This window comes from Sesamum indicum, linkage group LG7 (assembly GCF_026168435.1).
Source record: "Sesamum indicum cultivar Baizhima isolate 11 linkage group LG7, ASM2616843v1, whole genome shotgun sequence".
NCBI lineage: Eukaryota > Viridiplantae > Streptophyta > Magnoliopsida > Lamiales > Pedaliaceae > Sesamum > Sesamum indicum.
This window is the reverse complement of record NC_142663.1, coordinates 9839561-9973546: the sequence shown is the minus strand read 5'-3', so window position 1 is coordinate 9973546 and position 133986 is coordinate 9839561. Positions and strand designations below refer to the sequence as shown.

Genomic DNA, 133986 nt, shown 5'->3' with positions numbered 1-133986 from the left:
GAGAAATGCTATCACCATTATAGATATGTCTGTGAATGAAGATTTCATCTCATTCAACTCAATTGAATTACAAAGTTATAGGAGGAAAATGTACAACTGGTATAAGTGCTTAACAAGAGAAAAACATATTCTACTTACAGAAGTGCAAAAGAGGAAAACAAGGCTAATCGTCAAAATAAAAATTAAATAATTTTGCCGCCATGCTCTATTTCTGTTTCATCGTCTTTGTGCTGCTAATGCTGCTTCTGTTGGCATCACCACAAAGCTCCCTACAGCCTCCCCTGGAGCACGAGAGGACAAGCCCATCTTGGACAGCAAGCAAACAAAATCAGCAATAGGGAGGGACTTGGTGAAAAGATCAGCAATATGTGCAAAACCACGAACATGAGAAGGGGCAATGAACACAAGCTTGAACTGGTCTTGCACCAAATGACAGTTTATGTCCAAATGTTTGGTGCATTCACCTAACCTCTCGTGTCTCCATCTCCTATGTCTCTAATTGATTGTCAGTGACAATCAATAGAGAGGGCAGTTTATAAGGTCCCCATAGATCAATGTGTATGAATTCAAGTTTTATTGATAGTGAAGGCTACTAGGAGTAAAAGGCAACCTATATTGTTTTTAGCCATAGGACAAATATCACATTCAGTACTTTGTACAGAATCAATATGTTTTATTTCTGGGATATGTTTGAGTACAAGAGAAGAGGGATGACCCAGCTGTTTGTGTCATAGTGTTCTATTATAGATTTGAGATGTAAGACAAGTATCATTCTGTTTGATGTATGAATCAATGACAGTAGGATCAAATGAAGAATTATCTAACAGGTAAAGATTGCCCAACTATTTTCTTACTACTAGAATCCTTTTATTTCTCTGGTCCTGAAATAGGCAATAAGAAAAACAGAACAACACTTCAATAGATGAGGATGAACAAAGTTTAGAACTAATAGAAGATTAAATTCAAACAAAGGCACCAATAATACTTCTGTGAGTGTAAGATACTTGTGCAAAGATGCATTCCCAGTGTGTGTGACTGACTAAGTAGTGCCATCAGGTAAATGCACCAAAGTAGGATGAGCAAGGGGTGAAAGGTTATTAAGAATGCAAGAGTTAGCACACATGTGATTAGTAGCCCCGATATCCACAATCTAAGAGGTTAAAATATTAGCTCTACAACCAGCAAAAACACCATTTATACTTGCAAAATTTCTTTGTGGTTGATCAGGCTGTACATTGTTCTTCATGAGTCTGATCAGTTTGTGTAGCAGTTCTTCCTTAGTGTCAGATTAAACTTGTTTCCTAGTTTCAGCAACTCGTTTTCTCTTGTCTATTAGCTCCTTGTACCAATCAGGTGTCCTTTGAAGCTTGAAGCAAGTTTCCTTGCTACAGCCTGCTTCGTCACAGTGTTCACAATATTGAGTCCTTTTACCTGCATTATATTTCTTCTTCTAGTACTTAGCACCTCCCCTCAGATATAGTGTTGCATTTTCAGTTGCATTAAACAGCTCCATATGTACCTGCTTCTGTTTCTCAACACTTTCAACCATTGCATACGCCTTATTGATTGAGGGAACAAGATCCATCACCAAAAGTTGGTATCTGACATTGTCAAAACGATCACTAAGCCCCATCAGAAACTGCATCAGTTGTGTGAATGCATCCAAATCCACTATTGCCTTTGATGCACCACACGTACATCAACTCCAAGTGCATTGTGTTGTTGGCTTCAATTTGATGTTTCATTCCAAAGTTTTAACATATTTTTCTCGATAATTGGTATAGTTGTGGATCATAGCATTCACCATAGCGTTGCTCCAAATCCAACCAAAGATTTCTGGAGGATTTCGTATGCATGAAAGGCTCCACAATGCCCTTAGATATGGAGTTTAAAAATCATGTGGTCACCATACTATCAACTGTAATCCGCTGTTCAAAATGTGGATTATTTGTATTCGGTTTTACAGAGGTTCCAATGAAACCTAGTTTCATTTTTGCATGCAGTGCATGCTTAATTCCAAAGCTCAAGTTCAAAATAGTTATTACCAGTGAGAGGAGCACTCACCATTATCATTCCAGGATGATCAGATCCATGGAATTATAGCTTATCAGGTACGGGTCTGTCTAGTTTCACCAGTGGTTGATGTCTCGGCCATTGTTGAGACGAAATCTACAATATCGATTGCGAAACGTGTATGAAGAGGCCTTCAGTCAAAGGCTCTGATACCATATGAACTTTCAGTGTTTGCAAAGAAAAATGCTATTGCAATTGTAGATATTTCTATGAATGAAGGTTTCATCTCATTCAATTGAATTAAATTACAAAGTTACAGGAGGAAATTGTGTATATATATACATTCAAGAAGAAGAAGAATCTAACTACTTAACAAGAGAAAAACATATTCCACTTGCAAAAGTGCAAAAAAGGAAAAACTAAGTGTCATCACCATAAAGCTCACTACAATAATTGACAATGATTTTTTTTTTAGTAATACATCGATCCAATTAATATATTAATATGACTAAGACCAATAAACAATTACATCGACTTAACAAATAACTACCAACAAACAAATTACAATAGCTCACATATAGTAAGACAAATATCCACTCATTCAATGGGACTCTAACCCATGACTTCAAACCTTATTCATTGGACCTCTGCCTTAAATTTAACCACTAAACTAAAATATTATTGGTGACAATGATTTTAATTTAAATAGTCGTAGTTTGTGTGTGTGTTTTTTGTAATTCTTTTTCTTTTATATATATATGTATAGATGGTTGATCCAAACACAACATAAGAACCTCTCAGAAAATTATAAAACTAGAAATCTAATTTTCTTTGATTTTCATCTTATACATCAAACATTTCCTCTTATTAATATTTTTGAATCTAGGATCTTTGGTAGGAAAATGAAAAGGAAATGCAAAATACTTAAAATATGAAGAAGGAATTTACAAGATCAAGATTAGGACATGTTTTTTCTATTACATCCATGAGATTTATTAAAAAAAATAAAAGTGGTACTGGTTTTTCAAAGTCCATTATCATATAAGTGGGTGAAGGGATCGTTGATGTATTGATAGTGCACATGATTAAGTTTAAGTGTCAATTTCATGTCATGGTAATGACACAACCAAAAATGGTTGAGTTTTTATAGATATTAGTGCACCATTGTTTAGTAGATTTGGTAATTCTCCAGTAAATTACAACGAATTTTTTTAAAATTTGAGATAACTATAAATATTACTTTGTTGTTTGAAATATTATTAATATCTCATTAATTTTAATAATCGTCTAATAACTAGTCTGATTCATTAGTCTTCATTAAGTTTTTTTTTCATTGTAAATTAATCAAAATACCCTTATAGATTATAAAATAATTTTACCTATTTTTTAAATTTTTTTTTTGGGACCATGTGGATAAGTTTTTTTTACAAATTTTCAAAATTTTTATCCACATTGTCTAATTTTGTTCTACAATTTTTTATTTTTTTAAAAATACAATAAGGACAAAGTTGATCATTCCAAACCTTCATTTCATGATTACATAATTTCATTAAATATTAAGAGATATTTATAATTTTTCAAACAATACGAGATATTCATAATTATGTCAAAATCCAAAAAATAATCTCGTTGCAATTTACTCAAAATTATAGTCAACCTTCCATGACTAATGGTCTTTGCAAAGTCGAGTTGTTTTTCTTTTAATCATTTTTTATTGAAGTCTTATGTAGCTGAGTAGGGTTTACGCAAGTTCTTACCTATTTATCTATACTAATATAAAAAAAATCATACTAAATAATCAAATCTACCGTTTAATTCATTTATTCTCTTTACAAATAATTTGATCATAATAGTAATTTTAATAATTTTAAATTACATTTTTTCTCGTTCTCTCAACCACTATACCACGGTTTTCACTCACCTTTCCTTGTTCACATTTTGTTTTTTCTTTTTTTTTCTCCTCACAAACTTTCATATTTTTAATGAACTTATAATAATAATTTATTTTTTCTCTCCCACCTCAACTCACTTCATATTTCTGTTCTTCTCAAGGATTTTTTTTCTTTCTTCTCCCCCACACCATATTTCAGTATAAAAATGCAATAGTTAACCACGGTCATGTAACGGTTGTTGGTCGTAATATCTGCTAGGGTGCTAAAACATTTAGCCTGATAAATATTTTTACCATGACTCTTAGCCATGACAAAAAAAAAAATTCTTGGTGAAAAATCTATATTTTTGCTCCAGTTTTATTTAACCATGGTCAATAAATATTATTTACCATAATTTTTAATCCATAGCTATTAAAATTACAACGAGTAGTCATTTTTTTCTAGTGTTTGTTTCTTTTCCCAAATTTCTTTTTTTCTTTTTCATCTCATACCTGATTATTTTTTATATGCTTGTGGAGATCACGTACAACAACCATCAATGATATAAAATTCAAATGCCCCTATACAATTTCAAAGAAAAACAATAATTAATGAGGGTAACTACTCGACCACTATGCAACAAGAAAATTTAACAACTTCTTGAGAATCTAAAACTTGGGAGGCGAGTCTTATAAGGGATTAGGTTTTCTATTGCAAATCTTATAGCATTCTGCACTGTATTTGAATTACACACGCCACGTATATAAAATTATTCTTAATAAAATATATAATGTCATTTTTATACACTTGACGTTTGTATATTAAACGAAACAGAAGATGCAATAGTCCTTCTTGCGTACCATCTGGCGCGCCTCATTGTCTTAGTGTGAATGTTCTCTATGAATCGTTCCAAACACAACAACAACTGTTGAAGATTCAGTGCCGGATTTGGAGGATTGTATAATATGCATGACCACCATGACTTTTACATTTTTTTTTAAACCATCTAACCAAATGAAAATAAAAAATACCTAATTATCCGAAACAAATGCCATTCGTACGACATTCTAATTCGGACTAAATTTTATCAATTTTAAAATTTATAAAATTTAAAAAAAATGAATATAATTGTCGGACTAAAATTATTATTTTTTTTACAGAAACTAAAATTAATATTAAGAATATTTAGTAGACTAAAAAAATATTTTTTTCGATATTAATACCATTGCAGTTTTGATTAAGTAGTATCTCGAGGAATCCCATTTACATCAATTACTATTAATGAAAAACAAGATTAATTGTCTTTGTTTATAAATTATTTAACTCTAATTATCAACAATTAATATATACTAATTATGAATATTAAAATATTAATAATTAATCAATAAATATTATTAAAATTGATCAATATGAAATATAGATGAGGCTCGATTTTATGACTTTTTTATTATGCTTCGTCAATTGAATTAGGTCTTTGCCTACTAAATTAATTATACCAATGGGCTTTCATATAATCTATATCAAAATGGGCTTGGTATTGGCCCAAATATTTGGTAAAGACAACTTTGAGTTGGAAACTTCTTTAAGTAACAAATTACCAAAGTATGCAACAAAATAATTAATAGGGTAAATTATATTTTTCAATTTGAATTATGCCCCTTTTATATTTTGATATATTTTTTTATGTCAATTTATTATTTTAATTTTATGAAATTTGCACTTTATCATATATGATCGTTTTTTTATTGATTTTTTTATCGAAAAAACATCACATGTTGTGCATATGTGAAAAAAATAATATCACATACCCTTAAATATCACATATGCACTGCATGTGACGTTTTTTTTTTAATCAAAAAACTTGTGAAAAAATAGTTATAAATGGCAAAGTGCAAAATTTCACAAAGTTGAGATGGTAAATTGACATAAGAAAATGTTTAAATACCAAAGTGTAAAAATGATCATAATTCGAATGACAAAATATAATTAACTCTAATTATTCTCTTTGCTTTTGCATAATTTTTTAGTTTATAATGCTGAATTCACAATTACTTTTTATAGAAAAACACAATGCCATAATTTAAAATATTCGACATCTATATTTGGTAAAAATGCATTTTTTGTTCTCAAATATAGTTACTAATACGGTTTCAGTTTTCAAACAATTTAAGGTTGTAATTTAATTCTCAAACTTTAATTTTTTTGGTACTTTTGGTCATTCCTTTAACTTTTTCGTTAAACTTAACGAAAATTTCATTTAAAGTGTCTTTTTATCTCATTTTAAGATATTTTTCAAGATGTAATCCAATACAACCATTTTTTCTATTTTTCTTCAAACTTCAAAAGTAAATAAACACACACACACACACAAAAAATAAGCAACAAGTTTTCTAAAATTTTATTGATTTTTTTTCTATTATTGATAATTTTTTGTAAGGATTATTCAGGAATTTGTTGCTTAAATTTATTCTTTTGGTTTATTCTCTTATGAAGTTTGAAGAAAAATAAGAAAAATTGGTGCATTGAATTACAATTGGAAAAACACCACAAATTATTTTCCATTTTAATTGAAATTTCAGTTAAGTTTAACGGAAAAGTTAATGGAAGGACCAAAAACGTTAAAAAAGTTAAAATTTAAGGATTAAAATTACAACTTTAAATTGTTTGAAAACAAAAATCGCATTAATAATCATATTTAAGGACCAAAAATGCATTTATCCCTCTATATTAACATTGGTACAAAATAAATATAACTCCCTGCTAGAAACCTACTAAAATACAAAATTAAATTGCTGTTAAAAAATATAAAAAGATGAGTGTACAAATATTTTAAAATCACTTTTTATAAAATTAGAAAATATATATAAAAAAAAGAAGATGGATGTAAACAATTAAAATTCAAATAATAATTAGAATAAATTAAAAATTATTAAAAATAAAAATTTCATTTTATATAAGATTTCTCTATGGTATGATATATTATTGAAAAAAATTTAATTTAAAACAATTATATATATATATATATAGTCGTGCATTTCATGAGTTCTACGCCAATAAACAAAAGTGCAATTTAATATGAATAGGAGAAATAGTCCAATGCTCAAATGCGTCATGTGGCACCGATGGGTTTCTTGCTTGAGTGATAAGATTGGGGTCTTTCAACAAGAAATAATTAACATTATAAGAAATATAATATTTAATATAATTAATAATAAATAGTTATAGCAAAAAGTCATTGATCACAGTCACATAATGGTTGTCGGTTGTGGTTTTGCGAGTAGGGCTAAAAGTCATGGCAAATATTTTTATCATAACTCTTATTTATTACAAATAATTTTTCCATAGTGAAAAATATAGTTTTTGGATCGATTTTACTTAACCGTGGTTAATAATAATTATTTACTGCAGTTTTTAGCCATAATCATCAATATTATAGTTAATAGTAATGTTTTTTTCTAATGTGAGTACAAGTCTTACGGATGTAGGTGATTAATCTACTTTTAATAGTAGCATGTGTATATTATTTTTTTTTCTTTGTTTTAAAATTGTTGGTGGATTAAAAAATATTATTACATTGCATATTAAAAATATTATATTGATATATTAATTATTTTAAAGATATCGATATCTATACTATATAAAAAGAAAATATCTTTCTCTCACAAATGACGGTTATGACACTGCAATACTGATTTATTATTATGCCAATAATACCCTTTAGTTAATTTTTTTTCTTTTTTTTTCTTTTTTTTTAGAAATATGGTGATGAATCGATTTATATATATGATTTATAATATATTTTAAAATATAAAATATTATTATTATATACACACAAGAACCATGTGCTATGACGTATGATATTTTTTAAGAAAAATGCATAATCTGGCTATACTAAATAACATCTTGAGGCCCACAAGGAAGAGCCTAGAGATAACCACTATGTTTGTTTTCATTTCCAACTTAATTCCGAGACAAGTCAAAACATATCCAATATTTGTCATCATTCAAAAACACCTTATTTAGGTGTTTTTAACTGTTTTAGTATAAAAACATACATATATATATACACACATATATACATAAATATATATAAAAAAGGCATGATTTGACAATGAATAGTAATTTTTGTTTCACAAAATACAACATTAAACATATAATACTTATTTTAAATTATCTCCAAAGACATGATTTGACAATGAATAGTAATTTTTGTCATCCAAAACACAACATTAAATATATAATACTTATTTTAAATTATCTCCAAAAACAAATCCAAACATACATACTATCTCTAACACATACTTGTTTATCTTTGTTTTTCTCTCTCTATTTCCACAAAACACAACAAAACACTCAAAAAACGAATCCAAACATTATGAACAATTCCAGAAAGCCAGAGCAAAGAACTTTCTGGAACCATGTGATGAAATGCAGGAATCTTTCCACTTTATCATGTAGGAATCAAAATTTTTTCATGTATTAAATTATTTATAATATTTTATTTCACTATAATACATCTATTAAATTTGATACTTGTTTAAATCTATGGCCTATCATTGTCAATATTTTATTATGATTTTTATGAGTTTTTATAGTTAATATTGTTTTATAAATTTATATAGTTTATTTAATGACAACTATTATTTTTTTTTTTTGGGTAAATGTAAGTTTCATTAATAAAATAAAATCGTACAGTACAACAGTGCTCAACTGGTGGTTTCTCCCTCGACAGGCCAAGGGATACGCCATAATCTATATAACGCACATTAACTAACAAAACGAGATAAATTAACACTGATAATCCTCTGTCTAATATCTTCCACGATAATGGTGGCTATTATATTCGGTGGTCACTCCGTATGCTCAAAGCGTCTCAAATTTCGTTCCCTCCAAATGTGGTAAATGCAAGCAACCAGGAGTGCACGATAAGCCAAGTTAATCATATGTTTTCCTCTCCATTTCCTTACAGCCCACTCAACGTCCCGTGACCACTCTCTATTAGGCCATTCAAACCGAACAATCCGCCGAATCGCTGTCAGGCAACTTCTGGTATAACGGCATCGAAAGAATAAATGAGTATGTGTCTCCATTGCGCCCTCATCACATAATATACAGGCGCCTAGATATGATAGCCATGGTTTATCAACTATGGATAGTTTTCCCAAAATTGCAAGCCATAAGATGAAATTATGCTTGGGGATCTTCAGAGAACCCGAGAGTAGTGAAAACCAACCTACTTTGGGTCCTGGTGGGTCCAATAGCCTATAAAGAGATGCAATTATAGGTCGTCCAGTCTCAAATCGCCAAATAATACGATCTGTCTCGCCATGAATTATTGGCAATGCATGCAAAATCTCCAAGCACTCAATGTCTATAATGAGAGGCCAATGCCATTGCCCCTCTATAATAACACTGTTGAGCTTGTCCGTCGTCTGAAGCCCAAGCATACGTGGACCCTGTGGGAATCTCTCAATAAGGGGACCAAGGTGATGCCATGGATCATGCCACAGATAAAATGAATTCCCATCACCAATCTGATAGTCTACCATCGATCGAAGCAAAGGGCGTAGACGAAGGAGTTTCCTCCAGCCCCACGAACCACCATTGTCAATGACCGTCCATACAGATTTATCACGTAGCCGCCCATTATATAACCATTCTACCCAGATTGATGTTCTATCACATCGAATAACATCACACAGCTTCTTGCTCATCAAGGTACGGTTTAAATTAGCGATGTCCCGTAGGCCCTGACCCCCCTCCAACACCGGCCTACAGACATCCCTCCATGCTACTTTGGCATATCCACTGGTTCATGTGCCCTTCCACAAAAAAGCTCTCAGACACTTCTCAATCTCCCTTATAACACATTTAGGTAGGATGAATGCAGAAGCCCAATATATACTTAACGCCATAAGGACAGACTTAATAATCTGTACCCTCCCAGTATACGATAATCTCATTCCTTCCCAACCTTTAATGCGTCGATCAATTTTCAATAATAAAGGCTGGCAGTCTGTTAACGATAATCTAGAGGAAAGTAGAGGAAGTCCCAAGTACCTCATCGGAAGATGCCCTTCCTGGAAGCCGAGCATCTCTAACAGTTGCTCCCGTATCTCTTGTGCAGATCGAGAGATGATAAGATGACTCTTATGCACATTAAGTCGGAGACCTGACCATAATAGTTGTAATGACAACTATTATTACTATCCATTTATCCTACCTTAAATACCTTTTTTATATTTTATAAGACTTGACTAATTATTTAATACGTTATGATGGTTTTTTTTTTATTTTTTATATATCTCAATATTAGTAATTGTCTAATAAATATCATTTCGTGTCAGTTCATTGTAGGGAGTATTTGTTAGAGAACGGTAATTCCAGGGGAGTATTTATAATTTTTTAAACAACAAAATACTATTTGTAATTATGACAAATTTTAAAAGAACCGATTGTAATTTTCTATTTAAATTTTTATGGTGCTTAAATTTTGAAAAACATCAAATTTAGTTCGAATATCCATTAGAATTGTTCTCCCATTGCAAGAACAACAATCAAGTTATCACTTCGAGCCATTAAAAGGTTGTGAGTATGAATTCCACATATATAAGTATATAATTTATTTTTATTAGTAGTATTTTATTTTTATTTTTTGTTTACTTGAATATATTGATTAATTTAAAAATATTAATATATAAAATATTTGAATTTGAATGCATTGAATGATATAATCATAAATTGAATCTTATAATATCAAAGGAGATTTGTGACCATTTTGTCTTTTTAAATATTCAGCAACACACATATCTGTATTTATTAATTAAGGAAGAAGGGTTAGAATAATTGTCTTAACAAATAATCTATAAGATCATGGATTCGAATTTTACCAATATATGAGATGTTATTCTACTTTAATAGTAAGTATTGTTCTATTTTAATAGTAGTTGTCGACTAAATATAGTTATATGATATTGATGATTAGTATATAACTGTTATAATTGTCGATAGTTGTTAGATATAAATATTTGATGTCGATGATTTAATCGATTTATTCAAAAAGTAGTAATTCATAGACTTTCATTTCAAAAACTACCTTTAATAAACACACTAGAGAAAATTTACCGCTGCCTAAATTTTTAACGGTTATGGACTAAAAATAGTGATCTACTATTAACTGTAGTTACCATAGATAAAATCGATACAGTTAATTTATCCACCATAAAAAATATTTTTTGCCATGATTATAAGTAAGACAAATTTTTTAGCCACACCCACAAAAACTACGGTTAACAACTGTTTTGTGCCCCGGGATCACAAAAACCATATTCTTCAAATAATTAATTTACATATAAATATGTAAGTAACAAAAAAAGTTATTTCTCACATAAAAATAATAAACTTTTTATAAATTTAATATAGAACAAATTAAAAAATATATAGCAAATGTGTCACTACTGCTAGTCAACTTTTAATTAGAGATGTTCATTTTGGAAAATATATTTAGTTATTAATAAGTCATTAAATCATATAAAGTATTTTACCAATATATAGTGTACAAAATTTTACAATTAAATGGAGACTCTGAAAATAGGGGGGGGGGGGTAAGGTGTAAATATAGAATTATTTTTTAAAAGAATTTTAGAAAAAAAAAAATTTCGGGGTGTATTTGACTTAATGGATTTGAATTTGCGGAAAAGATATAGAGTAGGATATTTCAAATGACTTTATTTAAAAATAATTTAAAATTTATCTATATTTAATAAAATATAGTTCAAAATTAGAGTGGAATAATTTAAAAATCTTTGAATTTAGCATATCTTCATATAGATTGAATTTTTCATTCTAGTGTTTTTTAAATTTTCTATTACTTGTTATAGGTACTCATATATATAATAAATATATTATATTATTTTATAAAAAAATTATATATACACACAATAAAAATATGATAAAATTAAAATAAATATTCACAGAGGTTTTGAGGGAAAAAAGAAAGGTACATTTGGCAATGTAGAAAATGACATATTACAACGAATTCCCCTAATGTTTAACATAATTATGAATACCATATTATTAAGAAAATTATCACTATTCTTAATATTTGATGTAATCATATAATCCTTGGATGAAAGTTTAGAATTATCAGCTTTACTCTGACTGTATTTAAAAAAAAAACAGATGAAGTGGATGAAAAAAAATAGAAGATTTATCGACTTAGTCCATTAAAAATTTCAAAAAATTTTAAAAAATAAATAAAATTATAATTCATCACTCACAATACATTTTGATCAATTCATCACAAAAACTGACAGAAACTTAATGAAGTTTAACAGATTAGACTAGTTATTATACAATTGTTAAAATAAAAAAATTAATAATTTTTTAAATAATAATATTTTTTTTTTAATTATGTTAAAAATTTTAAGGGTACTCGCTATGATTTAGGGTCTAAGAAAAGAGATGAGGATTGGGTCAAATCAAAGCTACGTGACAAATTTGGCCAAGGCCAAGAAAAAATAAATGATGGGTGCGTTTATGTATGAGTACGAAGTCCCCACATTTACTTGTACATATTTCATATCACCCACACATTTGGACTGTCATATTTCCATAATTGACACATGATTGAGACGTTCCATTGACAGTGACATCTTTCCCATGTTTTGTTTCTTTGTTGAAAGAGATTTATGCATCAATGTAGAACCTATTTTTGTGTACTAATCAAGTGAAGTTCTAGATCATTGAGTTTTATGTAGTGGGTGTTTGCAAAAAGTTGTTTTAAACGCTTATTAGTAAAAAAGTAAAATAGAAAAAGGATATTTGAAGTGGCCCTTAATTATTTGTTTAAACGTTTAAAATAAAGGAGTGAATTTCAACCGATCAGCATAATAAGTCCAATCTTGTTAATCCAAGCGAGAGGTATTACGCTCATATTTTTTTATATTGAACCTGATGTGGCGGAGTTTAAAAACATGTTCAATTAACCAAGATTACTTGATGAACTGTAAGGATGCCACATTAGGTAGGCTCTCCACTAGGGGAGGTAGATGAGTCAAGCCGGCTCGCGAGGCTCGATTCGAGCTCGAAAAATTCAAACTCGAATCGAGCCAAGCTCAATCCTTTCTGTTCATGAGCTCGCGAGCTTTTTTTTATTTTATTTTTAATTTGTATATATTTTTATTTTTAAAATTTTTATATATTTAATTTCATATTCAATACTTTATCAATTTTATACTCAAAATTGACCATATATTATAATTATTAATCAATCTCATATATTTTATATTGGATAATAATAAATTGTGATACTCTTATTTATACATGTGATCTTTATACAGAAATAAATTTAATCAACAACTAAGTAAATTATAATATTTTTTATAATTAAAATTATTATTTAAAATGACACATACAAATTTTATGTCATATTTTAATATATATTTGTATTGTGTTATACTTTTTTAATTGACACGTAATTCACTTATGATTTTTTTTATCAATTTTTAAATATATATAAGACTATGTCCATTATTCATATCAGACGGTAAGATTTAAAATCACATGATCTGAATCAACGATACACTGTCTTGAATGATTATTTTTATGTTCCGAATATGATATCTCGACATCCGTATATCCATTAAGTGTAAAACTTTACCAAATGTATTTTTCTGTAAGTTTGATCATACTTAACGGTTTGATCTGAATTTTGATGGCCCGATTCACCCATGTTGTTCAACAATGTATGTTGATAGTTACATCAATGTAATACTATGAAAAGCGCAAGTTTGTAAGCGAGTTTCTTCTAATTTCAACTTCTGTTATTCTTCATTGAGCACGAATAGAGTGTTCAGTGGATTGAGCTTTCTTTACACCCCCTCCTCAAGTGGGACTGGTCAAGAGATTGATCAGACCCAACTTGGATATAAGTGAGGTGAATTTGGGTCCAGTGAGGCTCTTGGTGAAGACATCTGCCAGTTGCTTCTAGGATGAAATGTGAGATGGTGCAATGAAACCTTTGTTTATACTTGTCTCTTACCAAATGACAATCTATTTCCAAATGCTTGGTTTATTCATGGAATACAAGGTTGACTGTTATATGCAATGCTACTTGATTATCACATAAGAATAGGATTGGTACTGGAACCTCAACATGAAAATCTTTAAGGATGTTGTAGATCCAAGTTAATTCACATACTGTACTCCCCATGCTCCTATATTCGGCTTCAATTATGGACTTGGAGACTGTAGTTTGTTTCTTTGTTTTTCATGAGACCAAACAACCTTCAAAAAGTATACAGTAACCTGTACTTGATCTCCTTATATCTTTGCATGTGGCCCAATCAACATTGCAATATGCAATGACCTTGAAATTTTTTTCAGTAGAGAAGTAAATTCCTATGTGTGATGAGCTCTTTAGATACCTGACCAGGTGCAATGCGGCTCACCAATGTTGTTTACAAGGTTTTTGCATAAACTGGCTCAATTATTGAGTTGCATGGCAAATATCAGGTCTACTGAATCCGAGATATAATAGTCTGCATATTAATCTCCTGTAGGCTTCAGGATTAGATATAGGTTCTTCTACATATGTTGTAGGTCCGATTCCAGGTGGTAATGGAGTACAAGTTGTCTTGGCTTGAGAAAGGCCTGTGTTATGAATTATAACCTTGATATACTTGGCTTGCGTGATGGTAATTCATCTTTCTGACCTTGCAATTTTCAATCCTAAAACATGGCTTGTTGGCCCAAGATCTTTGATAGTGAATAATTTATCCAAGTAGAGCTTGATATCTATAATAGTTTGCTCTGATGGTCCTGCAAGTAATACATCATCCACATAGACAAACAATGCATAAAATCCTGTAGAGGTCTCTTTGGTGAAGAGATAGTAAACCTGTTTTGACTGTGTGAATCCAAAAGCTTATAGCTTTGCTGTAAATTCATATTTCCATTATCTAGAGGCTTGCTTAAGTCCATAAAGTGATCTTCTAAGCTTACAAACATGTCATACTGGTATGTTATAACCTTCTGGTGCTTGCATATGAATTTCTTCATCTATAGATTCATGTAAGAAAGCATTGTTAATATCAAGTTGGTGTATATGGCATTTAAATTTTGCAGCTACTGTTGCGAATAATCTAACTGTTACTGCCTTGGCAACTAGGGAGAAGCTATTTACATAGGCTATACCTTCTACTTGATTGTAACATTTTGCAACTAACCTAGCTTTGAATCTTTTTATTGAGCTATCAACCTTTAATTTAAGTTTAAAAGTCCATTTACATCCTACTGCAACCACTTCATTAGTCTTGTGGTCCTACATAACACAATAAGATGGATAGAATTTAAACCTAATGCTGGAATTATTGCAGAGCTTACTAACCGAGAGTAAATTGTGCATATACACAATTCATTTATTAGGTATGGTTATTTATTTATATTATCCCTCTAATTTTATTGAAGTATAGTAAAAAATTAAATTATGCACACGCTTAAAATATACTTCAGTCGCTAGTAGTATTTACTAAAGATAAGACTCATAAAGTAATTAATTCGGTTCGCAAAATATTTATTGACAAATATACCTTTAAATGCATTTATTATTCTTATTTTATTTTGATAAAAAAATATAATAAAAATTTAAATTACACTCATTCGTCGAATGTATTTTTACAGCTAATATATATATATATATATAAAAGTATGGTCATGTCACGCTATAGTTCAAAACTAATATGTCTTTCTCTCCACATTATTACAATTATATTTGCTTTTTTTTTTTTATATCTAAAGATAATTTCTTTATTGAAGTTAGTATTTGAAAAAAAATTGAGGTCAAATAGAAGACATTTGAGAATATTTCACCAATTTTAATTCATACCAACTGCACACTACAAAAAGATAAAGTCTCCATCTCAATGACTAGTTTTTAATTTACTTCACACTAAATGAATTTAAAACACATTATTATTTTTAAAAATATAATTCGAAACAAGAGTTGAAATATTAACAATCTTCTTTATAATTAAAATAAAATCTCTAATTTTAAATTCATTTATCCAAATACAACGAAAGTGAAATTTTTAGCAAAAGTATAATCAATAATATTAATATGGTTACGTCAGCATTAATTGATTTGGATTTGAAAGAATGGTTTAAAAAAAAAGATTTAACTGATTTACATCAGAAAATTTTAAATCACAAGTTGAGTTTTCATGAACAAATTTGATGTTATGGATTCGACTCCCACCAAATACGTGAGTCTTTGTCTTACTTTATATGAATTATTATAATTTATTCGTTGTTCTTGGTCCTATTGATATAATTATTGAATTGGATCGACGTGTTACTCAATTTATCGAGATGTTGATATGATCATTATATAATTATTATTAGTTAAAAAAAATTGAACAATTTGAAAATTAGCTACATTCATTTTTCACCTCATCTCATCGGAGCAAACCAAGGATATATTTGTTTGTAGACAAAATAAAACGATCGAGCAATCATAGTTAAATATGAAATTATCTAAATAACTCTAAAAATTATGATACTTTCTTTTAGTAATACATCAATTGAATCAATATAATTAAAAATAAAAAAATATATAAATTCAATAGGAAGAATGGCCTGCACATTTATATCCACATATATATATATATTAGGAAGGAAAAGGGTCCCATAACGTGAAACACACGGAATGATTTACTACACTAAAATACATCAGATTCTGATGATAGTCACAAATTAAAACTCAATTTCTTAAATAGACAATTAAAAAATTGAAGGAAATCTCAGGCCACAATTCCAATATATTTTGGTTGTTTGAGGCAATTACAATAATATTATTATTACAGGGGCTTATCCAAAATCAGACCTTTCCAATTTTCTCTCCCATTTCTTCTGCTCACTACATTTGCGTTGCCATTTCATTTTTTGTACTAAAACCTCCCATATCCTCGCTCTGCAGCTGCATCAGCCGGCTGATTTTCTTTTTTTGTTTGTAGATTGTGAGTAGTTCAAACCGCTTCACGGATACCCTTGTGAAATCGGAGCACCATTTCTCTGATTTTGGTTGGATTTTTTTTCGTTGATTTTGTCCGGGAATCGGCGTGAATAGATTGTTGATCAGTCAATCTGTAAGGGGGGAGATGACGATCCAGTCATTTGCGGAGAGTTCCGGTTATTTGGGAGGGAGTAATAGGAGGATCACGTATTTTAGCAACTCTTATGTGCTGGGATTGACTGTTGTTGCTGGTATTGGTGGTCTTCTCTTCGGATATGACACCGGTAATTGCTCGGTTTTTCTTCAAATTAATTACTTCCTTTTTTTCGCCATTATTTCGTGAATTGCTTTCTTCTGTTGCTGCTGCTGCTTCTTGTGTGTGTGTGTGTGTGTGTGTTTTCCTGCCTGAATGTGAACATGCTATTGGAAATGATTGTCAGGCTTCTTGGATTGAATGTAACTTTAAGATCATTTGTGCGATTCGGTGAGTAGTAGCTGACTCCATGTCTTTTATTTTTTCTCAAAATTTGTTTTTGATTTCAACAGGCGTTATGTTAAGAGATTTTCATTGTTAAGTTCCTTTGGCTGTTTTGGGCTTATTTTTAATTTGATGTTGTTTGTTCTAGAAAGATAGAGAGAGAAAGAGAAAGGGAAAGATATGGGTGTGTTTTTGGGTATTTTTAGTAGACTGTGTAAAGATATGTCTAGAACCCCTTGTCTTTTTGTTCTTGGTGGAGGATAACTTATATTGTAGATGTTAAATTATATTTTGTAAATATATTATATTTTATTTTAATTTGATTGGAAATAGTTTGATAAAGGTAGTTACATAAAACTTTAAAAATCAAGAGTATCAAAGACGATTCCTATTAAAAAAAAAAAAAGTATCAAAGACGATTGCTGTGTAGAACAATTGATTTGGCCAAGAACAACATTATAGGGCTGTGTATTCGGTAAAACTAAACCAGTTTCAGTTTGGTATTGCTAATATACCAATTTCTTTTTTTGGTATACTTTTTTTAGTAAAATAAAAAAGTAATTAAATATTAAATATTAAAAATAATAATTACACTTTTTATTTATTTTTTAAATATTTAAAAAGTAAAAATAATGTAAAAGTAATTAATATAAAATAAAAATTATTTCAGTAACCGGTACAGTATGTTCAATGCTAAAAATAGAAACCGAACCAAATACTGAATTTTCAAGAAAATAAAAATCAAATATCGAACTGAATTTTTCAGTTCGGTTTTAGGACACACCGAATTTTCGATCTCAGTTCGGTTCGGTGTGTTTAATTCATGAACACCCCTAAACAATAAATTGAAATTGCTTGCACATACATTTCATTAGTAGGTGGGAGTCTCATTAAGAAAAAACTTTAAATAATATAATTTGTTTAATTTACATTTGTTCCTTATAAACATTTAAGGTTAAATGTCAAGTCAGTTTCCAACATATGATAACAATATACATTGATATAATTCGAAAACTTACAAATGGAAAATGAATCATGTCTATTCCAGAAGTTCATTTTTAACTTGAATAAAACCGACAATAGACATAGTACAAAAGTAGAGTTAGTACACTTACACACCAACTCCATGCCAACATACTTAAGTAAAAAAGTAGTATTTATACACTCATTCCAGACAATAAATATAGAACAAAAGGAGAATTACTATACCCATATACAAACCCCATGTAAACATACTTCAGGAAACATGGGAAATTTGATTATATTTCTAGTAAAGAATAAAATATTTGTTTCTATGTATTTAGGTAACATATACTATAATCAACATATATACTTGACCTTTAAAAAATAAATAAAATGGTTTCGTGTTTTCTCATTAAAACATAAAAATCAAAGATCAAAAAAAGGACGAAAGGCGCATAAATTGAATATGCGTTTCTTTGGGAAAACAATTAAAAAGAGGAAGAAGCACACATTTTTAAAAAAGTTATTTTAAAAGGAACATTAAAAGTTTTTGTTATTTTTTTTAAAAGGAAAGAATCTTTTATAAGAAGAAAAAGAACAAAAAGTTAGAAAGTAATGCACATTTCTTTGCTAAAACCAAAACAAGAAGAAGAAACATTTTTCTACTAAATTAAAAACCATGGTTTGGTGCCAAAGACAAACCCTAGAAAATAAGTATCTATAAATTTAGTATTTTAATAGATGCCAAATACTTTTGATAGTGTAAATTTTCCTTGTTTGATTATGCAACGAGATTGACTTGCATTTGGAACAGCTCTCTTTCTGTGTTCTTTTAATTCAATCTCTGGATGACCATGTTGCTGAGACAAAAGGGTCTTGGTGAAAGGAGAAATAATGTCCCATGATATTTTATCTATGATATATTCTGTTTTTCACGTCATTGATAAAATAAAATATTTATCAACTTTTTAGGCCCTGGCTATTCTTGTACTTGTCAAATTCAACAAACGAACCTCTGACATTGCGATAGCCACACTCGTTTTGTGTACTTTCATGAAGTCTGCAGCGTCTGGTGTGGTCTTTCTGTAGTTATAGCATTTAAGAATTGCTGTGTATATTCTTTTTTAGAATAAATTACAATAACCTTTCCTAAGATTTGGCATTATTACGAATGCCTCCCTTTTTTTGAAAAATTACAAATAACCCCACCCCTTGATATTTGATAAAATTATGTAATCCTTGGACGGAAGTATCAAATTGTTAACTTTGCTCTTACTGTATTTTTGTTATTTTATTTAAAAAATTAAAAGTTTGTAAAAAATATTGGACGCGGTGGATGGAAAAATTTTAAAAATTATCGACTTTGTTCATTAAAAAAATTTAATAAATAAATAAAATTGTTATTCTTAATCCACAACGGCATTTTGGTCTATTCACCACAAAAAATGGATAAAAACCTATCGGATTAGGCTAATTGATAGACGACCATTAAAATTAGGGGGTATTGGTAATTTTTCAAATACAAGGGGATATTCGTAATTATACCAAACCTCAGGGGAGGTTGTTGTAATTTACCCTTCTTTTTAAGCTTTATCCATACATCTTTCTTGCATAAAAAATTATTTCGTTTTCAATTAGCTTTAAAGTAGACTAGAGCACTTAATATCTGTATCTATCTTGCAAAATCTCTTTTCAAGTCTTTCATTTGATCACAGGAGTAATATCAGGAGCCCTTCTGTATATACGAGATGAATTTGAGGAGGTAAACCGGAGTAGCTTTCTACAGGTATGCAAAAATCTGAATGATGGATGTTATATTTGCTCTTTAATAAGGATAAATTATTCTGGAGGTGACTGATTAGAATTATGGCAGAGCTTACAGTTTTTCCCACTGCTTTTCATATTGGGAAGCTGAACTTGTTGTGAAATGCTACTGTCTCTCAATCTCTTTTGTCTCCACTGTTTCTTAACTCCTGATGTATGAAAATGTTATTTTTCATTAGGATTTTATTCTGTGGAAACCATTCGTCATACTTACATAAAATTTGAATTCATTCTCCCACTATAATGCTATCAAGCAATGAAAGATTTAGCCAATTATATAGTGGGATATTTTAACCTCCTTAGTTCTTCAGCATTTATGAGTAGTTTATTCCAATAGAATTTTGGAGTCATTATCTTTTAAAGTTTTAACTCAATACATTTCCAGGAAACAATTGTCAGCATGGCTTTGGTTGGTGCCATGATTGGAGCTGCAGTAGGGGGTTGGATTAATGATGCTTTCGGGCGGAAAAAAGCTACTCTCTCTGCAGATGTTGTGTTTGCACTTGGATCCGTTGTCATGGCAGCAGCTCCAAATCCTTACGTTCTTATTCTAGGGCGGCTCTTGGTTGGCCTGGGTGTGGGTGTAGCATCTGTCACTGCTCCAGTGTATATCGCTGAGGCTTCTCCATCAGAAATTAGGGGTGGTCTAGTGAGCACAAACGTTCTGATGATTACTGGTGGACAATTTCTTTCTTACCTTGTGAATCTTGCTTTTACTGAGGTCAGTTTACTGCCTTGGTTATCTGCTTTTACTATGCTGCCTTTCTCTTATAACAGTTTCTTCTTTTTTTAGTTTTTAAGTAATGTCTCAGATAGATTTTGTCAATCCCATATAATAAATAACGCAGCGTAGCTTTATTCTTGGAATTCTAATATCCTAGCAGTGTGCAAAGACTGTTGTGCATTTTTATTATTATCTGGAAAAATTGTACCTTTCTTAGTTGGAACCAACTTTTGTAGAACGGCAGAGTCAGCATTATCTTTTAGAAGAGAACATTGTATACATGTCCTTTCACCATATGCATGCTTGCTGAAGCCCTCAACTTGTGCTAGAGAGTAACTTGGTCGACAACAAATTGGTGGTTGATTTTTTTTTTTTTTTTACTTATTATATGCCACTCTGTAAGTAGACCTTGTTACAGAACTTTAAGAAATTAGAATAATTTTTTGCTGCGTCAGCTACTCTCTTAATGACACTTATAGGTTTGTTCCTTAATTATTGACCTAAGCGTCGTGGTTGTTGACAAATATGCACGAATTTATGTGTTAAGAATGTTTTGAACTTTCATGTAGAGGCTTGGGAGCAGAAGCAGTGTTAGCGAAAGGCTGCAAGATTTTTATTCGTACTTGTCAGTGTAATAAATCTATTATTCTTGTGTATGGCTTGGTAACTTTATCTGGTGCCTCTTCACCAAGAAAATCAGCTTCACTTTGTAGCAGATGCATCTTGATTGGTTCTTGCAGAATATTGAGGTTATGCCAACTGCAATTTGGCTATTGGCATTCCTGGAAGTGAATGGTTGATGCTTATAACGTCCGGTACTGGCTGACACATTCTATTAGCTGAAAATTCTTATGCCTTGTGGGTTATATGTCAACTTTAGCTTATAAAACACATGTTATATCGTTTAGAAAGACCTATACTTTTTCATATGTAATTTATTTTTTTCCGATCTATCCAGTGCTTGCTTTAACACTAATGTCTATCGTCATCAGTGCGCAATGCAAGGGTTATCTCCTCCTTTGTTGACTTACTACTTACACATTGAGTTTCCGCCAGTAAAGGTTTGAGGATTAAGTGATGTCATAGTTGATCTTCCAATTGCGTATGAGGAGAATTTAGCTCCTTATTCTACTCCAACCCTTTTATAGCCAGAAAAAAAACATCTATTCTTTTTTAGGATCTATTGATAAATAAAAAAAATGTGGTTGTGGTGGATGAACATTGACTTTAGAATTTGTTGACACACCATTTCTCAAATTTTTGATGGCTGAAATTCAGGCTATGTAGTGCGGGTTGGGGATGTGGAGGTGGGCTTGGAGGCTGATTTCTTTTGGCCTTGAGCAAGTCACCCTATGAGTTTCTTTCTTGTTCCTTTTCAGGAAATTGGGTTGAATTAGCTATTTTTTGTTGATTCAAATACACTAATAGCCTTTTCCAACTTTGGTGGAATATCTTGGCATGAAAGGGACTAACTTCTGGAGATCTGCACTCTACATGGCCTACCTCCACTGGTTGCTTACTTACCATGTCACGGTTTAGATTAGGTTTCCTGCTTGTTAATTCTCTGAACCTTATTTCTGAAGCCACTTGTGGTTTGTCGTTCTTGTGTATTTCTACTTAAATCTTGTGAACTTTTGTGCATGTTTTCTCAAATAGCTGTTTTCTTTTATGTAAGTAGGTCAATAGCAGAAGATAAGCCAGATAAGGGTGGTATAACTGGAAAACAAAACTTGCTGGAAAAATGATTTTCTGGAGAATAACAGCTAATGATGTAATGGAAATGAGTTAAATATTTGCTTGGATTGTTGGTGAATTTTTGTGTTTATATTTAACAGGTTCCAGGTACATGGCGCTGGATGCTTGGGGTATCCGGGTTGCCTGCTATTATTCAATTTTTTCTTATGCTATTTTTGCCAGAGTCTCCACGCTGGCTTTATCTGAAGGTGCAGTTTTGGTTTCTAGCACATCTGTGTTTCTTGAGACCTTTTATCATATATATTTTTCGTTTAACATCTTGCTGAATTCTCACAGAAGGATAAGTCTGAAGCCATTGTGGTCCTTTCAAAAATTTATGATCCATATCGGTTGGAAGAGGAGATTGATCAGCTCGCTACTGCACTTGTCGAGGAGCGGCAAAGAGAGACTCGTGTCAGTTACTCTGATGTCTTCAGAGTGAAAGAGCTAAGGCTTGCTTTTCTAGCTGGAGCTGGGCTGCAGGTAATATTAACGCTACTACTTGTTAGCTAGTTACCCAATAATTGTCATAACTAATGTAACCTATTTTAAAGGGTATTTTTCTTGTCATACACGCACCCTTGTTTCTGTAGTGTGTAAACCATTGTGGTGATGGTACAGAATTAGGTCAGGGAGGTGGGTGAAATGTCCACTTGTATGTAACTGCATTAATCCATCTGAGCTCAAAAGAAGTAAAGGCACGGATTATCTGTGAAACAGATTCAAGTCAGATAGGTCAAAGTGGTTTAAGTTACTTTGTTATATCAAAACTTGTTTTCCACAGGAATTTGTAGGTAGTGAAACTTGAATCTTGATTTTGCAGGCATTCCAACAGTTCACTGGCATCAACACTGTCATGTATTACAGCCCAACCATCGTTCAGATGGCTGGCTTTAACTCCAACCAATTAGCACTTCTGCTGTCCCTCATTGTTGCATTCATGAACGCCCTGGGCACAATTCTTGGAATTTACCTCATCGATCATGTTGGTCGTAGGAAATTAGCACTCAGTAGCTTATCTGGAGTAACCATATCTCTTATTATCCTTGCTGTGGCATTTATCTTGGAGCCATATGGTTCCATGAACGCGCTCTATGGTTGGATTGCAGTTGTTGGTTTGGCTCTTTATATTGCTTTCTTTGCACCCGGCATGGGCCCTGTGCCGTGGACTGTCAACTCAGAAATATACCCGGAAGCCTATCGAGGACTTTGCGGAGGCATGTCAGCTACTGTGAATTGGATATCAAATCTCATAGTAGCACAAAGTTTTCTGTCGGTGGCAGAGGCCGTCGGCACTGGCCCGACTTTCTTGATACTCGCTGCGGTGGCTGTTGCTGCGTTTGCATTTGTGGCAATTTTGGTGCCGGAGACAAAGGGTTTGACATTTGAGGAAGTCGAGAACATCTGGAAGGAGAGGGCTTGGGGAAGAGATGTGTCAGAGACTGGAAGAGAGCCATTGTTGCGGACCGGGAATGGCCATTGAGACTGTCCTAGTTCCTTTAGTTATGCAAGCAGTTGAGATGTTTATGAGATGCATGTGCAGGAGTATATATAAATATAAGAACTTCGTTCTCATAGTAAAAAGTTGTATCAACTTTGTGATACTGGTAAATAAGAATAATTTTAAAGTATGATTTGCCTCGAGTATTTTAAGCATAATTAAAGAATATTTGTATTTTTCTTTTCGAAATGTTTACGAAACACATTACTGTTGTAACCCATCGAAAGAGAAATAGTAATTATGAAATTCAATAAACATTCCTGTCTCTTCTATTTAATGGGCATAATGAATAATTAGATGAAAAATCATTGCAGTGGTGTTAGAAGTTAAATAATGCAACTTATAAATTTGAATTATTTAACTTACTAATTATATTTTAATTTATTGTAATTAAAATATGTTATTTTCAATTAAGAAAAATTTAAATTGAATTTAAAATGTAAAAAATGTTAAGAAAAAATATATCCTTTGGACTAAAAATAGGAGCGTAAACGAGTTGAGCTCGAGCTCAAGTTCGTTAGCTCGATTTTCATCAAGCTCGAACTATATATGATGTGCTCAAGCTCGTCAGCTTGTCCAACGAGCTCGAGTCAGAGCTCAAATTTTCTATAAATTTAATAAAATTTTATTATAATAAATAACTTATATTAAATATTATAATATTAATTATAAAATATATTAAACATATAGTACAATATTTTAATTTATTATTATAAATATAAACCACTAATTAAATTAATAGTAATATAAGTAGTAAAAAAATAAAAATATATATACATCAAATTATTAAAATACTTGCACATAATTTTATATAGTTAGTAAACATAGGTTATTTTTTTAAAAGAGGTAAATCTCATTGTACACAAAAATAAAATAAAAAAATTTAAAGACGAATCTTTCCAACCAAAGTATAAAAACAGTAATTGATCTTATTATATATATATATATATAAATAAAATAATAAAAAATAATTAAAATTGTTCAATCATCATCTTCATCATCATTATTATTATTCTTATTATTATTATCTATAGATTAAAATAATTTATGTATATTTTTTAACTCACGTTTGGTTAAGAATTTAGACATAAAAACGTGCTTAATTTATGTTTTTATGTTAATATTTTTCTTATTACATATTCTAATTTGACGAGAAATTAAGAACATGTATATAATAAAAAAACATAGCCATGCTAGTGCTTGCCCTGTTGTGTCATTTTTTTTTAACTTTTCATGCTGTGGTGTTGGCATCGCCGTATCCGTGCATTATAGGTCGGAGGTATTGCGGAATATGAAGATGAGTTAGAGCTGCAGACACAAGATGAGCACTGAGGTAGGTAGCGGTATTAAGCATTCTTAGGCAATCTTAGACTCCATAGGCAAGGTCCACACTATAAATAGTTATAGTATTCCTGACCCTCTAAGAAAGACCAAAGTGCGATTAGCAAAGTGTACATTAGCAGTGGACAAAGCTCACGATGTGGGGTTTTCTTATGAATACTTGAGAAAGGAGAAAAGCTGTAGCAAATGATAGGGAAGAAAAAGAGGGGAAAATGGGACAGCTCAGAAATGCATCTTCTACATGCTAATTGTACCAGTAATGCATGAAATTTGATCCAACTTGGAAGCCTCAGGTGGAAACCTTATCCTAGTTACTTCTCTAACTGTCCAAAGTATTTCCCTGATATAGTCACAAGAATGTTTAGAATAATAACTTCGTCGTCTACTTCTGTTTTTGCAGCTCGCAAGCTTGCACACTTTCGGAGTAGAGACCTAAGGGCTGCACTTGTGTCGGCATCAAGGGGGCAATCCACTGCAGCACAAAGTGCAAACAACCATAAACTATCATTGAGAGGTAATCTGTTCATTTTCTCTATGGAGCTTATTCGTCTTTTTAGCATTGAAATTCGAGCAGCAGAATCCATTTTCGAAATCATAGAGAGGGTAGGTGGATCACTTATGATACTGTGTTTTTGAGAAGAATGTGGATCAACTTTGGTATCATTTGCCTCCAATTTGCAGGAAGCTTCGGAGGAGCTGGAATCATCTTTAGATGTTATATCAAATTTCTCAAAGCTAGCACTTTCAAGCATCTGAACCAAAATATCTTCTACTTGAACAGATTGCAATTTGATTGAATTTTCTTCACCGGAACCCTGAAGATCAATACGCATAAAAGCCTGAAAGAAGATAGATGTTTTCAGTTCCATATGGCAATGTTAAGATACAATAGCAAATCTTGCACTGCACGGTGCTAAAACTACATATTTTTGTTATACACATACACCCCCTTCAGTTTTTCTTGTTCAAGATCACGTGTCACGCTCAACGGTAGATTCTTTTTTATGTGAATGATACTGGTAGGTTCAACAATATTATCAAGACAAGATTATCTTTGACCAGTTCAACTTAAGCCTATTTAGAATCTTCCATTGTACTATCTCATTACCGATTATATAAAATTCTTTCTTTGTATTTCTCATATGGTTCCAAAGCAATTGCCCGTGGGACTGCGAATGTTTTCTAATTCTTTTTTTTAAACTAGCCTTTTTTTTAAGTAGTCTCCTGAAGATTATGTATCTAAATCTTTGAAGCTACAGCCTTTCTCAAACAATTCCATCCTCAGCATAATACGAATTTGACACAAGAACAAAGTTTCTAAGAGGTTTGGTGGAAGATGCTTTCATGCTGCTAACATTGGGAGTAAAGGGAGAGTTTAAGAGAACAAAGTCCACAGATTCAAGAAGCCATTTGATGGTCTGAAACAACTACCAAGAGCATGGTGTGGTAGGTTTACAAAGACAATGCTAATGATGGGACGGGCAATCTAGAGAATGTCAGCTTACTTCTGTGTTGGTATATGTGGTAGCATTATTTTAAGTCAAGATATCATGTCAAAAAGCCAAAAATAAAGAAAAATTTGGCGAAGGAGTTCGAAATTAAAAAAGTTAGTGAAAGTTGTGATACTTGGAAGTGAGGTGTCATATCCTAAACAAAGGCGTATCACAAAGAAAATGTGCTAGACTCGTAGAAAGAGATCAGAAAGTAGGGATCTTGACCTAGTATCCGCTGGAACAAAAGCACAAGTTAGAAGAAATGAAGATCGAAATACAATTGCAGATGGCCACTATCAAAAGACTCGTAGGGCATCTAATTTATTTATCTCATACAAGACCCAATGTAATAGATAGCTCTCGGTTGAGCAGTGAGTTCATGAATGGCTCAAGGACATAACAATTGCACACTTTGCAAATAATTCTGGAATATCTGAAAGGAAATTCTGTAATTCGAGTTCAATCAAAAGGGGAAATGGCATAACAATGGATTATTTATAATACCAATACTTGTGGGTGGATTCTTTATTATGTGTAGGGATGGCAATGCATCCGGGTAGGACCAGACCCAGTTGGGGTGGGGTTTGAGGCCTTAAATGGGTCCGGGGCGGATCCGAGTTGCCTGAACTCACTTCAAACCCCCCCTATTATTATTATTATTTTAATTTTTTTTTGTATATTTTATGTATAATTGTTACATATACAAAAAATATGTATAAGTTATTTATACGTGCATATAATACATAAACTTGATATTTATAAATTAAAAAAAATAATGTAAATAGTTTATATATTTATATAAGTAACACGTATTCTGAAATTTTTAATATTTCAATGCCTAAAACATGCACATATAAATTGGAAAAATAAGATTAGCTTTCAATAATAGTATTGTCTCATACTTATAAATTTACGGTAGTATTAATTTTTTAAACAAAAATAATATTTTAAAAGTATTAACCGGCTATGATGCATGTACATGGACATGATACGATACAGCACGAACACGCTTTATTCATGTACTTAATATGCTAGAGGATTATCTTAACATATTTTGTATGCTTCACTACATAATTCTAATTAACAATTATGATATAATGATACAAGATAGACATAACTATGCAGTAATAACTAATATTTTCAAAATTATTAAAATCTGTATCTATCAATTGTAAAATATATATCAATACTTATAAATAATTTAATGCATAATTTAGATTTCAAATAAAAATAACCGTGAAGAAAAATATAAAATATTTTAAAATTTAAGTATGTTGTTTAACAAGTATGATATGAGCATCAAGTGTTCAATTCAGAGTAGCAAGTAACTTCTAATTATTCACCCATACATATACTGTACACATTTTTCAACTATTGTGCAAATTAATTGATCATGTAAGTAATAATCTCCACCAGTAAAAACTCAGATTATACAAACATAATACATGCATTAAAAAATAGTTAAACAGCTCTGATTCTTTTTGGTCAAACCGTTAGTGTAAATACTATATTCTAGGAGTTGTACTTCATCTTAATAATGATATTCAATTTGAAAATTATTTCAAAGTGGAAACCGAATGTAGACATAAGTAAGAAATTATGTTATGCCATTAAGAAATGAAAACTATAATAAATTATGGCATATTCATAATTATTAAATAGTAGTTTCTACAATGTGTCATAGATAAAATCATGTGACTTAGTAAAAAATAATTTTCACATCATCTAAAAGTGAAACAAGCTACAATTATTTATTTAAATTCATATCTTCTTGGATGTTACTAGTTTCTATTTTGTCCTCCTTTATATTTAAAAGTGGATTTTGACAAAAAAATCTTTAAATATACATTTCATACTCCAAAAGAGAAGGAAAAAGAAAAGGGAAACTAACTGTATACATTTGTTTCTTAACGGTAGATTTTAATTTATTGTTTTTTTAAAAAAAAAGGCTTCGTGCATGATTTTTGAACTTGGGACTAAATTTATTGAACCAGTCTAACTTTGGACTACATATGTGGACCTTCTATCCAGTGGGATGAAAAGTACAATTGTCAATTGGAAAATAAACACATTGAAAAACATTCGGTTCTTATGCAATAAGATTGTAATAAATTAAGAACCAATGGGATCACTAAATTCTTTATATTATGAGATACAACATATTTCAATTGCTAAGGTTATTATATTTCTTTATTAGTGTTCTTTAAGGGTAGTTTTATTCTTTTTACAGCATGAACAAGCTAGAAAATGTTATTTGTGAAGATAAGATTATAATCTTAATTAAAAGTTGTTTCTTTTATTTTAAGAAGGATGGTTGCCATATTTGGTTCTTCTTCAATCTTGGTGTGTTTGCACATATACAAATAACTCTATGTTCACTTGCTCATAAGCAAAGAATTGCGTGGAGAAATACAGACATGCAAAAAGAAATATAAACTTTACATTTCTACTCACTTGAAATAAAATCATTTCTTGGTCGACTTGTCAATTTATATTTAGTAGTTGATTCTTTTACTAACTCTGTAAAAGCAACTTGTAGGTTCTTTTATTGCATCTTGTGCGTACCGACTTATGTTTGTATTTACATTCTCCAATACTTAAATACATTTTTCACTACCATTTCGGACTTGAATTGTTATCTTTCCCAGTTTATCTAAATTCAAATCATCCTAGTGCTCTATCTCCAACTAGTTCTCATCGTCACTTTCGGCGAATCAATTGTTCTTTCATCAGTGGCAAAGAATCTTGTCAAATCTTGAGAAAGTCTGGACAGCTTATAAGAACTAATTCTTCATGATGATAAAGCGATAGCTGATGGGACAACTGAGTGGCCCAGCTGCCTATGGCTAAACTTGGGTGATCGAATAAAAGTTCAATGTGGAGCCAAGCTTTGATGAGTCTGATCATGACTTGCCCTTGGTCCACCAACATGCTTCCTTCGGTGAATTGATGCTTGGTTCTCTTCTACTTTATAGAGACAGAGTAAACTAGTTTCTTGTGCTTCCAATTGAATGTGAGTATTTTTAATACATGTCAGTTTTGTCTACATAGATATTTGACAAATAGATAATTGACTAGCCTCTCGAGACTCAAGCTCCATGTTTTTTATTCAAGTATGAGCACTAAAGTGTCACAATATTTCGACTCGTTCCTCATTCTGTGGGGCATCCTATATATGGTTTGAGTGACAAAGACGTGTATGTAAGGCCTCACTTTATGCAAATCAAATGAAAATCCATCGAAAGAGAAACTAAGGCCATAACAAAAAAGAAGGAAGGATCAACAATATTTACCAGTCTCAGCTCTGAAAAATCGTCAAGAAAGCTGTCCTCCCACTGTTTGAGCGGCAATAAGTGCTCCGGGCACATCATGATGTCAGGAACTTGAGGCATATAGGGACTTTGTTCTTTGATTATATTAACCTTAGCAACTGTTACCTTGGGGATTCTAGCAGCCTCCCACCTATAAAACAAGTAATGCACTTATGAATTAGGTCCCAGGACACTTATTTTCAAAGTAGAAAATGAAAATAGTAATCACTGTGAGGTCCTCCTTCAAGAAAAAGTTACACATGGATAATTGTCCGCATCACAGATTGCCAAACTTCTACGTCAATTAAGTTTCAAACACGTAGGGTCAATCTATGACGAGCAATCTAACTAGAATAAAGGAGCCAGCAGTACTATGATAACCAATCAACTAATCTGATAACACCTCAATACAATTAATACCTGTACTTGTTCGGATCTTTTCATAAATCCCCCCAGGTTGAAAACCAGTTTGAATATTTTCTAATATCTTCCCAATTCGAACACCAGTCTAAACTTCTTTATTGCATAGTATCGAGATGTAAATCCGTCAAACAACGGCATGTTATTATATCAAAGATAAGACAACTCTTTGCACCACATCTTTCTCATTGGTATAGTCCCTAATAGGCATCAGCCCTACCTTTGACTCACTCAAAAACCCAAGCAATTCAGAAGATCTCATGTCGAACTTGCGAGGTCTAAACCAATTCTCAAGCCCATATATTAAGTATGTATCGTCATGTTAGCCCACCAACCACTTCTCTAAACTAAGGGCATCAAGTATCTTCTAGGGCTACAAGTTATTTCTTTCTTACACCGGAATGCTATGCCTTCTCTCAGACATGAGCTGGAGCTGTTTCTGGATGATATCCAGTTTCAAATGAGTGGACAAGCTAAATCTCGGACAGAAAGAAATGAAAAAAAACACAACCACAGATGCAAAAGTTTAGCGAGTCATACCAAACAGTATCACATAATCATAACATGTAAATACATCAAGTAAAAGGTTGGTTTCCAGACAATAAAGTACCTGAAACACTAGTAAGCTTTTCTATCTTTTCCTGGAAAAAGGGTGGAATTCATCGCAAAATGCCACTTTAGCCCTAAAAAGCTCCATTGTTACCATTGTGATTTATTGCATTTTGTTGTCTAAATGATAACACCAAGCAGCAGTACTAAGATCAGTATTCTAGAGAGTTATTAATGCAACTAAAAATGGAATAGCAGTTATTACACTTGAGATGGTATGACATACGTCACTATAAACTGAAAATTGATTTATATACGAGATTTAAGCCACAATCTTTTAGCAGTTATTTTCGGTTGTTTATTCTATTGAGTGGAACTAAAATTGGCAAAAATGCTTATATATACCATTGTTAGTAATGCAACTAACATGAAATAAAATTATTACACTTGAGATGGCAATGATATATGTCTCCATGACAACCACAAAATTGATATTTATAAGAAAATTAGCCCAATTTTGTGTTGTTTGTTTCTATTGGGAGAAACTAAACCGGGAAATACTTAAATATTTAAGTATTTGAAAATAACAAAACCAACAAGGTGTATCATTCTTCTCTATAGTAACAGAAACAACATACACAAGCAAAAGAATGACCCAGCATGCATTACGTAGATCTTCAGTGACAACATTCAGTAAAACCACAAAGAAAACATTCAGACAAATTGCATTACCACACAATCTTGGAAGCTTAAATGATACCTTACACGCCTAAGATACTCAAGTCCATCTTGGGGAGGGCCAGAATCAAAATCAGGTTCTCCTTTAACCAAAAAGGCTGGCCTCTGAATGCTACTGTAGTCTTCATCACTATCATCATCTTGGCTGCACTCTCCTTCCACAACCGAGCAGTCAATTTCATCAATATAAGGAGGAGAGGAGGCAGGATCTGATGTATTCAAATTTTCAGCTTGGTTATCAGCAAACTTCAGGCAGTCTTCACCTGAAAAATGTATGCAATGTTAGTGCAATCTTATCATATAACTAAACAAAGATACTGAAACTGAAAGAAAATTATACAAGTTGATCATCTGACATCCAAAAACCAAATTTCCATCATTCAAGTAATAACTACTCAATATTCCAAATCAAATTTCTGTTCATTTTACAAGAGAAGGCACCTAGCACCCTCAAATTCACAAATGTAAATTCCTATATATTTTTGGTTCAAAATCAGTGCATAGCTATACAATGATCCACATACAGGATACTGATTCCTAATCCCAATGCGCTAAACTAGGCAATTATGCACTTAAGCAGGGATAAGAGTCCTATTGATTCTATTTTTAGTAGCAAACTAAAGATATATTTCCGGTATTTCACAAACAAGGTTATAACTAGGTCATTTTTTAGTACACAAAGATATTTAGATGGTTTCTATTTCCCGTTGCAGTCATAATACCGCCAAACACAGAAAAATAGAACATCAAATTGATAAACAAGAGTAACACATGTGGCAAAAGAATTAAAAACCAGGAACCCACCCCACCCACCCCTCAAAACAACCACCATTTCCCCCCACCACACACAACAAAAACAACTTAGAGAAGAAAAGAAAAGATGCAAGCAAATTCTTAGAGGGAGGGACGAAGAAGGATCAACATTCATATAGGTTATTCCCATAATCTAACAGCCTAAAATAAACAGATATGAGCAAGAGAGGAGAAATAGGAAAAGAAAAGAAGATGACAGAAGATGTAGGATAATATATAGACACACACCATGAAGATAACGGATACACCTTTGATTAGCTGTCAGCTTTAAATTAATTGCCTTTTTAAGACTCCAGATAAAGCTTACTCAAAAACAAAATAAAGGTAGAGATTAAACAAGCATGCTTGACCATAAAAAATGATGATTCAAAATTTGAAGCACCCGCAAAGATGTTCTGTCTGATTTGGACTGCTATAAGGCAACTCTAGAGTAATTATCGCATTTGATCTTTGATCCCTTACATAGTTCCATCATGCATTCTCAATCTAGTTTGCAATTATCACAAAATGAAGTATCTTTTCTGGAACACTTCCACCAAATAAAGCACCTTACGAAAAATACAAAGCACAACACTAGAAACATGGATAACATGAGCAAATATTCAGAAGGATGATCCACCAAAGAAATAACAAATTTGCCATACAATTTATAGAATGTAGATCAAGAAGATCAAATAACAAGTAATAGGAATAACAAGAATGTGCCCCAGTGAGAGTCATCTCTTCATTGAACAAGGTAGCAAAAGATCTTGGTTGAAGCATAACAAATCCCAAACAAAACATAAGAATAAAATGTATAATACTAATAGTAGAAAAACATACCCAAATTAGCTGATTTCAGGAACTGGGGCCGAGGATCAAAGTCAAAGCTCGGCACACCATGCTTCTGATGAATGTTAGCCAATTCGGCCAGTCCATCATACTCCTGAGCCACCTGCTGACCGAGACCGCAATACACCTCAACCCACTTCTTCTTCTGATCTTCCAACTCCTGAAACCTCAGAGCCTCCATCTCCTTTCTTGAATACTGCAGTCTCTTCTCATTCTTTTCATTGGGGGTAAAGTTCAAAAAGTCCTTGTTTTTCCTAGCCCTTCCTCCTCTTCGTTTAGGCTTCTTCTCCTTTATCTCCTTGGTTTCTTCCGGCTTCCTATTCCTCTCGGTACCATTACCGTCACCATCACATTTCCCATTTCCGAGAAGGGAAACCTGGATAAATGCAGTGTCGTCAATCATTGGATTCTTAAGCGCGCATTTCTCCGAACACTGAACCTGCTCTTCTTCTTGTATCTTGGCTGTAGTTTGTTCTATAATTGCTGGGACACCCATCTTCGGTTTGTTAGGCAAGTCGGTGTCATATGCACCAGGTTCTTGGACGACGACGGGGCGGGTGTCTTCTTGTCCGGGAAAGTGCTTACCGTTGTTTCCAGAATCATCAGAAGCATCTGCTGCGTCTCCTGGAGCGCAGCCGCCTGACTCTTCGGAAAACAGTAATCTCCCCTGAGACGGCGCTGCAACAGTAGCCTCAACAAGGCCAGGTTCGATTTTGGCGGCACTAGCATCAGTAGGACCTAAATTTGCCATGACTAAGTGTCCGAGAGCGAGCGAGCAAGCACAAAATCTATATAATTCATTTAATGAGAGAAAATATATATAAATAAAAAATAAGGATAATTACACCACTGCTCGAAATTTGATCTAATTACACGAAGATATCCTAAAATTTATCTAATTACATATAAATTTCATGTAACACCTAATACCTCCAATTCTAAAAGATGTCAAAACACTTGACAGAAGTGATCAATTACATGGAGGTAAATTGCTTCATTTTAAAAATTATAGGGAGTAAATTATTGTATTTTAAAAAATATAGGGAGGTAAATCTCTATTTTTTTTCTTAAGGGGGTAACTTGCTCATTTGCAATATCATAAGAGGTTGCTTGTATTTTTTCCAAAATAAAAGTAAGGGTACTAGGTGTAATTTTTCAAACTACAAGGGGTCTCTGTGTAATTAAAATAAACCTCAAGGGAGGGGAGTGTAATTATCCCTAAAAATAATAATAATTAAATTCCATCAAATTTGGTGTTATTACATAAATATCTATAGCTTAAAAAAGCTTTGCTTTATTCTAACAAATAAATCTTTTCATCAATTAAAATTTATCGAATTTATAGATATTAATAATAAATAAATAAAAACTACATTTACGATTGACTTATTTTTTATTTATTTGTTTGGAACAAAAGTCTAAGTGACCCAAAGAAATCTGAATCCTAACCAAAGAAAGGTGAAAGACACTAAAAAAATTTTACAGGATAAAGCTAAAACCTCAAAATTTAAAAAATCAAAAAAATTACTATTGACAAAAACAAATAAAACAGGCCTAGTCTGAAAAAATAGGATTGCAACAGTTGGAAAAGCAGTTGCCAACAAAGCATAATAGTCATATCTGAAAAGTGGGAGCCAAAGCAGACGACCAACTCAATGACGTATCTAACACAAATCTGAAGTCCGAATTTAAAGTCCATGAACTATTATAAATAAGAAACTAGAAAGCAAATGGGAATCATTGAAAATTTCTCCAACTCTTTTAATTATTAATATAGCTATAAAATCCTCTAAAGAATTTTTGAGTGTCTAGTTTTTCAATGTATGGGGATTTTCCTTCAGAATCCAGTCCTCTGGTTAAAGAGTTATCTCCTCCAGTAGAGAAAAAATATATATATATATATATGTATATGTGTGTGTGTGTGTGTGTGATATTTCTTCAATAAAAGTTTAGGTTTTTGTTTAATCTGTTTGTCCAAAATTTTATGAAGTTTCTATTCTGAAGTACTTTCTAGGTTATGGTTGTGTTGTCTGTAATTGAAGGAGTCAAGTACCTGTGGATCATCTGTTGTGGTATTGTGGTTGGTAGAAGTTCGTAAATCGAGGGTTTGGAATACCCGGTGACAAGGAGCTCAAAACAAGCTATGAATTTATGAAGGTTTAGTTTTATCTCAAAAGTGTGTTCAGCTTAATCAATGAACAGTAACTGTATTATTTCTGTTATGTTTAAAAATTATAAGATCAAAATTGATACTATCTCAGGTCAAAGACTATGTACCTTAAGTGCAAACCAATATAAAGTACAGTATCAAAATTTATGACATCCTCTGTATTGTGTTATCATAAGCGCATTTTTATCTCAAAATCCAAATTTACTATGTTTATTTTACTTGATAATGCAGCCATTCAATCTCCAACAAGAAATTTCAAAGACAAAAACAGTAAAAAGCATAAGAAATCTCATATTCAACTAGATAGATAATGTATTTTTTAAATCAATTTTTATACTTAAAATATTATTGTATTCAAAATATCTCCTATGATGACCACATTGTAATAAGAAAAGAATTCAAAGTGCAATACATGAGATACAATATCATAATGTTGTTTCAAGTTTAATGACTATCATAATTAAAAGAAATATATATCTTAATTAGTGTTACGACTCCACCATAAAAAAAAAAAGAAAGAAAAAGAAAATATGCAATCATGCATGACAAGCATCTCTTTACATGCACTAGCATCAAAACACTAACATCTGTGAAATGAGACCTCCACGCAAATATGAACAAATAGGATTATTGATGTTCTATTTAGCAACTATCAAGCTTGAATATTTATTTCTTTTTAGTAGAATGAGCGTTGGGGGGTCGAGCACAATCTAGGTTCGAGCCCAAATTTCTCTTCTTTAAAAAGAAAATAATGTCAACTCAATTAATTAATTGATAATGAACTTAAATAATTAAAATAATAACTGCATATCTCTCGATCACCATCATATCCACGACCTTGCGTTGTGTGCCTATGTGTAATTTAGACAAAACAATTTTAAAGAGAAAATATATTTAACACAAAAATAGCAAAACAATCAATCCAATAAGTTGTTGGGCATTACTTCGAATGAATCACCAAATTCTTATAGGACATTCGCTTTAAATTCACAATGTTTCCCTTCTACCTTCTTGATTTATAATTTTAAAAAGAAAAGTATGACATCATTTATAAAATTCATGATTTTTATAAATTGGACTTGGCAATTTGCCAGACATATTTTTGGTCTACAATTAATTAGAAGTTGTAATGGTCCAACTATAAGGTAATAATTCTGTTTCTATTATGCACCTATTGGAATCTGAATCTTACATTATTTATTTTTTCTCATCCAGTATTTATATCACTACACATCCATCAAAACAATAAATACATCAAACTTATATAAGAGTTGGAGCATACAACATAACCAAAATTAGGCTAGCACACAATTTTTTGGTGCTAAATTTAGTACTAACTCATAAATACTACAATCTTTAATTATTTTCACAACGGATTTCTGATTCAGTTGCTAATAACCTTACTATTACTTCATTTATATGCATTCAGCACCTTGCTTTGACTGGGATCCTCGGTTTCTACGCGATTCTTGAAGCCCAGTAGCTTGTTCAGTGCCCCAACGTAGGCTCGAACACTTGAGATAACGATATCCATTGCTGCTCCAGTTCCACTGCAGAGAAGAAACAATGTTTTTCAACTCTGAAGAGTAAAAATGCCACTCTGATTGTTATCTTTTCTTCTTCTTCTTCTTCTTTTACTTTTTTATTCTGGAATAAAAAGTTGTGAAATATTTTCTTACCTGAATGCCCGGTTGATAGTTTCTCCAGTCAAAGCATGGGTTGAGGTAATACTATCTTCTCCACGAATTAGAACCCTTGTTGTGGCTATAGCATCGATGCCTTCAGTCACTGCATTCATGGTATACTCAAGAAGTGTGACAGGAACCTGCAAGAAAGTGGAAAAACTAGTTAGCAATGCTGGTTTAAGATATCAAAAGAACTGAGATATGTATGAGTACCCAACTAATAAAAGAATCTAGAGGTCGAACCGTGGAGTCAGGATAAAGGTAATAATGTAATCAGAGAGCTACTGAGTACTCTCAACTCAGCCAACAAATCCTGGTCTAAATGACTCAAATTTTTTAGTTTACATCTGGGATTGCACACAAATGGATATCTTTATTATACGGTCTCCAGAAGTGTAAGTTACTTAAGGAACTTCATTGACATAAACAACTTGGTAAAGCAACTCAACTGCAGCAAAAACTATCATATGGAAGTTCAAAATAACTAACTTCACACATGTTATATGCATACGTATGTTTGTCTATTCAAAATTGACTTTTATAGCAACACAAGAGCATGAGAACCATTCTTATTTTTCCAGCTTCAACTTGTTCAAATTAGCATGACAAAACAATGTACAAGCAACTGCAATTTCTTGAAGTTGCAGACCTTAACAATAAGATCAACCGCCTTGTATGCTGCATCGACTGGCCCTGTTCCAACCGAACAAGAAATATGCTCATCACCATTCGCATCAATTAGTTTGACTGTTGCAGTTGAAAGGCCAAGAGATCCACAAGTAACCTGTCAATGAGAGACACCCATTGGGACTTGGATGAACCGTCCTATTTTTCCAAAATTATATTGAATGATCAACCATTAAACTGAAACAAGTAGGATGTAGACATGCCTGTACATCTTCAAGTTTCCAAACAACTAATGGCTGGAAAACTTCATCAGATACTAGGGCAATTAGATCATCGTCGGTGATAATCTGGAAAATCAACATAGTATAAACAAGTATGCTCAAATATCTCCACATTACCAGGTGAAACATGAATCACATTCATGCACCAAGAATGTTAAATGCTATATGTTGGTTATTAAGGCCAGTTACTTGTTAGAATGACTGAAAAGTCAAGAGGCAAAGACAAGAAAAACAGTATCAAAGCCAACCAATGATTTCCAGGAAAAAGTTAAAAGAATTACTGTTTACTAAAGAATTTAATGTATCAGGTTGAATCAATAAAAAAAAACAGGTTCCAGTGCTCACCCATGCTTATCCTAATCCTTTTTACTTTAGGATCCTAAAAAATTTGAGCCAAAATAATAAACAGATTCTTTTTCTCATCATATCATTCTTGCAGAATTCAGCAACAAGGAGAGAATTTGAACTACCTTCTTATTTCCTGCGACATCTTTGAAACGTGCAAAAAGATCATCAAGCTCCTTGCCATCTATGTCATAGCCAAGCTGCAAGCACACTCATATAAATATTGATGCATACTATATATGAGTTGTAGAAACGAGTATTGTAAAACCCAACCCAGCCTGCCCGGTCGGACCGCTCGAACCGTCAATCGGGCTACAAAGTGGGCTGTTTGCGACATGCAAAACCCAGTAGGGGGTGAAAATCGCCTTTTTTTAAGAGACCGGACGACCTAGTGGTCCAACCGCCGACCCGTTTGAACCGCTCCTAGGTCGGTCAAACCGGCTCGGTTGCAAAGTTGTATAAATTGAGCATCAAAATTCCTAAGTTCTTCTCTTCTTGTGAGCCAAAAAGCCCTAACTTTTTCTCTCTTTGTTAAGTCATTGGTGCTAGACGCTTATTAGTTTTATGATTTTTTGGAACTTGTATTTTTGGTTTGACTTTGAGTTCTATTATTTGAATTTCATGTATTTTTTTCACATTTGTTGTATACTTCTATTAGACTATTACATCTCTATTTTATGTTATTTAATTATAGGCATATATTATTGAAAATATTCATTGCAAAGAGGAAAATGCTTAAAAAATAAATTTTAAGTATATTTATATTATTTAATATTTGCAGTTAATTTTATATATTTTATAATTATTTATAACATATATATGACGTTAGTGGTTCGACCACGATTGGACCAATTGTTGAACAGTGACCCGTAATGCACTAAATTTTCCGGTTTGATAAGCGGTCCAGGTTTTAAAACATTGATCAAAAACTATATCAATAATTCATAATTAAGCTCAAAATCGCAATTTACCTCTAACATTTTGGCTTTCAAAGCATGGCGTCCACTGTAAAACAATGTCAAAAATGAACACATGTCAAGAGAGTTCCTCTACATACATCTACAATATGTTTATCATTATCATGACAACAACGATGATCATGGAAATAATGCATTTTCTAGTAAGAGACTCATGCAAAAGCAGTTCATACCAACAAAAGGAGAAGCCACATTCTCATAGCACATAAAAGAGAAAATGTTCTGTAGAGTGGGTGGAATGCTGATTTTCTAAACCATATCTGGAAGTTAAAGTTTGATGTCTCTTTCGCTAAATTAATTTATTGAGCTTCACCTTGAGTTGTAAAAGATACTGAGTGTTATTAAAAAGATTTCATTGTTGGAGTCCAAGATAGAGATGTCTGTCTTTGAGAAGTCAATAATTATGTCAAGTGATATGACGAGAAACTGTTATTTAAAATATAAGTACAATTCTAACATCTATTACCTATCAACATAATCCAATTTTATCAGACTCCAGCAGTGTAATTCAAGCGATTAGCTAACACAAATGAAGTAACCACCTAGATGCTGTGGCTGCCCATACCTCTTCCCTTTCTCTCAAAACCAGATTTCATTGCAACTGCTTCATTCTTAGTACTCTCTTCAAGACATTTTCAGTTCTGGTGAACATTGTAGATTTACTATCTAAATGATCACCTCACAAAATTATATGATATTATTTCACATACAGGTTCATCAATGTGTCTCTGTTTGATCAATTGTTACGGTACTAGCCAATTCTTCTGGATAGCAAACCTCACCCAGCGTTCGATTTGGAAAAAATTACATACACACCTCCTAAGATTTAATCATATTACAGAACCCCTCAGTTTCTAGAAATTACCGGCAGAACCCCTGTTAGTTATTTGCAAATAATAGATTTTCCCCTCTGAAATCTTTTGGGCCAAAATTTGCTCATATCAGCAAAAGGGGGGATGCCCCTCTCTCTTCATACTTATGAACATTTTTACAAAAATACCCTTCTGCCATTAGCATGCCTGTGGACCAGGTTGCTAGTTCAAGTGACCTATGTAAGTGCAAATGTAATGTTTTTTATTTAATTTTTTCACCATTTGTTTATGTCATAATATTACCTTTCCTTTTTACTTTTATTTATTAATTTCTCTTTCTTTTCACTTTCTGTAGTATAATTTATTTTTAAGTTTAACCATTATTACTAAGTTAATATAATGTAATTAATAACTAAATTTGACAATTTAAAATTTAATTGAAGATTAAAGAAATAACTAAATACATATTTATTTAGTTTTTAAAGATGAATATTTCTTTTGAATCAGGTAAATCAATTGTTTTAATTTTCAACTAATTAAAATTACCTAGTGATTGAACAAATAATTTAACTGTATTATACTATAGCCAATTAACTAATAAATTTTAAAAGATATGATAGAACATGTTCTTATTTACAAAATTTAATATTCAAATATATACTGAATGTACTACTTTACTTTATTTTGAATTAAATGAGTAAACAAATGTCTTAATTTCTCAATCTATTCTTTTTTATTCTTTTATCCTCTCATATTCTTCTTCCTCCCCATCATTATTCCCCCAACTCGCTCACCTACCACTGGTACCTCCTTTGGTCCCCTCACAGCCCCTCCATCTTCTATCCCCAACCTCATGTCATGATGTGTGCATATATATATGAGAGATCTGCATATAAATGGGTCTGTGAGTGTGTTATGTATGTGAGACTGTGTCTACATTTAAATGGGTGCATGTGTGGTTGTATGTGTGTGCTGGAGTATGTTTGAGTGGTGTGAACGGATACATAAGTGTGTGTGGAATGTGCATCTGTCTGTATGTACAAATGTGTGTGTTGGTGTGGGTGTCATGTGGTGTGGTGTTTGAACACACACACACATACATAAGCGGAAATAGAGATGAAAGAGAATATAAATATAGATTGGAGAGAGAAGAAAGATGAAGGAGAAAAAAATATATATATACACATCACAGAGATGAGAGATATGAGGAGGGGGGGAATTTTTAAGTTGAAAATAAAGGGGCACTATTATACGTTCATTTTAACTTTCTTTTCCGTGTTTTTTCCATTTTTGTGTTCTCCGGAGGGGCAAAACTGTCGTTTTCTCTTCCTGATCAATTTTCATGTCAACAACAGGGCATCTACATTCAATTTCATATGATCCAAGAGGTGCTATTGTAATATGACAAAACCTCTACGGTTCTGTATTGAGTACCCCTTCAGTACATTTGTTTTTCCACAACTCAAAATGGGTTATTCTTTATTTCTCTGTTTTGATGCCCATAAAAATGTACAGGAACTTGAACCAGAAAGAAGCTAATCAAAAGCTACCAATTCTCTGTCTTTCTCAAACTAGGAACCTGAAAACGGCTGAACATGTGGAGTATTCACTTTCTTCTTCTGTTGTCAATTTAAGTTCTTTTCTCCCAAATTTCCCCATTTCATCTCATACGCAGTTCTTTACCTATAACCAAATTAGTGATTCAATTCTACCTCCATAAAAGTTGCAAAATAGACACTTCATGCAAATAAGATCAACTATTGCTAGGCAATATCCATGCTCATTTTTCCCCTTTCCCTTTTTCCCCACTGGTACAAAACCAAAAAACGTTTCAATTTGTCGAGACTATCTACTATTAATTTGCGGCAGCAATACAAGCTGATGGAGGCATAGAGTTCAGCATATCTCTGTATGTCTTAAAACAATTCAGACAAAGATATCAGAAGCAAATGAAAAGTTAGAGTAAAGTACAATAATGAAGATAAGAAGATAGGTAAAAACACAGTAGAAACAGATACTAGCAGGTAATTCCTACATACCTGAGTTTTCCGAGCACTATACCAGATTCATTAGAGCGAAGAAGTCCAATATCTTCAGGAGATATTATTTCATAGGTATTTTTATTTTTAAGCATTCCATCCTGCAACAGTTGAAAGATAAGTAACAGAAAAAGGACGTTGGAAACATAACACTTATATCCGATGATCTGCAAAATCCATTGGAGCCTTTCCATAGGACTTCCTACAACTACCATCCAAATGCATGACTTGGATAAATTTACCTATTAACAAATTCATGACTGCATTATAACCTAAGTTTGCAAATTATGAATGACCTCAAAGAGACATGTACCAAGTAAAAGGACATGCCCAATGTTAGAAGAAAACTAGACGTTTTTAGACGCTAGCTATCCAGAATGTATATACAAAAGACAGAAAGCGAAAAACTGCTGAGTAAAGATCTCCAGTGGTTTCATTCTCATACAACCCTTGGAATAGCTAATATAGACTTGGAGGCAATTCTCTACTTAATCTATGTCCTCATTGACCATCCATCAGTAAACACACAAGTCACAACTTAATCAAGTAAGATCAAACTCAATGTCTCACACCAATGGAACAAAGGACTTCTTCAATTGCAGAAAATACTACCTAAAACCGGAACCTAATGTTGAACCCAACCCATCAACCGAATATTTATTATATTATATAATCATCTCGAAGGTAAAAAATATCTAATGAAACACATTCGACAAAAACTGAGTATGGAATACTCAAAGAATTGATAAATAAAAATGTAAAACTTGTAAAACATATTATTCCGAACAAAATCAGAATATGTCTAATATGAAACGATCTTATACCAAGCATCACAGACAACTGAATCAACAATGAGAAAAGGTAAAATATTCCCATAACCAACTACAAAAAGCTAAATATTCTTTTCTACTTGCACATTGAACGTGTGGCAAGTCAAGGGTCTAATACTTCTAAAAACCTCCAGGTACTACTTTATCATAACCAGACCAACAGGAATGTGTGAACTATGGGAGAACTGTCAACCACAAGTCACAAAATCTTAATCTTTTCCCCATTTTCTTTTTCTAGAAATTGTTTTCTCTTTGTGAGAGGAAATCATCGATAAGCCACACACTGAAAAAAGCAAGATGAAAAGGTATAGATGCACAAGTTCACAATTTGCAATTGATGAAAATGGTACATTAATCACCCCAGTCAAGATTGCAGGTAAAGATGCAAAAGTTTCAAAAAAGAATATTAGTGACATCAAGTATTCAACACCAACCTGATGAATTCCACTTTCATGAGCAAATGCGTTAGCTCCAACAATTGCTTTGTGTGGCTGGATACGTAGCCCACTGTATTCTTCTACCTGAAAACACAGTGATCAACAAAGTGACAACAAAAAGAACCAAATCAACAAAATTCAACAATCAGAAAAGAAGCAGAGGACAGTATACCATCTTGCTGGCCATAACAATGTGTTGTGTGTTGATCCCTGTGTAAAGGCCATCTAGTACTTGCTCTCCACGGCATTTTAAGGCCATTACAACCTGCAGTCAAGTAGAAACAAGGATAAAAATTGATTTAGTAGAGCAATAGAAGAATAAGATGATCCTTGAGCCAATTGATTACTTTGTCAAAAGGCATACTTGTAATTTGTAAGCGTGAGAAGACCATGCCAGTAATGAATTTGTAGGCCCAACTTTTTAACAAAGAAGAATGTATAGTAACCGATAAAATCCAAATATATATCACTTCATGAAATTCACAAATTCTGCACACTTAAAATGCACTATATATCAATTGGCCACATAGAATATGCATTTATAGACTCAAGAGAACACACCTCCTCTAGTGAGGCATTACCAGCCCTTTCACCAATTCCATTAATGGTCACCTCTAATTGTCTTGCACCAGCATGTGCACCCTGAGGTCAAATAAGCACCACTGTGAATGCAACACGAAATTTAGGTTACTTAATTTATAGCACACAGGGAAAGAAAATTCATACCGCTAAAGTATTAGCAGTAGAAAGTCCAAGGTCATTCTGACAGTGTGTCGAAATAATCACATTTTCAATTCCAGGGGTGTTTGCTTTTATGTCAGCAATTAACCGTCCAAATTCAGAGGGCAAAGTGTAGCCAACTGTATCAGGGATGTTGAGGGTTGTCGCACCAGCCTTAATAACTTCTCCCAGGATTTGATAAAGGAACTCCCTGTCTGATCTGTAAGAAACAGAAAAGAGAAAGGTGATACCATCCCGAAGATGTCATTTTAGGCTGTGAATCTATTCCAGGCACCCACTACGCTGTATGTTTAAAACAATGAAATGTCAAGGAAAACTGCCATGTTAGTGGCTTTAATCATAGAGTTCTCAGGTTACTAGTGAACTTCAGAGACAGAACAAACGTGTCCCTTATACTTTCAAGAATCTCTTGCTATTTCTGTTTAGTCAATGTCAAGCTATTATCTAAATGCAATAAACCACTTCAAGTTACAAATCCATCTCTTTCAGATTTCTTGAGCTTTACATCAAAGTTAGACTCAACTTTTGAAAGCTTAAGTGAGAATCCATATAGCCAACACAAACATCATTCAACCAAAAGGTGGAGCTGGTGGTATGGGTACAGGTGTGTCGCAGGATATTATTTATGATGCTAGTTGTGGAACAATATAGAAGGGGTTCCTGGCTACTAGGAAGAAGCAAGTTTGCGTAGAGGCTACCAAACAAGTGCCAGGACCAAAAAACAAGGCGTCTCAATCACCTTAACCAACATTTAAATCCCAATTAAACAGAATATCTTGGAAAGGAAATCATGAACAAACTAACACAAGATATTTCTAAAATCCATCAAAGAGATTCCTTGACAACTCAGATTCAGCTTAGAAGAGTCGAAATCAAGACTACATAAACAACAAAATAAGACAACAACTGTGATATCAAAACCCTGTTTGATCTACTCTACTTTTCTTATTAAACCCAAACAACTTTTTCCTATCTATTCTGTTACTCTGGAGGACCTGAAAAAATTAATTGAATAAAATGTCCTGGAGGTAATTACAGATAGGATACAAGTTAAATCAAAATTCTCACTAAAATGCACTTGGCTCAGCTTAAACTGTTAATTTTTTTTTTCCAGAGATTCCATCTCCATCATCTTTCCAGTTATATGTAAAAGTTGATATTTTAAAATGATAACAAAAAATGTTAAAGTATTTTAAATAGAAGTATTTCTTTAACAAGCCACTTTTGCCAGAATCATGACCACAAAAGTGATCTGTCACCTTCCAGCGTCCTCTGGGCTGAATTCCACGTCATTACATCCCAAACTCCTGGCATGCGCCACCATACTCCTAGCCTTCTCAAGCACCTGCTCCGGAGTCATCTTCAGCTTGAACTTCATGTGAATTTCGCTAGTGGCAATAAACGTGTGAATCCTGGGCTTCTTGGCGAACTTTACTGCCTCCCACGCCCTATCAATATCCCTCTTGTTACACCTGGCCAAGCCGCAGATGACCGGCACGTGATCAGAATCGACATTTCCAACCTCGCGCGCGATCAATTTAACGGCTTCGAAGTCGGCGTCTGAGGAGGCGGGGAATCCAGCCTCGATGATATCCACCCCGAGACGGGCAAGCTGCCGTGCGATGTCCAGCTTCTCTTTTGTGGTCATGGTGGCGCCGGGAGACTGCTCGCCGTCGCGCAGAGTGGTGTCAAATATGCGAACATACTTGGAGTCTGGAATGCGATTGGGGATGTACTCCGGACGCCGGACGGAACAGCGGACGGCGGTGGCGGTAGGCGTAGCGCCATTGGTATGCTTGAAGATGTAGAATGAGCGGAGGGGCACCCTGTTGCACCGAAAACTGATCTTGGGAGATGGGGTTATGGCTGATTGTCTGCAAATTGAAGACGCCATTGTTGAATGTTGTGCTGAGGTGAACAATGCTCAAATTAGAGGTCTACTACTACTTCAAATAGCTCCAACCTAAAACCCTAGGTTTGAGAAAATTTGGTCAATGTACAAATTAAGTTTTTAATTTCAAATGTTATTGTATCTCCTATTTTATTTCATCTAAATATTCAAACCTTCTCTTTAAATAAAAAATAATAATGTAGTCTTTATAAACAAGACGCATATATATGTCGGAAAATAGTGTGTGACAAAATTAAATAATAAATTTATTTCTCGTAATTAAATCGTAACAAGTGATTTATTATAATGTGTGACGCATAAAAAATTCGTAATACGCGGATGATGATTGATGACGTTCAATTATCATCCAACTGTGTCTACTAAATCAAATATGTGTGTCTTCTAATTGAAATGACGTGTCCATTGAGTGAAACCTGTGGATGAAACAATGTCTTCATTTGAGTAAAATGGTATGTCCTCTCGGTGAGATGATAAGTCCATTGGATGAAATATTATAACTTTCAAATGCATCTTTTTTGATCAGAATTCGGACATGTCCATCGGTTAAACATTTCCAACATCTATAAATAAATCCTCTTATTCACTTCATTTTCATTCAATTCATTCCATAGCATTTTCAAATAATAAAAGCACGTTATATTTTATTAAGAAATTTTCAAAATATTATTTGGTTCGCCATTTCTCAAAGTTTTTGTATCTTCGGAGATAAATTGTTGTTTCCATTAACACTAAAACAGAGCAATAATTATCTTAAAAATAATTAGTCTTAACTCTTATTTCAACTTCTTGATGCACAACTCCCACATTTCCACATAGTTTTCCCAACAATAAGTTATATAAAATATAATAAAATCTAGAATAAAATGAGATTCGACCAGTACTCAATACTCGTTATATTAATGTTTTTATTAGAAAAATGATTATCTTTTGTTATATTTTAATTTATTATTTTGGATAAAATTTTATTATGCTTTTAATTGAATCAAATATAAGTTTGATCTAATAGAATTGAAACAAGTTTTAATTGTTCAAATATAAGTCGAGCTCGAGTCATTTTATATTTTTAAATATATTCTATTTATTTTTGCAGTGACGGAATCGAGCTCAAAATTTTATCAAACAAATTTTTGTGTTCAAAATTTATTCATTAGCTTAACAAACCAAACTTAAACGATCGATTTCGATCAAGTATTAAATAATTTAATTTATTTTTTAAGTTGAATAATAAACTAATCATCAGCTACGCCATAATACGTAAGCAAGTAATCTGACCAATTGGAAGATGAAGGAAGTAAGACAATAGTGTGATGACAAACATCACTTTGGGTGTTACTAAATTATAATTGGTAAACAATTAGAGTGCATTATGGCGTAAACCAGAGATCCAGACACAGAATTGAGATTAACGAAATTAATAAACAGTGTTTGACTTTGGCTCTCAAGATTAAGGAGTAATTAAGTAACCATTTATATCTGCTTTTCGCTCATTTCCTTCTGAGATTACCAGATAACATTATTGTCAACGTTGCAATCACTGTCCACAATTATTGCTCAGTTTATAATACATATACTATAATTCTTCTCCATTCCCACACACACACACACACACACATATATATATATATATATATATACCTGAAATCTTGTGTTTTTTTTTTTTTTTTGAGGTAAGAAAGAGCAGACAGCAAGATTTTAAGGAAGGGAGAGATCGAATGATGAGGGGAAGAATGAAGGAGAATGTGAAGAAGGTTTGGAGGAAGAAAACGTTAGTGGGAGTAGGGTTGGGACAGTTCCTCTCTCTACTCATCACTTCAACTGGATTTTCATCTTCTGAATTGGCCAAGAGAGGTAATTAACCCTTCTCTCTCTCTCTCTCTCATCATCATCATCAACATCGAGAGTCTTTTATTTGATCATAATTATATATGTTTGAATGTGAGTCATGATCTTATGATCGGAATTTTTACTGATTTTCTTGGTTTGGTTTTAGATAAATATATTAATTACTATTTAATTATATGTGAGATGTATTATTTATTATTAGTTTAGTAATTTAATTACTTAATTTGTTTACAAATATATAAAAAGTGAAATTATTAAATTTTCTCCGATATTGACTAATTCAATATGATGGAATATTTGGAATTCCAAAATGGCTAAGGGATTTCTTAAATATATTCTTAATTAATTCCCATCAATGATATATAGAGCTTGAATCCAATATCTCTTGTACAGCTCGTTTTTTATATCATATTAAATGATCATCTCATTTGAAGACTATGCCAATTCTGAGGAAAAATAATTGTAATTTACTTTTATATTTATGAATATGGAAAGCTAAAAAATCCAATATTCAATCTAAGAAAGTTGGTAACTAACTTTTGAAAGAATGTATAGTTTTAATCAGAGTCATTTCATCAATAAGCATAAATAATCATATAATTAAATGCATAAATACTATTATTTTTAGATTATGTAAACGTATTTGAACGTGCCCAATTATTACTAATAATAAACAACGCAAGCATACATCAAACATGTTGTGGTCAATAATGAGAATCAAGAAAAGCATTTGGGTTCTTAATCTGTAAATACTACATGCAACCTTGAGCCGGAAATTTTTATCCAAATTTAATTCGATCAAATCAATTTAATCACAAAGTAAGTGTGCTACGTTTGCTTTGTGATTAGTCACTTTTCCTAAACTGTACATCAATCACATGACAAATGTGGCACACTTACTCTGTGATTGATTTGATTCGACCAAACTTGATCCGAATAAAAATTTTCTTACAAAATGACCTGAATATCTACGTAATTATGATCCCCAATTATACAATTTACTTAATATTTTATCGAATATAGTAAAGGGGGCCTTAATATATTAAACACCAAATACAGTATAAAGTCAATCATTACTTTTTTCTTTGAGCAAGAAAAGAAAAAAAGGCAAAAAGCAAAAAGGAAGGGCTTAGACTAAAATAGTGAAGAGTCAACCCAAAAAAGGGCATAAAGTCCACAATATGTGGGTGGGAGAAGTGGAAGCCCTTCTCACCCTTTAAGAAATGAATTAAATCATGAAAATCTTTCCGTTGTTTCCTCTTTAGTTGAATTCCCCATTACCGGTGTGAGTTTTTGCTTCTTTTTTTTTTTTTAGATAAATTACATTCATGTTTTTTGAAATTAAATTTAATTATACAAGTACCTTTTGTATAAATTATATCAACGACCCTTCAAATTTAAGGACCAAAACTTACATGGGCAGTAAAAAAATATGTAGAAATACATAAAATTTCAATAGCCTCAGTGAAAGAGTGTATAACAAGATGTGTGGGGTGCTGTAGAAATAAGGGAATATATAGGTTAGTGAGGTTTAAATAAATTATCTCGTTTGACCTACATTGCCTCCTATTTATAGAAAGCGAACGATATAATTTCGGAATTGTTTGAGCATGATGTTTACATTTTCGAATTCTAGAGAAGGTCTAATTTAATGGGATTAGGTTGGTGCAACTATATACCATACCATTCACGCTTGTAGGAAACGAACATGTCAAGTCAGTACAAAAATCACCTGATTTGTTGCAGTTTTGTTACATGTTAGGGGTCAACCAAACTATATCTCGAGTTTCTAGCACGTGTAGTTACTCCCTACTGACATGTCTTCAAATTGATATATCGTCTGATGTAGAAAGCGTCGTCGATGTGTTAGTCGAGGTGATTGGACCACCAACGGGCTACAAGTGAACTTGGACCGGTCATAGTGTTACTAGCAGGGCCAAATGGAGTACTTGTTCTTTGATCCCTGTGCACCTTGATCGATTAGTCTAGTCTTAATTGATTTTACACCCTTTTATTAATTGAGCTGAATAACTCCCACTAATTTAAAAAAAAAATTATGAAAAAAGAAATACATATTGTCAATTAAAATTAGTATTATGAGACGTTCTATATGTTAAAAACATTAAGACAGAATAAACGGTGGAGATAATAAACAAAAAGTTAGTATACAAGTTTACGTGAGACAGTGTGTGAGTGTGAGTGAAAAAGTAGTTGGCTGTCTTTTTCTAAAAGTCTATAAATCCCATAGCTTTCCGTCACTTCAAATATCTATAAATCGTGATGCAAAGTGCGAAGTGAAAGCTTTTCCGGAAACGTAAAGCAGCTTTGATGTGCCTTTTCTGCCTCACCACCTACACAACTAAAACCCTTTCTTCTCCCTATTCCTTATTCCCATTTCTATTCTTAGCAAAAGCTTCCAATGATCAAAATAAGAATCCCAGGGGTTACAACCACCTCTCGTGAAGTTTGGCAAGTAATTAATATTTTTTTATTTTAAAAAATTATTTAATAATTAATTTAATTCATTTATTTTTATTTAGGTTTTTTTTTTGTTTGTACTTATCTCTTAGAATTTTATAATTTTTTTTGTGGGCTATGTGGATAATTTTTTTTTTGGGAATTTTTCAAATGTTTCCATCCACCTCGTCTTTTTTCTTCTTTTACAATTTTTTATTTTTTTTAAAAAAATATGTAAAAGCAAAGTTGACAATTTCAGTCATTCATCCAAGAATTACATAATTTTTTTCAAACATCATTAGAATTATTTATAATTTTTCAAATAAAAAGGGGTATTCATATTTATGACAGTTGTCTAAAGTTCATGAGAAAAAGAAAAAGTGAAGTAGAGGTGACAAAGACAAAATAAATTACAATTATGAGTTTATTTATTTATTTTAACATATAGATATATTAATATGCATCTCAAAGTCTTAGGTATATAAGATTATATGCTTACGATTTTATCTTAGAGAAAACTTTAAAAGATATTGCTGTTTATAAAATGTGTCAAATAGATCGGTGAGAGAGAAATACGGATAGTGATTTTTTTTTTCAATTCTCTCCAAATTAGTCTTTTTTTATGAGTGATTTTCTCATTGTACCCTTATAAATTTTTTCTTTTTTTACAAAAATTATTTTATTCCCTCATTTTTTATTTTTAATTACAATTTTGTCCCTCCCATATAAATTTAAAAAAAATTATATATCCATTTTAATTTGGAGTATTTACAATGGACAATTATATAAATAATAACTTGATCAATAATATTTTGTTATTTATATTCTAATTTCAGAAAATTATTTGTTTAAATATTATTTTTGCTAAATTTTTTTATTTAAACATTCTCGTCTAACTTATTCCTTCTGGTGTTCTTTTATTTGAAAAATTCAAATTCATTAAAATCACAATAACTATATTTATATATCATTCATCGAATTATTATTTAAATAATTGTCCATTAATAAATTCTTTATTAAAAATTTATATTTTTCTAAATTTATGTGTGAGAGACTAAATTAAAAATAAAAAATAAAAAATGAGAGCCTAGAATAATTTATTTGTAAAAAAATAAAATTAATTTAAGATACATTAAAAAGATATAAATTATTTTTAACATTAAAATTAAATATTGATGACTAAAATAAAATTTTGTTTTATAATATTAATGATAATAAAGTTGAGAAAAAGACAAAGTTGCTGAATCCTGAGGCCTTACCTACCTTACCTGCTATTATTAGCAGAAAGAAGAAGAGAGAGAAAAGGAAAAGAGAGTTTAAAAAAGGGAAAAGAGAGAGAGAGAGAGAGAGAGAGAGGAACAAGAACAAGAACAAGTTGATTTTTTATTCTCAAAGATCCTGACTGACATACAAAGAGTCTCTTTAGGCATCTGGTATTGTGCTGCAGCCATTGGTTTCTCCACTCAAATTCTTCATAAGTTTCAGCACATCATGTAATACCGCTTCGTCTTCTACGGGTCTGAGGCAATTTTGATCACTTTGCTTCAGAACCTCAACTGTTTTTTTGTGTCTTTTAACATATGATTCTGTCAGGGGAATAGAGTGTAGCATAGTTTTCAACACTCTGCTTCTGTCAGACCAATAGTGTTGCTTCACTCTGTTTATGAGAATTTTTTTCTGGGGTTTTAGCTGGATTCTGGACCCGTTTAGCTAGTATTTCGTTTTCTTGATTTTTCACATACTTTTCGTCCCACAAGATCCATATCTATACGCATTGGGTAAAGATGGTGAATTGGGAGGAGTTTGGGACGAAGCATACGTTGGTGGGACTTGGGTTGGGCCAGTTTCTTTCGCTTCTAGTCACTTCAACCGGATTCTCATCTTCTGAACTCAGCAGAAAAGGTTCCTTTTTATGTCTGTTCTTTTTTGGTCAAGTTAATGTTCATAACCATATCGTTGTTCTTATCATCATGATGAAATTGTTTGTTTTCTTCTGAGGTTTCTTGGGTTTAACTTCTGGGCTTCAGTGTGTCATTGTTATTTAGAGTGCTCCTCGTTTTAGCATGTTTTCTAGATCTATCTTCATCTGCTGATTAAGTATTTGTTTCTGTAGTTACTTGGAGATCTTGAGTCTTTGTAGTTTAGTATATACAGATGAAGAAAAATAGGCCTTTTAAGTATGTTTGGTTTCTTACCTGATCCTCTCATTTGTCTCTTAATTATAGGAATTAATGCGCCAACTTCGCAATCTTTCTTGAATTATGTGTTTTTGGCATTGGTGTATGGAAGCATTATGCTCTACAGAAGGCAAGCCCTCAAGGTCGATCACTACCAGCATTAAGTGTTTCAATGCAGTTATACTTTGAATTTGAATTTCTCTTTCAGTTCCAAGCTCTTCTTTGATGCGTCTTCTAAATGACAGGGGTTTACTTCTTGCTCTGCATAATGTGACTGATTTTAAGGACTTGTAGAGCTATGTTTTCCTTCTTGGAAACTAAGCTAGATTAATATAATTTTTTGAGCTCAAGTGAATATAATGTGTGATTAGGATCAGGAGCAGCATGTGTTGCCTCTAAATTAGAAAGCTTAAAAGTTTATGAGTCCAAAATTTTGCCTTTTGAAATCAAGTAGCAAAGTGACATTTAATTACGTCCACTTAAACATCAGTTGGCTCTAATAACAAGTTCTAGATGAAATGCTTAGTAATAAATGGATGTCAGCGCGTGTGGAGGAAGAGAATATAAGGAAAATGAATTGCTAGTATGCATTTAAATGACTTTTAGGGAATATATGGTTACTGCCATTTTAGTCATTTTGACATGAAGCTTCGATATGGTAGTAAGGTGAGATGATTGAATTTGTATGCTGAGTTTAATACAACAAGCTCTTCGATGGACTGAGCAAAATTGAGAAATAAATCACAGTGGCCCCTGGAAAAGTATAAGTTACAGGAGAGACATTGCAGGTCTTTAAAGTGATTTTATGATGTTAAAATTATGTGTTTCTGTTATCTTATGCCAAATTTTAGGACAAGTTCCGTCAAGTTGAGCAAGTTCAATATGCTCGCTTGTCCTTATCTGTATATTTCCTTCCTTGTACTCTTGCATGTTATTATTACTAATAAAGTATTGCAGCAATCCAACAACTTATATTTTTATGAATTTCTCATGATTTTACATGTGCCTTAAATTCCTTTCTTCTGTAAGCAGGCAAAATGGTATTACTACATCTTGCTTGGATTGGTCGACGTGGAAGCCAATTTTCTCGGTAAGTCACTACCAATGCATCCTCTTGTAGTTGCCCAACATGTGGTTCAAGACTCGACTAAAGTAATTGCAGAACTATCTTATTTCTCAGGGTTTCAGCTGAAAACAAGAATATCTTATACATCCTTTTAATTGTTATAAATTTATATGCCTGCTTGTAATTTGAAACTGTTTGACAACCAATGAGGCACGGATGCCACCCCATTTTGCCAGTTGACGACCTGGGGTGTATGACTAGCTACCCAATGGAATGGATAAGTGTTTTATTATGCAATAGTGGGTCTTAAGAAACTTCTAGGTGATCATGTATGAAAGGTCAACATAGCTAATTCATCGTTTCCAATAAAGAGAATGATAAGAGATTACTACAAGACTGTTTTAGTTATCAAAATTACTCCTAGCATATAGAGTGATTTTATTTCTGGAAGCCAAAAAATGATATCTTATTTTCTTAGTTGTCCAGGAGGTGATTCTAGGGCACCTCTCTAAATGTCATCGGATTGTTGCTATTTTTTCATAAGATGTTTAGTTTTTTTTGGTATTTGATTTCATGAAGAGCAGTTTTGGCGGATTGTTCATGTACTTTTTATATGACCTCGTTCACTTGTGTAGAACTTAGCTTGAGAGACACTCTCTATCCAGTATTAAGAGTATTTTCAGTATGTTAAATTTCTGTAATAGTTATTTTGTGGCAGAATGCAATCGTCAAATAAACCATGATACTAGGACTAAATTTATTATTGGTCCATTACAGTGACATAATGAATCTTTAATTTTGTCAAAAGAGCACGTTATATAATGTGTGAGGCTGGGCTGGGATGAGTATGGATAAGTTGGTTGAATATACTAAACTTCTTTTGTTCAACATTTTTCTTCTCGAGTTGTTTTTTGGGACTACATGTTTTAAGTGAAGTTAAGGTGATAGAAACTAAATACTCCTACAAAAGAAAAGCTGGTATTTTTAAGTCTTGCCATGAGTACTTGCACAAGAATAACCTACATGCCTTTAACATGACAGTAAGTCTTGCCATGCGAACTTGCAGAAGAATAACCTACATTCCTTTTGACATGACAGTTGTGAAGGCATACCAGTATACATCAATCACAAGTGTCATGCTGCTTGACTGTTGGACAATACCATGCGTCCTATTTCTCACCTGGTTCTTTTTGAAGACAAGATACAGATTCCAAAAGTTGTTTGGTGTAGTGATATGTATTGCGGGTCTTGTGGTGGTTGTTTTTTCAGATGTACATTCTGGAGATAGAACAGGTAAGTACTATTATTCAGTGGATCAATAATTTTCTTTGATTTAATCCAACTTTGCCGAGCTGAAGTTGGATAATTGCACTACTCTCTTGTCCTCACCATCCAGTAATAGGAACAGTATAATCCATTCTTATTCAGTTATCCTGTCTCTGCTAGAGTTTCTTTTGCTATCACTATATGACAAATTATTAAATTGTTCATGGGAAAAATACTTAGATTGCATAGGCTGGTGGATCTCCATGAAATCCAAGTTGTCTTAGTTTGGAAGTATATGATTAGCCCTATCTCCTATTGAGTTTTGAGAGCTAGGAGATCTCTTTGTTTGATTGTGGAAAAATTGGTGCGATAGTTAAAGTAGAAAATCCTGTGACCCTGTAGCCCGCCTCCTTTTATTCTATCTATGTGGAAGGAAAAGAGGTTGTACTTTGTAAATTGTTTAACTAACCTTGGTCAGATTGATAGACGAATAGTCTTGATACCAAATGTAAACTTGATGGTATCCCTTCCAAATTTTCTTTGTGTTTATGTGCTTTATTCTCACTAACTTTGCTTTTCCTTATCAGTTTTTGATGTAATGTTGTTTTTTAGGCGGTAGCAATCCTGTTAAAGGTGATCTGCTTGTTATTGCTGGGGCCACACTTTATGGTGTTAGTAACGTCAGTGAGGTAGGTGGCTTCTGAATACCGTTTCTTGTTTGATGCTTTGACTCCTTGTATTTAAAATTGGTTTGTTTGCAGATGGAAGTGTTCTTCTTTCTCATATAAAGTAGGATTATCACACCAACACTCATTGAGATTAGGTATATTACAAAGGAATGCCTCAATAATAAAAATCACACTGGAGCTCATTTTTCACATTTGAGATTCTCATGAAGAGTATGAACCATGTCGGTTAATTTTGCAAAATTGAGGAAGTTCTTTGAAATATGCCCAAATCTCAAGAGTTTCCTATGTATTTATCCCCAAAAGTTATAATTTCACTCTCTTTCTTTGCACAATTCACACAGTGCTCTTTGCCTTGTTTCTCATTTTGATTCCAATAAGATCCCGGGCCTCGCACTTCTTCATGCATGCGCAATTTACTTCCTGTCCTCTTGCAATCTTGTTGGGCTTCATATGCTTGTTTATTTTGTCATTTCTTTCTTCCCATCTTCATTATTTTTTCTTCTATCCTAGGCTTTTTAACCTTTTGTCCAACTTTAATTTGCTCTTGAGCTCTCCCCCTTCCTTTATTTTGCTTTCAACTTCCTCAAAGCTTCCTCTGGAAACACCAATGCCTATTCAGTTGATTTCTTTAATTAATTTCTTAGTTTCTTTTTCATCATATGTCTACTAAAATGGAAAGACTGAAGATGAAAAGTTAACAAATAAATTTCATTGAGAACAATGAGGTATATATATATATATTCACACACACGTAAGGGATTGCTGTAGTAGTTACCTAGTATAGTAATAAGCAGAAAAAGAATATGAACCTTTACAAAATAAACAGAACATATGCAATTTTAACATCCCAAGGAATCTGGGTTTATGTCCAACTTTCTTGCTTAAGTATAATGGGTTCTGGAGAAGCAACAAAAAGGATCATGTTTTTGCTGCACATTGCTTGGGCCTTCATGTAGTTTTCTGTACAACAAAGAGGCTCCCTCTTAAGGCTTGTGTATTTTCGTTCACTATAAACTCAACGAAGCCATTTATCATACTTAGTTTGGGGTAGGAAGGCAATTTTGACCTCATTACAAATTTTCGTTTTATCTTAAATCTGACATAGATAAAGATGACTTTTCTAGTACACAAAGCCTGTTGTTGGCAAGCGATTGTTGAATCTGTGGTCTAATGCTTCTCAACTACCATAGATTCCTTTATAGTGAAACTTTGGTTTTTCCTTCACTTCTAAGATTGAGAGGTTATACGTTGTGTTCTTTTCCAATGCAGGAATATTTTGTTAAAAGTGCTGATAGGGTTGAGCTTATGGCATTCTTGGGCATTTTTGGTGCCATTATCAGCGCTTGCCAAATGTATCCTTTTCCTATGGTTTGCAGCTATTCATTCCATGGTCTTCGTCATGCTGATTTGAACACATATTGTTGCAATGGAATGTGGGCATTCCATTTTCTGATGTCTGTGATAAATATGACTTCTTTAACCATGTGTATAGAAGCATACTCGAACGTGATGAACTCAGATCTATTCACTGGACAGCTGGAGCGGTACCTCTCTCATTCTCTCTCCCTGTCCCTCTCCCCACTGAAATACTGCTCGAGTTGTTGCCTAGTATGAAGCTTGAGTGTTTGCATGAGATCTTTACTTGAATTTTATTGAAATTGAGGCCCATCAAGCACTAACAATGAGATTTTTGTATTATGTAATATTTCGCAGTGACATAGTTCTAATACTATCATAATCTAGTATTTATAATTTGAATTGTCTATTTATTGAAAGTTATAAGTTTTTGGATTTCATGAAAAAGATAATGAGTCACAACTTAGAAACGGAATAAGTAGAGTACGGTAAGCAAGCCAAGAGATCTCTATTACAAGGAAATTGAACCCAGAAATGGATGATCTGTTCTCCCAGAATCTTTTGTCCTTGGCTCAACAAAGAACACATGAGCTGAACTCATACCCGGTTCACCTAAACATTTTAACACAATTCTACCTCTATTGCTTCTCATTGCTGCAACTGCAAAATCTTTCCATCAAAGGCTTGGCCAACTAGTGGTTGATTAGTAGTTAAAGGTGGATATGCCAACATTCTTCCCACATTGAAAAGGAACAGAGTAGGGAAGAGTTGAGGCTGCTGAATAGAGATTTGGCTGTCGGACATAGAAAATCACATGTTTCTCGGCCTCTTGGCTAAGATCAAGTGCAGTTTCTGGTATGCCGGCCCTTGGTTACACAATATTAAATCTAGTCTTATAGGCTACAGAACAAAGAAAATCAGATTCTTGCATGTGGTCTTTGCCTGGCACACCCCATCAACTGACTCTAATATCTCATTTCTGCTCGTGGAGGAAGACTTTGTTCGAAGAATTGTAGGCATATCATACTTTGTTCTCCAGGTGGACGTTGTGCCAATGCTTCAAATAAATTGATCAGGACTTGCAATTTTTTTGTGCCCAATAAAACTGAAGAATGATAATTTTGTATACAGCTAAAATCCAGAAAGCTGGAATTTTACACCTCTAGTACCCTCCTGAAGCATATGTCACATAGGAAATATATAAGGGTATTGATTTTGGAAATGACTTCATGCTTGTGATGTTATCCCATTGAGAAAGCTACTTTTTATGGGAAAGCACATTTGGTGAAAAATTTGAGTTAGATTAAGCAAAGCATGAATTAATTCAATGAATAAAGCATTCAATAAAGAACTGATAACAGCAATAACAAAATTGATTTGTACAATTCTGTTGTTGTGTCTGGAACATTTATTGTCTCCAAGCATACCATAGAATTAGTAAACTGAAGAGTATGGATGAAATAAGCTCCTTCCATGCTCTACTTGACTTGGGAGGGCCTGTTGCTTCTGTCGAATAGACAATTTATTCTTTGCTCACTTCTTCTGTTAATAGCATGCAATCATTTACAAAATGCATTAGCAAGATTGAGTTTGCACTGTAACCCGAAATGATAACTCTGCTCATTTTCTACAGGCGCTTCCTTTCATCGGATTTTCTGTTGCCATGTTTCTGTTTTACTCCGGAGTTCCCATCTTATTGAAGGTACCATTACAACTAGATAACCAAATCCATATAAGTATGGAGGTCAATATTTCATGTCAAAGATGTGGATAATTAACCAGTCTCAGTACCGAAAATCTTATGAGCATATCCTTTTCAATATACTTTTACTTTTGTTTTCTTTCTATATATTCCTTCATTCTGTTAATTCTTACTCTTCAGAGAATCTATAATTGATGTTTGTAGTCCTATACCAATTAATGAACTACAAATCTTTGCATCATTGTTTGTTGAAGAAAAAACTGTTTCAGTTCCTTTGCCAGATATATACAGGCGAATGGCTAAAGTAACATTGCAACTTTAAGTTTGTTAATAATGACACGTTGATGTCAAAACCGCATGATATAGCCTGCCATCTTCAGGCAGCCCAGTTCGTACATATTTTGATTGCCCGAGATCACTGTTGGACAATTGGTTCATGTTTTTATTATATAGGTCCACTTTTGGTCCGCTATGTTTATTTCTTTGTTTCAATATGAGCTTTCAAGTTTTGTTTTATGGATCGACTTCTATGAATCTATTGTGACTTTCCCATGCAGATTAGTGGATCTACAATGCTAAATCTGTCATTGCTCACCTCAGATATGTGGGCTGTTCTGATCCGGATCTTCGCTTACCATGAAAAGGTCTGGAAGAATACCACACCCACAAAAAAAACTGAAAAGAAAGGAAGAAAAAAGATGTTGATTGAATTCTTATTTTTAATTAGAAATTTCATGTTCTCTGTTGTTCTAAGTGTCTAATGTGAAATCATAATTCTCCAGGTTGATTGGATGTACTTTGTAGCCTTTGCTGCTGTTGCTGTTGGGCTCATTGTATATTCAGGGTATGCAAAATTTTAGCACTTGTAGTTTCTTCTACACTTCACTATTCATCAGTTGGCGTGGGTTATAAGGATAGAATTCCACATAAAACTTTATCCTTCTGTGTAAGCCATAAATGTGCATTCGTCCGAACTCTAGAACCATGCATATGAAAAGTAATTCAAAAGAATTCCTGTCAGGCATTCGGCGTTTACTATCTAGTTTCACTTTGTGTCCATAGATGATAAGGATGTTTGCATCAGAAATAGTTCAATTTCATGTCGTTCTGCTAAGTGCTAACGCGGCAGCAGCAGCTATTGATTCATGAACCAAGTGACCTTGTCTATGTATTTAAACTACCTCTTAGTAATACTTCTTTGTAAAACCATTCATCCATATTTTCTCACTTGTTTAATCAGGACACTGATTGCTTAACCAATTGAACTGATTCACAGGGGCGATAAAACGGAGCAGAACACTGCTGAGGTTGCTGACGAGGAGGCGGGCACAGGTAACCGGGACGTTGCTTCCACCAGTGCTGCTCAGAAAGATGGCACAGAGACGGCAACTAAGAAATAAGAATTGTTGAAGAAATAGCATCAAGGGGACTATACACGCCAAGTTAGTTACTTAGACACAGATATAAGTGTACATGGTTATGTTGTTCTCATGAATCATTAATTTAGAGCAATACAGATACTACCAACTTACACCTATCAATGGGCGGACAATGTTCATATTCCAATTCACTATAATAGTTAATACTCAAACTTGATTCCGATATTTTTTCATCAATTCAGATTCAGACCGAAACTTATTTTTTCATTCAATTCAAATTCAGACCGAAACTTATTAAAACGCCGCCGATTGACATGCCTAACCAATACGCACGTACTATTTTAGTTTTTTTTTTTACTTTTACTATTTTCTTAGAATTTTTTTTTACATAAAGTTTTTCTTGTTAATATCTTTCAATTTGATGAGATACTATTAATTTTTTAGCCACTTGCTACGGGATTTTATGGTGTGAAAAGATGTGTCGAACTTATTTTGCCTCTATATACTAGGGATAATTACACTATTCTCTCTTGAAATTTAATAAAATTATATATAAGCTTCATATGATTTGAAAAATTACATCTAACACTCTTGAGATCTGTTTTTATATATTTTGTAGTATCAAGTGCAAAGTATCCACTCGTATTTTTGTTAAGTTTTAGAATTTATTGCTCTCAGTTCTCAGTAGTGAGGTTAAGAGATTTCTCTCTCTAGAAAATTCTCTCTAGAGTGCCTCATCTTTGGTTTGCTCTTCCATGTCTCTTCTTCGAGTTTCTGCAAATTCCGGACCGATTAAACGTTTCCCCTTCGGCTGCTCATCATTTCTACCGAACGGTTTTGGGTTTTGAAGTCGTCTTGCCGGCGGGAAAGCCTCCACCGGAGTTGCAAAACAGGTTCTGTTTTTCTGCTGTTTCTGCTGTTTTTTGCTGCTGTTTTGGGTGGTTTTCTGCTGCAATTTCGAGCTGCTTGCACGGGCTGCATTCTGCCATCAATCTGCTGCTATTGCTGTGCGTTTTTAGCACCATTTTGCTGCTGCAACTGTGCAATTTTCCACCATCTTCTCTGCAGAAATACTGCTGTTTTGGCTGCTGTTTTTGGCGAAAAACTGCTGCAGTTTGCAGCCATTTGCATGGATAGAACCTGCTGCAGTTTCTGTTCATTTTTGCATCATTTTGCTGTTGCTGTTGCCCAATTTTCAGCCATTTTTTCCGGCCAAATCGAGCTGCCGGAGGTAGGTGAAAAGTTTCCTTTTCTGGCAGCAACATAACCTGCCTGCTGCACTGCTGTTTCTGCACTTTCCCTGCTGCCTGCTGTTTCCTGCAATTTCTGCTGCTTTTTGCCTGTTTTGGAGCTGCAAATTTCTGCAGCATATTCTCCCACTGCTGCACATCCTCTTTGGTTCAAAAAATCAGCCATGGCAAAGAACAAGAAGGCCATGAAACCAGCAGCAAATTCTGCTTCCGGCCAGCCCTCCGACCGGCCACCGGCAGCGACTGAAACGGAAAAAACTGCTGCTGCAGCTGCCATAAATGCTGCCACCGGTCGGGCCATCAAACCGACCACCACCACCGCTGCTGAAACTGGAAAAATTGCTGCTGCAGCAGCCAAAAATGCTGCCACCGGACCGTCCACCAAACCGACCGCCACCACCGCTGCCGGCAAGGTGAGCTCTTTGCCTTTTACTGAGTTCATTGCTGACATGGAGGACTCTCCCTCCCATATCACTAAGAATATTACAGAAAACGGCACCGATAACCGGCCGGAGGGGAAACTGCCGGTGAAGGAAAATACGGGCAACAAAACAGTCTCATTCGCCGGCTTATTCAGCGCCAATCGAAAACTCACCGCTGAAAATAAGCTCAACAAATACACAGTTGATGATGGCCCACTGACCTTGGGTTCCGATGACCTACTGGATGTCCGAGCAAAATTGGGTTTTTGCCTTGTCGGCTACATTGCCGGCAAGTTCCCCGGACTTAAGGCGATCCGCGCCCTATCCCAATCTTGGGGTGCTAGTTTCCAGCAACACGAGAGTGGATGGCTTATATTCCGTTTCGCACGCGAGGAGGACAGCCAACGCATCTTGGCCGGTGGCCCATATTTCGTTTACGGACGGCCGCTCCTACTGAAGCATATGCCGGTATGCTTCGAGTTTAAGGAGGACGACATTAGCCTTACGCCGGTCTGGGCTACACTCCCATCGCTACCGCTCGAGTGTTGGCATCCGAATGCCCTTGGCAAAATAGGGTCGAGACTGGGCACTCCGATCGCCATGGACACGTTGACCATGAAGATGGAACGGGTCTCATATGCCCGAATCTTGGTGGAAGTCGATGCCTCAAAGAAACTGAAAGAAGAAGTGGAGTTTGTTATGCCAAACGGCATAACGCGAAAGCAGCCGGTGGTCTATGAATTCACTCCGAAATTCTGCACAGATTGCAACAGATTTGGGCACTTGCAAGAGGCGTGCCAAGGTTTAACGGCCGTTCCCCCTCCAGCCGTCCCAGCCGCTCCCGCCCCTATTGCTGCAACAGCTAAGCCGGCCGAGGCAGCTAAGACTAAACCAGCTGAATGGACGATCGTGCACAGACGGAACAAGGGCAAAAATGTAGCAACTGCAGCAAAGCCGGCAGTAGAGGTGCAGCAGCCGCTTTCTCCACCGGCCGGCAAGGAGGAACAGGGGAAGCACAATATGAGAGCAGCTCAGCCACGAAAATCTGAGGTTACAGTGGTTCCTTCACCGGCTGATTGTGCTAGCTCTTCATCTGAAACATCCACGGCCACACAGCATAAAATGCCCGGGTGGAGGACCGAGGAGAATGCAGCGTCAGGCGGGACATCGAAAAAGACGGCCGAAGGGGAGTCCCCCCCTCAATCCCCATGAAGATAGGATTTTGGAATGTGAGGGGCTTTAACCGGCCTCTCAAACACAATGGGGTCGCCCACCTCATTAAGAATAACCGGCTTTGTCTCTTGGGCATTTTGGAGACAAAGCTAGCAGCATCTACTATTCCGAAGATTCTAAGTCGCTCATTTCCGGGATGGTGCCAAACCAACAACTTTGACACCATCGCCGGCGGACGTATCCTTGTGATTTGGGACCCGGCAGTGATTGACCTACATCCGATTGACATTTCACCCCAAGTGATCCACTGCCATGCCACGAATAAGTCTTCTCAACTCTCCTTCTATATTTCATTTACATATGGTCTTTATTCTGTTGTCAATAGAAGGAGCATGTGGGATAAACTTACTGATTTGGGACAAGCAATTACCATGCCATGGCTTATTATGGGCGACTTCAACTGTGTGAAATCTCCCGAGGAGAAGCAGCTTGGAGTGGCACCGACCTGGTATGAGCTTAAAGATTTTGTGGACTGTTGTGTGGCACTTGGATTACTCGACGTTCCCACTACGGGCTGCTACTACACATGGTATTCCAACAACGAGAGCAACCCCGTATGGTGCAAGCTCGATCGGGTCTTATACAACAATGAATGGCTTGAGGCCGGCTTGCATTGCAGTGCCCATTTCAATCCACCGGGATGCCTTTCCGATCACTCTCCGGGTATTATTTCTATCTTTGATCATACTCCCACTAAGCCAAAACCGTTTCGCTTTTTCAATATGTGGGCAGATCATCCGGATTTCTTAGCTACTGTTGAAGCAAGATGGAACTTGAGCGTGGATGGGACGCCGCAATTCAGCCTTTGTAGGAGACTGAAAACACTTAAGAGCGCGCTCAAGGCTTTCAATAAGCAGCATTACAGCCATATCTCTGCCAGAGCCACAGAGGCTGAGCTTGCCTTGCAAGAAGCCCAGAACCAACTTGAATCCAATCCGGGAGACGAGGCGCTACGGGACTCTTTGGGAGATCTTAGGAAAAAGGCTGTCTTCCTTGCCGAGGCCGAACGGCACTTCTTCTATCAGAAAGCCAAAATCCACCATCTTAAGGAGGGGGACCGCAACACCAAGTTCTTTCACGACATGGTGAAGCGAAATGTCTCTAGGAATTCCATCGGGGCAATCACTAGGGCGGACGGGACCATTATCACTGCGGCCGAGGATATTGCACAAGAGTTCGTTGATTACTACACATCACTCTTGGGCACCGAGGCTCACACCCTCCCTGTCGATGATGGTGTGTTTGAATGGGGTCCCCTACTTACCCCTGAGCACACTATGGAGCTTTGCCGGGCAGTCACGCCATTGGAAGTCAAGGATGCCATCTTCCATATTAGCGACAACAAGGCTCCCGGCCCTGATGGATATTCCTCGTGCTTTTTCAAGAAAGCATGGAACATCGTGGGTGATCAAGTTTGCAGGGCCGTCTTGGATTTCTTTAGGTGTGGGCGGATGCTACGGCAACTCAACCACACTATCATTGCCCTCGTACCGAAGTCAGATCATTCCACCTACGTTGCGGATTACCGGCCGATTTCGTGCTGCAATGTCATTTACAAAGCCATCACGAAGATTATCTCGGACCGGCTAGCTCCCGCATTGGAGCACTTGATTGACCGATGCCAAGCTGCGTTTGTTGGAGGCCGTAATATCACTGATAATATATTCTTGGCCCAAGAAATGGTGCGGCAGTACTCGAGGAAACGGATTTCACCTCGATGTACTATCAACATTGACCTACGCAAGGCGTTCGACTCGGTCTCGTGGACCTTTCTCTCCCGAGTTCTTCACGGGTATGGCTTTCCTCCACTATTTATATCATGGATTATGGAATGCGTTTGCAATTCTTCCTTTTCAGTGGCTATGAATGGCTCCCTTCATGGGTTCTTTCCGGGGAAGAAAGGCCTTCGACAAGGAGACCCGATGTCGCCGGCACTCTTTCTTCTCAGTATGGAATATTTCTCACGATTGGTCAAGAGGAAAACTTCTACATCGGACTTCAACTTTCACCCTAAATGTGATAAGTTGAAAATCACGCACCTCCTCTTTGCCGACGATCTCATGCTCTTCTCCCGTGGCGACCTTCCATCTATCCATATCTTGATGGAATGTCTTCAGGAGTTTAGGGACGTTTCCGGCCTCACCGTCAATACCTCTAAGTCAAGCATTTTCACAGCAGGCATTCATAATGAGGAGCTTGACGGGATTCTCGCTCAGACGGAATTTGCGAGAGGTGAGATGCCGGTTAGATACCTTGGCATTCCACTTGCGGCGCAGCGGCTTTCGGTCACCAACTACTCACCGCTTGTGGATCAAATAGCCAACTGCATTTCGAAGTGGACGAGCAAATCATTATCTTATGCAGGCCGACTGGAACTTATCCGTTCAGTTATTCAGGGGGTGGAGTGTTTTTGGCTCCAAGTCTTCCCACTTCCAGCGGCGGTTATCGAGAAAATTCACCGGCTTTGCAGGAATTTTCTATGGAACTCCGGCAGGGCACCGGTCGCTTGGGAGGAAATCTGCCATCCCAAGGAAGAAGGCGGACTTGGTATTCGACATATCCAGTCCTGGAACGTGGCACTCCTTGCCCGTGTATTATGGAACATCCACCGCAAGGCAGACACGTTGTGGGTGCAGTGGGTCAACGCTGTCTACCTCAGAGGTGCGTCAATTTGGGAATGGCAACCGAAGAAGGGGGATTCTCCACTCCTTCAACGGCTTGCCGAAATCCGCAATAGGGTGGTCACCGACTTTGGGTCTCCGGAAGCAGCAATCGAACATCTGACGAGATGGTCTACCCCTAAGGGTCTCCAAACGTCAAAAGCTTATGAGTATTTCCGGCCGAAGCTTGCGAGGCAGCCTTGGAAAGCGGCTATATGGAAGGCTTTTATCCCGCCAAAATACTCATTTATTTTGTGGCTTGGCATGCGCGGTAGACTAGCCACAAGGGACAGACTTGGGTTCCTCCAAGAGGAGGATTTGTGCTCATTATGCATCAACACCAAGGAATCGGCCAGGCACCTTTTCTTTGAGTGTCCGTTCAGTAGCTTCGTTTGGTCACGGATCCGACACTGGATTGGCATCAGCAGGACTATGTCAACCCTTCAAAGCGCGACCAAGTGGCTCAAGAAGGAGAAAATTGGTTCGTCCGTGCAGAACAAAGCGCGACACCTCGCTTTGGCATGCACGGTCTACACACTTTGGAGGCATCGCAATGAAGTCATCTTTGAGGGCTCAACGCCCTGTCCCGAGGGGCTCATTAGATTTGTCAAGGTTACATTGTATAGGGTCCTTTGGACTCTTTTCCCAAATGGTTTGCTTGTATCCTAATCTTTAGCGTGGGATTTTTGTATCTCTCCGGGTATGCCCGGAGTACATTGTAAATATTTCTTGGATGAATGAAACTTACATTTCACCCAAAAAAAAAAAAAAAAAAAAAAAGTTTTAGAATTTATTTAAGTAATTGTCCTTAAAATAAATAACAATCATACCGGACACCTCCAGCATAGAAGGGGTTTTGCCTTAATCTTGGACTTTAAGGTTAGGCCATGATTACAAGGCCTATTGGGCTGGATTAAGCTCTTAATGCAGACATGTTAGCTGGTCTAGATGAACATCTGTCCGTCGCTACTATTTTTAATGGCCCGGTATGGGGTATATTATAAATATAATGTAAACTGCGATTAATATGAATCAATATGGTATAATGTAAAAAGTAATTAACATGACTAAATAAGTATAATTTGAAAAGTAACTACTAGGAGTTAATGAATGTAATGTACAAAGTATTAATAGGAGTTAATAAATGTATTATTTTACATTCTTATCCTTAGAAATTATGATATTATAGAGTTAATTTGGTCAATAAAAAATAAAAACTCTGAAGTTCATTCATCTTTTATATAAGTATAGATATAGATTAGTGCAGATATAGATATAATATACCATGTAGAAAGGTGAAATAAGGTTGAAGTGAGACTGTCAACAAAGGAAAGCACGTAGGATGTGCCATAAACCTAAGTTTTCACCCTGAAATTATTTCCGACATCAAGACTAAAACTGAGTGTATCAAAATTAGTCAAAGTCTGTAGGTCTATCAAGAGTCCTTAACTTTTTTCTCCGTGACCTTGGGAACAGCAGTTGCTGGATCTGCTTGTCTGCAGCACACTCCGATGTTGCCTGAAGAACCGGGGGGAGGGGCGGAGGAATATATCAGTGTTGTTTCAATGATATCAGATAGATTACTTCCAAGTACAAAGGAAACGCAAGTGTAATATAGCAAAGATTAAAAAATGCAGCGCCTCCACAAGAACAACTCTGCAGAATACTTTGCATTTTTTAGATAAGCAATACTTTAAAGTTGCAGTAAGATCTGCTTAGTGAAGTTTGTGCTCACTAACCCTGACTTTGAAGGAAAAACGATGAGTTCGGACTTCTGTTCCTGAACAAACTCTAACGTCCATTCCAAGGCTGTCCACTCCAATTAAATTTGCCCCCTGGAAAAAGATGGCCAGGGTCAGAAAATCAGAGTAACATGCATCATTTACACATGAAGTAAAAATGTGGCACACCAATCCAGTTTTCGAGACTCGATGATTCCCACATAAAAGAATCTGTCAAACAAGAGTACCCACTGATGTGAATTTTGCCATGACTCTTGACATGCAAACTAATTTCAGATGTTCAACATAACTCTGATTGTACCTAAGAAGAAAGTAGAAATTCAGCAGTATATCGATATGCTTTTTGTTGTTGCTCATTATCATCTCATGCTTTTACAAGTTTTGCTTCTTAAAATATTTGGGAGGCTAATCTTCTTAGTTAGAGTATGCAGATTCAACTTTTTTACATGTTTGCTGATCTTCTTGTGACAATCATCATGTCTCTGTCACCTCTTCTTTTTATGCTGCCACCTTTTTTTCTTTCTCATTCTTCAGTTTAAGTTAAGAGGAAAAGAAACACAAGTATAAATTCAAGTTCGACTCTAGAGGAATTCCTTGCTCATAGATCATCATCATATTATGGCTGCTTAATAATAACCATAATCATGCTCGTAGAGGGGACACAAAGCTGTGTTAAATGAATGTAAATTACTTCAGTTCAAACTAGAATTAGATACATTTTACCCCCCTCAACATTATGACACATTGCATTCACCCCTTACTACTAAATGTGACCATTACCCTTTGAGCTTAACGGCCTATTAGCCATTCATCTTCCTAAACCTTCCTTCGCTGATGTGGCGAACTTTCTTCCAATTTCAACAGCTTTGTAGCCATTGTTGACTGATAGATTGCACTGCACGTAGTAATAAGATATTTTCCCATAGTTTCATTTTTCAATTTGACTAATAAATCCGGGCAAATAACTGCTCGATGTCTTTGGAAAATGAGTAGTAACTCTGCAAATTCACAACAATCTTGTTCATCATGTCGTACACGAAGCTGTAATATTGGTATAGAAAGAAATTGTAAATATAGAAATAGGCTTGTCCAAACCAAATGGCCGATAAACATCAATGGCAAAACTTGCAAGTTGCCAAGATTAGATGCGAGTAAATCATTATCTAGAGTCTATTTATCTACAAATATGTTCTTTAAAAAAATAAATTCAACTTGAAATTATAATTGTAGAAAGAATATATATGGAATCACTTGAAACGGATAGAGCAAATATATGTGAGGATGGAGATTGCACAAGTCTATATAAATTGTCATTCAGTGAATAGAAAAATTAAAATGCGTGTTTCATCCATATAAATGTAGGTTTAATATATAAATAGTAAACTTGAGATATTTCTTCTTCTTGTGAAAGTTATTATGTTCGCTATAATTTTAAAAGTTCCTATTCCTTTAAACCTAAATTTCCCTAGATGACAACAATTAAATTTAACCCCCTTGGCCTAAATATTTGAACAAGATTGCCCTTATAGTAAAACAACATAAATATCATAGCATGAACACAAGTTCATCCAAACAATTAATTCAAGGAGTGTAAGTATTACAATTTATTAGTTTAGGAGTCCGAATGCGACATAAGACATAATTCAAGGGGGCTAGTGTATTTATCCTACTTACAGGTTATTTAAGTTATAGGGCAATTTTGGAAGAAACATCGCTATTGGTTGTCATGGTCTATTCTAATGCCATCTTAGAATAGATACAAACCTAAAGGCTTTGATTGTTACCTCAACATGGAGTCCTTTTTTTTTGCAAAGAGCTTTAAGAGCAATATTGCACCTTGTTCTTGATTCACCAAAGCGCTCTAGAATAGATGGGATTGAATGTACAAGCACATCAGGTTCAGCGTATTGGAAATCCTGCACACTAACCACTGACTGCAAGAAACAGATAACCACCAGACCTCAATAACATACCACAATTAAGAAGACGGAAATATAATTACAAGATAAACCTTTTGAACAGCATGGTTTCCCAGAACAAAATACAACGTCATTCTAAGCTATGAGTGAGGAAAAAGACAGGCAAGTAGAAGCAAACCCATTTCATATAATACCCCAACACTTTGATGGCTATCTTCTATGAAGATTTAGGGTGTGGAAAACACAGGCACACAGAAATGCAAATATCATTGAACTACATCCAAATACAGAAACTGGATTTAGAGGACAATGTAATGTTTGATAGATTGAAAATTTTTGGAGGGACGATCCAGTATGTACAAGTTAAAAAGGAGAGACACTAGGAATCAGAGAAAAACTGTGTTCCAGTAAGTACATGCCTGAACGCCGTAGACGGAGAATAGCTCTATTTTTGTGATTTCCAATCTATAAATGGTTGACCTACCACAGCTTCCATCATGGCTTGAACTAACGCTCGCGACATCTCCATCTGAGAAAACCAACCTCAGTGCAAATTCAGCTAGAATAAAGCTGGCATACCTTTACCATGAAACAAAGACAAACTTAACAGAAAACAGGAATTTGAGATAAAGCTGATGTAAATCACCTTATTTTTGTACTAAATCTTGTCCATGGATATAATCTGGTGAGTCATACCAGTATGCAAAACTGTGATTTAGATAAATTACTTTTGTGCATTGCTACATTGATGTAGAAACTTAATAAAATAGTTTCAGTCATTACACACACACACACACAGAAAAATCACAATTATAAAAGATGAACAGTAGACAAAGAGGATAAGATGTTCGAAATCAATTGGATTGCAAGGAATACTGGCATCATGACTAGCAGTTCCATTAGATAGAGAGTCACCGAAGTCACCAACCTGAAAGCAATTTTCACATAACTAGTAAAACGTATGCACATTGTGCATATTGCAAGTGTTTTTTATTTTTCACATCTTTGTTGTCTTTCAAAAAACGTATATGTTCCAACGAATAAAGAAATATCTTAAATCTTGGGAGAAAAACTTATAAATGACAACAAAATTTATTAGTAATGTGCACAATTTTTTTAGTTATTGAGCTTCATATATCTTATATTAAATACTTCTACGAATATTTCATGCTTTTGATCCTTTAGAAATTACATCCTTTGCAAACATATATTTAGGATTTATGCAAATACACAATTATTCTTTATTTTTTTAATATTAATGATCATACATCTAGTTCTTCTTCATTCTTCACAAATACACTACATATATATATAATATTATATATATATAAGTTTGTTTGACATTTATATTTACTGTCATTTTACTTGTCAATTCTTCTTTAATAGTTGATTTTATAATTAATAAAATCCATATAATTTTTTAAGATCACCAACCTAGCTTGTATAGATATGTATTTATCATAATTTGTTAAAATTAATCTAAATTCCTTGGATAATTATATTTTATCTGTTGATGCTATTAAGTGCTATTAATATACTTTGATTAGTAATTCAAATTATTCACATGAAAATATAAATATATTACAAGTATGTATGTTTCTATCATACTTTGCTATTATTTAGTAGATTGTTTGATAAAATTAATGCAACATAATTAATTGATTTAAAACAAATAAAAATATAGATAAACTAATTTAAATAATGAGTTAGATTGGTGTGTAACAAAAAAATTGGAAAGTTCGTTCATTAAAAATGAGATACATTAATGAAAAGTACCACATTAAAGTACAAGAATTTAAGGCTACTTGTTTTTATTCGAAATTTCATATTCTCATTTTCTACTATTTAAAATTTAACTTCCATTTGTTTCATTATCTTTTTAACAGAAATACCACTTATTTTTTCTATTACTTCCAACAAATTGAATAAATTTAAGATAAAGCAAGTGGAGTCGAGTCCGTCAACCTATTATAAAGTAAAGTATCAATTTAATTATGTACTACTAGATCATAAACTATTTAATTAATTACATTTCATATTATCTTTTGCATGTGATCCATGTGAAATAATAAAAGAGATAAAATTTTGCAAACTCAATCATTTACTAACATCAACAGTTGAATTAAATATAAGAATCCATGAGATAAGTTTCAGAAGTATTTATTGAAATGAAAGCTAAAAGTTTGAGTAAAAGAGGAGTGTAGTCCTAGCCAGTTCGAATTGACATAAGTATAAATTATTGATGAAAATTTCAATCATAATCTCAAAGTTTAGGGCATTTTCCTTATCAAATAACAATACAAAATGCTGTCCTATTTTGTAGACCTGGTCTTAACTAAACAGGATCACCATCACTGGATGATTCTCTTATGTTCCTATATTTTACTGTACAAATAGGATCATCATGCTTATGCCCTGATATAGAGAAAAGTATCACATAGAAATGGATAACATAAGACTGTCTTATCAAATAAAGAATTTTTGAAAAATAAGACCAGCACTAGCAAATTTTTAAACTTGAGAAACTTGGTCTCTTAGAAATTTGAATTTATGTGTCTAAATCTAACATCAAAGGAACTTGTGTTCAATAGAATGGCCTACAAGACAAAAGATAAGGTCTTCTACATTGTGGGACAGTGGATCACAAGTCTTAGCAATTGCCCAACCCCAGATCTCATTACTAATATTTTGTCAAGGCAACTGTATTTATTAAATCTTAGAATGTAAAAGACATTCTTCAAACAAAAAGGGTTTAAAATTCTCCAGTCAAGTATATTCATCAGGCACACTTTAGAACACATCAAGATCTAGTCTACTACATATAGCGTACCTGAATTCTAGCATACAATTCCTGGCAGAATTCATTTATCTTATATGTCAGTTTTATGGTGAATGAAGGGCTAATTTATTAGAATATTTGTCATTGACTACAAAAAAAGAATCACAAATCTACAAATTGGGACTTCATGATACAATTCATGTTGAGCCTTGCGCCACATGGTCGACACTAAACAGAAGATGCCATTTATCCAAAACGTGGTTTATTTACCAAGATGAAGCTAAAGCTTATTAAATCCTTTTGAATGCTACCTTGAACTGCCAAAAGCACTAAAGAACTTAGTTATAGACCAAGATGAGGCTGTAATTCAGTAATTCTGGGTAGTTAGAGTTAAGCTTCGGAGAAAAATTGAAAAGGGAGACCAGAAGTGTTGATAGTTGAATATACTAAACTCATTCCACTACCTTCACAGTCTGAACTGTAGCCATCATTGTCTTCATCATGGAAGAGCCGTCGGAGATAAAATTCTTCATCTATAAATGTAGGCTTGAGGAACCCCCAAAGAACAACTCCATTTGATGGATAATCCATCAATTTAGCATGTTCCACATCAATAGCCTGAAAAATGTGAAGAACCAGACTCCCCAAGTAAATTTAACATACAAAACACTATCTTAAAAAACATGCACACACAGATCATATCAGGTTTTTTCATGTTCCCTATCATTTTTCTCTTCATTACTATCTGCTCTACGGAAACTATTGCCTAAAGAAACCATAAACACTCATCTTAATTCATTGCCAGATACGCATATACCAGCAAGTCTAAGCACCTTAATGGCCAGGTAGAGAAAGAAGCTGGCCACCTCAAAGGTACATCTTCAGATAAAATATTACAGGGCACATTTTTACAAGTCTTGGAACTAGGACAACAACATATCAAAAATCATATCAGAACACTGAAACCTAAAAGAACAAGCAACATGTTAATGAATTCCAAAAACGCATGCACATTCCAATTTGAAATGGAAACCAAAAGAAGTATTTCAACCTACCATCTATTGTTAGGTACAAGCAGTGGAGTTTAGCTATATATGATGTTCGAGCAAGTGTTCTATTATCATAAACATTTTCCTCATGTTCTCTACAAATCAAGAACATCAAGTTATACACATTTTGCTTAATATGCGTCTTGATAGTTTGTTAGACTTTAAAATCTTCATTGCATTTCTTAATAAAACATGCATCTTTAAATTCAGTTCACTGCATTTTGGTTTCGGAGTTGTTCATACATTGGAACCTTAGCCTGGTTCCAAGGGTGATTGGATAACCTGGAAGGAATGCACATGTGAAACAAGCCAAAAGTAAAGTAACACTAAGATACAGATATAGGAAGGAATAAGGATGACGCATCTTTCATCTTATGGCCGTGATAGGTGCTGGAGTCCAAGCCATAAATTACAGAAAGAAAAACGGTAAATATGTATTTCTTCTCACGGCCGTGATGCACCCCTGCATATTCTGTTGCTGATCTATCAGATATTAAGATTCCTTTTCTAACCTTTCATAAACCTAGGTATTACGGATGTTTAGATTAGTTAAAAAGGACTTATCTTCTAGTTTTCAAGGACTGTGCATTCTGGAATAAAACTAAAAGACAAAAGACAGGAGATTTTCATGAAAAATCAACCAAATCAAAATCAAGGGTGAGAAGAGTTTTCTTCTTTTCCTTTCTTTCTACCTTTGTCAATCATTCCATGATTTGTTTTATGGTTTTGAATTGTAACTCAAACATGGCTGAGTACTCTCCTTGTTTTAGGATCAAAAGAAACACTTTGAAGAATTAATGATGAAACTTCATTTCAAATTTTATTAGTAAATAGTTTGATTACTTTTGGTTCAATATATGCACACCTATTGCTTGTGAGTTGTGAATGTGCTAGGCACTATATTTGTATGTATTTAAATTTAAATGATGACCAAAGATGCAATTTGATACCCGAACTCTACAATTGAACCTGAGAATTTAAACCATGAACGTAGGATTAAATCTCTTGATGAATCATGGATCCATTTGAGGAATTTCCAGATTAATTCAATTGCCAAGAAAGAGGATAATTGATTAATTTAGGCATGTTATTATACTTTGCAATAAGAAATACACAAGGATATCAAAGTAAGCATTCATTATATGACGGAATGCCTGTGACGTTAATTATCATTATGTTGGATCTTGATTCTCGAATGCTTTTGTGATTTCCTTCGATTCTGTGTCCAGAGAACTTAAAGAGTCAATTTTTCCTAGTCCAATCCAATACTATTTCAATAAGATATGTCCTAATACTGTTGACACCCCTCTACAATGCCACAGCGGTATCCTTGTTCAGACCATTTTTTAGCAATAAAATTCAGTAAGATTTACAGTAACTACCAAACTGAAGAGTGTCCTCACCAGAAAAATAGTACTTGCTTAGCAACTCCTGTTCCAATTATTCCTTTGATTGCATCATTAGCTAAAGCGAAATTTTGTAACATATTAGGGCATCCCATTAGTAAGCCGGTTAGGGCTGATATATCAGATTCTAATATTATTGATCGATTTGGGCGTATATGCAGAAATCTTTCTCATTATCATAGTGGATCTTCCAACAAAAAGATTTTGTATCGAATAAAGTATATACTTCGCCTTTCTTGTGCTAGAACTTTGGCTCGGTAACACAAAGGTACTGTACGTGCTTTTTTAAAAAGATTCAGCTCGGAATTATTGGAAGAATTTCTTATGTTGGAAGAAGACGTTCAACACCTAATGCCACTGCTTTCATGCCTTCAACTAAAAGAATTGTTCCTGAAAGTCACTACAGATACTAGTTGATCTTTCATGATGACTTTTGATTTGATATGAAATTGAGTTGGATTATTGATTATTTGAAAAAGATTAGGCTCAAAACTAGAAACACCTTGAGAGTTTTGTAAGTAAATTTATCTTTACTAGACAATTTTCCTTAATCTCAATATACCATTCTTCGATTTTTCTTTAGATTTCCACATCCAAAGTTGATATGAGTTCTTCACATAATTTGAATTATTTAGTACTAAATTACTAATAAAATTTACAGTTTTCATAATTTTAATACTTTTAGAACTTTTGTATGTTATTGCTATATTATTTGATATTATTCATATCCTATAGAAATATGAACTAAGTTGATGTGATTAATTAACAGGAAAAAAAGTTACAGACATAAAATATACTAATTGCATATCAATGACCAATCATATTAGTTAGTGGAAGCTGTATTTAATTAAATACTGAGTTTCTCGGTTAGTGTTTGATATTTTAATAATATAAATGACAATTATTTGTACATGATTAAATGTGAAATGTACTAACTGAAATAAATATTACTATTTTCTCACAACAATTATGTTAGAAAATGACAAGTGTAAATACTGTTTCCTTTTTGAACATGGGGATAAAATAGTTTTTTTATCATTTAAAATCTATGTTTTCACTCACTCACAATTTACGGCAGAGGAAATTAAATGAAGTACTCCAGATACAAAGTATGGAAAGGTATCTATAACTTCCCCCCCCCCCAGGACCTGCCCCCCAAACCTAGAGTAGCTAGATGGGGAAGTAAAATTAATCCTTATTCATACATAGGCTTCTCTGGTACGAAATGAGCCACTTCAAATAGGTTCATTGCTCCGGCCCAACTAAAGATTTTGAGACAGCTATGATCATGGTAGCTGCGGCATTTTTTTCAAATCTCTTCTTTATGTCTAAAATTACCTCGCCCTTAGCAGCGGGAAAGGAGTCTATCTACCTATGACCGAAAAAAAAAGGAGTTCGTCACTACACGACCCGACCATTCCACACTAACAAGGAGGGAATGGAGTAAGGGTCTACTGCTCTATCCCCCTATGGAATATGAGCTAACAAGATCTAGAATTCACTATTTTTCAAACAAAAGCTACAACTTTCAACTTTATTTTTTCACAAATAGTAGTTCTCCAAAAGAAGCAGCCCTTGCAAACACTCCCACTAAAAAGCTCCAACCCTTGATGCAATATAACATAACTCTCCAATTTCCAACATCTAGAGGTAAATCATACATTCAAATGATTATTGATTATTGATTATTGCCTCACCAAATAAAATTCAGATGAAGAGACTTAATTACACGTCAAATGTGTAACTGCCCTTCTGACCTAGTTCTGCAGTTCTCAATTACCATACGCGGAGATGCAGAATCCTATATAATTAGATCAAACTTTTGGACACCTCGAGAACACTAGAATGAGATAATAGCAGAATCCTACAATTAAATCAGACCCTTTAATAATTTGATAATACTAGATTGACATTATACTCTATAGTAACTAGACCTCACATCAGACCCTTTAATACTTTGATAATACTAGATTGACACTATACTCTATAGCATCAGACCTCACCAATTATCTGTGGAAGGAGACTGGCCAACTGTCCTGCCTAATAATTCAGTCCATGGGTGAATATATCAATCCTTCAGGGACTGGATCTGCCGCCATCTTAACCTATAAAATTATTTTGACCTTAGAACAATCACCATGCCTCTAATTCTTGTCTTTTTCATTACAGGTTCACCAAACCTATATTGGTAATTAAATGGATGCAGGTATTCCTTTACTTGTTATGAAGAATCAAAAAATTTTGAGAGCTCAATGTGGTGCATCAAATCTTACAAACCAGAATCTGGAAACGAATGTTTGAAAGGCAGAAAGCTAAATCCATTGCAGAATATTCTGCAAACTAACATGACCATTTATTGATGCTAGCAGGTGCCAGTACTCCAAAATTCCCACCACATGTGATCACACACATGACAGAGAAGCCTCAAGAGTTTCTCAGGTCGAATATATTGTACTATTTCATCTCTCTCAGCTTGACCAGTTACATTTCTAACCTGACCAATTCATCGCACCCTTATTGCATGCTATCCACCAGCATTCCAATTCCGAAATTTTATCCATTTGGGTGGAAGTTCAAAATTGTCACCTTAACCACGAATTCTACCAACTTAGTTAATAAATTTCCAGTAAGAGTACAACGCTAAACAGAAGATAGCATGTTTCTCTCTTCATAATCAGGTGAAACAGAAATACTGTCTACTCTAAGCAGCAAGTGTAGGTCAACAGAGCAGAGCATATGTTACAATACTGAAATTGTTAGCTTTGATCAGCACCAGAACCACTGGTGGACCACATTTGCTACTAGTGTATTGTTATCAAACCAGAACTATAAAGCAGTAGCGATTCAATTTAGTTTCCCAAGAAAGGACAACATAAAATCTTCAGCAAAAGAAAACCTCAAATTAACTCATGCTAAAGTTGAAATCAGAATTTGGTTTTAAGCATTTTGTGGTTGCAAACAGGACTCAGGAAATGTTACCACTATGCAAGAACAAAATAAATAAATAATAACAACCTTTGTCAAGCACTTGGCAAAGTAAACTGGATGAGTCCAATTGGAATTTTCTGGCAATCCCCATTCACCCCAAATGTCTGCATTGCTAATATCCTCGACCTGGTTGCAATAGGAGTATATAGTTTAAGAGAGAAGAATATCTTACGAACTAATAGGGTAAAAATCAGATGAAGGATAATAAGAAATTGTCTCACTTCAAAAGCATCATCAGCCAAAAAAACATCATATCCAGCATCAATGTCCAAAATTTCGTCATCAGAAAGATCCATCTTCCTGATCTGATAGTGGGAGATATCCATCCCAATCAAAGCAGTCTTAGGACATACAAATTGCTGACTGTCAGTACATAATCAGGAAATTAAGCAGCCAAAAGTAGGCATGTTATTCAGCAACCACTGAAACAGATATGTTAACTATGTGCTACCACATGAAGGGCGAAAAAGAAAGAGATGTACAGTGTACACACCTACATCCCAAAGTAAAGCACCCAATTTGACTAGGCTTGGACTTTTAGAAGAGACATGAAAACATGAAAATCTCAACTGTTCTCATAAAAGTTGGGGTTGAGAATTAGTGGTGTCACTTTAATACTTTAAGTGAATGAATATTTTTGGAAGTTTATAGTTTAGGAATTGGAGTTTTGTGTTGGAATATCCTGAAAAACAAAATAGGAGCTATAGAATTGGGACAGAGGAGAGTATTATTGATTTCTATTGATCTTAATGAATATACAGAACTCAGAACTGTAAAAGATAAAGAGAAAGAAAAAGGAACTTATAGCCGGCATAAGATGCAAATAAGACATTGTTATTGCTCACCGTAGTAAGTTCCCATATACTAAACAGTAATAAATAAGGGACATAGAATGCCCTGACAATATTATAGGCGATAAATAGAAAGAAAAAACAGATCAATCCTTATAACTGAGAGACAGAGTGAATCTAAGAAAAAGTCAATTAGAAGATAAGAGCTTTGTCTGGTTTCATTTTTGGGGATTCCCCGAGATGGGCCAAAACACACCCAATACTTGCCTGCTCTTTTTTACACTTTATCTATATATAATATATATAAACACACACATATATATAATATAATATAAAAGAGATAAGATTTTTCAATTAATAGTGTTTTTTTTGTCTTCAAAAAACACAACATTAAACATACAACACCTATATATACATACATATATAAATATATATAAAAGAGACATTAGTTGACAATGAACAATAACTTTTGTGTCCCAAAACACAACATCAAGCATACAACACTTTATTTTAAATTATTTTAAATTATCACTAAAACAAATCCAAACATACATAGTTATCTCTAACACATACTTATTTACCTTTGTTTTGTTCTCTCTATGTCCACAAAACAAAACAAAACACCCAGAAAATGAATCCAAACACTATGAAGTGGATTTGGATTGAAGGAACAGATAGCCACAAAATATTCAGTGATAGTTGTTCGTCGGATAAATATTGTTCATGGAGATTCCAATAACTAAATTACTTTTTCATCTTCAAGTAGACTGCTATATTTACTGATGGAAATCTTCAAAGTCAAACAGGTAGAAATCAACTGATAGCAATGAGATATGATTTAGCAAAATATGATCCGCATCTGTCAAGCGAACAAGGTCAATGAAACTTTGCTTCCTACAGTTCCAGTAAAAGCAGAGTCAAAATTTCCTAAAGTTCTTCAGACTAGATTAAAAACCTCACCACTGGATTACTTGCTCCATGATCTTGCAAGATGTTCTGACCATCATAAACTTCAAAAAATATATCTGACCATAAGTGAAAAATTATAATAAAGAAAGAAACATGAGTAGGTTGATGTCACAAGAAAATCTACACATTCTACAAGAGAGTGAAGCCAAACCTCCAAAGTCATCAATAACATAGTCAAACTCAGCCCATGAGATCTGTTCATGTGGCTCACAGTGCACAATGCCCGGGAATAGCAGTAAGGCCCTGTTGTTAGCCTAAGATAAAAACAGAAATCAGACAAAATGTTCTAGATGAAAAACAGATTATCCTGACTAAATACACCAACCACACTGATGTATCTCAAACATTTTCAGGACTTATAATGCAAGAAGTTTGATTGTAGCTTAATATATAATATTTTTTGATGGGAGACCTCCACAGCAGTCCTTGCTATCTCAGCAGATGTAGGCATTCGATCACGAACTCGCCCATGATCCCTCAATTCTTCTAGTGGATGATAGCCGTTACTAGTAATATAACTAGATGAGTCTGGAACTGAATCTGAATAATCAGCAGCTACTGAAACTTGTGAAATGCAAATATCATGTCCCTGAGGCAACCAATGTAACCGTGTAGTTCCAAAGAAAGGATTCTCACTCCTGAAACTGCAAACATTAGTTGTCGTGTCAACAGACTCATTTAGAAAGGATATGAAGCAGCAATATAATCAAGAAGGAATGATGTTGAATTTCTCAGTGTAGTTATTTTCCCGGGGTATTTTCCGCAGGGAAGCCATACCCTCTTGCAAGAAAGTTATTCATATATTTACCACCTGCCCAACAAATGCACAGAATTTTCTAGGAAAATGACCAAAGGAAGCAAAGAGATGTGTTTTTTACTTTGCTCTATTTTCAAGAAGACATTTTCGTAATTTCCACGTAATCAAATCCAGACAGCATGCGACATCATTATCTAGCATCCTCACATAATGATTACGTCATCAACAACATTTCCATTTGCAGCCTCTTTGTGTTCCCCTTACCGACCCCGCCCACACACACAACACACACACACACACAGACTCCTCATAAGAAGAACAAAGTAGCTATAAGTAATGTTACGGCAGGGGGATAGAAAATGTCCACAGAGTGAGAACAGGAAAGAATGATTGTGACACGACAGTCTGAACAAATTAAAAAGCCCATACCTCAAGCCTGAATACTCAGAAACTCTTTGAGGCTCCACCGATGACTTAGTCCAACTGCTGGAGAATCCATATGATGTTGAGCAGATAATGGGTTCAACATGACATCTAAGGCAGTGGAAAGGGCCTGAGCCACCTGGAAGAGGAAATGCAATATGAGTTGAGAACAGAAAATAGTCAGAACGATCCAGAGGCCACTGAAGTATTCACATGTTAACAATGGAGGTGTGGCAGCTAATCAGTTCACTAAAGACATAGCAAAGCCCATACCAGCTGCAACTGGGACACTAGTAGCATGATAAAGCACGTCATATCAGACACCACAAAGACAATACTAAAATCTTCTAAATAAGCATTGGAACCTTTAAAGCTTTAGACAAATAAAAATATTTCATAGAACAATACAAGTTTTTGTCTACATACAATTGTGCAGATGCAATTTGACGTGCCAATAAGATCATTAACATAACATAAATAAGTAGAATAAGATAAATGGGCATATAATACCCAAACAAGACTGCAATAAACAAATTAATCTTATGGTCCTTTCAGATGATGCAAGCTTTTTGTCATGTGTAAATAACGCACCTTTTAATGTTTTTGGCGTATCTTCTCCCATTAAAAGCTAATCAACTTTTTCTTGTCTAAACGCTGCATGGTGACTTTTCAGGACAGCAACTAAATTTTGCGCTTGACCAACAAAGTAACACACAAATACGGAACCTTGAGAATTACAATCTTTTTCTAACATCAAGTAATTTTTGCAACATATTAGAACACAGACAATCAGGTAATCCGTTGCTACATTCATCCTAATTAGTTGCTTTGGGTAACAAAAGTAACAAATTGGTTAACACGGCAAATTAGTGGACGATATCTCCATAAACCCCAGGTGAGAAGCTGTGCATGGAACATGGCGAAACAAAAAAAGAAAACGGACACAAATGCAAGCAAATAAAAATGCAATACTAATAAGAAAACAAAAGAAAAAGGGGGGGGGGGAGATTGATCAAGAACAGAGAAGAATAAAAATTGGGGAATCACCGAGTAAGAGAGAGTGTGAAGATGGTGGTGCTGTCAGAGATATCAGCATCGATTGATCGAGGAAGATGATGAATTTGAGCAACAAAAATGTTTGTTTGGATGGAAATAGAGTGGGTTGCGTCGTATGTTGTAGGTGTCGCTGTCTTTCCTTGTTTCTACCTCTCACTTGCAGCAAGTTCACTGACTGCTCAAACTGAAAGCTGCAACCAGTACAGCTTCAGCCCTGTGTCTCTATGCGCGCGTGCGAGCGTTGACCACCACGTTCCGTCATTGCTCCTTCCTCGATCCATTTCTTTTGTTTTCACTGTTCAATTAATCAATTTGTTTTGTTTTCAATTATCAAGAAATAAATGCATTTTTTTGTCCTCAAACATAATTATTTATGCGAATCTAATCATTGAACAATTTAAGGTCGCAATATTTTTTATTTTAAAATTTTAATTTTTTTAGCAATTTTTATCCCTCCGTTAATTTTTCCATCAAAACTAATGGATTTCGACAAGTGCAATGCATATGATTAACGAAGAGGGAAAATTTGGCTTAATGGGGGAAAAATTTACATAGTGTTTGGATTTGTATTTTGAATGTTTCGTTTTGATATTTTTGAGATAGAGAAAAAAAAAATAGAGATAAAGTATGTGTTCGAGATGGATGGTATGTTTGGATTTGTGTTTTGATATAATATAAAATAGTTTAAAATAAGTGGTGTATGTTTGATGTTAAGATTCAGGAAACAAAGGTTACCGTTCATTGTCAAATAATATCTTTTTTATGTATATTTATTAATATAAGTGTGTATATATATAGTATTTTGTTTGTTAGTGAAATATAGTATATATATTTATGTTACGTAATTTTCTTTCTTGAGGATTTTTTTTTATATTTTAAATAATAATTATAAATTTAGTGAATAATTAAATGCATTATAGTATTGTCTCCAAAATGATTTTGTTAGACTTTATATTTGGATTGAAAAAATATATTATATAAAATTCAAATAATAAATATTTGAATTAAGTATGTATATTGGTATATTGTCCTCAATTTTCAAATTTCTCAAATATTTCATTCAAGTAGAAAAAAATTTTAGTACAAAATATTTAAATAGTGAAAGTTGAAAAAATTGTAATTAATAGTTAAATGCATTATAGTAATGTGTTTAAAATTCATTCGTAAGACTTTATATTCGAAATGATAATTTTAATAGATAATTAAAGCAATAAAAAGTTTGAATTAAGTATGTAATACTGGTATGTCCTCAATATACAAAACTGCTAAAGTATTTCACTGAGGTAGAAAATTTTTATATATTTTTACTCATCAGCATTATTTTTAATCATTAGTTTCATAAGGTAATAATTATTTTTATATATAATTATTAATTAGGTTTAACACATATTATATAATATAAAATATATATAATACAAATAATTTTTTAAAAGAAAAAACAAAGAAAACTCATTTGCTTTGGACTCACGGACCAACAAAAATAATTTAAAAATGTTGTCCTGTTTTTTGGGCTCAAAAACCAACAAAGACAAAAAAACACCTATACAAGGCATGTTTTTATCCAATCCAAATATTGATTTGATTTTGGCCCATCTCATGAATGAGCTAAAACACAAATCGAAACATAGTGTTAGGGTTCCTCATTTTCTCATCCTCTCAAAATTTTTCCCGACACAGCAATCTTTCTGTATCAAAATTTGAGTTCTTTCATTGAAAAGCGTTTTTTGGGAGCCAAAAGTTGAAAAACACTTTTCTAAAGTGTTTGCAAAACTCCCATAATAAAGGTAAAAATTATACTTTAAGCTATTTAGAATAGGGAGTTCAACACATTTAGTCATCTATCTTATGAAAATTTCATAATAGTTTCAAAATTGAAAAAACTTTATACGTTTAGTCCTATACTTTATAGAATTTTCAAAATAGTTCTAGAATAAAAAAATTCAGTGCCGAGAGCCTCGGCGAGTATGGGCATTCTGGATAAGCGCAATGGCACGCGATGCCCTGCAGGGAGGTGTTTAGATATCGCGCTAGCGAGTTTCATTGTCGAGGACATGCGACGGACTGTTGCTATACTTTGATATGTGCGAAGGCTGGTCGAAGGTTACGCGTAACCTGAGACGCCGCACAGGCGAAAAATATATGAGAATTACATTTCGCTGCGAGACAAAAGAGCACGCCTGTGACAGACGTATTTAGTTTCATAAATCCCGTAAAGTAAAGGACTAAATGTATTTAATTTTTTCAATTTTGAGTTCATTTTGAATATTCTATTAACAGAATATTTGAATATATCGTTTTTTTTAATTTTACTATTATTTTAAAATTATCGTAAAGCAAATGACTAAAAGTATTGAATTCCATATCACATTAGACTAAAAATATAATTTTGTCAATAATAAATAATATGAATAGTATAAGGCTTTGGGATTCAGTAATGGACTTTAATAGCTCAAAGTAAACGTTGCACTAATCTACCCATAGCAAACATTGAACAAAAGACAACCCGGCCGGAAGAAGTGGAAGCAAATGCCCATTTGCTATAACAACGTGAAACTTTGAAAACCAAACGCCCGTGCCACCAAACATGACTGTGTCTTTGCCCTCTTACTGCCATTCGCGTAATGCGTATGCAAATCTGCTGCAGCTCCCAAATGCAAGTTCGTCTGATCTCAAAGCTACGTATACTCAACCTTACAGTGGTAAAACAAAGTCAAATCATCACTCAACCATCCGATTCTCCACCAATTACAGAGGGAGAATATGCGCTCTTGCGTCTGACGCCGGAGATGATGCCGTCAGTTCGCCAGCGAAGTCCCTCCGACGACTTCTGGCCTCTCCGGGAATTCACCTGGGACCAGCTTGTTTCGACGCCCTAAGCGCGAAGCTTGTGGAGAGAGCTGGTTTTGATTTCTGCTTCACTACTGGTACCTGGGCGAATCTCATTTTCTTTTTCATTTGGATTCTTAGTTACTTTTTTATTAGGGATAATTACACTCCCCTCCCATGCACAGAAGTTACATGTAGCACCCTGAGGAAGGGAGTATAATTATCACTTTTTATTGTATGCACTCAGTTTTAAAGCTAAATTGGCGGGGACCTTCTGGCGAATATAAATTAGACGAAGATGAAACGACTGAGAAATGTGCACTTAGTTTCAGTTGTGGGCCGAATGAGCGTTGCTAGTCTGTCCTCTGTGAATCGGCAATCATTTGTGCATAATGGTTTAATGGGCGTGGGGTTTTTTGGGCCTAAATTGTTGTAGTTTTATTTAAACGTATTGTTGCTTCCAAAGATTGATCCCCCACTTGTGTCATGAACGTTGGCTTTGAGGAAGAGGTTTCTTCTGACTAATATTTTCCAACATTTATATTTGAATTAGTGTAGGTAACGTGTTTGATTTTGTATTTTGACTTGCTCAAAGTGTGTGCACATGTTCATGTATTAGCCATTCCCCATTTCAAGAACAGTTCTATGTGTCTCAATGTTTTCTTTTTGATATTCTCTGATAGATGTTGGACACTTAACTGACATTTAACAGATATGTTGCTTGGGATAGTCGAAATAACTTTTGCATGATAGATGTTGGATCTAAATATGAAAGATGTAATAATGTTAACAATCATTTTCATTAGGGTAAGACAGAGAAAGTTCTCTTAACTTGTTTCATTCTTCGGAAGTTTTCTTGGACCTTTTGCCCTCTGATGCATTCTTCTTCTTCTATTACAATCCGGTGTCTCTATCCCAAATACACTAATATTTTTCTAACGTTCTCCTCTCTTTCCTACATAATAATGGAAAACATAGATTCATACATTTTAAACACAGTTGAAGATAGTACTTTACAAATCCCAGTTACATCTCTGTAGCTCAATAGTTTTGCCTTTTTAATTTATTTTTCCAAGTTCATCTTGCACCATTTGCTTCCACGTCAATTTTCCTGTTCTAAGTTCATCCTTTGGGAATGTGCATAATCTTGTTTCTCTGTGCAAAGCATGACTACTTAATAAAGTAGATTGATTATCTTCCCTCAATATTGCAAACAAATAAAAACTGAACAGGTATGCTGATTGGCTTATTATATGTGATGTCTGCTTGGGAACCTGTAGTTCGGATTCCAGAAGATAGAATGATATATGTAAAATCTATCACATCTTACAGAACTTCAGAAAAATTGTAAACTATGATAAGTAACATAAACTGCACATTTCATTAGAATGGTCTCCTTTTACATTATGTCATTGATGTCTGTAGAGAAAAAGGATTCTTTTTCTATATCTCTTAATGAGTAGTATAATGCTAGTATTTATAAACAAGTGTGAGCCTAATTAGGAAAGTTTGACCTTTAAATCAATCCCAAGAAATTTGGGATCACATCCCTATAAATCAAGAATCAACTAATCTAAAAGGTAAGTGTACACTATATACTTGCTGTACAGAATAAATCAACAGGTTTTCAACAATGTCATAGAATTCAAATGGAATCTAGTTGTAGTGAATCTGTCTGGTTGAATAACTTAACAAACTTTACTTCGCTGCCATGCCCCTTCTTACCTAATAGCAGAGGAGGGGCAATAATGCATTTCATCTGTTCTTAGGATTTGGAATATCGGCTGCCCGGTTGGGATTGCCAGACACTGGGCTTATCTCTTATGGAGAGATGGTGAATCAAGGACAACAAATAACTGGTGCTGTATCCATTCCTATCATTGGTGATGGAGACAATGGATATGGTAATCCTATGAATGTGAAGAGAACTGTCAAAGGATATATCAGGGCTGGCTTTGCTGGAATAATTCTTGAAGATCAGGTGAAAAAATTTCCTTCCTGCTTGTTATCTTTTGCATTTATCTTCTTTCCAAAGTTTGTTGCGCAAGTCTGGGAATATGCAAAGTTTGATGGAATTTTTGGTACTTAAATAAGATTAATGCGGCCCCTTCTGGAGCTTTGTGAATTCAAGATTTATACTATTTATCGCAGTTGGTAGTACTCAATGACTTATGAATTGGGTTTTTTCTACATGCTTTCTTTACATGGAGAAACTCATTAAAGAATCATGATATGGTTTAATATGTACAAATCAATCTGATCTTTAGTTAAGATCTCAATACCTTTCTTATTGTTGGATATTCTCAAGGTTTCTCCCAAAGCTTGTGGGCATACACCAGGGCGGAAAGTTGTGTCTAGAGAAGAAGCAATAATGAAAATAAAAGCAGCTGTTGATGCTCGTAAAGAAAGTGGTTCAGACATAGTGATAGTGGCACGAACTGATTCCCGTCAAGCTGTGTCCTTAGAAGAGTCGCTTTGGAGGACACGTGCTCTTGCTGATGCTGGAGCTGATGTTTTATTTATTGATGCTCTTGCTTCAAAAGAAGAGATGAAAGCCTTCTGTGAAGTGTCTCCCTTGGTTCCAAAAATGGTAATACGCTTCCCATCACAACCCTTTGTAGTTTTGAAATTCAGAACATCCTAGATGTCCATTATCAGTAAAAGTTAGTTTCTGCACTTCTTTCTATTTGGGTTTTTGGATGGAGTTAAGCTTCCCAGGGTAGGATTCTCTTAGTTAGCTCTCTTTCTCCCCCCATTTTTACATGCATTATACGTACTAAATGACTCGAGGGATAGGGTTCAGAAGTGTTTGACTGGTCTCATCACCTTATTTAATGATTGATTTTGCTTTTATCTTCATCCATGTGTTACTTAGACTTCACATGCTGGGTAGTATACAACAAATTTTAACCTTCATACTAATGTATGAGACAGAGAATACAAAAAATGAAATTCTAAAGTCTGTTCTCCACCTCTGCAACCTTACTGACCTACATTTGAGGAATTTATCAGTCTTAAAAGTAGCATATCAATGCATCTATGTTTGAACGATGTTAATGTTGGTATTTGGAACTTCTGGAAGATGAATTGAAGATAAACATAGGATTTGTCAGAAAAAACTTGCCAGTTGAACTTAATGATTTGTTTATCCCTTCTGGCCATTTCCATGCACTGACAGAGACCTTTTCCTCTTTGTTGTACCAATTTTCTGTCCTAATTTTAGAAGCGTTTTATCCTGCGTCGTAGCTCTTCATAATGACAATGCTTCCAGCCTCTAGATAAAACAATTCTATTATTACGAGGAAGAATCCGCTTGAACCTGTAAAACTTCTGCTTTTCACCCCTGCATCATTGCTTTTGTTGTTGAGCATATTGTCCATGCTATGAGTCCCATTTTCTGTTTTCGACGTATTTTGGTCACCTCTTAAGTTTGTGACAAAGTCGTCACTAGCTTAGTTGTTGAACTTTCATAGCATTTTCATTTATTCTCATTTGAATGGTTAATTTTTATGCCTTTGAGCTGGTGAATAGCCAGTACATGTGATTTTCAAGCCCTAAATTGTACTTCATATCAGTATGTGGTGGAAAAATAAAGATGTCGTCTTTGAAACTTAATAATCATTTTTGTGTCGAAGACTTTGAGTTTCTACTGTAAATTGTACTCATGTGTCTAGGCCTTGTTCAGGCCAGTATGCTTGAAGGGGGCGGAAAGACCCCAATACTAAGTCCTCTTGAGCTGGCTGATGTTGGATACAAAGTTGTGGCATATCCTTTGTCCTTGATTGGCGTTTCCATCCGTGCAATGCAGGTATTCAAGTCTCTTAAATGTGTGTGTGTGTGTGTGTGCTTTCACTTGCAACACAGGATATTTTGCATGTTGATCTAAAATGATGGGTTGGGGTTTGAGTGTCTATAATGCACTCCAGAAATCATCTTTGCTCACGTGAGGAGGAAGGGCAATACAGTTGCCTGACATGCCTGGCATACAGTCTTATTTAGATGAGATGGGTCATGCTTAGTTATGCTTGGTTAACAGATCTCATCATCTGAGATTGTGCTTGATGTCAATATGGTTTTATGCCTCTTTCAATTCCTCAGGATGAAAATATATTCATGTTCTTCTTCAAGGTCTTTCTATCCTCAGATTTATAAAGTTTCTGATAGCAATTGTCAATTATGTTTAGCTTCTACTATCTTCACTATTGGCCAAATAAGCAATATAATAATTTGATGCCCTATTGGAAATATATGCTTCCATGTTTATGCAAAAACTTGGAGTAAGAATGTTCTGCAATAAAACCAGTGGACACATAGGTGAGCTTTGTTGGGGAAGAGTGGTGGTGGTGGTGTATGAAGATATTGGAGGAACCCCCTGGCGCTGTCTGCTGGACTCCTATTTACAGTAAATAATGAAAATAAAAAAAAGGATTACTTAATACCCTACATTTTCGCTCCCAAAATTGTTGGTAATTTCTTTGTGTTGCTTAATGCACACAAAATGACAACTGGATAAATCATTAGTATAGATTACTCTTTCAGATAGACACAGTCTCTGCTAGTACTTTTTAAGGCTTGCTTTTTCCTCTGAACTTTGGTTGCCAAAGTACCTGAACCAGCTTCGATAGTTAAGCTTTCCTTTTCATCAGTCATCAGTCCCACCATTAACATCCATATTGATTCCTCAACTTCAGCCTTCAGTTCAGAAAACTTATGAGCTCATATGTTGCACTAGCTTCTTAAAAAATCACAAATCTTGCACGATGGTGATCGTTTTTTGCCCATGTCAGGATTCTAAAAATTCAATCAGGAATTGTAAATTTTGAGTGGCTTCTGCTGCAGGATCTCTGGTTGGTCCTTTCCAGCCTCCATCCACTAGAGCATCAATCTCATGATTCAGCTTGGTTCTTAGCAATCAGGAATAGAGAACTTTTCAGGGATTCTCTTCATGAAAAGCTTGGACCAGCTGGGTTTTGGATAGTTTATTCATGCAGACTTTCATTACGCTAACCCACGTAAATCTTTGTGAATACCAATTATACCATTTACCTCATCCTGTCTAAATAAGTTTCAGTACTTACACTTTTATGCACCCTGTAGTCTATGTATTTCAAATCATCCTTAAGTAGAATCTCCTTTCTTATGGCATCATTTACGCCATTCTGGAACTTCAGTTCTTTCATATAGATAATCTCTTGTAGTTGCAACATTAGCTTGACAAATTCTTCTATATACTCTTTTGACAGACAGATTCTCTTGCCTTATATGTTCATAATATGTACCCTCTAACCTTCGCATACCTCATGTTCATGTAGTCCCAAAGCACCCCTGGGAAGCAAACTTGTTGTGCTGCCACTGATTAATCAGAATACATCAGCATCCTTGTTTCTTGCCAGAAAACACCAAACTGATGAAGGACAACCTGGACTAGGCTGTTTACACTGTTTGTCGGACAACAGTGGACTGCAAGACTGTTTTTGTTGTTTTTCAGGAAGGAAAAAATTTGGAACTGAAATGTGTTAATGTAATGAGCAAAATGACTAAAGAAGAAAGTGCTGCACAGCAAACTACAGTACACCACACCAAGTACTTGGAATTGCATTAAACCATCCAAAGAAAATTCAATAAAATTGCTTAGAGTTGAAAAATAATGGTCATGACTCACATCTATGGATGCAGGCCCCAAATTCTCGTAATTCAACTAAGACCACACTGGTCTTTGCTAATTCCTTTTAAATTTTTAATACTCGACGTATCCAGTGCAATTCTATTCTACAACTCAAAAGGACTTACAATAATATTTCATCATAAATTCCTAAAAATCTTTAATTGATCAAATTCATAATTACTGTTAAGCTGACAAAGGAACAGATTTAAAGTTCTATGAATATCTTCATTAGAAGTTGTACTTTCACTTTTATATTACCCTTATATTTCTCACTTGTTCTCTAGTGAGATATTATCGTATGAATTTGTTGGTTGATCTGGTTGAATTTGGTTTGAGTTTTCTGTCCAATTACATTTGTTTTAACTTCTACTCAACTGGCGATTGTATTTATATAATTGTCGTGCGAAATTATACCTTTCATGGCTACAGGATGCTTTGTTGGCTATTAAAGGAGGTCGCATACCCTCTCCTGGAAGCATGCCTTCTTTTGAAGAAATTAAGGAAATCTTGGGTTTTAATGTCTATTATGAAGAAGAGATGCGGTATAGTACCAAGATCAGCCAATCTCGTTTAGAAAGAGGTAAGTAAGAGCAGCAGTCTGTTTGTTGTTTACCCTGTTCATCTTCATAATCTGATTAGAAGATCTCTTCTACTCGAAATGTAATAGTGGGAGAATCTTCGTAACTCAGTTTGTTCCTACTTTTGGTTTAGTTTTCTTGTATGCTATTTTCGGCCGAATTAATTTGCATATAAATTTGTAAAAGTGATAAAGAAAGAAACTGTCTGTGGAATCTTTTGATAACCTGCCTGAGAATTGAAGAATTGTGCCAATACAGTAATAGGCTTAAAATGTTTTAGAATCCTGGATGAGATCTGAAATCTGTGCACAATTTGGCCAGAGATTATCCTGAAATTTTACCATGTGCAAATTGATAATTCGATTCTCCTTATTTGGAGACTGCAATATTCAAACAGTGCCGCACATGCATAGTTTGCTTGCTAAACTATCTAAATGCCAGGTTATTCCTCCACAAGCAACTCTCCAAATAGCATAACAAACAGTACTCAAAAGGATCTGGGAATGAGAAATCAGAGTGCACAAGATCCGGTGGTGGAAGTAGTGACCCCTGAGATATATCGTAACTATTCTACAGATGGTTCAAGAGGTCCTTACTCGGGCATTTGGTCACGAAAACTAAGAGTCAGAATAACTGGAAGAGATGGATTTGAAAGACTTGATGTCCGCTTACCTGTAAGTCATTATTCTCTTCAGAATATCTTTTGAACTGCACAAGTATTTTGGCTTACATAGATTTCTATGCTCTGCATCATGAAAAAGAAGCAATCAATTTTGGCACTTCGATAAGATCCACCAGGAATTTGAGCCCCTGGTATTCCTGCAAATGAACAGCATTAAAACACCTAGGAATCAGAAAAATGGAAAACAGTATTTTTAGGTGATGCAGAGAAATGCAAAACTGCTGATGCTGCTTTTGGGCAGGGTGGGTTATGTTTGGTTGTGTGTGCTGTGGTGGTAATATTGTCATGACAGTGTCAGGTTGATCAATGGCAGTTTAGGCATGTTTGTGTTTTGGCTAGAGGCATGCAATAGGCAAAATTAGTGCGATGTTGGATCTTACATAGTTTGCTTACACCCTGCGACTGACTGGGTTTTTGACAACTGTAGATATCTTCAGTGCATTTAGACTCCACTGAACTGAGATCTTTCTATACCGAAATATCCTTGCGGTATTCGGCCACATTGGTTTGAAGATGTTTGCATATTTTAATAGTATTACTATATAGATCAATGTGTGTATTTGCATGTATACTTGTTCATGTTGTCCCTCGTTATTATCTCCATGTAGTTATATGCATTTGTTTGCATATTTCAGATAATGCCTCCTTACGATTTCCCGTAAAAATATGTCTGTCTTCTTTTCTCAGGCTGGTTTTCTTGAAGGAATAACAAATATAGTTCCAGGTACTGTGTTGTAACAGAATTTTAGCATATTTTCTTGGAATCAACCATAAAAAAGTATTTCTGAATATTATCGTGGTTTTCTTGAGCACAGCATTGGGGGGCATAAACATCAAAGAGTTGTTGGACGATGCGGCCCTAGAAGAGGGAGGCAAGCAGTTACTTGATTTTAACGATACCATGGGTGACAGGATTCAAGTGTTTCTAGAGTAGTGGTAAAAAAACAGAGGATGAGTTGATGATGTTGGTTGGGCAGAGGGGTGAAGCTGTATTGTAGGACAAAGCTGATACCTTGGGAGAGGCAAGGGAACATCAGCTGGAGTGCAAGAATTAGAATACAAGTATCTGATGCCCTGGAATAACGCAAGTGTCGCAACCTTATCCTGGAAGTAAGTAGCATATGTTATGGAGTGGGAGGGACTTTACATGCATGTTTTATGTTTCTACAAGGTCACAGGATTGAATGATCTTAAAATTCTGAGGAATGCAGATCCTGACAGCTATGCCCTGTGTCCAATTCTATATTCTATAATCTCAGGGATGCAGTTCTTTTTTACAGTATTTAGATTTATTTTTTGAGTGTTTTATTTTGTTTTTTGGAGATTGGGAGAGAAATAAAAAAAATAAGTATGATAAAAATGGGATTCCTATAACTAAAATATATAAATTAGTTAATATATAAGAGAAAAATGGGATTCCTATAACTAAAATGTATAAATTAATTAATCAACAATGTATGATTATCACAATATATTTAAATTAAAATATTTATTTTCTCTTATATATCAAAGAAAAGGACAAGATAGACTTCTGCAAATATAAAATAATGTCAGAAATTGTTAAAAAAAGATGCACTCGTATTTTAGGCATGTGACATGCACTCTTTATTAATTTCTAACAAAAAGGGGTATTTTTGCACTATTTTACCAAAACATTTGATTGTTATGCAATTTACCTTTATTGAAAAAGTATACATATACTGATATTTGCAATCTGTCTTCTCCGACGGCGGTCATCACTACCACAACACGACCGCCTCTTTTTTGTTTCTCTTACTTTCTTTTCCAACTCCTCCGGATCTGTTGTTGCAGCCCCCTCCCCTTCCAAACGATTCATTTCATTCTCCATTTCATTCTCCATTTCATTCATCTGTTGCTAATAAAATCTTAGGAGAGAAGCCCAGTTATCTCCATTGACTTATTATAAATTAAAGATTTTTTTTTTATCAAAATATCCTTATAAAGAATAAGGTACACTCCATCACACACATGTATAAGGATCATTTGATCATAAAAGATTTATTTTATTTATAATATATTAATAGTAAATCAATCGAGGTAAATATAGAGTTCATTCGACTTTTTTGCTTTCGGTGAATTTTGACTAACAAAGAGATCTGTTTATTAATAGAAATAATGTCGAGGTATTGCATGTAGTTTTTCATACCACAGGACATTTATGTGTACCTACACAATACCTCAACAAAGGACAGTGTAAAAAGAGTAGAATTAGAATTTTGAGATTTTGATGGTGAACATTACGAGAAGAGGTCGTAATTACCATGGAAGCGTGGCATGAAGGCCCATGAATGTATGGTATATATTTGTGGCGTGAATAACAATTTATCCCCCTGTGATATTACAGATGAGCAAATTACCTCCATATTAAAAAAAAATAACAATTTACCCCTATATGTTTTTTTTTCATTTTAAAAAACATAATAAGGTAAATTGTTGTATTTTAGAAAATACAGAGAGGTAAATAACTATTTTTTTTCTTTTACAAAGGGAGGTAATTTGCTCATTTGCAATACCACAAGAGAATTGCTTGTATTTTTTCTTATATTTGTGTAATAAATAGGATTTATCATATTTTAGTTGCAAAATCCCATTATTTTAATGGTTTGTTTATTATTTTTGTTGATGAATGTTTGTGCTAGTCACTAGGATCAAATAAAGCAAACCAACCCGTTTAGATGGGACATTGCAATTTTCAAGAATTCAAACTAGTTGGAATGCTCACTTGAAAACATGTTATTTTATAGGGTTACTGATCCACTGAAAGATGATTACAAGAGTAAATGAAACTATGACTTTGTGAAAATTTATTATTGTTTACTCCCTCCAATATTAAAACAAAATGTGGGGTCGAAATAGGATTATATAACTAAAGAAGTGTAAATTGCTTTTATTCATATAGAGAGCTTTAATTGAGCAATTGATGCAAAGAAAATGTAATAAAGACAAAACGAAAAAAAGAAAAATTCTGCTAATTATTATGATTTAGAATTTATACTTTATTATTACGGGAGAGAACACTTTAATTATCTTGTATATATATTTGTTTATTTACGTTTTTACTTTACAAAAATTTAATGTGATTTTTATAAATATTTTATTATAAATAACTTTAAAAATTATTCACGTAAATGTAATGTGCCATGCTTACTACTATAAATAAATTGAGATAATCATCTCTTGTGGAGTTGCTTTTGAATTATAGGTCATGCACATAATGTGAGAAGGAAAAAAATAAAAAAAGAGGGGGAGGCATGTGATATTATTGCATGTGATGAAAAATTGTCTCGGGGACTGACGTGGGCCAGATTCTTTGTCAAGGGAGGAGTAATCGTTAGGAGTAATCCAACTTTTGTGTTTAATATAGTTTAATGGGTATGAACAACTCTCATATTATAGCATATTTTGTTGAGGAGAGAGTATAAAAAATACATCATTCCCATCCCATATGTGAAGTACTATGATGTTAGGCTAAGTCATGATCATTAATGAGACAAAGCGGGATTTTCATGAGCTATAGGTCACACGTACCTAGTACTCACTTAAGTGAGAGTTGCTATGGACAGTGGTTCAGTGTTTGGATTGACCCTAGAGACCTCACGAGAATTTTGATGAAAGTGTAGAGCTATTAACACGTTCACTATAACTATGCTCTAAAGTCAATATCGTGTGCGTGATAATTGAAGTTTGGCTCAGAAGTCATAATTCAAGGTGCAAACCATAATTGCTCCTTAAATATATATTGTCAATATTAAAAGTAAGTTCAAGCCTGGAAAGCACAACGACTGATTCCACGGTATAAGTTGCCACTTATTTTTTTTCATATTTTAATTTTAAAAATTTTGAACTGTAGGGGATTGTTGAAAATAAATTTTAAAAGTCTCTTAACTAATAAACTATTTTCAACACTTTATTTCAACTTAATTTGCCTATTTATTTGAGGTTTATGACCCATTATTATAATAATTTATTTAACTATAATCCTATGAGGTTAATACATACGTTATATCTTATATTTTTATGTGTCTCACTTCACAACTATTTAAACCATCGTCACATTCTACAATTGGCATATAGAGAAGTCGTCTTTACTTGAAAAATTTATACGCATTCGACAAATTAATATATTTTATACTCCCATAAGTATTTTAAAATTGTGGCAACGTGATTGTGGATTAATTTCTAATCTCCTTATGACCGTACATATGGAAAAGACGTGAGCAAATGGATTTTGATTGGAGTAATCGTCAATAATTACTTGCAGTTTTGCATATAAGAAGACAATAACGACTTTAAGTTTTTGATCATGAAGTAATCACTAATCATTAATACTTAAACATAGAGAGACAATTATGATTTTAAAACAATGACAAGTGACCCTATTCTCCGTCCACGTCACGTTCTAATTTCTTAAATTTTATTTAGTTTACTTCATCACCATATACATTGCAATAAATTATTACATACATTGATATTTTATATTTAAAATTATTTCGTGATATACTTATAACACTAATATTCAGTTTATTAATAGAATTTTTGTTACCTCTCATTTTTTAGAAAAATGGATGCAAGTTATGTATATTTGAGGGGTGGAGAATATATGTAACCCTATTTTGAGGCTTGATAAGGATGTCCGAACTAATTGATTTACAAAGAAATATGGTCCCATCAACTCCGCCATGCCATGCCATGCCAACGTACTCTCGTGCTGATTTGCAATAATGTCTCTCCCCTGTCTTGGACCAAAATTTCCTTCCGTTTTTCCATCTCCCAATTCTGAGATGCATGTTCTCCTGTAATTCTAATAATTCATGCATCGATATCAATGTTCAAGCCCAGAGTTGATATGATCAATGTGTAATCCAGAATCGATATAGAAAATCAAGGATTTTGTTGTTCGATTTGAATTACGGGGGAAAATAAGTAAATAAAACCTAGTTGATTATGGCCCCTAAATCGTCAAATCGGTTTTCTCTGGGCTCAATGACCGGATTACAGTTGGGGTTAATCTTGTTTTTCCTGTCATCAATTGCCACCGGTGATGAAGCTGCAAGCGCAACCCCCGGCACCGCGGCGTCCTCCTGCAGAAATTACTCCAGCTTGGTATAAGATTCTAAGCTCGTTAAGAAATAAAGTTATTTCTATTCTGTTGTCTGTAATTACCGGCCTTATATTGTTGATCACGTTATCAGCGTATAGTTGCAGAATATCTGCTCGTTGTAATGCCACAGGAATTGATTAGATTAGGCCAGAGCAAGTAATATTTCTGCCCAATACTGATAAAGTATTTAACGTTTTTCTTGGTGATCAACCTAAGTTAAGCCTTCTTTCTCCTAGGAATGTCTTTGCTAATGAGAAGATGCATATATATACACACACATATTATAAGGAATATGCTATGTCTGATTTAATTTTTCTTTTTCCAGGTTAAAGTCAAAATGTGGGTTAATGGTGCCGAAAAGGATCAACTACGTGGGTTAAGTGCGAAATTTGGCTCTATATTGCCGACCGATGCAAAACAAGGCCAGAGATTGCCAGCTATTTATACACAGCCATTCACTTGCTGTTCATCCTCAGGCTCTAAGGTTATTCTGTGTGTCATTTTCTTAATTTTATCTGCTATTTTTGGTGGTTATTAGAATATTCGTGTGCATTAAGTAGTCCATGCATCTTATTGAGCAAATAGGAAAGATCATTTTACCAAGTTCTAATGGACTAAGCATAATGGCTTATGTGAATGCTGAAGAAAGAGCTAAGTACTGAACACCTAATGAAGCTAATAGTCAAAGGCATTCAGGCTATATTTGGAATGATTGATTTGAATTTAAAGGGAATATTTGTTTGAAAAGATTTCAAAATGACTTTATATATGAAGAATAAGAAATCCATCAATGTTCCATAAAAAAAAGTTCAAATTTAGAGTTAAAACATTTGATTTTTTTTTTTTTAACTTAAAATTATCCAAACAAATCCAAAAGGATTTGTTAGTAGGGATTTGAAATCCACAACTTTAAATCTATCAAACCAAATGTAACAAGAGATATTATGATCCCACATAATATAGCACTTATTTATTTAACTTGAGAGGATGATTACACTAGCTCTAATATGGGTTGACTTGCAGAGTTTTGCTCTAAGTATTATTGTTTTCTATAATATAGTTCTATAAGATGAATTTAGGCTAAGAAAACAATTGTTCTACAATATGAAGTACAGAATCTGTCTTCTACCTCTAATTGTCTATATATTCTTTTCTTTTGTTGCTCATTTCTTTGTCTCTGCGTCCTACTAAAAGATATTTGGGTAGATATGACAATTAGAGGGAATGAAATGAAGAAACAATCTTTCTGCCGTGGCAGCTAAGTGCAAATCCAAAGGAAATAATGAATAGCTGGATGAAGAGAAACAGAAACTGAAAATCCAATGCGCGCAAATTTTGTTTGTAATAAATCTATTATTGAAATATCAATTTTTAGAGGAAGTAAACAACTTTTAATAAATTAGCAAGGACATAAACAAAAGAGCTGGAGTTTTGAAACAATTGTGAAGTTTTATTCTGCTGAAGTAGGCTCCTTCAAATTCGACATCTGTCTTCTATCATTTTTAGCTATCTGAAACATTCTAGCTATTATTGATTACTGAATTCAGGTGTAACTTTGTTATGGGAAAGCCACTAGATATTGTCATCTGTTATCATATCTGGTTTTGAAGTGCAATACGAAGACTTGTTTTCTGTTTTCTTGTAGCTATCAGGCTCTATTGCATTGGCTGTACGTGGTGATTGCGACTTTACAACAAAGGCCAAAGTTGCTGAAGAAGCAGGAGCAGCAGCATTGGTGGTTATAAATACTGATGAAGGTAGCTTCAGTTTTGATGGTGTAATAATTAGAAAACCTCTTCATTAGTGAATTTCACTTCGGCATTTGAACTGATGCCTCCTTTTATCGAACTTTTATAGGTCTTCTGGAGATGAGTTGTGGAAATGATACTAGTTTCAACATTAAAATTCCCGTTATAACAATATCTAAGTCAGCAGGAGAGACACTAACTAAATCCATGGCTGGTGGGGTGAAAGGTACGTCCAGTAATTTTGTTAGAATAATTTTAGATGCCAGTTGATTAACAGTATTCGTGCAACTTTTATTGGAGTACGTCTTAATGAGAATCCTTCAGTTTCTTTATTTCACAGTCACAAAGAAATACTATCAGTTTGCGTTCTATGGAGTAAAAAAATCTTACTAACATTCATTATTTCCATGATGTATCTTAAATTTAACAACTAACAACTTGGAAACTAGGTGAGTGGTAAAGGTAGTAAACATGAGAATGTCGGATTTGTTAATAATATGAAAATGTAAATCTCACAATTTGAAATAGTATAGAGTTGAAAATGAAATGAAGCCTGAGCATCTACCTGAAATGTGTCGCACTCTTGTTTTGCTTTCGCTACACTGAAAATCAAAGCTCAACGGAGTTTCACATTCCTGTGGACAAAGGATAGCTGCCATTGATGTTCAAGAAAAATTTTAAAAAACAAAAGTATTCATAGAGAAAATTTTACAACTCTATCTTGTGAAGGGCAGGAAGTGGTGCTTCTTATCTTGTTCGCTATAATTCTAAGATTTGTGTTAGGTGAGATTTTCCTGATCTCTCATAATCCGTGCATCATGTTCGAATACATTGTTTTGTTTGATAAATTCAGATGCTAACTTCTCTATTTTCAATAGTGGAACTATTGGTATATTCTCCGGATCGCCCAATTGTAGACTACTCAGTGGTATTCCTGTGGCTGATGTCTGTTGGATCAGTAATGTCTGCTTCACTTTGGTCAGAGTTCACTGAATCAGGCCAACATGATCAGCACTCTAATGCAATGACACCAAAGGTTCTACGACAAAAACTTTCTCTTTATGTTTTTGTTGATTTAGCTCTGGAGAAAAGTTCTCAAATAGTTATCATTGTTAAATGCATCATAATGTCATCAACTGCTAGTACCTCTAGAACTGAAAGGAACATTCTTTGACCATGATGGTTTCGGTATTTTCATTGTAATTCATCAAAGAATAGATGATGCTTTTACTGAATTGCAATTTTGATCCCGTAAGTATACTGGTGGACAACTTTAGTCATTTTGGAATTCAGTTTGGCAAATAAGTCCTTCAATTTTAAAAATTGGCACATAAATGATAAAATGAACCAGAAATTACAAATCTGGTCGAAATTGGCATATACGCATCACGTGAGCCTTCCGACCATATTTATAATTCTCATAGATTTTTTCCTTAATGTGCCAATTTGTTGTTACATTACGTAATTGCCAAATTAAATTTCAAAATAACTAAAACTTCCACACTTCTTTAGTTACAGGACCAAATTGCAATTTTCCCTTTACCTTTAATTGATGTATCTTTTACTTAAGTAGGAGCTGCATTTGTTTTTCTTTTTATTGAATGTGATAGCTGCAACTAAGGGACCTTTTTCCATGTCAGGAATCTGATGGTGCAGCATCCAAGGATGAGGAAGAGGATGAAATCCTCCAACTTAGCATAACAACTGCTATAATTTTTGTCATAATAGCATCAAGTTTTCTGCTGCTACTTTACTTCTTTATGTCATCATGGTTCATCTGGGTGCTAATTGTACTTTTCTGCATTGGAGGTATTCAGGTAATATTCACTTCAATCCCTCCAATTATTTGTTTTGCTTTATTGCTTGATTTTATTTTCAATAATCATAATCTAGATAAGTTATGAGTTTAGATTTAACTAATCTATATAATTGGAAATCTCATTTTAATGAATTTAGTTAACTAAAGAAATAACTAAATATCGAGTAACCATATAATTACCCAAGTAAATAAAGTAAAAGAATTAAAATAGTTTTTTTTTCATTTTATAACTAGTTCGATTAATTAGTGACAAAATAAATAATACAAATATATTAAATATATAATTGTTCATGTGTATGAAAAAACATAATAGTATTTACTTTATAAGTTTTAATTAATTAATAACTTAGTGGTAATTATAGATATGTATAATTAATCATAAACAAAAAAGGACATATACCACCCATTTCTTCCTTTCGCTTATTTTAATCAAATACATTACTAACTTTTTTTATTTTCTTTTGTATCTTTCATTTTTATTACATTTTCTTCTTCAAAAGCAAAGAATAAAGAATAGACTGTAACATACTTAAATCTTAGGGGTTCCACATGTAATTATTTCATTATCATTAGACCAGATTTGTTACAAGATATAGACTCCATAGACCTGGTGGGAGAAAAATCAATCTGCCTAAAAACTTATAGCATACTAATCGAACAAATTGCAACATAGTACCTTGCTAAATCCTTTAGGACCTGTTTGTAACTAATAATTATTGGACTGTTCTAGAACAAATAGAGGTTATACAGGCATAGAATATCCATGTTTGTTTCAATTAATAGTGTTTATCATAGTGATTGTATGACTTAAAACAATTAATATCAAAATCCTATAAACATATTTCATGAGTGTCATTTTTATGTCTGGTCATGTCTAGTAGTTACATTTGATCTAAAGGCTTCTTTCTATCAATTTATGAATTCAGATGAGGAATTGTCTTAGTTGGTAATAGTGGATAAGAATGCTTCGTAGAAAGTAGAAAATCCACAATCATGATTCGCTTGTCAAGTACTACTTTGATAAAATGGACTAAAGAACTTATTCTAACACTGGAGGAACAAAAACACAAAATACTTATGGAACTAATTCAGTATTTCAAACTTGTTAAACTCAAAACATCGACAGTTTTACATCTTTACAATATGTGTTCCTCACAATTGATGCATATCATTGAATTAGACACTATTAATTTACACGGAAATTTTGTTGTCCTTATCGATTTTCTTTCTTTTTTTTGGTTATCAGGGAATGCATAAATGTATAGTTTCATTGGTGTTAAGGTATGGGATAATTGCATTTTGAATGAGTAAGGCTATAATACTCTGGTCATATGGCATGTCTATTTGATCTTTTCTTGAACAGCAAATGCAAAGGCTGCGGAGAAAAGATGGTGAATTTACCGCTTCTCGGGGAAACATCTATTTTCTCTTTAGCCATCTTTATATTTTGTATGGTGTTTGCCATTGTGTGGGCTGCAACTCGTAAAGCATCATTCTCTTGGATTGGCCAAGATGTTCTTGTAAGCAGTCACCTAAACCAAGTACTCTTTATCCTTGTCCTGAATTATGGCATATTACACATGTACTGCTCTCATCAGGCATGACATAATGACACCAATGACCTCATGATATTGTTTTGTACTTGAACTTCTCTACTGACAATTCACTGTTGTAGGTACAAATTTAAACACTCTTGCACTTTATGGTTGACAGATATGGTATTGGAACATGTACATGATATGGCATTGGTCACTAAAAGAAATATGACTTTTTTTCCTCGTTAAGTAAAAACGGTGGCAAATACTAATTAATCATAGTTTCACCACGGATTATTGGTCATTTGTGCAACTAGGCCAAAACATTAGCTATTGCTACAACCACGGGACATGTTGATGAATTGGGTCAAAACTTAATTTTGCGCATTGATTTTGTGTAGCCGTGGTAAATAGTATTGATTTGTCATAATTTTTAAACTGTAACAATTTGTAATGTAGGATATAATCCGTTTTTTTATATTGGGTTTTGACAAAGTTTTCTAACTTCTAAAACTAAATCTATCTAAGATTCGTTGTCTTCAATTCATAATCTTATTATCGTTCTTAATTTGTGCTTATGCTTATCAATATATTCATCTTAGAGTGTCTGAAATTGTGTTTTAATATATATCATATACATAAAAACCCTAAATTTGGTTACGACACCTATAGTTGCTCTATGTTTTTATATTTATGGAATTTTGGAATTGTGAATGTCTATTATATTTGTCAGCTTTATATGATTTGTCTTTGTCCCATCATGCTACTTGGTCTTCTCATCCAACCGCCATTGGTAAATGCTTACCAAATTCTGGTGCTGGATATTAATGATTTTCTTTGATGTCAGGGGATTTGTATGATGATAACCGTGTTGCAACAGGCTCAATTACCAAATATAAAGGCATGAGAATAAACCATATTCATAACTAAATTGCAAATATGTTTTCATCTTCATCTGATAACTTCTGTTGTCTTTTAGGTTGCGACAGTACTTCTATGTTGTGCATTCTTGTATGACATTTTCTGGGTCTTCTTATCCCCATTTATATTCCGTGACAGTGTTATGATTGCGGTAAGCTTTTATATAATTTGTCACTTTATCTATTCCATTTAATGTAATAAACCTATCAATAGTGTAGAAATCTTCCTTCCAAAGTTATTCCCTAAGGTGTTTCCATTTTTTGGACGTAGCTGGTCTTTAAATTTTAACAGACCTCCTTATTGAAATCAAAGTGTACAGATTTAACATGTCTTCCTTTATCGTTTGATGTTCTCTTTCTTTATATGAATCATTTATAAATTATATATTTCCATCTTTTGGTATTGAATTGAAGCATTCATCCAACTTTTCAGAATAACCTCCACTCAAAGTGAATTCAAACAAGAAGAAAGGAATTGCCAGTTCCTTCTGGTACTTTTTGGTGTTGAATATCATATGTGACAGTGATCAGAAAAATGCTAACCCTTGAAGTGAAGCATCTCCTTTTGTTTGTCTTAATTGATGCTTTTGAACTGCTTATGTGGAAAAAATAGCTCTAGCGTAAGCCTAGGTAGCTAGTTTTTAAGAAGGATAACTTTAGGCCACCCTCTCCTGCTACTTTGATGAATTACATAAACCTCCTCTCTTGATTTGGAAATTACAGCTCCTGCTCTTGTCATTTGTCTCCAGCTAACAATCATCTCTTTTTGGTAGTCAATATAATGGAATTTATTGCTTCATTAACACTAATTGTTGTGACTTTTGAAATGCACTCACTTATTTTGTGACGCAATCCAAATGTATTGAAGTTACCTCTTGTAAGATAATGATTATAACTTCCCTGTAAACACTATTTTATAATTTTTCAGATCTCTCAAAATGAATGAAATTAACCTTAAGAACCAGTATCCAATTAAGTTTCATCACAATACTATACACAAGTGTTTGTCATCAACAAAGATATCCAATTGATAGACGAATGGGCACAAGATTTACTTTATTTCATAAGTTGTTTAATAATGTCTTCTCAAATTAGAACCCTGCATAGTGTGGTCCACTAGACTTAGCAATATATAGAATCTGAAGTGAATGTATTACTCAATGTATTTTTTCAATGTCTTTTCTTGAGATAGATCCATATTCAGCAATTAGTTATAGCTTAGTGTAGTGAATGCTTTGTTTTTCTCATCTCTTGTTATAAGCATGATTGTCAAGTTAATTGTGAACTGTACCTTACTTTTTCTTTATATAAGCAACAAACAATTTATCACTTATGAAGTCCTATATGGAGGAGAAAAAGACAAATTACATTAAAAATATATAACGTACTTCCTTTCACATGACAAAACATTCAACCACCTATGTATAAAACTTTACCAACAGTAAACTTGCCTTTTCATAAGTTATGTCTTTCAAACACATTCCAACAGTTAGAGGAAGGCTTTTATAATTCCAAAACTAAGTTTGGAGGTCTGTGTATTTACCTATAATAATAGGGGTAGACAGATTTAGCGAAAAATTTCAAAGTTTTAGCTTAATCGTCTTTTGCTGTATTTTTTTGGGGTGCTTTGAACTTTTGCTTGGAATGTTAATACATATGCAAGAATATCACAACCACTGTCAGTTTATTCTCCTCAATCATATTGCTGATGTAGCATTTGTTAGATCATAAGACGGAGAGTTTATTGCCACCAAATTTCCACCATAATTGATAAGAAATTTTGAGAGTCTATAATTTTTTGGGATGAGGTCATCCACTAAGGTAGACATGCACAACATATGATATAACTAAATGCAATATCTTAAATTACGGAGTTCCATTTCAATGCCATAGTAGCTACAAATTATTGGTCATTATGATTGTTAATAACCACAATCATGTGATGTCAAACCCTTCATTCATCTTTATTTGCTTCCCCTTGGTCATATAGCATGTGCTTTCAAAATGAAATACAAGGTGTTCATGATTTTGAAGAATTTTAGGGGTTAAACTGACAAGCCTGTTTTAGTTTGTCTGGAAACAAACTTCTGAAAAGCAAAACAAATGTTAAAATGTGAAGTAAAGCCAAATCGCATCACTGGTCACATTTCTATGTTGATCTATGTTTGCTGTATTATATAGTTTTTAAAATCTCCTATCCTTTAAGGCTTTATAAAGTCGGATAGACATCACACGTTGTGTTAATACATATGCTTGCTTTTCCTGTAAATCCACTATGCATATGAGATAGGGAGAAAGCAATCTAAAGTGTTGTTGGGCCTTTTTAATAGAATGAGCTCATTTGATTTAATCACTAATTAATTTTTTTTTTTTAAAAAAAAGCATCAGTCTCGCCTAAATTCTTGTTAGAGTTGTTTTCTTCAAAATGAGTTTCTTCTCTGTCATTTAGGTTGCTCGAGGTGATAACAATGGTGGAGAAGCGATCCCCATGCTTTTGAGAGTTCCTAAACTAGCTGATCCTTATCATGGTTATAGCATGATTGGCTTCGGAGACATCATATTTCCTGGTTTGCTAGTCTGCTTTTCTTTCAGGTATTTTAAAATACCCCTATAATGGCAATTTAATACCTAATATTTCTACCTCAACTGTTTTTTGCATTTAATGAAATGATAATCTATTAATGCCCAGAATAATCTTTTACCCTGGTTTGCTTTTGCAATCTTTTTACAAATGATACTGAATGACTGAGTATGTCTATTCTATAAATACTTTTTGGTAGTGCATTCTTTATTAAAAGCTCTTATATAAGCAAGCTATGTTCATATTGAGTGTATATGTGACTAAGTATGGTTTGTTCTATAAATACTTTTGGGTTTCTGATTGTTTTACCTGACTGATAGAGTCCTTTCGTGGGTGTTTGTCTCAGATTTGACAAATTCTATAACAAGGGGATACTGAATGGATATTTTCTTTGGTTGATGGTTGGTTATGGAGCAGGTAAGTGACTTTGCTGCATGATTATGTCTCCATCACTATTGACTGGCTATATGTTTTCTGTCAAAGGTAATTTGTAATGTGTTATTGAAGATCAACCTAGAGTGTCAATTTGGTCTTTGTGATCCTCTAATTTATATCTATTCTTTTGTTTATGCTCATGCACTAGTTATTGTCCTCAGTGACAGTAGAAATGTACCTAGTTCCAGTGGGATGATTGCAATGAATTGGACTGTCCTAATTCAGTTCTTAAATTTGCCAATTTTCTTAATTATCTTGAAGTATGATATTAAAACTCAGGCTTATGTGATTTGCACTTTCTCACTAGCAATTATCACTTAAACTATCAAAATGTATGAATAAGGTGGGGAGCTTAATGCCCTATGTAGATATAGCTCCTTATATATGTCACCCCTTTCTTAGTTCTGAAAAGCTTTCTAGACATGGCAATTCAGTGTCAATTTTTCATTCGAGATGGAATATTAAATCCCATTAGTCATAACAGTGTGGCGCCCCATTAAGCTTCTGCACAGCCTTCAATTGCATACTGTGATTACAAGTGAAGGTAAAAACAGAGCAGAGGAATATTGGTCTTAGTAAAACTATGAGCATGACTAGGGATAAATCACCAGTACAGATGTTACAAACTTTCCCACATAAATCATACTTATCTTCATCTGTTTATAACTCCCATGATCGATTGACTGGTTCTGTGTGTATATGGAGAGAGATAGATAGAGATATGCCTTGTGCTCTGTTGTCATACAGAAGCTATTAGCCAATAAATATATAATATCCAGGTGTAAATTAAAGGTTGTGGGGCTCTTTTGGTAAAACAAAGGGGTGTCCTTGGTGCATTTTGGATCTCTAATATATCATTATCCTTAAGTTACTAGGTAGTTTATTGTATTTCTTTTGGTTTTAGGAGTTGAGGATGTCAGATGATCCTTGATTTCCTGAAGTTCTTATTAGTGGATTTGCTTTGTCCTGGGAAAGGCATTTTTGTATTGGTTCAACTCTTTTCTTTATACAGCTGATCCATTGGTATACTCCAGTTCAATTTTGAGAAAATTTTCTTCCTATCTGACCCCTTCAAACAAATAAGTTATCGTGGAAAGCCCATAATTCGAGAGTGCTGAAGATTGTTCATAGATGAGGTTAATAGCATGCCAGTAGCAAACATGTTGGATAACTTAATCATGCCAAATCTTAACGGATGCTGACCTTTTTCATATCACTGCCGCCTTCAAGTTGATCATCTATTGCATCATTTTGTATTGTGCATGCAGTGCTTTGGTTTTGTAATTCATTTCTTCAGCCTTTTTCAGAACTGAGAAGTACATATATATAGATTGTTGTTCCATGTTCTGTTACGTATATATCTTTTAAGTTCGCATGGTAATAATACATTACTAACTTCCTATTTCTGGGTTGACTCATTCAAGTTTCTGTCTTGTTTTATGTTTTATATGTAGAAGACGTTTAAAGTATAAAACCCAACAAGAAACCAACACATTCATCTAACTCTTTTGCTTCTCCAAATTTACTATATTTCGACTATGCTCAAGCTGCAGAGGAGACTGTACTAACGCTGCAAATTGCAGGGCTCGGCTTAACTTACTTAGGCATGTATATAATGGATGGGCACGGTCAGCCAGCTCTCCTCTACCTCGTCCCCAGCACTCTGGGTAAGAACTTGTTACCACCATTTTGATCAAAATGTTCTCTTCTTACTTTCTGTAATTTCACCTTTACAAAATTACATCAGGAATATGCGTCCTGCTCGGTCTGATAAGGGGAGAGATATACCAACTGTGGAGCCACGGCATTGACTCAGGACAACCAACTGCTGCTTCTGGAGACGCTTGATGCATCAATAACACACAGAGTCTTCCATTATGGGCCATCGATTTGTAGGCTTATAAATACTTTTTTTGTATTTATTACCTCCTATTAGTTATTTTTTATAGCTATTAACTCTTACTAATTATTTTTCCTACAATGTAATACACTCACTGAAAATAGCTTTGTAGTGGAATATGAAATAACTAGAAAAAAATCAGAGAAATTGAGAGTACGCATCAATATTTTTGTCTCTGCATTTATTGTACCTCTTATCACTATCACTATGTTTACTATTATAAAAACATGAATACATCCTTAATTTTTTTTTGGGAAAGATGCAATTTATCCCTGTAATATGAGAAATTAGCAAAAAAGAAAAAACCTTATTAAAAATAGAATAGCAAATTATCCCTTGTGTTTTGAAAAATGAAATAAATTATTCCTCTATCTAGACCATTAATAAGAGATAATTTGCTTCATTTTTTGAAACGCGGGGATAATTTGCTTCAAATATAATTAGGAATTCTCATGTGGAGAATCTTACATTGTTTTTAACAGAATATCCAGAAGTAATAAAAATAGATACTCTAATTTATAAGTATCCCACAGAAGTTACTTTTAAAATTAAATCGTATGGAAAAGCAAAATTTTAGGAATTAGATTTTACAGAAAAACAAGATTAAGCTTAAATGCAAAAAGGTAAAATCTGAAAGCCAATGAATCAAAGTGGGAAAAAAGAAAGGACAATATTTTGGTTGTCTTATGGGTAAGACTAAGTTCTTATGATCAAATTCGAAGTTATATTCGAGTTTCTCCATAGTATGAATATTTATTTTATTTTATATTAGTTTATATGTGATTTATTTCTATCTCACTTTATTTGAATATATTATAATTTATTTCATTATTTTTTTTTATATTGATGTATTGATCGACTTAATATATTGCTCAATATATTGAAATATCAATGTAGTCAGTTTTAAAAAAAGATGAGATTACACTTCGAAACCACTAATCAGGGAAATTAATTTCTATTAAATTTTAATAAAAATTGACATCATCTCTCCCATTAACTTTAACGGACAATTCTTTTTTTCAAATTCAAATTTAAGAAAAAACAAAGTTCCTGTGCACATAATTAACTATATTGTGAAAACTACTGCAAGCAGTATAAGAGCGTGAATACTGTCCCAACATTACACTCAATCCCGATGATTATGGACTCAACTCCGCACTAATAATAGATATAAAACTATAATTTTAAAATATTTTATGGCGTCTATGGTATAAATAATAAAGAGTGAGCTTTTTTCGTAATTTACTCAAAATTATCTTAGTCGAAATTGAATTTGAAAAACTATAAGCGTAGAAGAATTTTTCAAACCACATAAATATTGGGCAATGAATTACGAGCACTCCATTCAAAAAATAAAAAAACTAAACTTGTCCATATAGTTACCTACTCTCAGCTAGGAAAATTGTAGAGCTAGATCTTTCTACAAAAAAGAAGTGAGCATGAAATAGCTCAAGTGTGAAATTTGCTGAGGACATGATGTCAGAAGAATGCAAATGCCATTTCTTTTTCCAATTTAAGAGTGCAAATTAGGAGAAAGGGGTTCAAATTTTGAGGGTGCAAAACGCCAATTTCTTCTCTGGAACAACAAAATAGAAATATACACATCCTGTGCCCAAAATTTAGAAGCAACAACGCAGTCTGTCTGGATAAGTTGCTTCTTTATATACAAATCTGGGCTATGCTCAGCCTTTGCATAGCCTGTTTTCACTGAAACTAAGACCCCTACCATGTGTGTTCTTTGCTTTAACAACAGTTGTTCGACCGGTCGATCTTCTGCTAGCCCGTTGTTTTCTTGCATCCACACGTGCAACAATCGAGTTCTTCGTTGAGCTTCTGAAATAATAGAAAGACCAGGACGTTAGGTGAGTTTAGTCAGATTGTGAATGCATGCGGAAAATATGAAACGAAAGTAACGAAAGACATGGTCCGGAAAATTGTTTTACGTGCACGGTTGCTCAGAACGGGTTTCCACTAGGATAGTTTAGGGTGAATTATGATAAAAGGTCACCTGTTAACTATTTATAATAGAGCGGCAGTAAATCACTGTAAAATTATAAATTTATTCTTCGATATAATGTTGGGACAGACTCTACACTCCCACACAGAAAAACATTATGGTGCATGTGTAGAGATCAATATCAAGTTCCACTTCCACTGTAGAATATAATTTATATATAGAACATAAAAAACATAAAAGAAACATGCCGTTGTGAAGATATCATAAATTCTAAAGAATTATGTAGGCAAGAACTTCATTCCTCTTATCACTTTATTAAGATGACGAATTGAGGGCAATTCTTGAATTTTAACTATGCTAATCAAGAGCTCAAAATGATGTAATGGAGGGTTAAATGCAAGAGGGCACCTGTGAAAATAAAAGAGGGGAAAAAAAAAAAGAAACGGCAGAGTGACCCCCTGAAGTTTTAACCAAAGGGCAAAGAAACCCCACGGCAGACGATAGTGAGCTTCTTTTTAAAAGTACAAAGACTGCGTAGCCGTTGTTTTTTGTTTAGGTAGATTTTTGTTCATATTAGTACTTCCACAGGACATAAAAGTGTGATTAATCCAAATAATGCATGAAAACCGGAAATCTCTCTTGCATTGATATCTTGTCTAGAAAGAAAAAGCAATATAGTTACACGAACATTAACAGATCGAATGAAAATGAAGGAAAAAAATGAAAGATATACAATTATCAGCAACAACGCAACAACGACAATTGCTATTATTAGCTAGAATCTACAAATTAGGGGAAAGGACGTCTGTTCACTCACCTGAACCTGATTTTGAAGGCTTCTTATGTGTTGTACTGCCAAATCCAGCATGTCAGCATAGCTAGTTTGCTGCAACCATATGTTCTCATAAGATATTCACCACACCTCAACTAGACGTATAGCAGACTCGATTTACTAGAGCAGTTCTTGTTGTATCTTCTATTTTATTTAACATATAATAAACACTACATGTGTTGATAAACATTGCGTCATTAATTTATCTTAAGAAAGATTTTACACATGTGCTTTATATATGTAAAACGGAATTGAAGGGCAAAATAATTTTTTAGTCCCATAAAATAAGGGAAGAATTTTTTTTGGTACCACAACTATGACAGGTGACGCTGTTAGTCCCATAAATTACAAAATCATGTTTTTTTGGTCCCAGAAAATGAGATTTTGGGCCTTTTTAGTCCCAAAATTACAATGGCTTTTTAGTCCTAAAACCACAACATACGTGACTTTTTTGGACTAAAAATACGTGATTATGAGTTTTATAGGGACTAAAAGCGACACCTAACAAAGTTGTGGTACCAAAACAAATTCTGCTCTTGTTTTATGAGACTAAAAAAGCATTTTACCTTGGAATTGAAGATGCAACAAGAATTATGGCCTCCACAATTGTCTGCAAGCTTACTTGAATGTTTTTATTCCCCTTGAAGGCAATGAGATCCTAATTGAGAACAAAGTGAGTATGAATATATATATTACCTTATCCATGTTTGGAACAAGATCCTGCAACTTCTTTAGCTTTCCGCTGATTCGCGTCCTTCTCTCCTTCATGGCCAGGGGGAAAGTATCACCAGTAAGATGTAGAATCCATGCACCATATAAGATTTTCACTTATCATACTCAAACTTAGATGGAGAGATTGAGGAGGAATTGCATTTTTCGCTCCATAATTTAGATCTAGTACATTTTCAGTCCCGTTAATTGCTCATGGAGTTCTAGAAAATAGTCTGCATTTTTGGTCCCTCTGCTAACTTATGTTAGAAAACTGATGAAAAAAACCACATGCAAGTCACGTGGTCGACCGTTATCTTTTTGGAATGGAGGAAACGACCATGTGACTTTGATGTCTTTTCCATCAATTTTCTAATGGAAGTTGGTAGAAGAACAGAAGTGAAAGTTTTTTAAAGTTGTGGTGTGTCTTCAAAATTCCCATCAACAATAGAACCAAAATAAGTTATGAGACGTAAAGTACAATTTTCAAACAAATTGATATAAATGTACTTGATCATCATTTAATGGACTAATGCAGTACTTATTATCTTCGCTTTTGTGGAAAACCATTGTTATCACTAATTATATATTTGCATTGACAAAAATTTTATTTGGTCAGTATAGTTTTCATAGTTTTAGTAATATCTATGTTTGTATAATAGTTGTCATTAGCAATAATTAGTGACAAATTTATGCGTAAAAATTATCATCATACACAGTTAGTAATACATGTATAGTGACGCTACGAATATAATATATATAATTATGTCACTGCACATATGTTATTAATTGCTTATAGCTTTTTCGTCGATTAATTTCATCCATATTCTTGTCACTATTAATAATTATATCATAATAAGACTAAAATTATTACCACTTAATTTATGTCTTTAGTGATAATTTCAAAATTATTATTTAATATTTTATCATTGATATAATCTTTTATTGCAGTAATTCTGCGAGTGGTAAGCATACACTTCCACCCGAAAAGGCAAAATAAGAGATTGAGTATGACAATGAAGAGAGGAAAAAACATAAGTCGTACCCTCTCTGCAATGCTACGAGGATGGGTCGCGCAACCACGCTTGGCACGTATTTTGCATGGAACCGAATCCTGTGGAATGTGTAGTAACTTATCCATCGAGGCCATCTCTAGCGCTCCTTGCGGCAACCCAAATTGAAACTGATAAAAGTAGGATCATAAGGGAGTAGAGCAACTAACAAATACGGGTAATTTTAACTTTCATGCATTTGTGTCATGTCGTGTCCGTGTTCATGCATCACTGTTAATACATAACAACTCTCAGCTTCCTCTTTTGATCATTGACTATTCAAGGATTAGGTCTTTCCACGTGAAAAAAAGAAAAAAAAAAAAAGAAAATGTTTCTACAACTAAGACAATCAAGACTCTAGAAATACCTGAGATTCTATGTCGTCAACGTCGTTAGTGATAGTCTTAGCTCGTTTGGGTGGGGCGACAGAAAACGTTAGAGGATTGGTGTCGTCCCACATTGTAAAGCCACCAGCAGTTGCATAAGAATGAGTAGATTTTCGTTGGGCGTTATCCGTACTAACGCCATCGCCCACATTCTCAGTTTCTTCAGAGATCCGAGAAAGCGCTTCCTTCGGCCGAGTGAAGCTGAGCTGAGAGTTCAACCTTGATATTCCACTACCATTATCAGTCATCCCCTTAGAATTATAGCTGCTCCCTATCCCTCTTGTAATCGAAAACCCTGCTATTTTTGCTTAGAAGTTTCACATATCTTACAAAGGAAACAACAAATCTTGGAAATTCTTGACATGAATGTGGGTGCCAATTGCCAAAACAACTTCTGTTATCTATCACGGTCAGATAAAATCGATACGAAAACTTAAGTTTTGACTACGGTTAATCAACATTGACTATGGTTTTACTTATGGCCAAAATATTTGCCTCAATTTCTAACTATAGCAAATGTTTTGGTCTCTCTTGCAAAAACAACGACTAATAGTCATTGTACAGTTGCGGCTAATTAGTATTCCCCAGAATTTTTTTCCTTTAATCATAATAATTAACCATAGTAAAAAAGAATATTTGTTGTTACTTGCATGAATGGTAGTTTTGTGCTAAACATATCATATTAGGCAAACAATGGAATTCATGAGATATGGGTTTTAATAAGATTTTTCTTGACTTGAAAAAAAAAACTAATAATTTTTCATGATATAATATAGGAAGTAACTTAAATGTATAAATAATTTAAATTATGTGGATTTAAGTTCAATGAAATGTAAGTTGGAAATATGATTTTTTTTTTTTTTGGTCATCGCTAATTACCATAGCTAACAATTAAACAAAAAATCATGATGGATAGTCACTACAAGAAAATAAAAAAATTAGCAGCAAAAGAAAATTAATGAAAATTTTAATATTATCACTAATTATATATTTAGTAACAATAATTTTTATTTTGTCACAATATTTAAATTTCAAAGTTTTAATAGTAATAATTATTTTGTAAAAATTGTAATTAGCAAGAATTTGTAACAAAATATTGTGCATTAAATTGCCACTAGAAATAATTAATGACACATGTATAGTGATAACATAATGATAATAATCACTTCTCGCCACTATATTTGTGTTGTCACTATAAATGTATCATTAATTATCTACGGTAATAACTTTATACACAATTCTTGTCACTAATATTTATATAGTGACAAAATCAAAATTTGTTGTAACTCAATATATTATTTATATTGTTGTTTGATATCTTGTCACTAATATTATATTTTTTTGATAGTGAGTAAATATTCATTGTTTCGCAATATCTATTTTGAATAGGCAGGGGCCAAAATTTTGATCATATTTGAAAACCATAGCAAATGTTTGCCATAACTAAAATCATAATACAGACTTTAATCATAGCTAAAATCATGTAAATGTCGATTAACTATGATCTAAAATTTAAGTTTTCACGTTAATTTCTCTGATCGTGATTAATAGTATTTACATGCTGTGATTTTTTTAAATTTGAAATCCTTATATTCTTCGCAAAAATGTATTTTTATGACGACCCTCCAAAAATTATTGATTTTTCCACAGAAAAAACATTCCTACATAGTGGGTGAAAAGTGAAAAGTATATAGGGATCTTTTATCCATTTATCATTTTTACTGGGGGTAAAATGCTATTAATCCATAGATTAACTCGAAAATTCAAAATAAAAGATTTAATTTTGACAAGTGAATAAAAAAACCCATAATTTTACATCAAGAATAAAATAATAAAACAGTGCATAAATTAAAATTTTATGCTTGCCCGAGATTTTGATAGTAGTAGAAAGGAAAATTGTTTTCCAAAGAAAACAATTAACTAATAATGCTCATATATATGCTATTATTACTATAGAAAAATAAATATGGACATATGTAAAATAAAAAGTTAATGTTTAACAAATTAAATATATAAGGAATGATTACACTCACTTTTCTAAAAAAAAGTTTTTCTTTGCCACTATCCATGATTTGATATATTTGTGTTATATATATATTATTTTAATTATTTTTTTATTTTTTTGATAATAATAAAATAAATAAACCTATATAGACCCCCTATGATTTCAAAAATTATATTAGTACCCCTGACGTTCACTTTCATTTAAAAAATAATTTATTTGAAATTAATAAAAAATTCGGATAAAAATTTATATTTACCCCCAATTAACTTATTAATGATTTATTGCAGGTCAAATAAATTTTTCACGACTAAATTATCCTTATACATCTTCAAATGTTAATGCATGTGAGAAGGTATATCTTTACTATAGGGGTAGTTTAGTAAGAAAAAAAATTACTTGACCAGTAATAAGTCAATCAAAGATAAATATTAATTTTCATTTAGTTTTCTTTTGTTAGTATCAACAAATTTAGTAAATCTTGACTATCGAATGAACCTATCTATTAAATTAAAAAAAAATCGAGTATATTAATATAATTTTTTAAATTATAAAAAATATTTATATAATTATATCAAATCTCAGAAATAGAATGTACAATTATCCCTATACTATAAATAAATAAATAATTACATATTATATGTAGGTGGTAAGGGTCTGAAAACATCGGGCTAGCGCGTACTGCTAGTTAATATACAAGTCATTAAATTGTGGACGCACGTGGTGGGCACGTGAGGCCCGAGGTTCTGTCGGGTCAATGGATCTGCCCACCCCCCATGGTATATAAAAACTACAATTCTCCTCCGCACACCCCCCACTTGTCAAGGGCAATTTCGTAAATTACTACTTCCCTATTTTTCCATTATCTTTTTCTGATTTCCACATGCTTGTGATTTGTGACTTCACGTGAGTTTCAATTTTAGGTTTGGCTCCTAAATATCCTACTTTTAATTATAATAATAAATATATCCATAATTAATATTAAATATTTATAATAAATTAGGGCATGAGACGATTTTAATACAAATTACTACATTTTTGTGATCTAAAAACTGCCGTTTAACTGATAAGATATTCACAAATTTCATATCGATTTAATTGTTCAATTAATATATTTTATTTTTATTTAAATTTTTTTAAAAATATAAAAAAAAATATTTATTATACGCACACAACACTACAGTGTCTAGTTGTATATATATATATAAGAAAACCCTTCACCCAATATTAAATCCAAAATAATTCCTCGAACCAAAGGAGATATATCGAAACTTTGACTTTTCTAATTGAGTCAATATATATATATATATAGAAAGACTGAGGGAGTGGGGGTTAATAAATATACTAGTGCATTAATAATCTTATTTAATATGTGTACGTAATTTAATTTTTTATTTATTTAAATAAAATAGAATAATTGATGAAGCTGATTAATTGCAGGAACGATTGCAATAACTCTTACTTTTATGGTGAGAATAAATTATGGTAAAAATTGAAAATTTAGTAGTAACAAAAATTATGAGTGTTTTTATGAAAATAAAATAAAATAAAAAAAGTTGAACGTGAAACCTTAATAAATAATACAGATTTATACAAAAGAAAGAAAAAAGCGGTTTGATGGGAAAACCGGGGGCGCGCACGTTGAGGAGACGCGCGCATTCATTGGTTGGTTTCACTTCCATGTCACGTAGAGTGAAACAAGCAAAATGGCGTCCCAACTTAGGTCAATGTCGTGGTGCGCCCCATCACCCAACTTGTATTATACAATTCCCACCAACTATATATATATACACACACTACTTGTTGGAGTTGAATTTACACAAATAGCCCTATTGTCTTCCGAATATGCCAACTCAGTCCTAACTTAATATTTAATTATTATAATAGGAATAATCACAAAAATAATAAAGATATTATCATTGGAACTTAACATAGGAGTTCTTTTTATTTTTCAATGAATAAATTTCTAGCAACACTAATTAATTATGATATTTAATAGCTAATAAATACAAAATAGAAAATTTTTAATTCAAATATAGTTTGGTCGAATTAAAATAATTATATAATAAGTATAATATATTTCCACGTAACTGATCACTTTTCCTGAGCTCTACACCAATCAAATAATAAGTATATTACAATTGTCATATAATAAATCCAGATTTAACTAAACTAAGATTTTTAAAATATTTAGGGGCCATTTTGCTATTTTTATTTTTAAAAAAAACCTTGTTTTTTTAAGAGGTTAGGCCAAAATACACAAACACTCCATGTGCTTTACAAAATTAAAGCTACAACCAATGAAATTATAATTGTAACTACAACTACACCTTCTATTCAGATGAAAAAATTACACAAATACCCCCTGAAAAATATTACACTAACACCTCTTAAGAAGTGTAGCTATAATTCTATCAAATACAGAGGTGTTCGTATAATTTGATCTAACTTCAGAGTTGTAAAAAATTACACAAATACCCCCTGAAAAATATTACACTAACACCTCTTAAGAAATGTAGCTATAATTCTATCAAATACAGAGGTGTTCGTATAATTTGATCTAACTTCAAAGTTGTAAAAAATTACACAAATACCTCTTAAGAAATGGAGCTATAATTCTATAAAAATACAGAGGTGTCCGTATAATTTGATTTAACTTCAGAGTTGTAAAAAATTACATAAATACCCCATAAAAAATATTACACTAATACCTCTTAAGAAATGTAGCTATAATTCTATAAAATAGAGAGGTGTCCGTATAATTTGATCTAACTTCAGGGATATAAATATAATTTGCCCTTGTTTCTAATAGTTATTTTGAAGGAGTCAGGTGCATGTATTGACTCAGTCTCTAAACAGAGAAATGTTGACAGTGTATATAATAATTATTCATATTTGTGTAGCTAGGTCAAGTGGCAAGAACAAATAAAGTGTCCAAAAATTGAAAATAATATTAATAATAATGGTACTTATTTATTTTATTTTTTTGGAGGAAATAATAATGGTACTTATTGGTGGCATGTGAATTGCCTATTCCAAGTCCTAATGCAGCTCATATTTCTAATCAATGCCTAATTATTTACTTATCCTCATAATGTGACACACATTCGATGCGTGTGTAAATTATTTAAAAATTACAAATAATAATTAAGATTTTTGTTATACGTATATATACTATAAGAAATATAATAGTCAATCATAGTTAATTACTATAAATAATAATAAATAATTATAGTAAATAGTCATTGATTACGATCATACACTCGTTATTAGCCGTGGTCCCTGCAAGAGTTACTAAAACATTTAGGCATGACAACTGATTTTACCATGGTTATCGGCTGTGATAAATAATTTTATCATAATGGAAAAAAATTAATATTATTTAATTATGATTAATAATAATTATTATTTATGAATTTTAGCCATAATTAGTCATAATTAATATTGTAGCTAATAGTAATTTTTTTATAGTGGTATTTATTTAATTAATTTGTGTAGGAATAGAGGAAGATGAACACAAAATTTCAAAATATAATAGAGAAAATAATAATACTTTATGATAAAAATAAGTAAGAAGATATTAAATAATTCATAATGATAGAGAGGGGAAAACATGAAAATTAAATAAATTGTCAGTAACTTATTAATTGTAAAAAATTAAAATATCAAATTTAATAAATGATTTTCTATCATACTTTTATATTACACACTGATGTATATATTGCTGGCGGCTCACTTTTAAATAATAAATTAAGCTGATTATTTTTTTTAATTTAGAAAAAAATACAAATCAATTGTGCATTTTTACAATACAAATTTACGATACGAAAGTGTTATAGAAGATTTAATAAAAACATTTCATCTTTAATTATTAAAAGTGTATAGATTTTTTTTTAAAAAAAAGGGAAGAAATAAATAAATAAGTAAATGAAATAAACAAAGACATGCATAGGCGCAACTCTCATTGGATGGATGCAAAGCTACCAACATCGAGTTAGAGAATACGCAGAACGTCGTCGTATGATGAGCTAACAAGAATGTCAACGTTATAAACTCTGGCATGGGAAACAAAAGAACCACAACGTACCGTTATCACCAGCAGCAGTAGCTAATTGATTAAGAAATCCAGCGGGTGAACTGCTGTGCCGAACCAAAGAAGAAGAAGAAGCGCCGCCTCCGCCGGAGAACCCATAAGACCGCTGCAAACCGACTGTTTTAGGTGGGTCGGGCTCATTGTTGGGTCTTGAGAGGTTGTGAATGATGTTGGGTTTGTGTGTGGGTTCAGAAGCTTCGGAATTAGAGAAGAAAGTGGGTGGGGCGAGGTGAGGTTGGGGGGGGAATTCCCGGGTGGCTCCGATGACTGAGTCGACGGCGGTGGAGAGGAGGGAGCCGGGGGCGGAGGGGTAGCGCATGAGGCTGCCGCCTCCGCCGCCGGAGCTGCCGGTGGGGTCCATGGAGCTTTGAGATGAAGAGGATGTGGAGGATGGGAACATATTCATTCTCTTTCTGGGTAATGGGTGTTGGAAGGAGAGCTGAGAATGGATGAAAGGGTAAATTAAAGAAAGGAAGAGAGGAGGGGTTGCGGGATTTTAAAAGTGGATGCAACTTGTTGAGGAAAAGTCTAGGAGCAATGATTGCATCACCCCTGGGTGCTCCAAACTTAGAGCCATCAACCACATGTCCAATACCATTTTTTATTTTATTTTATTAAGAGAGAAGTATATAGTATTTATAATTAATTACATTTAGATCCTTATAAGAATATGAAATTATATTTTTCCCCTAAAATTTTTAAAAATATACTTATATCCCCTCTAAAAATATTTTGTTCACACATGAACCTATTCCATTAGGGTTCGGATGAAAAATGCTGATGTCAATAAAAAAATATTATATAAATTTTTAATTTTGTCATTCACTTTATATTTTCATGTATATTTTTGTATTTGTAAGGAAATAAACGTAGCATGTACATATAAAGTGAGGTTAAATTATTATATTTTTTTTCTTATAAATACAAAATTATTACATGGGATTATTTAAATAAGGGGTGAAATTAAAAATTACACATTTTCTTGATAACAGTAGTATTTTTCATCACACCAATAATACCGTAACGAACGGGGTCAAGTGTGAATGAAGAGTTTTCGGAGAAGGTGTAAGCGTATTTTTTTAAAGAATATTTCCGAATATGCATAGTAGTAGTTGGTTATGAACAAGGTTACGAGAATGAGAATATTTTCATGTTTTAAGAATTTTAACTTCGGTACGTGGAAAATTAGTTAAATAAAGGAGTAATAGTTGGCATGCTTGAACCAAGAGGCGAAATGTAGTTTAGCCCATTGATATATGAAATAAGCAATTTATTTATTTTGTGAAAAAGAATAACAACGATTTCTACCCTCTTGTATTTTTAAAAGTGGAGCAGAAAGACCCTTCACGTGTTTTTGTAGGTTTCACGGGACATGTTTTTATTTTTTTATTATTTTAATATAAAATTATATTTATATCTTTACTTAAAATTGTTGGATCTGATTTGAATATAAAAAAGGCCAAAATTTAACTAATAGGTCCAATAATTTAGATTTTATTTAATTTAAATTGAAAGTGCATGTTATATTTATATAATATATAATTAAAATTATATAATATATATACTAATTATAATATACATGGCACGGGGAAAGGGGGGGGGGGGGAGGCAACGATGGAGGGAAAGGGCGGGTGGCGGCGCGCAACCTGAAGGGGAAGCTGAAGGGGAGGTGGACTAGCATAGGAGGGGAGGGCGATGGAGGTGGGCGGGTCTCTGGCGGTGGGGGGTGGGTTAAATTATAAAATTATATATTATGTATATAAATATTATCATGTATATTTATATGTTAAATGATATTTTATTCTAAAAATCATAAATATTCATATAAGAGTGCGTGTAATACACTATATCTCTTAGGAGTGTAAACAAGTCAAGCTCAACTTTTTTTGATGAACTCAAACTTGAACTCGTTTGCAATAGGATGGCTCAAGCTCGACTCTTACATGATGAACTAGAGCTCAAGCTCGAACTTGAGCTTGATAATTTTTTTATTTTATTATTTTATTATTATTATTATTATATTAAATCATGAGATTGAATCACTAAATTTTTACATAAATTTATAAGTAATAAAATAGATTGCATAATGTATACTATGTTATAAATATACCAAAATATAATATGAAATTTTGATTTATTATTAGAAATATAAACTACTAATTAGTTTAGTAGTAATATAATTAGTAAAATATACTAAAAAAAAAAATTCATACTGAACAATTTAAAAATTATACTGAAATGATGCAATCGAAATACATAAAAAAAAATTTATAGTTGAGATTAATATATATTCACAATCTGCAATAAATTTATATATTTATAAATATTAGGATATAATTATTGTAATTGTCTTTGTTAGATAATACTATAACAAGAATGATTGCACTTGTAGTTGATTTATTTCAATTAATAATAGTTCATCGCTCTTACCTCAAAAAACACTTCCTCCAGTATTTTGCTTATGTATAATTACATTTATATTCTTTAAACTATGGTTTACACACAAATCACTCATATTATTTGCATAATTACAGAAATCATCCGCAATAATAAAAAACATAGAGTTGTTTGTGTAATGATGACATTTTTTATAAATATATATTGATTTTTTTAAATAATGAGCATAATTTATATAATAACGTTGACGCTTTTAAAAAAAAAACATATATATATATATATAATTATGTAATAAATAAATATAATTTATCTGAATAGACGACAAGTTAAGAAATGTAAATTTAGTTATCCCTTTGGTTTATCAAATGGTAGCACATAGCCCCATAGGTACAACTTGGCCTATTTAATTATTTTGAAGTTTGTATTCACTAATTCCCATTGGCCATTGTGTTACAACCAAACCAAGACGTGGCATCTTATATATCTCATCATTTAAGTAAAAATGACTACAAATTCTACCTACCAAATATTTTCCACTTTTCTTAATAAAACTTTAGTTTAGTAATTAGATGCTATAAATAAAAATAAGGGATAATTACTTTCTCCTTATAATTTATTTCTAAAATTTAATTTAATAATATTTTTAAAATTAATTATAAATTTATCATTACTAATATTTTGTAAAGTCCCATAATTTTATTTTATCGACCCAAACATAAAATTTAACATCTTATAAGATATATATATATATATATATAATTTAATATAAATATTTTAAAAAAGCTCAGCCAAACCCCTTTTTGATCCGAAGCAAAACCCACTCTTTTGAATTCACAAAATGGACTTTTCAAACACATAATCGAGAGCGTTGCACTTTTTTATCCCACAATTTAGCACATTTAGTCTCCGATAAAAAGTTTCAGTATTTTTTATTTCATAAGTTTTAAAAACTATGGCATATTTGGTCTTATAAGAAAAAAGTTGTGGCATTTTTTGTCCCAAATACTACAATTTTTCAATTTAAGAAATTAAATGTGCTAAGTCTATAAATTGTGGAGCTAAAAGTACACTATTCTCTATCATGTGGGATTAAAAGTATAATTTTTCAGTGGAAAAGAGAGATTGACCAAAAAGTAAGTAGAAAATTCCCAGTAAGAAATTGGGTAGATCCAACTCTTAACTAGCAAGTTTAAACGCATCTAGAAAGAGGCCATACGTAAATCCTAGCTTGAAAATGTTGAGAAGTGCAGCAGGAAAAGAGACCTTCTGCCGGGTGTAGTAAAACCTTGTAGCGTATTCAGTCATCAGCACACAAAGAACTGCAGAAATCACATCATTTACGCCCAAAGCTCCAAACGAAAGAGACACTGTTTGCGCAATATAAAACCCGCCGAGTAAGGATATGCCTCCGAACAGAACCCTCCGCGATGGTTTCTTGAAGTAATCTTTGGACGTTTCGGGCATGATTCGTATGATGTCTATTAGTCTTGGAGGGCTCCCGCTGTTGTCCTGAGCTGCCCGGATTGCAGCAGAGTGAGGAGCTGATTTTCTTGGTTGCTTACACGTGTGTAGTGTGCAGGGAAGCGTCAGGGTTTGTTTGCGGAGGGTTGGAGGACAAGGGCAAAGAGTGGTGGACTTGGCCATTTTTGGGTGATACGATTCCAGAAGAGTTGCATTTCAACAAACTGTAATAAGATGTTTGGTCATGAAGGGAAAAGAGATTTGTGGGGAAATTAATAAAAAATAAACTAGGATGTTATTTTTCTTTTTTTCTGAAAGCGGATGTTTTCTTTTCTTTATAACTAGATCTTGCGGGGGTGAAGACACGTGATCCACGATTGAAATATTAGTTGTTTACCTCTTTCGAGAATCAGGACGTAATACTATATCATATGGGCTAAGATAAAAACAATTTCTTTATTTAGAGGACTATCTTAGGCATTAGAGATGCTAGTATTTATGATGTTTGAAAATAATGGTTAATGATAAAATAAATAATCGGGACGGATCCTATTTTGAAATTTACTAGCCACTTGAAATGATTCGACTACAGCGGAATATAACTTATAGCGACCACGTAGAAACACAATCATCTTTTGTCAAGATCAAAATACAATGCAGTAGTCTATTGTGGATCCTCAAGATTTGAGTCTAATTATCGTACTATCATAATTGAGGAGTTCAAGTCATATCGATCATGCTACTTGGACTTTTATGTGACAAGTCCTCGCGAGTCAGTTCAGTCGACTTGATATTTCTTTATCATCCATCCACTAATAATATATAGACATCACATGTCAGTTGTCCATAAAACGTGACATTCATCATATTCGTTAGTACAAATCTCAATAAAACCCTCGAAGTTTTTTTTTGGAGTTCTAAACTTGGAATATTTCAGACCAAGTCTTAAAAGTCGATCTCATATGTGCAACCTAACTTCATTATTGGTTGTTGACGAGGGCTTTCTCCATGACATGCAATTATAACATTTTATAAAGTAATTTAACAAAGATGGCCATATATGAACCTTTATTCATTTTACTCAACATTACAATGAAAAGAAATTGCTATATAGGCTACAAACAACCAATCTAATCGGTAATTTTTATTACCTATTCTAACACTATAAAAAAATGGAAGCACCATTAATTTTTTTATTTATTTTCCCTTGTGCTGGAAATTCTCCCTATCTGGATAACTAAATTCTCCAAGGGACCCAAATACTCTACTAGGAATAAATCTGCTGCTTTTCAAAACCTGTTGGCCCGTCTAAATGCTTGTCCCTATGACCACCAGAAATTCGCCTATTCTGCTATCCTCCGTCATTACAGCATGGGCCCTAAAGAGGCCGAGATGATCCCTGCTGCTTGTATAGCCCTTGCGGCCCACCCAGTTTTTGTCTAGAAGAGATTTTTAATGATAGAGAGTATAAGTTTATTTTGTTGTGTGTACCTATGTTGGCAACTAAAATGTTTCAAAAGCTGTGGCAAGATCGGGCTACCAATGGGAAGTAGGGGGAAAGAGATCCAGCTACCGACTCCTCTGCCACGCGCACCTTGATGGGGATTTCACTGAAATATTGAGGTCGCAAAATTATATAATAAGGTCGCGTGGTCCTCAGATGTTGGTCGCAAATTAGTAAGGTTGCAAAGGTGGTCGCTTATGGGTTAAAAGCCATGTTAAACGGGTCAGGATTACTCTCGGGTCCGACCAGCCTATTGACCCGGATAGGTGTCACTCTGAGAAGATGTTTAGTCATTGCATGAATGACATAGAAGCAACACATGTCAAGTGGTGGAACCCAGGATCTCCCCTATAAATACTCCTGTCTGCAGAAGGGAAAGGTACTTCATATTCTACCATGTTATTCACAAATATAGATCGCCAACTTTTCCTTCGACCTCAACTGACTTAGGCATCGGAGTACCATCGTCGGGACGAAACCGACTAGCTTTTTTGTCTTATCCTCAGGTTATGAGATTCGAGGAGGTGACGTGGGAAGATCACGGTCGCAGGACGTGATCGCACAAACGAGCCGGATCACACCCTATTGAAGAGTCTTTCTTCTACCCCAGCAAGCTCTACTACAGCTGGCGATCCCAAGGGAAACTCACTACTGATTCGCTGCTCTCTCCTCTCAAGTGGGCTAAGGGTCAATCTGGTTTCCAAATGCCTCTGGCTCCACATCCTGTTACTCGAGCATGAACTCCTTTCCCTGGTGAAGAGCGACAAAGTGGAAATACATCCCCAATTGGGCTTTGACAGAAGGTTATTGGACGAGGGTGAGAACAACCTGGCAACGGATTTCCTTGGGGGAGGGGGTGTGTGTTCATACTCTGCTAGATAGGAGTTGCGTGGATAACCTGCCTCGTTCTAGAGCTATGGCTCTCTTCGCGTCCTACCTCAGCAAGGTAAGTAATACCGACAAATAACTTAATTAGTAGTATAAGAGATCATACTTTAGCAATTTTAATATTGGTGCTTTCAATATATGTATGCATATTACCGTGTTGTAAGAGGTAAAAACGGTTAAATGAGTTAAGAAATGAGTGTTATTGCTCGATTTTGTTATAAAAGAGAGATTGATGCAGAATCAAAGCTCTATCTAAATACGAAATTACAATGCTCATTTAAACTAATATGGTAGCAAAAAGGTGAAAAAATTGTATTAGGTAGGCTCAAAGTGTAAAACATATATCAAAACATATGAACGTGTGAACGAGTCCGTTTGATCGTCTCTTTCTGATCATGTCCTCCCACTGAAAGAGCTCTCTATTTATAAGCAACTATAAAGTTGTTGGAGAAAGTATAAAATATAGAGGAGCATGATCTCAGAATTGTTGGATAATGTTGAATCCCCCTAGATCCCCCATGGGCAGCATGTGGAGAACCTTTGATTTTGGTTGGAGGACTTCAGGTCTCTAAGTCTTCTTGTGAGTCTGTGATACCTTCTTAGATCAGGGTCCTCTTGGATTTGAACTGGTTGAATTTCTTTTGGCCAATCTATTTTTGGGTGACTCTTAGGCCTTATGGGCCTTCTCCTGAACTGGGCCCCTTGAGGGGTACCATCGGCCTTGCATTTCTTTATTCTTTTTGGGCTGCTTTAACCTCTTTAGGTCAACCCATTTTTATACACATCAAGGTAATTGACGTCTTTGCTTTTTAAAATATTAATTAATTTATATATTATGTTATTTGATTGATTAATTTATATGTTATGTTATTTGACTAGTGAATTTATTAAATATAATTTCTACCTGATGTAATGTTTAATCAAGAAATTTAATAAATTTATGATTTATATATTAATGATTGGTTAAATCTTCTACTTCAACTAAGGATGTTATAGTCAATTAAATTAAATTACTGAATTTAAAATTTAGTTGGTCTTATAATTGATTTATTCAATTTAATTGAATATATTAAACAGATACTTAATTAGATCTGGAGGTATTTAATTAAATGCTATAATAATAGAAAATTGATGGCTTCCTTTAATTAATCTATTAATTAATAACTAATTCGAATTACATCGACATGAACATGGACTAGCAACACGGAGCTTATGATGATTGTCATTTTAAATTATATTGGCTATGCAAAATTGGAGGAATATGTGTGTATCATGTATGAGTACATATAAGTACTAAAAGTGGTCTTTCTTGCGACAAATTTGAGTAAAATATTTCTTGAAAGTGTGCATTGGTAAACAAAGATGAATATAATATTGGGTTATCTATTTGAATTTTAATATCCTTCGAAACTCTATCGAGCTAAGTTTACAACATGATTATTATATTGATTATGTGGAATTTTGGTATTTGTTATGAACTTCCGTAGGAAGCTATTTCTGGAATTCTTATGTATCAAAGAGGTCCCATTTTTATATCTTGATATTGTTCAGTTTGTTGTAATATTTACTATGCATCCGATCTTTAGATGATCTATTTTTCATATGATTGTTCGATTGGGTTTATGAATTTGGTCAAGTGGTTCTCGCAAAGCAATCAATGGGACAGGGATTGGACGGTTTGTAGAGTATGTTGTGGTTGCATTAGGCTGTCAGTAGAGGTTTCATTATTCTATTCCTACTTGGTGTCCTTCCATGGGCAACCTAGAGGTTATCTGTGTATGATTGGGGCCACCATATACTTAGGAACGGCCAGTTTCATGCAGTGGTTAGGTCGCTCCCTGCATGGAAAATAAGGTAGTAAACGGTCTTTCTGGAGATATAAGGTGGTGATCATGTGATTCAGTTCTTGTATGATATGATCTTCAAAGGCTTGATCGTTGTTGTTGGCATTCAATGTGATGTGTTCAACTATTTTTATTAAATTTTCTGCTATGACTATATATTTTTTTGACATACACCTAGTTATGACCTCACTAAATTTTTGCTTACGTATTTTGTATTTCCTCCTCTAAATACAAATGTTATCTTGAACAAACCGAGGCCTAGCAGACCTAGGAAGGAGATTGAGGTAGTAGGGAAAGACGGTAAATTTTTAGGATATGTTATCTGAGTGGCCTTTAAACAATTATTTTTCATGAGCTTATTGTAGTTATGGTTTCATTTAGGTCGTGTTCCAATAGTAGGGCCTAAAGTAAAGGTCTTACTTTTGGAGCGTGACACACATTATGTCAGAGAGTGTCAATATTATTTATCCGTACTATAATAATAATAATAATAATAATAATAATAATAATAACAATAATAATGATGATGATGATGATGACTATTATGGTAAATTAAAATCACCTCCATTGAGATTTGATATAATTAAAAATATCTCATCGTTTGATAAATTACATATACTCATAATTTTAACGTTTGTTTAACAACAAGCCTATTTAATTAGCATTTTTTAGGTTTTCATTTAATTTTGTGACAAACTACCTAAAAGCTCGAATTATAAATTATAATTTTATGCATTTTTTAAAAGCTTTTTATAATATTTTTTTTATGGAGTATGCCCTATAAATTATTATTTTACCAATCCTAAAAAATTATATATTTATAAGGTGAAGTGCTAATTTTCACCTCAACATCTAGAAAGTTAGATAATTCAAATGAAATTAGATAATTATTTTTCATTTGAATGCATATACATAATTTCTCCTATCACTGAAAAATATCCATAACCATGCCATACTCCAAATAATGTACCCTTATTATTAGTATTCACAATTTTTAAATAATCAACCCATCCTCTAAAAATAATAATAATAATAATAATAATAATAATCAATCCACTCAGAACGGAGAACAGAAAGAGAATACTATTCGTAATATTTGGAGAACAGAAAGAAAATACTATTCGTAATATTTGGATTTGTGTTTTGAGTGTTTTGTTTTGCGATTTGAAGATAGAGAGAAAGATAGAAATAAGTAAGTGTGTGTTGAAGATAAGTGGTATATTTGAATTTGTGTTTTGAGGTAGTTTAAAATATTTTAAAATAAGTTGTGTAGGTTTAAGTTTTGGAATTCAGGAGACAAAAATTACTTTTTATTTTTCAAATTATATCTCTTTTATATATATTTTTATATATAAATATTATATATTTAATGTTGTATTTTTAAAAGGCAAAAATTATTTTTTATTATCAAATTATGTCTCTTTTATATTATATATATATATATATATATATTATATATACAGAAAGTTGAAACATAAAAAAATATCCAGATAAGGTGTGAAAACATAAAAATAAATATTAAATATGTTTTATTTTATGTCGAAAAATACAAAAATATGAATCCAAACAGAGTGATCGCATGTGTCGCAATTTAAATAATTTCTAGAAGTAGTCTCGGCTGTCGGGCATCCAGCCTATCGTCATCGCCGCCATAGGCAAGAACACCCTATCAACATCTGCATAATGCATGATATCATGTTGAATTTCCGTCCCTATAAAGCTGCGCCTTGGACCAAGATGTATAGAGCACAGGGGGGAATCAAACTCGGCCGGGAACAGAAGGGATGGCGGCAACAGCGATGGCGATGGCGGCTACGGTGGCGGTGGACCTGCCGAGGCTGAAGCTTGGGATGCTAGGACTGGAGGTGTCGAAAATCGGGCTGGGCTGCGTGGGGATGTCGGCGACATACGGCCCGCCCAAGCCCGACTTCGAGATGATTAAGCTACTTCACCACGCTGTCGATTCTGGGGTCACCTTCTTTGACACTTCAGATTTCTACGGTCCCCACACCAACGAGATACTTCTGGGCAAAGTGAGTTGCCGCTTCACTTCCCCTTTTTGGTTGTCTTTTATATCTTGCTACATCTCTTCTTTGGGATCGGGAATATATTGTAATAATTTCTTATGAAATTTGATATAATTATACGTAAATTTTTTATAATTTTAAAGATTATATTTAGTGTTTTTAAAATTTATATCCGTATAATAAATAGGTTCTCCCATTAGTCAAAATTTAATAAACTTATTGTTATTAAACAAAAAAATTGAATGAAAATTGATATTTAACCTCAATTGACTTATTATTAACTTATTGTAGGTCAAATAATTTTTTCTGGCTAAACTACTCTTATAACGGTGAAAGTATAACTTCATACATGCGTTAACGTGTGAAGAGATATAAGGGTATTTGATCATACAAAGATTTATTTAACTTCGAAGATAAATATAGATTTTTGTCCGATATTTTGTTAATATCAACAAATTCAGATAATTAAACTACGAGAGGGACTTATTTGTTATATGAAAGCAAACTTTAAGGTACAAGATGTAATTTTTCAAACCACAGAGAATCATTATTCCAAACCTCATGGGACTGGAGTGTAATTAGCTCTTAAGTTAAAGGACTAATTATATTTATTAAATTTTGTTGGATCTAATTGCAACTAGGACTGTAAATAATTCGAGTCGATCCGAACACATTATTGTTCAAACTTATTTGATTATTATGGAACTTTAAAAATTATATTCGACTTTTATTTGATTATTGATCTAGTCGAGCTTAAATGAGCTATAATGGGATCAAAATTCAATTGAACTTGAGTAATTTGCAAATTTTAAGTATATACTAATCGAATCAAGTTCGGATCCAGTTAAAAAATTTATCAAATAAAAAGTTTTGTTCAAGTTTAGTCTGTTAAATTTAACAAATCGAGTTCGAACAAGCTCAAAGATTTTTTCGAAAAATAATGACAAAAATAATTAAAAAAACAAAAGATGTACCCCCTTTTTTTATTGGATTACTTTATTATATACAACTATATCATAACATATTTACATTAATTATATTTTTATAATGTTTTTGTTTTATCCAATCAATAATAGAAAGTCAATCATATCATTTATTTATTCAAGTTAAGTCATTTAAAGTAATACGACTAATCATTTTGATACTTTGATTTATAATCTCAAAAATAATTTTAATTCTAAAATTATATTTTACATTAACTAAACTGAATATAATTTTTTTTAATTGAATTCAAGCAAAAGAAACTAATTAATGTCCATATGCGTAATAAATGTTTAGCATATATAATTTATAAGCATAAAAAACATTATCCATATACATGTATCACAAAATGTATCAACAAAATACATTAGATATTTAATAATTTTAAAATTGATTAAAAATTTAAGATGATTAATAATAATAATAATAATAATAATAATAATAATAATAATAATAATAACAACTCTTTATCCTTAAAAATAGTTGTAATATTAGAAGGATATTATGATCCAGAGAAAAATTCAAGGAAAAATTGTGTCTTTGTAATAGAATAATGGCTTAAATATATTTTTGATTCTGTAATTTTAGCACTTTCACATTTTTATCCTTTATCTTTTTAAGGTTGCAAAATAGTCTTATAACTTTTTAATATTTCGCGATTTTGGTCCTTCCAGTACCTGATTTTACAAAAGTTGTCAGAATATATCATGTGCCCCTCGTAATTTTGGCATTTTTATCATTTATCTTTCTAGAGGTTGTAAAAAAGTCATATTAATTTTTTTACATTTCACAATATTTTCTGGTCTTTTCCATGTCGGATTTTACGAAAGTTGCCGGAATAAACATGAATTGGAGCAAAAGCCCTCAATTTAAATGAACCGCGTGAGGCGCATATGATTTATTCCGACGACTTTTGCAAACTTCGGCACCGAAAAAACCCAAATTGCGAAATATCGCAAAGTTACAGAACTCTTTTCTAATTTTAGAAAGATAAAGGATAAAAAATACCAAAATACCATATTACAGGAAAAATATATTTAAACCTAGAATAAATATAGATGGATAACTTCATGCACAGTATCAGAAATTAACTTCAGCATTTGATGTAGGCTTTCAAAGGAGGGATGAGGGAAAAAGTGCAGTTAGCTACCAAGTTTGGTGTACGTTTGAAGGACGATGCACTGGATATTCGGGGCGACCCCGAGTATGTGAAGTTTGCTTGTGAGGCCAGCTTGAAGCGTCTGGACACTGACTGCATCGATCTCTATTACGTTCATCGGATTGATACTCAAGTGCCTATCGAAATTACTGTATGTCTTTCACCGAAATCTTGGTGTTCTTTGTGTTTCTAATACTTTAGGTCATTTGGTTATCACTTACGGCTAAGAGGGTGCTTCGCTGAACTTAAGATCTTATAAATTTATACATCTTATAAAATATTTTTAGAGCTTATAACATATTACATTTTTAGTTCAAAATACGTTTATAAGTGTATGAATAAAATGCACTGCTAACATCTTATTAAGATCTTAACATTAAGTTCTCTTTAAGAGTTTAATTATAAGCTCCTAACGTCTTATTTCTTGATGTTATAGACACGATTTCTTTAAAAAATATTAACAAACTATTTGTTACTTCTTGAAAGCTTCTAAACATCTTGTAGAATATTTTGAAAAATGTGCTTTGATCGTGCTTCCTTAAGTCATGATGTATTGCTTCCTTCTGGAAGATGGGACAGCTCAAGAAACTGGTTGAAGAAGGGAAAATCAAACACGTAGGCTTGTCGGAGGCGTCTGCTTCAACGATCAGAAGGGCTCATGCTATTTACCCATTGACGGCTGTGGAAACCGAGTGGTCCTTGTGGTCAAGAGACTTGGAAGAAGAAATAGTTCCTACTTGCAGGTGCATTCTGTTCTTCATTTGTCACTGTTAGAAAATAAAGGAACAATGTTCTTATTAGTGTAGTATCATCCAGAGAGCTCGGGATAGGAATTGTACCATACAGTCCCCTCGGACGTGGTTTCCTTGCAGCAGGTCCCAGCTTCATTCAGAATTTGTCTGACAGCGACTTTCGCAAGGTTGTTGCTCTTGACACTAACCACATGCTTGATTAGTATTATCAGTTTCATCATGTTTTCCGTTTGTGTTAGCGTTATATTCTATGATATGGGGTTCAAATATTCACTGGACTATAGTAGTCGCTTCCGAAGGATTCTTTGAACGCAATTATATTGTAGTTAAATGTGGTAACAATTTTGAATTGTTAGGAACTCAAAATTGCGTAGTTTCAGCTTGTCTGCACTTTTCCAGAACATCAGATGTTACTTTCGTGTGTCTGTAAAAGATAAATAGTGCAACATTATTGGACATAAATTGGCACTGGATATGCGATGACCACTAAGTCTGGCTCGCTTGCAACTCAGTGATAGCACATCTATAGAGTCTGATCTGTTCACTTATACATATTCACATTCATTTATGATCATCCAAAAAATAATATAACTGGTTCATGATATCGTGTTCGTACCACTATCGTTCATTATTTCAGTTCTTATACTGAAACATCGAAATGAACAAGTGGACCTCCAATATGCCAATGCCAGTTCTGATAATTTGGAAAGAAACCCCAATGAGTCGAGCTTAGTCTTTTTCTGTTTAGTTACAATAGAAGTCATATATTAGCTACACTCATGCTAAGTAGTAGAGTGGAGAATTCTATTGGTTCCAGCTTCTTGAATGTTGGCATACATTTTCCTTTTGTCATTTGCTATGGTTTTGATTGCAATTTACATAGCTGGTGAAGACGCTAAAGGCACAGAATAGCAGTACGACCGTAAACTTTTAAGAAAGGGCAACGAGGCTCCTACACGAGGGAGACAATAAGCTTCTTTTTTAAAAGTTCAGAAACTTCTGTTGCTTTCTCCTTTCTTTAAGAGGGTTTTTTCTCTATTATTACTTTCACATGGGGGCTTGCGGCATTTAACCAGGCAAGGATATTGCGCACTGGATTTTAAGCATATTTCGCTTCGTTCTGATATACTTTTTGATTTTTCATAGAGGTTCCCAAGATTTAAGCCGGAAAACCTTGAGCAGAACAAGAAAATATACGAATGCATATGTGAAATGGCAACAAGAAAGGGATGCAGTCCTGCACAACTAGCATTAAGTTGGGTCCTTGCTCAAGGAGACGATGTTTGCCCCATACCTGGTACCACGAAGATCGAGAATCTAGACCAGAATATAGGAGCATTGTTTGTGAACTTGACTCCAGAAGAGAAAGACGAGCTCGAATCATATGCCTCTGCTGATGTGATTAAGGGTGACAGGCATGCCTTCATGTCGAATACTTGGATGAATTCAGAAACACCTCCGTTATCAAAGTGGAGAGTCGGGGGAGGAGATCACCATTACGGTATCTAACTGATCAACAACGTCGAGCAAATCAACGTGACCATATGTCTTTCGTTCAGCTATTTATACGTCTCCAGTTGATCTTCCATCCTCTCTGGGCATTTTAGCAGTCAAAACAAACTATCTTGTTGCCCCTGTTACTTAGATCAAGCCAACTGTTGCACTATAGCATTACTATTTATAGCTATGGAAAACTTTCCACTATAACTTTTCATGGCAAATCAGTTTTGCAACGGTTTTATACAAAATCCGTCGAAAAAATCCATGGGAATGGGGGAAATCTTTTGTTGTGAATTACTATCCACCAAAAAATAAATAAATTAATTCCGACGTGTGAACATTTAATAATAAAAAAATAACTATTCCAAAAGTAGAGCAAAATAAATACAAATTTTAAATAAATAAATATTTTAGTTCCACATGATAAGTTGTTCCCTTAAAATGAAAGGCGAAAAGTAGTATATTTGATATATCGTAATAACTAATTTCTCATTTTTTTAATTTAATTCGTTGTCCTCAAGTTTCAAGTTATGATTCATAAAAGGAATGATTTAAAATTTCAAATTTTATTTAAAAAAAAAAGAATTTTAAATAAAAACTACTTAACTCAATGAATAAATATTAATTTAATTCAATTTAGCTTAGATCAATTAAACTAGAGATCAATTCATATATTGGGTCGAATTTTATAGGATAGGTCTTAGTTTTCTTTAATTTTTGGAAAATTTTCAATTTTCATCTAGTCACTTAGGGAGCAATCTTGGTCTTATATTAATTAATTT

At 33.5% G+C, this 133986-nt stretch overlaps 9 protein-coding genes across 17 annotated transcripts; 5 read left to right on the top strand and 4 right to left on the bottom strand.

Moving 5' to 3' along the window:
* Positions 1 to 16713: 16713 nt before the first annotated feature.
* INT1 (inositol transporter 1) lies at positions 16714 to 24250 on the top strand. The gene is made up of 6 exons (XM_011085870.3): positions 16714 to 17180; positions 20053 to 20123; positions 20547 to 20882; positions 22721 to 22828; positions 22917 to 23102; positions 23443 to 24250. Exons 1-6 carry the CDS (start codon positions 17042 to 17044, stop codon positions 24100 to 24102), a joined length of 1500 nt encoding a protein of 499 aa, XP_011084172.1. The 5' UTR covers positions 16714 to 17041; the 3' UTR covers positions 24103 to 24250.
* Positions 24251 to 25648: 1398 nt separating this feature from the next.
* LOC105166491 (uncharacterized) lies at positions 25649 to 34407 on the bottom strand. Of its 2 annotated transcripts, none has more exons than XM_088882949.1 (4): positions 33608 to 34407; positions 31995 to 32229; positions 30248 to 30416; positions 25649 to 26300 (listed from the first exon to the last, which is right to left on the bottom strand). In XM_088882949.1, exons 1-4 carry the CDS (start codon positions 34365 to 34367, stop codon positions 25773 to 25775), a joined length of 1692 nt encoding a protein of 563 aa, XP_088739075.1. In that variant the 5' UTR covers positions 34368 to 34407; the 3' UTR covers positions 25649 to 25772. The 2 variants fall into 2 exon arrangements, with proteins under 2 accessions (XP_088739075.1, XP_011084170.1); XM_011085868.3 differs by having other exon boundaries at positions 31995 to 32235; positions 33608 to 34406.
* A 2612-nt stretch (positions 34408 to 37019) lies between these two features.
* LOC105166490 (2-isopropylmalate synthase A) lies at positions 37020 to 46570 on the bottom strand. Its single transcript, XM_011085866.3, has 12 exons — positions 45820 to 46570; positions 44546 to 44759; positions 44381 to 44461; positions 43992 to 44084; positions 43817 to 43903; positions 42553 to 42653; positions 39696 to 39729; positions 38850 to 38924; positions 38362 to 38445; positions 38121 to 38255; positions 37466 to 37611; positions 37020 to 37336 (listed from the first exon to the last, which is right to left on the bottom strand). The coding sequence occupies exons 1-12, from the start codon at positions 46452 to 46454 to the stop codon at positions 37198 to 37200; spliced, it is 1824 nt and encodes a 607-aa protein (XP_011084168.1). The 5' UTR covers positions 46455 to 46570; the 3' UTR covers positions 37020 to 37197.
* A 1552-nt stretch (positions 46571 to 48122) lies between these two features.
* LOC105166489 (uncharacterized) lies at positions 48123 to 60643 on the top strand. 2 transcript variants are annotated; one of them, XM_011085865.3, is made up of 11 exons: positions 48123 to 48320; positions 52997 to 53091; positions 53981 to 54038; positions 55113 to 55307; positions 55893 to 55969; positions 57239 to 57321; positions 57462 to 57513; positions 58959 to 59027; positions 59585 to 59671; positions 59810 to 59871; positions 60304 to 60643. In XM_011085865.3, the coding sequence occupies exons 1-11, from the start codon at positions 48185 to 48187 to the stop codon at positions 60425 to 60427; spliced, it is 1038 nt and encodes a 345-aa protein (XP_011084167.1). In that variant the 5' UTR covers positions 48123 to 48184; the 3' UTR covers positions 60428 to 60643. The 2 variants fall into 2 exon arrangements, with proteins under 2 accessions (XP_011084167.1, XP_011084166.1); XM_011085864.3 differs by lacking the exon at positions 48123 to 48320 and adding an exon at positions 52075 to 52673.
* A 6586-nt stretch (positions 60644 to 67229) lies between these two features.
* LOC105166487 (Pentatricopeptide repeat (PPR) superfamily protein) lies at positions 67230 to 82168 on the bottom strand. 5 transcript variants are annotated; one of them, XM_088882680.1, is made up of 13 exons: positions 81842 to 82166; positions 81386 to 81487; positions 80801 to 80933; positions 80027 to 80258; positions 79766 to 79868; positions 79606 to 79670; positions 78076 to 78195; positions 77882 to 77980; positions 72876 to 73029; positions 70048 to 70161; positions 69498 to 69643; positions 67711 to 67806; positions 67230 to 67489 (listed from the first exon to the last, which is right to left on the bottom strand). In XM_088882680.1, exons 2-13 carry the CDS (start codon positions 81414 to 81416, stop codon positions 67385 to 67387), a joined length of 1398 nt encoding a protein of 465 aa, XP_088738806.1. In that variant the 5' UTR covers positions 81417 to 81487; positions 81842 to 82166; the 3' UTR covers positions 67230 to 67384. The 5 variants fall into 5 exon arrangements, 4 of the variants coding, with proteins under 4 accessions (XP_088738806.1, XP_088738805.1, XP_088738804.1 ...); XR_016066411.1 differs by lacking the exon at positions 81386 to 81487 and adding an exon at positions 68494 to 68608 and having other exon boundaries at positions 67445 to 67489; positions 81842 to 82168; XM_088882679.1 differs by lacking the exon at positions 81386 to 81487 and having other exon boundaries at positions 79606 to 79655.
* A 2161-nt stretch (positions 82169 to 84329) lies between these two features.
* On the top strand, positions 84330 to 92878 carry LOC105166486 (Phosphoenolpyruvate carboxylase family protein). Its single transcript, XM_011085860.3, has 8 exons — positions 84330 to 84774; positions 86446 to 86657; positions 86985 to 87266; positions 88362 to 88484; positions 90771 to 90921; positions 91361 to 91593; positions 92289 to 92325; positions 92417 to 92878. Exons 1-8 carry the CDS (start codon positions 84435 to 84437, stop codon positions 92533 to 92535), a joined length of 1497 nt encoding a protein of 498 aa, XP_011084162.1. The 5' UTR covers positions 84330 to 84434; the 3' UTR covers positions 92536 to 92878.
* A 3357-nt stretch (positions 92879 to 96235) lies between these two features.
* Positions 96236 to 107821, top strand: LOC105166485 (signal peptide peptidase-like 5). Its single transcript, XM_011085859.3, has 14 exons — positions 96236 to 96725; positions 97049 to 97207; positions 98369 to 98480; positions 98581 to 98697; positions 99350 to 99507; positions 100112 to 100288; positions 101537 to 101571; positions 101654 to 101810; positions 102673 to 102726; positions 102805 to 102897; positions 105195 to 105337; positions 105673 to 105743; positions 107345 to 107428; positions 107509 to 107821. Exons 1-14 carry the CDS (start codon positions 96567 to 96569, stop codon positions 107607 to 107609), a joined length of 1620 nt encoding a protein of 539 aa, XP_011084161.1. The 5' UTR covers positions 96236 to 96566; the 3' UTR covers positions 107610 to 107821.
* A 1366-nt stretch (positions 107822 to 109187) lies between these two features.
* Positions 109188 to 119188, bottom strand: LOC105166484 (transcription factor bHLH128). 2 transcript variants are annotated; one of them, XM_020695563.2, is made up of 7 exons: positions 118686 to 119188; positions 112578 to 112891; positions 112204 to 112341; positions 111147 to 111212; positions 111017 to 111060; positions 110436 to 110504; positions 109188 to 109494 (listed from the first exon to the last, which is right to left on the bottom strand). In XM_020695563.2, exons 1-6 carry the CDS (start codon positions 119095 to 119097, stop codon positions 110459 to 110461), a joined length of 1020 nt encoding a protein of 339 aa, XP_020551222.2. In that variant the 5' UTR covers positions 119098 to 119188; the 3' UTR covers positions 109188 to 109494; positions 110436 to 110458. The 2 variants fall into 2 exon arrangements, with proteins under 2 accessions (XP_020551222.2, XP_011084160.2); XM_011085858.3 differs by lacking the exon at positions 111017 to 111060 and having other exon boundaries at positions 118686 to 119183.
* A 5239-nt stretch (positions 119189 to 124427) lies between these two features.
* On the top strand, positions 124428 to 133411 carry LOC105166483 (putative aldo-keto reductase 2). Of its 2 annotated transcripts, XM_088882702.1 has the most exons (6): positions 124428 to 124999; positions 128392 to 128818; positions 130903 to 131103; positions 131523 to 131695; positions 131769 to 131871; positions 132851 to 133411. In XM_088882702.1, exons 2-6 carry the CDS (start codon positions 128570 to 128572, stop codon positions 133211 to 133213), a joined length of 1089 nt encoding a protein of 362 aa, XP_088738828.1. In that variant the 5' UTR covers positions 124428 to 124999; positions 128392 to 128569; the 3' UTR covers positions 133214 to 133411. The 2 variants fall into 2 exon arrangements, with proteins under 2 accessions (XP_088738828.1, XP_011084158.1); XM_011085856.3 differs by having other exon boundaries at positions 124428 to 128818.
* Positions 133412 to 133986: the final 575 nt, after the last annotated feature.

What these genes read in the sequence shown, in the direction of transcription:
- LOC105166485 (XM_011085859.3), top strand. Translation starts at nt 96,567, where the DNA reads ATGGCCCCTAAATCGTCAAATCGGTTTTCTCTGGGCTCAATGACCGGA. An exon ending in GGTTATAAATACTGATGAAG is followed by an intron (nt 98,481 to 98,580) that starts GTAGCTTCAGTT and finishes GAACTTTTATAG; the next exon opens with GTCTTCTGGAGATGAGTTGT. An exon ending in CTAATGCAATGACACCAAAG is followed by an intron (nt 99,508 to 100,111) that starts GTTCTACGACAA and finishes TTTCCATGTCAG; the next exon opens with GAATCTGATGGTGCAGCATC.
- LOC105166484 (XM_011085858.3), bottom strand. Translation starts at nt 119,097, where the DNA reads ATGAATATGTTCCCATCCTCCACATCCTCTTCATCTCAAAGCTCCATG. An exon ending in TACTGCTGCTGGTGATAACG is followed by an intron (nt 112,892 to 118,685) that starts GTACGTTGTGGT and finishes CAAAAATAGCAG; the next exon opens with GGTTTTCGATTACAAGAGGG. An exon ending in TTGACGACATAGAATCTCAG is followed by an intron (nt 112,342 to 112,577) that starts GTATTTCTAGAG and finishes TACTTTTATCAG; the next exon opens with TTTCAATTTGGGTTGCCGCA.
- LOC105166490 (XM_011085866.3), bottom strand. Translation starts at nt 46,454, where the DNA reads ATGGCGTCTTCAATTTGCAGACAATCAGCCATAACCCCATCTCCCAAG. An exon ending in CGGTTGATCTTATTGTTAAG is followed by an intron (nt 37,612 to 38,120) that starts GTCTGCAACTTC and finishes ACTTTCTTGCAG; the next exon opens with GTTCCTGTCACACTTCTTGA. An exon ending in ACTATCAACCGGGCATTCAG is followed by an intron (nt 37,337 to 37,465) that starts GTAAGAAAATAT and finishes TCTTCTCTGCAG; the next exon opens with TGGAACTGGAGCAGCAATGG.
- LOC105166491 (XM_011085868.3), bottom strand. Translation starts at nt 34,367, where the DNA reads ATGGCAAATTTAGGTCCTACTGATGCTAGTGCCGCCAAAATCGAACCT. An exon ending in CCTGAAATCAGCTAATTTGG is followed by an intron (nt 32,236 to 33,607) that starts GTATGTTTTTCT and finishes TACATTTTTCAG; the next exon opens with GTGAAGACTGCCTGAAGTTT. An exon ending in ATTTTTCAGAGCTGAGACTG is followed by an intron (nt 26,301 to 30,247) that starts GTAAATATTGTT and finishes ATCTTCTTTCAG; the next exon opens with GCTTTTATGCGTATTGATCT.
- LOC105166486 (XM_011085860.3), top strand. Translation starts at nt 84,435, where the DNA reads ATGACTGTGTCTTTGCCCTCTTACTGCCATTCGCGTAATGCGTATGCA. An exon ending in TTTCCATCCGTGCAATGCAG is followed by an intron (nt 88,485 to 90,770) that starts GTATTCAAGTCT and finishes TCATGGCTACAG; the next exon opens with GATGCTTTGTTGGCTATTAA. An exon ending in AATAACAAATATAGTTCCAG is followed by an intron (nt 92,326 to 92,416) that starts GTACTGTGTTGT and finishes TCTTGAGCACAG; the next exon opens with CATTGGGGGGCATAAACATC.
- LOC105166483 (XM_088882702.1), top strand. Translation starts at nt 128,570, where the DNA reads ATGGCGGCAACAGCGATGGCGATGGCGGCTACGGTGGCGGTGGACCTG. An exon ending in ACGAGATACTTCTGGGCAAA is followed by an intron (nt 128,819 to 130,902) that starts GTGAGTTGCCGC and finishes CATTTGATGTAG; the next exon opens with GCTTTCAAAGGAGGGATGAG. An exon ending in AAGTGCCTATCGAAATTACT is followed by an intron (nt 131,104 to 131,522) that starts GTATGTCTTTCA and finishes TCCTTCTGGAAG; the next exon opens with ATGGGACAGCTCAAGAAACT.
- LOC105166487 (XM_088882678.1), bottom strand. Translation starts at nt 81,890, where the DNA reads ATGCTGATATCTCTGACAGCACCACCATCTTCACACTCTCTCTTACTC. An exon ending in CGTCTACGGCGTTCAGGCAT is followed by an intron (nt 69,644 to 70,047) that starts GTACTTACTGGA and finishes TCTTGCAGTCAG; the next exon opens with TGGTTAGTGTGCAGGATTTC. An exon ending in GTTTTTCCTTCAAAGTCAGG is followed by an intron (nt 67,490 to 67,710) that starts GTTAGTGAGCAC and finishes CCGGTTCTTCAG; the next exon opens with GCAACATCGGAGTGTGCTGC.
- LOC105166489 (XM_011085865.3), top strand. Translation starts at nt 48,185, where the DNA reads ATGATGAGGGGAAGAATGAAGGAGAATGTGAAGAAGGTTTGGAGGAAG. An exon ending in CGTGGAAGCCAATTTTCTCG is followed by an intron (nt 54,039 to 55,112) that starts GTAAGTCACTAC and finishes TTGACATGACAG; the next exon opens with TTGTGAAGGCATACCAGTAT. An exon ending in GAGTTCCCATCTTATTGAAG is followed by an intron (nt 59,028 to 59,584) that starts GTACCATTACAA and finishes TTTCCCATGCAG; the next exon opens with ATTAGTGGATCTACAATGCT.
- INT1 (XM_011085870.3), top strand. Translation starts at nt 17,042, where the DNA reads ATGACGATCCAGTCATTTGCGGAGAGTTCCGGTTATTTGGGAGGGAGT. An exon ending in ACCGGAGTAGCTTTCTACAG is followed by an intron (nt 20,124 to 20,546) that starts GTATGCAAAAAT and finishes ATACATTTCCAG; the next exon opens with GAAACAATTGTCAGCATGGC. An exon ending in TAGCTGGAGCTGGGCTGCAG is followed by an intron (nt 23,103 to 23,442) that starts GTAATATTAACG and finishes TTGATTTTGCAG; the next exon opens with GCATTCCAACAGTTCACTGG.